The 119,509-nt window shown below is 42.5% G+C and overlaps 1 protein-coding gene across 1 annotated transcript; it reads left to right on the top strand.

Moving 5' to 3' along the window:
• Positions 1-8,518: 8,518 nt before the first annotated feature.
• On the top strand, positions 8,519-88,045 carry KIF5C (kinesin family member 5C; the record flags this gene model as incomplete). The annotated part of the gene is made up of 25 exons (XM_082483699.1): positions 8,519-8,644; positions 34,817-34,907; positions 41,689-41,762; positions 48,162-48,266; positions 50,968-51,016; positions 52,426-52,481; positions 53,338-53,425; positions 55,440-55,564; positions 56,229-56,333; positions 56,674-56,822; positions 61,239-61,387; positions 64,511-64,686; positions 66,733-66,801; positions 70,524-70,730; positions 71,732-71,878; positions 74,195-74,383; positions 76,567-76,684; positions 77,808-77,884; positions 79,345-79,454; positions 80,312-80,413; positions 81,010-81,070; positions 83,447-83,518; positions 84,332-84,436; positions 86,740-86,956; positions 87,939-88,045. The coding sequence occupies 25 exons, from the start codon at positions 8,519-8,521 to the stop codon at positions 88,043-88,045; spliced, it is 2,874 nt and encodes a 957-aa protein (XP_082339825.1).
• Between the last annotated feature and the right edge of the window lie 31,464 nt (positions 88,046-119,509).

Below are 119,509 nucleotides of genomic sequence, written 5' to 3'. Positions count from 1 at the left end.
CTTCTGAGGTTTAATGAAAATGTGAAGTCATTTCTAACTTTTAATAGATTCTGGAAAAATGTGAGGTGGCGAAAAGGATTTCTCATACTCCAAAGGCTATATAGCAAGTGTGCCATACATTGAATGAGTTTCATTTAAAGGATTAGTATTGACGTAGCTTTCTGTAAAGTAAAACTGTAATGGCCGTCTTAAGAATTTCTAGCAATTAATTGTGTGCCTCAAGTACAAGAAAAGGAGAGCAATGAATAATGCTGTAGTCCATAGAAATCTTCATTTAAAAAAAAAAAAAAAGGGAAGGGAGCATTGTTAGAAAGTCTACTTTCTCCTGATACTGGTACGCAGCAGGGAATACCCATGACCAAGTGCGCCGTTTTAAAAGTGTGTGTTGGGGATATGACATTGTTCTTTTTTAATTCCCTTATTTGAACATCATGTGTATCTGCAATATGAGTTGCATAGTGATTTCTAGTTTATTATGTATTAGGGAAAGTTGTTCAGGTAAGATTTTTGAATGTAGTTTACAGCAATTTATACTGGACTTCAAGTGTAATGTGCAGTTTTCCCTTAAATGTCAGATACTAAAAAATGATGATTCTTTTTCTAATAAGGTTTGTCGAATTCATTTAATCTCTGAATTGACTGGAATTTTGTTATGTGTTTAGTTGTAGGCATCTTGTTTCTAATTCTGCTGTAGGGCTTTTCCTCTCCTTTCCAAACAACATCTCAACAATATCCTATTCTATTTACAGAGCTGTCCCTTTTCTTTAATCCTCTACAATAGACTCTGTGCGGGTGTTGCTCCCCCCCATCCCACCCCCCGAGAAGACAGGGACTGCAGCCCTTTGCGGTTTTCCTGAGGCTCTGACTTTGAGATTCCTTTTTCCTCTACTACTTCCAACTCTTTTGTAGAGATTAACAGAAATATTTCGATTCCCTTATTACAGTAAGTGTGATTTTTTTTTTTTTTTTTTTTTTTTTTTTTTTAAAGCAGAATCTTCAGACAGTTCAGCCTTTGAGGAGGTGACTCAAATCCTGAGGTGGACTGGGCATCATGCTCGCAGCTAGTCAGCGTTCCTCTCAGTTTCCAGTGCCATTCAGGAAGAACTGCTCAGCCCTTCAGAATAGTGTGTCCTGGTAGAAATTTACATCTTCAAACAGGAAAGCTCTGAAGGTGACAGCAAACTGAGCACTTTATACAGGACTGTCATCTCAACAGACTTCCTGGGTTTGACTTCAGAGAAATGATTTCAAATCTCACTTCCCTATTTTTTCTACTGTTAGGTTTTGCAATATTCAGGCTTATTCTTAGAAGGATGGAGAATAACATTCATAAATTAAAGCCCATCTTCACAGTAAACTGCTACTTGAGAAAGAAGGGAAAAGGAAAGACATCTCTGAAACAGGGAAAGGAAGTGTTTCCTGTGTAGCAGCAGACCCAAGCAATATAAGTTGGGTTAGCTATTAAGATCCAAGTGTTTACATTTGAACAAAGGCACATGGTAGATAATTGGCTTTCTTCTGATCTAACCAGCTAATTATGTGGAAAACATTAGATACGGGTAATTGCTGTCTGTGAGCCAAAGCAACCCTGGGTCAGTTGAATCTCCCAGGAAAGCCCACCATCAAGGTGGAGACAGTGGTATGCTGGCACATGGAGCCGTGCTGTGGAACCAGTTGTACCTGGGAAGTGCACTAATGCAGGCAGCTGCTTGGAAGGGGGTTTCTCGGGGAAAAGAACAGGTGGTTTTAGGGCAAGGGCAGTGTTACTTGAAGCCATGGCACATCCGCAGCGAGGGCTGTTGTGCTTCCCAGCACATCCTACTGTAACTGCATTACCTGGAGTTTCTCATTCTGGGGAGCCTGGTGTTTGTCTTTAACAGAGGTCGTGTTACAGACACCCTGCTGTGTTGCTCTAGCCTACACAGAAATAAAGCAGCCTTCTAGCTATTTGCAGAGTGCCTAAATGCATTCCATGGCAGCATTTTTCTTGGAGGCCAGTGATAATGTGTGAGAATAGCCTTATGTATGAAATGGGAATATATTTGGGTAATCTTCTTTACAAAGCTTTACTTAAATGGCCAGAAGAAGAATGTAAAGATGCACTTCTGAGAAAATGTAATACTGATTTCATTTCTGTTTGGTAAGAAAGTCCACTAGCTAAGAAGATGAGTTCAAAGCAGGATGCAATTCTTAACTCGTACATTATTCTGTTCTTTTAAGCACCTAGCTCACCAAGTACTGAACTGGTGAGCTGTGTCCTCTTGCTAGTGAATACAGAGCCTTCTTAAAGGAGTGACTTCAGAATGCCTTCAGATTACTTCTGTTAACTGACTGAAGGTAATTGCATCTTGCATCTTTGCTGACTGTGTAAGGGAAAACCCAGGAGTGCCAGCGTCCTCCCTGCAGGAACCCAACTGCAATGTCTGAAGCTAGGGGATGAGAGGTTTTCGTTTGACCCGAGATTGGTTTGATTGTGTGCCATCCTGCTGCAGTGAGGGTCGGTACTGTCCTGGTTCCAGCAAGGATGGGGTTAATTTCCCCAAGGAGCCGGCAGGGGAGGCAGGTATTCCATCCCACGTGACCCATGCCCAGCCATAAGAGGAGCTAGCCGTGGGGGGGAGGGGGGAAGTAATCGCCACTCGGGGGCGGGCTGCGGCGGTGCGGGTCCGGTCGGTGCGGGTCCGGTCGGTGCGGGTCCGGTCGGTGCGGGTCCGGTCGGTGCGGGTCCGGTCGGTGCGCTGCGCGGCGGTACTGTAATCGTGTTCTTGTACTCCTTTGTCGGTGTTGTTGTTTTTCTTTCTTCTTCCTTTTGGCTGTTCTGTTAAATTGCACTATTTCAACCCACGAGTTTTGCCTTTTTCAGCCGATTTTCCCCACGGCTGTGGGCGTCGAGCGAGTGGCTGCGTGGTTCTTTGCTGACTGAGGCCGAACCGCGACGGGTACCCAAAATGACATTCCCTAATGTGAGAATGTTTCTTTCTGAAGTGCCATTATGTTACACAGAAGGAAAAGGGAGTTTCAAGTTGTTCCCTGTTTTCTCAATGACTTCCTTATTTCCAAGTCACCCGGTGTATCTCGAAATACAATCTGTGTGCACTTCGGATTTTTTTAAATGGTGTAATCTCAAAAATTAATGAGGAACACCCACACAAGTTATATTTACGATGAATTTAACCCATTTAAATTGTCACCTAGTAACTAGAGTTTAAAGAAAAAAAACAAGTAAGTAGTTGGAATAGGAGTAAAATCTGAAAACTAGAAGGAACTAACAGTGAAGCAACTGAACTGCTTCCTGAACATGGGCTATGTCCACTCCTCAGAGGCTTTGTCCATTCCTTTCTCTATCGCCATCATCTTCCCATTCTTGCTCCATACATAGCAGTGTTAAGACTGGTGGTCCCTGTACCAACTGCAATGATAATGTAGTGCAAGCCAGTGTCCCTCCCCAGTCCCAGGGCAGGTGGATATACAGGCATGCAGAGACGTGATGACCCAAAACCTCCTGTGCTTTGAGCCCTATCAGGGTGCCAGAATAGCCTTTCTGCTGGACCCCAGTTACAGTGCTTTTTTTCTAAAGTTATTGTTTCTGTGACTAGGAATGGGAAAATCTGTTTAGTCTAATCTGGCTTCAATCCATTACACACTGATTTAACTCTAATACAAATGTAATTACACAGGGAGGATAATGTAGAAAGATCAATTAGAGAGCAAGGGGCAAATGAAGGAGGGAGGCAATTAATTAAGCCCATACTATAGCAGATAATGATAAGAGAAAATTTGTAACAGAATAGATATATCACCCCAAATCCTTTGTACTTCTCAACCCAGGAGTACACAACCACTTCCTTAGAGTTCTGACAGATAAAATGCAAAGACTCTGACCACAGCACCATACCTCTCCTATCCCTCTTCTGGCAAGATCTTACCTATTCAGGAATGTCTGTAAATATAAACTAGTACTGTGTCTGCTGTTGAACTGTCCTAAGGACAGCAGAAAGAAGTTAATGAGGCAGAAGACAATGGACTGACCAAGGCTAGGCACAATTAATAGTTACACTTTCAAAACCTCAGTAGCAGTTCAGACTGATTTTTGACGGAGATGCAAGGCCCTGCTTCAGCAAGTTGTGCTGTAGCCCCGTGTGCCCTGACTTCAGCCCTCGGGGATGGGCTGGTGGCAGCTAGCTGTGAATTGATGGCAGCCTGGTGCTCGCTTTCCCACCATCGCTGTTAATGCTTCACTGACTCTTCCTGAATTAATGTTATTTCATTGAACCCTGCCCTGGGGATAAAGCAATGTTTAAAATAACATCGTCCCCCATCTTCCTGATGATGATCTGACTAGACTAGTCATCCTGGTTTTAAATCGACAGCTGTGTAAGTGACACCAGAAGATGGCATCATCTGCCTGTAATGCTGTTTAACTCTTTCTGGACCTTCATGCATAAAGGTGGCGTTTTTTTTGACAGTGGACATGTTGTCCCTCACAGTGAAATTGGGTGTGGAAGCTCTGTGTTTCGGGCTTGTGTATTTTTACTAGATTTGGGCTTTTTTGTTCGGCTGATTGGGATTTTTATGATTTCTTTATAGCTTCCTATAGTCAAGGAAGGCATTCCCCCCTGCACCCCCCCCCCTTAAAATCCTTTTATTTGGGTTATTTATTGAGTAACCCAAGTGAAAGAATTGTAATTTGGAAAAGTATTTTGAGTATTGAATAATCAACTAAAACATTTTGCTCTTTTATACAAAGTGGTAAAAATTGATTTACTTATTTTTAGCAAAGCCATTTTTTTTATAGGTGGGTTAACACGATATGTATGACGGTGCATAATGTGAATAATTTATATGAAGATTGAGATTTATGTGTGTACTTAACATACTTTATATATATACTTCAAAGTAAGCATATATTGAAGTGTTTTGCAAATCAGAAACAATGGCCGCTCTTAAACTCCCTGCTAGCATAGCCCAAACATTTTCTGATGGAGTACCTTTTGGCTGGCAGTACTCTAGTTCCAAATCCGACCTTTCTGTGGAAGCATGAAAAAGGAACCCGTGTGGCCCCTGATCACCAAAGAAATCATTGCCTGTCTGATCACAGGACGTGTTCCTTCTGGGATGATCATCTTGGGTGATCAAGAGGGTCAGTTATGCAGATCGTACACATCTTGCTATTAAATTTTTCGTTTGCCTGGACAAGTGGTCTTGTAGCCCAGTCTCTCCTCAGCTATAGATATGTCTCCTTGCCTTTGGTGATGCATGGGTATGCAGATTAGATTGTTTCTGTATCTCAGTTCCTCCTAGCTGCCTTCTCAGCACTCTTTAGCTCATTTTGTTGCCTGCTCTTCAGTCTTTGGCTTCCTTTATTTATTTATTTTTATTCCTGTTGAAGACTTTCTGTTCTGGCTTTGTAAACATTTCCCCTGATGTGCTCCTAACAGTGTCATCTGGTGTCTGTGAGATGTTAACTATCCTTGATACTTGAAATTGCTTTTTGTCCTGGGGATCCCAACTCTTTTGGTACCTCCTGCAAGAAGTCCTTTACCACCCCTTCACCCACAGATGTATCTCAGCACTGGTGACACAAGCATATCATCAAATTTCATCTCAATGGTCATTGCTGAGACACCAGGATCGATGGAACCTAAATTAAAGCCACTCTCCCTGCTGATAAGATACTCGCCGGGCCAGTACTGGTGTTTGTTCATGGCACTGAATTGTTAAAGACAGCAGAAACTCAATGTTGTCCTTTTTCTGTTGAAGCTCTTTCCCAACTCCAAAGCTCGTTCCCGGAGCCCAGAAGCAATGAAAAGAAACAATCTTCTTTTGCCTCTGTGGATAGGAAACTAGTTTTTTCGCTTCTGAAATGCCTGGGTGTCCTTATTCCTGTGGGACCACCTCTCTGTCAGAATCCACGATTTGCTGTTGTTCAGAACCTCTATCACATACCCCCTTCTTGGTTTTCCTGCAGCCTGAACAGCTTAAGTATATTGGCCACTCATCTCCAGGGAAATGGAATCTCATTGTTCTCTTATGGCTGTCCCCCTTCACCCCAGTCTTTGAGGAGGGGATTTGTTGTTCCCTTTGGAGATCCCAGGCTGTTTAGTGAGCTGCCCCAGCTGAGGTTGGCGCAGCTTGAGAATTTCTTCAGGAACAATCAGAACTTGCTGTCAAATCATATCCAGTCTTCCAGGGTGACTAAACCATGGACTCAGTATCTAGCTGGAGAACTTGCCCCACAGTGGTAGGAAAATGAGATGACATCAAGGTTTGCTTTTTTTTTTTTACTTTTGTAGTAAGAAAATTCTCTTGCATTCTGGTGTATTGTAACTCAAAAAAGCCAAGCAGAATATAGCTGTAGTGGTGTTTCTTGTAAGTACATCATCTGAAAAAAGCACCGCTTCAGGAATTAAATAAATTAATATTGATAATGCTTAAGAATCTATGAGTATGACTGCTTCTTGGTATCTTGATAGTTTAGGTTTTTTTGTGAACCAGTTTCCCAATAAACTGTAAATCCATACCTTCCATCAGGCATCCAGAACATCTTGGAAGAAGCTCACAAGCTCAGGGAGGTCCTGATCACTCACGAATCTGGCTGGTTCCTACAAGGCTGCTTAACTCAGTAATCTGGTAATAAGTAGTAAAAATAGCAGCTTTGTGACAATATGGTATTGTCTGCAATACAGATAATGTAGTATTGTTTGTGAGAAAATTGCTAAGAAGGGATGGCTCTTCAGTGCATTCTTACTGATTGCAGATTATACCTACTCTAATAGGAAAATAGAGGTTTGCCTATCTTGCTGCAAAATGAGCTCATGATAATAGAGAAAAATAAGGATTAATTCATCAAAATGGTTGTCTTTTATGACTAAGCCCCTACTTGTCATGACTTACGAATTTGCTATTCAGGGTAAGATCTTGAAACATAAGAGAAATAAAAGGGCTAGATAATTGGTAATCCACAGAAATAAATCACATTATATAATAATGTCTTATCACATACTGCACATTGCTAACTCTCCCTGATGTAATTGCTTTTAAGAAGGGCATGTGAGCCTTTGTAAGTAGCCTGCTCTTCTCACATCCACATCAGGTAATGAGGACAACCACTGTGGCTAGAAGAAAGGGAAATCTCTGTAGAAACGCTGAAGAACTGACCACTGTCATCTGAATTGTATGGCTGAGGCTAATTTAATGAAACTGGTATCCTCCTCTTTGGAGGAAACCTCTTTCAGGAGTAACTGAAGTCTGGGGGTTGTCTCCTGCTTTCCAGAAGACATCAACAGTTATTGCAAGGAGCTAGACTGCCTAAAGGTATGTACAGGGAGAAAATCACAGAATCGCAGAATGACAGGGAGTGGAAGGAACCTCTGGAGATCATCCAGTCTAGCCCCCCTGCCAGAGCAGGGTCACCTACAGCAGGTTGGACAGGACGGTGTCCAAGCGGGTTTTGAATGTCTCCAGATTTGAAGACTCCACAACCTCTCTGGACAGCCTGTTCCAGTGCTCTGCCACCCAAAATGATGGAGGAGGAGAAGACTAGGTGTGGTGCATCAGCCGATTTCAGATGACTTTAATCAGTGAAATGAACTAGCCTTGGCACAGGGTTGGGGGCAGGAGGGTAAGTTGTAGGTGGTTTTAGCAGGTCAGGAAGAAACATGGCCATGCTCTTAGTCAGAGAGTGAAGGAGGAGGAGGAGGACAGCACGCCTGAAGTGTTGGAACAGGCTCCAGACTTTGTCTTTCCCAGATGCTGATTCACTGACTGCAGCAAGATAAAATTCTTGTAAATTTAACAAGGTCAGAGATACTATTGCTTCTGCTTTTCCTCACAGAAAATAAGGGTAACGTAACGAAGGGAAGCGCTACCCTGACATCCCAGGAATAAATATCCTTTAACCTGGTTACAGATGTGGCTTGCATGGGCGGCAAAGCGCAGGTCTCCGGTCCTTTCTCTGTGTTCCCTGCTTATTTCCCTGAAAGCGCAGCTGCACCTGGAGGCCTAAAAAAGGGTCAGACAAAGCCAGGTGAAAACAAAATAACTGCTCCCTGTTGGGTGTGATGCACCCCCATAAGTCCCTGTCGCACTGACAGGGGTAACCCCCGTTAATTACTATAAATCACCAAGGACGAAGAGCTAACGTGGCCGCTGCGGGGAGAGCTGGCGGCCGTGTGGCGGGGGAGAGCCGCCCGGCACTCCCTCCGTCCCTCCTTCGCGGCCGTGAGGGGAGGGCGCCGCTGAGGGGCGGCCGTTAGGACGGTTAGAGCCTTTGGCGGCCGCCACCTGCCGCGCGCGGACTACGCCTCCCGGCAGGCCCCGCGCGCTGCGGCGGAGCCCCGCGGGCGCTGAGGCGGGGTGGGGGGGACGGGGACGCTGAGGAGACGCTGAGGGGGCGAAGGCTCCGCGCCGCCCCGCACCGCGCAGCCGCGCCTGGGCGGGGGCCAGCCGGCGTCTGCGGCACCTGCCCGGCGGAGCGTTCGCTCCCTGCGGCCGGCGCCCGCCCGCCCGCCCCGCCGAGATGGCGGATCCCGCCGAGTGCAGCATCAAAGTGATGTGCCGGTTCCGGCCCCTCAACGAGGCGGAGATCCTGCGGGGGGACAAATTCATCCCCAAATTCAAGGGCGAGGAGACGGTGGTCATCGGGGTGAGTCTGCCGCAGCCCTCCCTCCCGACTGCGCGGTGCCGGGACGGGGCGAGCATCCCCTCCCCGGGGCGAGCTTCTCCCCCTACTCCCCCCCATTCCCCGGGGCGAGCATCCCTCCCGGCGGTCCCGCAAGCCGCCGGCGGGCCCCGCGTCCATTGTTCCCGCTGCGGCGGAGCGAGGGAGGGGCAGCGGTGGCAGCGGCGCCCCCCGCGGGACCCGCTCCGCTCCGGCGGGGCTGCGCCCCCCCCTCACCCCTCACCCCCTCCCCAGGCCCCGCCGGCCACCCCTGGGGGGAGCCCAGACCCCGGTGAGGGGTGGGGGCGCGGGGGCGGCCGCCGCCGGCGGCGCTGATGTCATGCCGGTGACTGGGCATGCTCGCCGGCGCTCCGCGGGGGTGGCCGTCCGCGCCCCCGGGGCCGCGCAGCATCCCCCGTACCGCGCAGCATCCCCCGCCGGCACGGAGCGCTGCGAGGCGAGACAAAGCCGAACCGGCTCCGGAATGCCCGGGCTGCTCCCCGGGGAGGAGGATATCCCGGCGGGGTGATGCGCTGAGCCCGTCCCGTGTGGCTGCTGGGCAGCGCTGGCAGGACCCACCGAGGTGCAGGTCTTGGTGAGTCCCAGCAGAGCAACCGGTGCACCAGCATTGTTAGTTGAAATGACCCACGCGAGGTGAAGTTTATTTTTCCTCTTATTAAAAAAAAAAATACTAGTTTAAACATCAAGTCACTACCTACTTGCAGCACCAACATAGCCAAACTCAACATTTTCCCCACGCTATGTAGGGCAAAACATGCTTCACAATAGCAAAAGCTTGGAAAGGAAGAAAGCGCGTGTGTATCTGGCCCCTCTGTGGTTCGGGATGTGGCTCCTTGGCCGAGTGTTTAACATGGCGCAGCGCGTTTGTCAGCCATGCACAGCAAAGTGCCTTTTGCTTTTTCTTCTTGGAGCCGGAGCTTTCCAAAGCGGGTGGCTCGGTTGGGTTTGCATTCAGGAGTCCGCTGGTGCTGGTTTGGGTGGGTGTGCATAGGCAGTACCGAATGCGTGAACTTGAGTTATATTTTTGCTTTACTGTCTAACCAGCCTGTGGTTTTGGTGCTTGTTTTATATGCTGGTCTACTGTGGTTAACCCGATAACATGATCTGTACTGTACTACGATGAAGAGATCTTAAATCTAATTGATAATACAAAGAATGAGCAATTGCTTATATGGTTTGTCAATATTCTTATTAAAAACTCAAGTTTTTAAGGAATGTTTTTCATGGAAGTTGCAAGACAGTTATGGAAAAGCGAGCAAAAAAATTAGTCAATTCTGGATATAAATGGCTAACTTGTTTTTCTTAATTTGTTTTTTATTAAATGTTTTCTGTGTAGCCAAATTAATTTTCTTTATTTGAAGGTTAAAGTCGTAACACCCACTACAGTTTGTTAACAATAGAGTAATCAAATTGGTTATCAATCTCAGTCAGCAATGGAGGGCTGTCTTTGGTCAACAAATACTTGGAACGAACCGTAACTGTAGCACACTCATTTGGATGTTTAAGAAAAATGCCAGCAAGTTCCCCTCCCCCCTCTTAAATAAATAAACCCTCAGGTATATTAAAAGTAGATTAAAGTACATCTACTGTAAATTGTTTAACAATGTTATCTTTTTAAGAGAAGCAGAATTTAGAATTCTTTTATCCCACCTAAGTAAATGTGCAAGTACATGCTGTATCTTTGTCTATAAAGTATCTGTTGTCTGGGAAGACAGTAACTATGAAGCTTTGAAAAAGGTATTTATATCTTGCAGAGAGGACATTACCTTTAGTAAAGGTAAAAAGGAACAATAACAGCAACTGTCAATTTCCTACCATGGAAGTTTAAAAAAAAATAGAACGAAACAAGAAAAGTGCATGTACTTATTTATTAATTGATATATGTATATTCATTTTGGGGGTTATTTGCCACTTTGAATATCTAGTCAGAAGCTTAGAGAATACCTTTCCTTTCCCTTCACAGGGCAAAACACAGGTCTTTTTTAGGTGTACATTTTAGTCATCTTAACTAGTGAAATATGTCCTCAAATACTGCTGCTTTTTTTCAAAGAGAAGCCATCCAGCTGTGGTTTCATGGGGATATTTGTAGTTTTCTAAGTATAAATGAACCCGAAAATCTATCCATATTCTTTGTCTTCTTTATTTGCAGTACTGAGCTCAATGAGCTTTGGTGTAACTTGATCTATAGTGGATGCCACTGCAGTATGTTAGTAGAAAGCAGTACCATTTGTTATTATTTACTGGTTTAGAGTGACTGCTTAGCTCCAACAAATAATGCCTGTCAGGGGGAAAGGATCCTAATTCTGGTGGAAGGCACTACCAGAGTAGACTTCCTTCTGGAAAAGCGGTATTTTAGCCTTCAAAAGCTCTTAGAAACATTTCATAAAGCAAAAATATACCAGAACCAAACACTTTTTTTGTGTGTTTTACTACAGCATTTGAAAAACACTGCAATGCAGCTTTTATTTTTGTTCCATAAAGTATTGGAAAGAAAGGGGTTCTGTTAAAATTTAAAAAAAACCCAACAAACAAAACCACCAACACCCCCGCCCAAATTCTCTCATCACATAAGAGAAATTAAAATATAAATGATTTAAAGGAAATATCTATTATTTCTGACTAGTAAGTCTGAATAAATTTTCTTTTCCTTCCCAACAAACAATTGCGGGGAAAATGCTTTCTTTTTTCCCAGCATCTCCTCCCATTATACTTCTCTAGTGCCTTGAGCAGATTTTCCAATAAAAATTAAAGATCACAACTTGATGATATTTCTTGAAAACAAGCACTAATGAAATAAGTTTGACAACTTATGCTGGAGTTTCCCCAGGATATCTTTCATGCCATGACTAAAGTTGTATCTCTGTGGTGCCTGTGGTCGCACAGCTTGGAGCTCTTTGTCAGGGAAGTCCTAGGGCAATGTCCTAACCCCGTTCAAACCAGTTAAACACTTCAGAGTTGGGATTTGACCCAGTGTCTTATATTCTGCTCTCCTCTGTCCATCTTCATGTGCTTTGTACATGCAACATGGTGAAGTATGGAAGATTAAAATGTCTTACCTTAAATTTTCTTTTGGTTAAACAGAGAAAACCCACTGTGTTTTGATTCTACTTTAAAGTTTTAAATCTAAAAGCCTTTTAGATGTATCTCATCTTTAACCGTGGTGGAAAAGGTGACAGTGGTAAATCCATCGCTTTTTTTTGCGGTTAGCTACCTAACAGTCTCAGCAGACTGCAGTTTCATTTTATGTTCCTGCTCCTCTGCAACCTCAAGGTGACTCTCTGATTGATTGTGTTGGCTGACATACCTAAAAATGTATTTTTCTAGCTGGCTTGCTTCTTACGGTCTTGTTGGAGAGTGTGGAAATGTATGCTGTAGGTAGTAAGCAACTGAGGCAGTCTTCTGGCGTGTGGTTTCTTCGTGCTTCCCCTGTTCCTCTGAGCGCTTTTATTCCTGAGCATCTGCAAAGGAAGGATGCAGAAAGGCTCAGCACCTGGTGGGATGCCCTCCCTGAGGATGCTTTTCTGGTTTAGGTTTACAGGGGAGAGTGCTTCCAGCCCTTTTCCACCTCCCCCATTGTAAATAATAGAGGAATTTCGTTGTGAGGGAGTATTTTCACCTCCTTTCTCTGTTAGGACTAGAGTAACCGCTTCCTTTTTAGCGCAAGGCTGATCTGAAACTGAATGTTCAGACAAATCTCTCCTGTTTAGAAAAGAGAACGTCTAAAATGAATCTTTCTGGCCAGCTCAGAAACCTCATGTTAATATTACCAGAAAGAGGATAAAAGACTCTTCATTCTGGTTGTCAGCTGCTTTTTGAGCTGCAGTGTGAGGGCATGTGTAAAGCCCAGCTTAGCAGGAGCTGCTGAGCACTGCAGTTCTCTGCTGTGCGCTCGGTGTCAGGCGGGCAGCGCAGAGCCTTCCTCGGCCCCTCACTGCCTGCGCTGGGGGGCTTCAGCGGAACTCTGCCAGCTCCCGTGGCAAACTGCCTGTGGGAAAACCAGCGGAGAGCTACAGGGACCACGGGAGGGTCCCTGCAGGATGGTGCTTTGTTCACATGGGGGGAAAATCCTGTTGTTTCATCCATGAAACATTCCACATAACTAACTATTGTGTCTAAAACAAACAAAAATATCATCACCTGATAATCTGCTGCTGTGCGATGGTCACTGCTGTTTTGCAGTGTCACATTCCGTGAAGTGAAAGAAAACAAAAATTGATGGCTGATTCCTTTGCAGCAGGTGGGATGGCATCTCAGCAGGGTTGTGGGGTTTTTTTAATACTTTCTGCTATAGTACTGTTTGCAGTGTTGCCCTGTGGAGAAATTTTCGCTTATTTCCATCCCTAAAATATTTGGATACATTTTACCTTTTATTTCATGCACACCAGTAAAGTCCGCAGAGTTTGTACTAATGAAAAAAAGCCATGTTCTTAAGTCCCTCTTGTACAGAGATCTCTGTATGCTGTTAAGCAGTTGTCGCTCTGTGGTTAAGAAAGACCCACAAAACCCCCCTGGGATAGTAGATAAATGAGTAGTTAAAAAAAAATAATATTAAAAATCTGCCCTATACTGTATGACGTTTTTCATGGAGTATGGTACATTGTACTTCTAACAAAAGCCAAGCATCCGTCTCTACCTCAAAATGCACAGCAATTCTGCTTACAGAGGGTTTGTTCATGACTTATCTATAAATACCTTTTAGAAAAAGCTCATACCGGTTTGATGTAGGATGTGAAGTGAGATGGGACTTCTCTCTTGGTCTTGGTGTAAAATATGTCAGTGGGAATGTCGCATGCCATTTTCCTAGCAGAAGGCTCAATCTGGGAACCTAATGCTTACTTTGTCTCCCAGCATCTTTGGTGGGTTTTCCAGCTCTGCTAACTCTTCTTTTCCAGTGAAGACTGAGCAAGTTTTGTATGAAAGCTTTGGTGAAGGACTGTTGTGAGGCACAAGTAGCTGGCATAGCTACGCATGACATTTATATGGAATCGATGGTATCTGGAGACACTGAAGGCTGACAAATACCTTTGTGGGAGCTGTTTCTTTCAAAAGTGTTGCTAATCCACCTACACCCTGAGATTTTCCTGTACCCTGACATAAGCTGTGAACGTCTCTAACCTGCTGCATTTTCCTGTTTTGTGGATGAGATGTACAACGATGTGCTGTGCTCATTCCCCTGTGGCTTTGGGCTATGTTGCTTTCAGGTCAGACTATTTCCAGATCAGCAGCGGCAGAAGACTGACAGATCTGGCACTTGCTTTTTTTGGGTGATTTCTCTCAGTAGCTGAAGCCAGTAGGTATCTTGGGAAGAAGAGGAAGCCTGTAGATCATAGCATATTGCTCTTCCTTTGGGAAAGGACAAATACAAGATAATTCCACTGGGTCTGGATGGTGTTTCTGTGCCTTGCAGAAGAAATTTTTTCATTTACTGAAGAACTGGTGTGGTAGCCATTCAGGGAGTAGCTCGCGTGCTTGATTTTTAAGGAGTAGTTGTTTTCCTAAGGCATACTGCTGTGCTTCACACTTATTTTCAGGAGCTTGTATAGAAGGTTAAAATCATGGGACTGATGACATGACCGTCACAGTAGTTTTTTGGTTCTGTTTTTACAGCGTGTTGGCTAAAGAATGAAACTGTTCTGGATCTAATTATCAAGAAATAAAATACATTTATTTCTTGACACAGTGATACTTCCATAAGGCACTGAAGCGAATGTAATGTACAATATTACTCACTCTCCGGTAATGTAAGTCAGGGGAAAAAATCTGCCTTGACAAGGGCTTGAAAAAAGTCTCTGAGCTTCTCCAAACCCCAGACATTCTCCTTTTCCACCACCAGCCTTTGCATCTGTCCAATCCCGTAACCTGGGCTGGGTTGGTACAGGATGGGGAGGCAGCTTTCCGAAGGCTCATGGAGATTTGGTGCATGTAGAGCTTTGAAACATCACACAGGGGCAGAGTGTGGCGTTGCTCAGAGGGTAGTGAGTGGCTGCATGGGCAGTGCCCTTGTGTCTGCCTGAGCCCCGTGGGTAGCGATGCTCTACGGGGTTCCCCCAGGCTGCACTGCAGGTATTGGGATGAGCAGCAGCCGATTCAGCTCCCAGGACTCTGTTGGCACCAAACCAGTTTTCTAAGATGCTCCTGAGACAGAGTTACTTTTCCTCCCAGTTAAGGTTTGAAGCAAAATCCTTGGCTTGTTAAACGCTGCTTGGCACATTCTTGCTAGATTTAAGCATAGATAGTCACTTCTGCGGGGACAGTGTGATTTGGGGATTTCTGTTTGTTTCTTTTCTGAATCCTCTGCTGTTTCTCTTCTGGAAGGGATATTCTTTCAAGCTTGTCTGTAAGTGCTGAACTGGGGGAAAATTATTCAACACGGATCAATGGGTACTTCCTGAATGAAGTTGTACTTGTGTGTGCTTTTCTGTTTTCTAAAATTGTGGTGAGAAATAAGGTATGAAAATGGCTTCTATTTATTGTTGGTAGTGCTAGAAAGATGATTTACTCAAAATAAAAAACTTACTATTTTTTTCACAAGAGCAATTTCCCTTTTTTGTTTCCTTGGGGCGTTGAAGGCTTTTTTTATCTTTTTCTAATCCCATTTGGATATATTCCTGTAAAATTGTCTTGATCCTGTATACCTGTCCTGTCAAAACCATGGATTCCTACTTAAAGCTTTGAAACTTAAAATATAGATGATATATTTCAACAAGATAGATTGTCAAACATGTAGAAAATGTAGTCTCATGCCACTTTCAGTGTTGTCTTTTTTTTTCCTCTGGTAGGTCCTGCAGGATCCTTTTGGTTTAGACCAGAAGGTTTAGTCCATTCAGTGTCTGTGCTCACCTCCCTCCTTCCAGTTGTTGCAGTCTTTGTTTCCTTCCCCTGAGATGCAGTAGTTAGTCACTGGTGTTTGGATTAATTTTTGCAAATGGCTGTTCAGTTGGGTACAGTCTGATTTATTGGTATTTGGGGAAGTTTGGGAGTACTCTTTTTTTCTGCATCGCTGGAGATGATTTCTCTTGAAGCTTCCTGCACTAAATGAAGGCTTAACGTGCAGTGAGGAAGCTGGTGGGGAGTGATATGTACTTACATCTCCGCATATTGTTTCAGGGTTTCAAACTGTGCCAGAAGAATAAAAGCCATTACAAAAGATAAAATGAATGATGAAATGACACTTACAAGTCTTTAATATTAATGTGCTTTTCTCTGTAGTAGTTTTTTTGAGGGGTGGGGTGGGGTGGGGGGAATGTTCTGTAAGAACAGATACTTAGGAGGAGAGATTCTTTAATTTAGTTTGTCTTGGCAGTTTTTAACTAGACTGCTGACACCGTTGGTATCATCTTTGGTGTTTTTCCTGCTGTCATTAAAATGACTCACTTTAGGATTTGTTTTCTTCCAAATTTAATGGTTCTGAAATGCCTGCAATGCCTTCAGGCACTAAGTTCCATTCCTACCTCTGCAAGTGAGGTATCAGAGCATCAAGTTGCAGAGCTGCAACACCTGCAGATCTCACAACTGTGTTTTCTTAAAGGAGGGCTTTTCCTTCTGCCAAGGACAATGTTAAATGAATGTTAAATATCCTGTGTCATCAGTATTTGTCTGTTCTTTTGTTTGAAGACTTCAGTGTGCATAAACTGAGCTGTGTCGTTTCGTCGGTGACACGGTACGCGTAGGGAGGAGGGGAGTTGTGGGCATGTGCTGAAAAGGGGGCTGTGGCATAGAAGAAACACATGAACAGGGTGATCTGTTCTCTGCTTGGAAAAGAAACACACACAATCCAATTTTGACCTATTAGCTTCCATGGCTTGGAATGGTCTGGTTGCTGATGCATTTCTTGTTAAATTCTGGCTGGTTTAGTTCAATACAAAAGTGCATTTGGCATGAATGTTTTCATCAAAAGAACTCTTCTACACAAGGGGATTTATTTGTGGTTTGGTTGTTTTTTTTTCTTCTTTTTTTCTTAATGTAGGCAACAGTCCTGTGCACAGGATGTTTTGTGTCTGTTTTTGTTGGGTCCCTTTGAGCTTGACATGTTGTATCTTAATGTAACCAAACAAGACCAAACACAATTATCTACCAACTACTTTCAGACCCTTTACTTTCCCTCTTTTGTTTGCTTTTGTGTTGTTGCAGCCTTTTAAAACTCAGAGGTCATGCCAAGGTAAGACTAATTCTGAAAAGATATTTACTAAGTTACTCAGAGGACTGAAAAAAAAACGTGTATCTGTGTAGGAATGAGTCTTGGTTCTATTCTCAATTCTATTGTTGAGAACCAGGATGCTGCAGGGTGAGGCAGCATCTGCTTTGGCAGTGGGCAGAAAAAATGAAGGGACACTGGATCCAAGTCATTTGATACAACAGCCTGGGTGTGCAATACAGGGTAATCTGTGCTTTAGCTGACGCTGCGGGTGTAGAAGCAGAAAAGTCATTTAGAGTTGCTCAGTAGTTGCTTGACACTTTTGACTTGACTGCGGTGCTGCCAATGTTTGTTTTTCTAGCTCCGCTGGAAAGTGCAAGTTGGATAATGGCGCTTGTCCATCTGATGACTTTGTGAACTGGGAAAATATCTTTATTCAATTTTATTGGGTTTTGGAGTGTGAAAATATTGCATAGTTAAAATCAAAACCAAACAAACATGACGGCAAAAAACCCCTTTACCTCAAAATATCCAAAATGAGATCCTTCAGAATCTTAAAGGTGTGGAGTTACAGGTGTGGTATTTCTGATGGATTTCTGGTTTTATTCATCTACTAGAAAGAGCCAAGCCGTTTCTATATGTTTATGGCCTCTTTGGTTCTTGACTTTTTATGGGATGTCCTGGAAATGCATGTGATTGTTATCAGATTCTCATTATAATATCAATAATTGGTCCCATGACAGCTTCAGAAAGTGCATATTTTCAAATTATGAGATAGAGTCTAATTGAAACCAAGAATGTTGGATTTTTTCCTCATGAGAAATGAGTATTCAGAGATAAGGACTTAAATATTTAATAGTTGTCTCTTAGATGTCTTTGCAAAAAGTGATTCATTTTTTTCAGTGCTTCACTCTGCTAAAAGAAATCTTACTCTGCTACCTAGTTATATTGATGGATAGGAGATGCTCTTGGTTGGTTTAAGACACTCTTCTGGGTCAGGGAGCAGTAGGATTCTCAGAAAACTGCCGTTGGTTTGAAGTTGTTGTTAAACATTTCTGTTGCATGAGGAGGATGTGATACTGAAAAACACATTTTCTTGTACATCAAATGGCCCAAAGGCTTGCAATAACTTTTGCTCTACTCCTAAACAAAATATTCCTGAATTTACTTATTTACAGTCAGAATTGTTACTATAATACAGTCTTTTCTATTTCTTTGTTCTTGTGGCAGCCTGTGAGGTAAAGATGACTACTTATTTTGGGGGGTGAAAGTTGACTTTTGAAGTCACATTGGGGTTCTACAGGCAAGTTAAGTCTCTGATACACAGATATCATTCTGACTGCTAAATTATTATCTCACTTAGCAACAATGTGCAGGAAACTTACCTGAATTGGGGTAACTGGGTTAGAGAATATTTTTAGCAAAGCTGTTAACGGAAGTGGGATTTTTCTGCAGTTGTAATCTCTTTTCTTGACTATACGTTCTCCTCAATTGCTTGAATCTCTGTATTTAGGCCAACAGTGAGATGTGGATAATGCTGCAACTTCTCACAGAGCTTTGAAATTTTATATTGTTCACTTAGTAATAATCTGTTCCAAAAATCTACTAAGGAAGGTCTGGCTTTGTTTTTTAGTACATTGCTCTGTATGACAAATAGCTGAGCAGCTGTATTTGCAGGCACTAGAGCCTAGTGAGGGAAGCACAGGATGCAGTTGGAGGGTGTATATATCTATGTATCTGTATGTATATTGGATTAGCTCATAACACGCAGTGATGTTCCATCAAGAGGTGCTCGAGGCTAGTTCAGCTGGAGCAGGCACAGCAATTGTATATGTCTTGCCTGTTCGCTGTGTACCTGACAGGATTTGCTGATGGCTTGATCAACGCCACGTGCCCTTTTAGAATGCGGTGACTTCTCTGACCCTGGGAAGCCACGCTAGTTCTAGGTTTTACTGCTGATGCTCTCAATAGCTGTTTCTGCACAGCTGTCTGCATCCATACAACTCAGTCTTCTCCAACTGCAGCAGTCAATTCCTCTTTAACAGCCCAACACTGATTTTTGTTGCCATACAAATAACATAAAATGCCGCTACTGAAGATTGACCTGTTAGTCTTGAACTGTTACCTCTATGTTGTATCCATCCCCTACTTCTCTCTCCTTTTGTTACCTTTTATTTTTCCCTCTTCCCTTTTATATTGCATTTTATTTCTGTAAATTTTTTTATTACATTTTGTTTGGTTTTTTTCTCCTTTTAGAACCTGTCTGTGTGCTTTATTATTTTCTTACTACTTTCTGGGTCAAACATAAATACCCAGTGGAAAACTCTGCTGTCATTCAATAAACACTTGGCTTGATTATTTTTCACTTTATGGTATCTTTACAATTTAACTTCAAAGCAAAGTAGTTCAATGATACAAACAAATCTTAAAGCGAAGTTAATCTTGCTATACAGAAGCACATGTTTCTTTATACTTGAGAAAAATGTTTGCTTGTATTGGTGATAGGGGATTTATTCTGTCCATTGCTTGCTTTAAGTGCAGCCCAGATTTTCTGAGTATTGTAGAATAACCTTAACCATAAACTTCAAACAAAACTGTTGCCAGCACAAACAATTTATTTTAATCATACCATATGTGATCACTGAGCTGTGAAGCGCTGTGTAAGAGTTGCCTTCTCTCTTTCTGTGCGGGAAGAAAGTAGGACTCTGCTGCTGAGACCTGAAAGAAAATGGAAGCACCTAAGGTTGTTTCGTACCAGCCGTGTTGTGTGAGCCAGTGCCAGAGCTGGGAAAAAGAATGAGACGTGGAAACCCCTGGTTATCAGTGCCTGGCTCGGGAAACACCCAACTCACCCACAGAACTGCTCCCCTTTGGGGAAAAAAATGCTGAGATGCGTCATTGCTATCTCCATCATCTAATTAAGGTGTTCAAAGGGCTTTGAGATGGCTATAAATATGTGTAAGTGCAGCAAGTGCAGAACGAGCTACCTCAGTTGGAGCGGTGAGAAGCTCAGCCTTCCACAGCCCTCCAGGTGGGGTGGCAGAAGGACGGGAGCTGCCGTGGGGGGAACCAGCTCCTGGTGCTGCCTGCCGAGCTTTCTGAAGGCTGGCTGTATGCAGAGCTAGTGGAGAGCCTCATAGATGTGGGTGTTTTCTACAATCAGACTGAACTACTGCCGTCTTTGTAACATTTTTTTTTTTAATTCACTTTTGTCAGAATTGGTGAATAGTATATCACTTAATATGGGACTTCTGTTTTTCTTTAAATTAAGTGAACTGTCTCCTTGTTATGTTTTATGATACATACATGTGCTATTTCATCAAAGGCAGTACTATATGATTATATAATTTTTAACTGAGCTGAGTACAGTGCTCTTCTAGCTTTTGCAGCTCTTAATCTGTTCACCTTAGTAGAGCTTGCATTTGGCCTGGTTTGGGTTCAGACTTTGTACTGGAACTGAAAAAACCTGGGTTTGACTTGCAAGTGACCTAAGGCTCATCAGCTCCTTGGTCCCCTGTTTATACAATGTAAATACTCCTTGCTTTTCTCTTACCTTAATTGGTTTGGTGGTTTAAATTTCAGGGGTTTCTGATTTTTCATACTATGGTAGCTGATAGTATACACTTCGGTTTCATTTTGAGAAAATCATTTGGGACCCTGTCTTTAAAATGCAAGAAGCCTGAAACCTGAAGCAGCTATGGTCTTGCTGGTGGACATGGAAATAAGAGCAATTATTCTGCCCTGGAGAGAGATACCTTCTATCTTCAGGATTTGGAGTATATTGCTGTGTATCTGTCCTGCTTTTCTAAAGAGCCGTTGATAACTGCGTGAATATATTTCTACCGCATGCAATGGCTGAGCTGTGTGAACGCAGTCGTAGGTGTGCAGGGGCCAACGCCGGAACCCCGCTGCTCCTCCGGCTTGCGAGCAGCAGCAGGAGCTCCCACTGAGAGCCGTGTGGGGGCAACGACAGCAGCACTGTCCTGCTGGTACAGCTCTGATCATGCGCTGGGTTGGATTTTTTTTTTATGATCGTCTAAGTGGAGCATTGCTGATAAAGATGCCTTGTTGCCCTGGATGCATGCAGTAGGCAGCGCTGAGCCTCTAGGTAAGCCGCTGGGAAGGGAGAGCGGATAGCTCCTCTTTGCTGCCGCTGCACACTTGGTATATGTGGGAAAAGTTACCCCTCCTTGAGGGGGTAACAGGGAGAAGGGCCTGATGGAGAGGAGACTGTTAATTTACCATTTACCTCAAAGGCTGAGCTGGTTCATGTAACAGGAACTGCTGGCTTTTTATTATTATCAAAACCTGCCATTTGGAGTGGCATGGGTATAAGAGACTTTGAGATTTAGGAATTGTAATTTGGATAAACATCAAGGATGGGGAAGGCAAGAGACCTCTGTGGCTTCAGGACTAAGGAGTTTGGAGTTTCTTTTGAAGTAGTGCCAAATGATGAGCTTAAAGGTAAGAGGGGTGGCTGGAGGTTGAAGTCCGTCAGCAGAATGGCTTGTGACTTAACAGGAAGAGCAACTGCTTATGCTGATGCAAATAAAAGGTCTTAATGATTGTTTGCACTCTCCTTATCCTTATTTTCTGCTAGTTGACAGTCCTGTGTCTTGAAGGTTTTGTTTGTTTCTGCTGGAGAGAAATAGGAATATGAATCATGATTTACATATGAGACAGGTACTGTGTTTATATGAATGTCGTTCTACAGGTCATGGTCCTTTCTTCATCTTGCTTGGCACAGTGGGTCAAGAAACAGCACAAGGGCTGTCACTCGTGTGTAAGAGTTAACATGGTCGCTTTTGGTGCCTTTGGAACACCGTACGGGAATGGCGTGTGTCAGGCCAGATTGTACTCTGATTTGAAGATTTGGGAAATGCAGATGGAATGTGTCAGCATTACTAAATCTGATAATAGAATTACTGCCAGATAATTCCAGCCAGCGTTGCCTGTTTCTGGATAATTTAGCAGAAAGTGGGACTGGTCTGCTGATGTCATTGCTGTGCTGTAAGAAGAGATGTGCTGTATATGTAAGCTGCAATGCATTTCTAGCTGCAGGGAGGGCACAGGAGGAGGTTATGAGCCAGAAAATCTATTTTTGCACTTAAGAAACCCAAAATTGCCAAATAAGCGCATTTAAAAAAGAAATTCTGCAGCTCTTTGTTCCTGCAAAGTTTACGGGGGGTGTGGGGTGTGTGTATTTCTGCGTCTGTGTGTTTTAACCAGCTCTATAACATCACTTTTATTCACATTGTTTGTGTAACAGTTTGAGCTCTATTCTGTGTAGTAACACAATCGGAACCACTTTGCCAAGCTGTCCAGGAAAGCACAACTTGTCACCACAAGTTTCTCAGTATGGGACAAGTTGGCATAGATATTCTCGCTACCAAATGCAAAGCCATTTGGAACCAGTTCCACTTGAATTTTGAATGAGGTTTAAACAATTCTGAATTTCTTGATGATTGACTTAATTTATCAGTGATGCATTAACTTATCAGAAATGCAAAGACCAGATTCTTGAATACTCTGTTTTCCTCCTGATAACTGAGTGCAAAAATGGAGGAGGCAGTAATTCTAGTTTGGAAGGGCTTGCAACGTTCTTTTTAATCTACTTGTCTAATTACCTAGTGTGATTTTTATGAACTAGAGGTACAAATAGGAGTGCCTGTACTGGAATAGGATTGCTGAGTATTACCAAATCAAGCACTTGCAGTATCATGGCCCTGCTCCCACAAAGGTATGGGCTTTACAAATAGGATTGGGATCTCTGTTTAACAGTTTCGTATTTAAGCTTTCCTAGCCCCCGCTATATCAGAGACAGAATCCTTATTTTTTCCATATTATTAAAAACTATGATTTTTGCATAATTACCTGGCCCTAAATGCTTTAGCTTGAGGAATACTGGATGATTGGTGCTAAAATTGTGAGATTTGGACATATCAAGTAAAACTGAGAGTTCTGCTTTTTTTTTTTTTTTTTTTTCCCTCCAGATAATGACATGAGATATATAAGGAAATCAGTGCAACAAGCCATGAAGCAGAAGCTTGTTGGTTGTAAGGTTGTGGGTGGGAGTGAGCGTGTTCCTCTCTATGCAGAGGGTACAGATGGCAGGAACTGGTGCTCATGCAGCCTAGAGCTGGAGCTCCAAGTGACCGGGCTTATGCTTGACCAGTGCTGGGTGGCTTTGTTCCTCCCTAAGGGGAGCTGCCTCCTTTCTCCTCTGCCCCGGCCTGTCTTAAATTGGGTGAAATGGTAGGGGGAGAAGAAACTGGACAAACTGAGATAAGAATCAGAAGAAAAAGTAAAAGAAATCAATGGAAGTGATACCAGAGTGAAAGGAGGTCAACGATTTTGTAGTGGGAATTGAAGGCCATATGAAACGCTGCAGTTCCTGTGTGTTCCTTCCTGGAAGATCGAAGTGCTCTATGTTCTTATTTAATAAGCTTTTAGACATGCATTTCACGTGTGAAGCACAGACCTCGCAGTAATGGGTCTGCCCCAGGTTCTGTAGAGTCCACAGTACTAGAATGGAGAGAAGTGGTGGGTGTGCAGAAGCTCATGAAAATGGCCGCACTCACGCATGGGATCTCTGTTGTGTGAATGCTGTTCTCCATCCGTGTTTGAAGAGGTTTGTTGCCAGGAGCAACTTGTCTGCATTACTTGGTGACAGGATAATTGCTCTGCCTGCCTCAACATCTGAGCTTCTGTGAAGGTTCTTCCATGCTCAAATTGTAGCTGTTACTATAGTCGTTGAGATGCAGAGCTGAATATTTCCAGTATACAATACGAATCTAGGCTACAAACAGTCAAGCTGAAAAATAGAAGGTAACGCCAGGGCAGCTGTGCATCAAATATATCTATCGATAAAACTAGATACAGAACTGCGCGGTTTGCTGCCCTTTCAGTTCTTCTTTTAAGTATCACTTTTCAATGGAAAAGGTTGAGGGAAGTACAGGAGTAGTGGTGCTGTCTCCTTCCTTAATCCTCTGATGTGTTTTCAGTGCATACGTTTTTAATTACATTGCATGAATGGAGGCTGGGGCAGAGTAGTGATAACATTTCTGTTATATGTATGCTTTTAAATTCCTGCTACAACATCAGGTCAGTAAACATTCAAGCTCCCAGTGCTACCGGCATTTAGCATCTTAGTTTGTAAACGAGGAAGCAAGTCTAAGTTGTTGTTACTGGTCTCACAGTGAATCAGGAACACACTCGAGCAGCAAGGTATCAAGGGGTAAGGGATATTTCCAGATCTCTGGGAGTACAGTTACTCCATTAGATTATGGATGGTGGTATCTTCCTCTCTCACCTGTCCTGGACGCTACTAGTCTGGGCTTTGGAACATTTGAGATCTTTCAGTTCTTGAGTGCAGAGGAAAATAATGTACTGGTGTTGCTGTTGGTCCTACAGTTTGCTGCCAGTGATTATGGAATGAGAATAATGAACCCCTGCTTGGTGGAGTGTGCCCCCAGCAGAGAACCATGTTCTCACCATGGTATTCCACGATGCAGATGGCATTTTGGCTCCACACAGGACAGTGTGAAGGGAGTCAGTTTGGGGAGCAGAGATGTGCCCGGACTTGCTGCATACACTGGCTGTTGGGGTCTGGCCTTGTTGCTGTTGGGATTACCTGGGTGGTTTCAAGACCCTTCAGGAACTCCATCCTCAGGATTCAGTTGCACAATAAATTAGTGGCTCTGGATTAATTCCCAGGAGACTGAGTATATAGCCCAGCTGCAAATGTGGCCATTTTATGCTTGTGAAGTGCTTTTTCTGCAAAACAAACACCGTACAATGCAGACAGTGGGGTGCAAGCATCTCATTTTTTTCTTTTTGCCAATATATATCCAGCCTGACGGGATGCTCCATGACCAATGCTGTAGTTTGTTCTCTGATCCCCTTCAATCCTTGGTTTTGCGGAGCATGCTGAAAAGAAAGCTGCTCTACGGACCACTGATGCCCTCTCATTTTATTTTGACCTCTCCTGACCTGAGGTGGATTTGAATCTACAACTGACAGTGCTCAGTATCCCATTACTAATCTCCTGAGCCACCCAGTTGCCCCATAAATCTGTAAGTGATATGTTTAACAAAGTGAAGATTAACACAACACTGCCATGGCAGAATTAAGATGTAGTTACGTCTTGAACTGGGGCTGGTTTTTGTTGCGCTTCTCTTGTCTAGGTGGAGCTGAAGATCAGTGTCTTACTTGGGACATTTACTTCACCAAAACCGCTTCGTTTCATGTTTTGAAATATCCACCTAGCTTTTTTTGCTTCTTGTTGGAATATTATAAACACTGATGATAAGCAGAGATGCTGCTCTATGTATAACTTATTCCCATGGCCCCCCACCCATGAGATGGCCTTGTCTGACTCCTCTTCCATTGCTGCTGCAGGGAGCTGTCTGAGGATACTGAGGTATTACTCCATTATTTTTCTGGCTAGGAATTTTTTATATTTGTTCAAAAAAATCATCGTGTTCTTTAAATAATAAAAAACCGGTAGTATAAAACCACTATTGAAGTATTGCATTTTTACAAAATAGACAATTAATACATTGTTCTCTTTTCATTCTCAACTGCTACTAAAATCACAAGACCTTTAATTAGAGGAGTCTCAGGCTTCTATAGTTATGGTACATTTCTTTCTCTTTTCTTCTACAAAGAATATTATTCTGTTTTTTCTTTCTAAACTGTTAGTTTGCATGGTTTTATATACAAAAGAAACTATCAAATTCTCTTATCCTGTTGATGTGAGGGAGTAGGGTAGGTTAGCTGAAATGCTGGAGCCTGGTAAAACTGGAGAAATTTTGGATAATTTTGAGTCTGGCCTACCTTCAGAGCTCATTGAGTGCTTTTTTGCTAGAAGGGTGTCATGGTTTAACCCTAGCCAGCAGCTAGGACCACTCAGCCACTTGTGTAAGGTGTCTGTTGAAGGTGGAAGCTCTCAAAAGCAAGTGAGACAAGGACCCTGTGTGCCAACTGTGGCTTGGAGTATTATGTATTAAATATCCTCGCAAGACTTCTGTTTACTTAAGAACCTATGATGTTGAGAGGATCTTTATCTGTAATGCAAGTGACAGCATTTTAAAGTTAATTTAATTAAGCTTGTCTGTGCTTTGCTGAAGTAAAATGAGGAGATTATGAAGGTAGTTTCGAATAGGCCTGAAAAGGTCGATTAAATTAGATAGAGCACATTAAATTAAACCAGTAGTTATCTGTTACACATAATACAGTGGTGCAAGCTTCCTTAAAGCCAGAGGGATGGTGCAAGGGACGACGTTACAGTAGGACATTACAGTAGCCTATGTCCAATTCCTCACTCTGAGGGTTTTGCACCTATGATAAAGCAAGAGGTCTGCTGAACATACAATCTAGTTAAAACTTAGTTTTGTGAGAAAAGGTGGATGAAACAATTTTGCAACACACAAGTGTGAGACAGTTTTCTTAATTTCTTACTGTGGGGTGGAAGACCCAGGAAAGGGGGAATAATGCATATCTTAAGCTAGTGCTGTACAGAGCACCAAATGAAATCCTTTTTCCCACGATCGTTAACATAGCTTCATCTTTTCAGAGATTAAATTTAACTGCAGGAGGATAACACTGTTCTCCAAATACCCGGTTTTGTGCAGTTGCATAAGCAGTTAAGTAATCAAGGCCCAAATCTGCAAGCTGCTGCGTGGCGTGCAGAGCGCTGGTGGGCTGGAAGGATGGTGCTAATCCCGATGGCATTAGGCTGTGATGTGGAAGGACTACCAAAGGATGCGTGGACTTAAGTACTGCTGGTAACACAGCATCCACAGGCGGTGCTTGGTGCTGCCGAACGCTCATTTGCCAACCAGGCAGTTCCGCTGCTGAGGCTGCCTGCACCAATCTGCCTACGGAGCTATGAGGATGGTGAGGACCTGGAGGAGGATGTGTCCCAGGGCCTTTCTGCCTCCCTGTCTTGTTCCCGAGCCACGCGGCATTGGGGAGTCCTGGAAGAGGAGGAGGAGTGAGTCGGTTGCCTTCAAGTAAGAGGAGGTCCCATTTTCCATGCTGTTGCTGGGTGCTTTGGCTGGGCTGCAGCCTCCAGTGGTGGTGGAGCTCCTGAGCCCGGGGTGCACTGGAGCACCTCTTCTCCAGCCCCATACCCCAGCTGTGAGGAGTCTGTCAGCCTGCAGTTTATCATCTGATGGCAGGGTTGGGGGCTGGGAGATGGTTTGCACTGCTTCTTATTTTTGTGACTAGCGTTATGTTGGGAACATCCCATCTGATCGACTGAGAAGTGCCAATGAGGGGTGGTTAGAGCTTTTGCAGGGTCTGTGGTGGCTGGACACACCGGGTCCGTCTCATCCTCTGGACAGTGGTGACTAGCTTGCACCAATACAAGTAAATAATAATGGAGAGTTGTGACTGAGTATTGCTGTCAGAAGTATCAAAAAATGTTGCCAAAGAGTACTATTTAATAGTTGGCTTTGTATTTGGAGATCTTTATACTTAAAATTCATATAAAGTTTCTTAAAGAGTGTATTTTCCAGGTCATGCATCTAGATGGAAGAAAAGCTTTAAAATAATTTCTAAGGTTTGGTTTCCTAAATTGCAGATCTATACCAAAATAAAATAATGCTTTCTGAAAACAGGATTTATTAAGGAGTTAAAGGTTCTTTCTGCTGAGAGTGAAAGCTAAAAGTGGATTGCTGGACACATGCCAAATTCCATCAGCTCTGCAGAAATATTCATAAGGGTGGATCAATAATTAAGCCCGCTATGCAAAAGTAATGCTGTGTTTGATTCAAATTGCTCTGCAGCGCCTGTTCATACATGACTGCTTGTTTTAATTTATTTTCCAATTGAATTTTAGGACTATTACCAAGATTTAAGTATTTCTTTTGGAGAACTTGGTTTGACTATGTAGTGTATTTAGGTTATTCTGAATAAATTTCCTTACATTTTTTATCCCAGGTGTTTTCAGTTCTCATCTCCTAGGTGAATTGCTGCTATGCTAATGTTTTTTAAAGAGTATGATAAAGTGGAAAATGGGTAGGATGGCAGTAGCATTTCCTTAGTCAATGTGACTGAACAAAGGGAAAGCATAATAACTAAATTTAACTGTTTTGCTAACATGCATTTATTTTCTCCCTCTAATCCTCGTGTTTTCAATCCTTACTAGAGAGAGATGGATTCAGTAGAATGGGATAGGTCCTGTTTTTTCTTGTGCCTTATCAGCAAACTAGTAACAACCTTGTAGTTGCAGAAGTTCTATAACTTGTTGGGAAAATAAGTCCTTCAATCTAATTAGTTCTATCTAATTCCAGGGGAAATTTGCAGGGCCAGCTATTTATCCTACTTGTGAATGGAGCAAGTTTGATGCAGCGTTCAGTAAATGTGGCCTCTACATTTTGAAAGGGAGTAAAGACTTTAATTCCTACTACTATATGCTAGAGAGAAGAAATGTGTTTTATACCACCTTCCAAGGGAGAAACTCAGTGCTGTGCGAGGGATGTGCTTTGACTGAAAAATTGAATTGCTGCTGGTAATAGTTTGCTTTCTGCTCTTTGAAAAATTCTGTCTTCCAGGCCTGCAATTACGTACCTTTTATTTATAAAACATCTTCTACAAGAGCACTTGTGGTAGTGAAAAGTAGCTGGGAAATAATTTCCCATTAATTAAGCTCCTACATATCACATGATTCTGTTACCTGTATACTCATCCGTTGTGTGTACTGGCAGTGGCATCTTGTATGGTATGTTAAACCCACTCATAGATCATTCATTCCAACTGCGTCAATAAAACTTGTTCACTTGAATAGAGAGCCAGAATAATAATGACAGAGTTTCGTCAGTCATGGTTTGCCAAACGACACATCTGATAAACTGAGCCACGTGATTTGGCACTGTTTTGTTTCTGCAGGGACAAAAAGTTTTCCCAAGCTATCAGCTGATGATTGCATGAGTGATGCACCCCTTTTACAGGGGTAAAGGGGATGCCTTTATTTGACCAGGTTGTGGTGAAAAGAGCATTCCCTTCTTAGGGGACAGAAGACTAAGATGAGTGAGAGGGACCCTATATACATTATTTCTCTGCCCATTTCAGCTGAGTGCCCTAACTATCAGCTGTTAGGAAAAGCCGAATCTGGCAGCCTGGCAGAGGTGAGGCTGAGCTCCTTTCCAGACCTTCTCACAGAGATGCAGGTGGCAGCACAGACACATGGACCTTGTGACCTGCGGTCCCATTTCAGTTGCTAGTCCTTAGAGCCCTGTACACATGCACGCACACAGAATTAACTCCCTCACCCAGAAAGAGAGTTAGAAAGGAATTTAGTAAGAAGATAGGACTGTGCTGATCGGGTGTGGGACATGGCTGGGCAAGCATAGTGACCAGCAGGCTGCTTACGTGACTCGTGCTTTTATTCCTTCATCCCATGTTTGTTCCTCTCCAAATCACCCACATCCCTCCCTTTCCTTGACTTTGTCCTCCCCTAATCATCCCCTAACTCTTGTGCAATCCTGAAGTGTTCTTCCCCTGCATACCATAATGTGTGCTGTACCCCTAAGTAGTCTGAAAGTTGATCCTGAGAGTCATCTTGATGGCTTTCACACCTGGACCGTGGGGCAGATGCTCTCCAGGGATAGCCTTGGCAGGAGCCCTGTCAGGGTGTCCCTACCCTTTGGGGTCCCCTGCCTGCCTTTGTGCTTCTGCGCTCATTGGGACGTGCAGAGATGAACCTTGGACAGACTGATGGATGGTTTGCCATCTTTTAAAAATGAAAGCGTGACCTCTCCTTGAGTCTCGTTCAAAACAATGTCCCCCTCGAGGATGTGCTGGCATGGTATTTTGCAGGCAAGTATGAATGCGCTTCACCTCTGCTTGTATGTTTGGGGTCAGAACTGCACTAGGCCTATTCACAACCGCTAGTGGTCACATAACCTGCTCCCAGCTGTTTTCTGCTCAAACAGAACAAACTTGCATCTGTCCTGGGCTAAATCTGGATGATATCTCTAATTCTAGGGGATGGTTTCAGGCTATAATTCTAACTCATATGTCTCCTTACAGCCTCAAAAAAGCAAAGAAACCCAGCATTTTATATGCTTTCTTCTACCTTTCTACTTCAGCAATTCTATATCTGAACTACATGCTGGCTGTTGGAAATTCTCTTCTAAGCCATCTCACCTTGTCCATGTTTTTTATAAGGTGCTTTGGGGATGGACCTTGGACTGTGGATTCTGTCTCCAAGCACAGGTGCCTGAAAGTCAGGTGTCATCTTGCTTAGCATCATAACCTGCAGATACGCTGGTGGAGTCAACCCCGAATGTCTGAAGATCACAGGGAATTAATCATGAAATTGCATTAAGGCTCCTAATTTTTAGCAGGCAGCTGTAAGCACTGAGCACTTCTCATTTCCTGTCCATGTGGAATTTAGGAGAGTTGATTTTTTTTTTATTATTTTTTTTTAACCGGAAATGTATTTGGTTATGTTTAATTGAGACTGTGTTAGCTCCTAGTTATAGTACACTGCTCTGTGATGTGGCTGGTAAAATGATGGGTTTGGTAGCACATGCATTTGCGGTCAGGTTTCTTTTTGTGCTTGTGAAATCCTCAGGTTTTTAAATGCCGAGCCTGTAAACTCCATGGGAAACTCTGAACATTAAGCTGGTGAAATTGGAATTGGCAATACATATGAATAGCGTTCTTCATGCTATCGAAGGGCCAGGACAGAATCTATCTAGCTGTCAATACAACTTCAACAGGAATTGTGGGGGTGGATTGGAGCACTTATCCTAGCCATTATGCAGCAGTGGCATAAGTTAATGGAACAGATTGTCAGGGGGACTGTAGGAAGTAATGGCATAGGAAGGAAGATGTGATTTATGTATGAGAGATAATACACTGCATATAATGAGAAAGTTTGAAAAATAATGTATGGAGGCGGTACAGAGATAAAACTGTTAGCATCAACTCAGAAAATAAGACTTTATTTCTAGCTGCTTATTGCTTTCTTGAATAAGTGCTAATAAGTCTGAAATCTTCCTGATTTTGGTATTTAGTTAAAACTGAGTTACATTAAAAAAAAATAAAAGCAGTTATCTTATTTCTGAAGGTGACAATAGGGGAAAAAGTACTGCTTGGGAACACGCTAAAAATGTGATCTTCATGCTTGCTCACCTTCCCTCTCTCTTTTGGAGCAAAACCTTTGGATCTGCCAGCATGTTGCCTTAGTAGGATGGATATGGCTTTTTTTACTTTTGAGGAAAGTCTGTCAAAAATTAAGAGCTTATAACAATAACACTCTCCAAAACAACAACAAAACAACAAAAAAACCCCAAATTGTAGTTTGCTCCAGAGGTAAATCTTCTAACTTAACAGTATCTTGGCAGCTGAATTGCCATAGCTTTCCTTCAGGCTGGGCATCTTCTCCCTGTCTCAGGTGTTGTGGTCTCCTCCAGCCCCTATAAGCTCAAGGGTGAGCGCCTGCGAGACACGTGCAGAGTGGGTCTGTGAGCTGCCCGGCTGGGACGTGGAAGGGGTGAGGCACACCTGGTAGGAGAGGTGATGAAGGTCACAGCCTGCCACCAGGAGCCTGGAGCTGTGGAGATGGTGTTGAGGAGGATTCCAAGGAGAGCTGATGGGACAGAAGGGTCAGGAATCTGAAGGTGAGCGAGGTGACACCAGGAGGTGCCCAATGTTTCTCCAGCGTCAGAGACCCAAGCAGGAACTTCTGAACAAAGAAAGAGGGAGGAGGATAAGTAGCCTAAGAACAGGGTGTGCAGGTGGTGGTCTAGGTGAGGAAAAGGGGGTTGAGCAGGATTGAGAGGATTTAGGGCAGAGAAGTGATGGTAGAGCAGAAGTATAAACGCTCAAACTGAGGATAGGCAAAAGGTCTGTGCCCACTCATCGTCCTCTCCTTTGTGGAAAGGAGCATGAGCCTTGAGTTGTCTTTGTCTAACATCAATGTGGAGATCATAGAATCATAGAATGATTTAGGTAGGAAAGGACCTTGAAGATCACCAAGTTCCAACCCCTCTGCCATAGGCAGGGACACCTCCCACTAGACCTGGTTGCCCAAGGCCATGTCCAGCCTGGCCTTGAACACCTCCAGGGATGGGGCCTCAACAACCTCTCTGGGCAACCTGTGCCAGTGCCTCACCACCCTCGCAGGGAAAAACTTCTTCCTAATGTTTAATCTGAACCTGCCCTCTTCCAGTTTAAAGCCATTCCCCCTCATCCTATCGCTATATGCACGAGTAAAAAGTCCTTCCCCAGCTCTCCTGTAGGAAGGCTGCAATAAGATCTTTCTGGAGCCTTCTCTTCTCCAGGCTGAACAGCCCCAACTCATTCAGTCTCTCCTCATAGGAGAGGTGCTCCAGCTCTCGGATCATCCTTGTGGTTCTCCTCTGGACAGGCTCCAGCAGATCCATGTCCTTCTTATGCTGGGGACTCCAGAGGTGGATGCAGTACTGCAGGTGGGGTCTCACGAGAGTGGAGTGGAGGGGCAGAATCACCTCCTTTGGCCTGCTGGCCACGCTTCTTCTGATGCAGCCCAGGATACGGTTGGCCTTCTGGGCTGTGATCGCACATTGCTGGCTCATGTTGAGCTTCTCGTCAATCAGCACACCCAGGTCCTTCTCCTCAGGGCTGCTCTCCAGCCATTGCCCACCGAGCCTGTATTTGTGCACTATGTGTAGATGAAGCACTAAAAAACCTCCCCAAAAACTGGTAATGGGGGCTCTCATTTTATGCAGTTGGTGACAGATGCTTTGTGATCTTTCATGTTCATTTATTTTCTTCAGATATCAGTGATGGGTGTTCCAGTCTTCTAGCTTCCCAGAACAAAAATCCCAAGGAAGAAATTTGACTTATGTAGCACGTTTGTGAATTGCTGCTTTACATTTGTAGCTTTTCAGATTGACAGATAAATAACGGTTGCAGCCAGTGCCTCTTTCAGCTGCGTGCAGCACAATTATAATGGGATGGGTTTTGGGGGCTCTCTGACATTATAGTTGCTGAGCGCTCAGTAGAAGAGCTGGATTGATTGCACCAGAGCAATGTTTGCCTGGAGTGCTGTGTTTGCCATGGTAGGATGATGTACTGGCATCACTCTCTGCTACTCTCTCACATTGCTTAGCTAATAAGCCTCAACTCAGGCATGAAGGAAATAAATGGGATAAGTGGATAGCTGAGGTTTTGTGTCTGTGTGTTTTTTGGCCTCTTGCATTAGAGCTTATGGTCTAGTGCTTGGAATAAGCAAAACGGGGGTAAGTAGGTGAAAAGTCCATTTGAGAAATTGTTCCCGAATAGTTTTAGCAGGGCTGGGCAGCCCTTATCCTGAGAACAAAGAGCTTTGTCTAGCTGAGAGCCACACAATGTGTACTGTCTGTGGAGAGCAGAATTTGGAGCAGGTGCCAGCTGGGTGCTTTGAACAGTCCCACTGCTCTCCTGGGGGCTGCCACAGGTGAGGGTTGGGGCTCCATTGGTGATGTCAGTCTGAGTTGCCTCTTTGGGCTTGTGTCTTAAGAAGTGGGGTGCTTGGATGGCCCAGCGTTCACCCCATGCCAGCACAAGACCATGGATTCTTTAATAAATGATGTATAAATTGCCTTCTTATCCTTGAGATCTGAAGTTCTGGGATGCAACATGAAGAACACGCATTGCAGGCAAACACCTCTGTCTTATTTCCCCTGTGGCTGTTAAGCACCCGACTTTAAGGAGCAGGCAAGTGTAAGCTTATGATCTGCTTGAAGGAAAATCAAAGTGTGACAAAAATGGCTAATTGAGCACAGCATTTGAACAGCTGGCTGCAAACGGCAGAAATGGCATGTCGACTCAACAGAACAAGACTCCTACATTGGGTATCCAGCCACCTTGCAGTTAGCTTTGAAGCCCTTGTTATGCCGTTCTCGAAGCAGGTGTCACATCTTCGAAGGGAAATACTACAGGCTTTGATGGAAGATAAGAAGGATGTTACGCATACGCTTAGTGTAACTTTAAATAAAGGAATTGTATTTTAAATGCAGATGTCTTGCCTGTTTTTGAGTTGTAAGGAACTGAACTGCTGTCTTAGAAGTTGATTTGCCTTTTAAGTGTCATACAAACCTATTTTTAGGATTGCTAATATGTATTTCTCTTGTAACCAATTATACTCGCTACAAAGAGGAATGAAAATTTACTGTGTGTATGTGCGGGTTGTGCTACACCGTATATACATATGAATAAGTGTCAGTCATGGTGTTACCTGGGAATTTGGGCAGCTCAGTGTCTGTGGTGGGACGGTGGTGGTTCATAACGTGGAAATGGCCCCGATCCCATTCAAGAGGTCATTTTGGAGCTCTTTCCACACAGCATCCTGTTATTTGTTGGTGCCAAGGATACAAATCATGACAATTTCTGAATAAAATACAAGCTTAGGGCAACATAACGGTCTGACTGGGCTGCCTGTTTTGGGTCTAACCTATGATTTTACCGACACATGTTTGCATGTTTAGCATGGAAACGAAACCAGGCTATTTCTGCTGAAGGAGCATGCAGTGTGCTTGGACCGGGCTTGGACCATGCTGGGCCACCCCGGCCTCAGCAGAAGGCAGCTCTCAGGACCTGCAAACCTCTGATTCTCTTGGGTCTGATTGCTGTTTCTCGCACCGCAGCTTTCACTAGTTTATGGTAATGAACAGGAAATCTTTTGTAAGTATTTATATGGCTATTCCCCCTTAACTCCTAGGAGAGGGAGAAAATAATCAACCTTCAATTGCTGATATTTCAGATTATTGTTTCCTGCAACTGTAGCTGCTGATCCAAATGTGAACACACAGAAAACATATGCCGCGTTTTATTTGCCAGCTATAGAAAAGATGGTTTTGGAGCACATGAGATGTCACATCTGTTTAGTCGACAAAATATTGTCGTCTCCATTGCACTGAATGCTTCCTTTGTAGTAAATGCTGCATTTCAGGATGTCTGTTAAATTGGGTCTGTAAACTGTTTTAAATGTTCTTTATCTTACAGAGTTTCTCTTATGTTTGCAGCAAGGGAAGCCGTATGTCTTTGATAGAGTGTTACCTCCTAATACAACCCAGGAACAAGTTTATAATGCCTGTGCCAAGCAGATTGTTAAAGGTAGGTGTTGTCTTTGTTTATTCCTGCTTGGGGGGAGACAAAAAGATGTCTCCCTGTCCCCTCGAGCTATTTAAAGACAGGATAATAAATGTTTAGATGTCCGTGTGGGAGTTTAGTAATTAGTAATTCCAATCATTTCTTTTTTTAAGGACTTGTCTGTGTAACAAAACAAACCAAACCAAAAAACCCCCAAACAAAGAAACAAAAAAAGAGCAGAAGGAATTGCAATAGTTGTTTCTTACTTTCTCCTTGTGTGTGACTGTTATTCCACACAAATACTTTCTTTTTGTGATAAATGATAAGCAAAAAAAAGCATGTTCTTCATACAGTGTGAGACACTTCAGTATGGAATGAGTGTGGAATAGCTGTGTCTTTGAATAGAAGGATGGACCATTAAAGGAAAACATAGAAGGCACTGGTTTTGTAGCCGCTTTGCGTGCAGATAGCTTGCATTTAATGAAATGAGAGCCCTAGTGCATATTGGATAGCACCCTGTTTGTTTAAAACAAAACCTTCATAAACTGTTGAAATTTCAAGATTTTAACTTGAGAATCCAACTTTTTGAGTGCATTTTAATTGTCTGATGTGCTTTCCCGACCTCGCAAATCACCCTCAGACCTCCCATTTGGTTCTGATGATGGATAGTCCATCCATGATGGTATTACAACTACTACAGTGTCTTAGGGGTTACAAGTAGTACCTGGTCTAGTTGTTCTCTGGCCTTGTGCAGTGTCCCTCTGCCCCGCAAGATTTGGTCCTCTGTTTTTGTTTTTAAATCAAAGCGTGCAGACAGTGGGAATGGTGTTGGAGCTGGTCAGAGTTGTGTTTTTATAGCAATGGAAGGCTGCATGTTGAACGCTGTGGGATTTATGTGGCATGAGAGATTTGGGGTTGCTCAGAGGTGCAGGAGCTGCTGGAGCAGTGTTGAAGGACTTGCTAGAGTTTCAGGCGTGCTGAGAGCTTGTGTGTGTTGCCAGTGGGGAGAGGTCCCGGGGGTGAGCAGCCCTGCTGCAAACCCTGGGTTCTGTTCTGGAGGAAATTGGTTGGCTCGTTTGGAGAGCCTCGAGCAGAGCAACATATGTGTAGTCTAGATGATTGGGGATGAGGACCAGAAGCTAAATTATTTGATGTTGGAGAGAGGAAATGAGTCATAAGACTTCAGTTGCCTTTTCTCAGCAGGGAGCCTAATTATGGCAATTCTGACTTCAGATGGGTAAGCCTTTAATAAAAGCTGGTGGGATTGGAGTTGTAGAGTTTAGAAATCATTAGTTTGGGTTGCTGACACACCACTCAACTTTTGGAATTTGAGGGAACTGTTTCAGTACTACAGTGTGTGCTGACAGAAGCAGCACATCACTGTTTGTAGACTCACGGAGGGTATTTATATCCCCTGTGGAAGCTGGTTTCCTCTGAAAAGTGAGAGGAATAAAATCCTGTTTGAGAGCAATTTGGAAGACCTAAATCAGTGACTAAGTCTTCTTCATTAACCAAATAGAAAGCCAAATACTTCCCAAAGTCCTATTTGAAAATACAGTTCAAAAATGCTTTTGCGTGTGAGTTAACTTGGACCTTCTAGATACCTTTGAAAGGCAAGTTTGATGGGGGGGGGGAGGGTGTAGAAGAAAAGAAGAGAGAAAGAAAAATGGGAAAAAAAGAGAGAAAGGCAGCAATGAGGGGGGAGAGAATGAGAGTGTAAGACAGGGAGGGAGGGCACAGTGTTACTGGAGTGATGTTTTTGAGCTCTGGGCTTGCATTTCCTTATGTTTAATTTCCAGTTTAAAGCCTAATAAAATGAAGAATGTGAAACGGACTGGGCTGTTTCTGATAGACTGGAACAATGTAATTTACTACATGGAAGTATGAGCTGAGTGCATTACAACTTGGTGCACTATTTAAATCTTCGAGACTTTTTTAGATAGCTTTTCAAGGTTGCCATTTGTTATCAGATTTCATTGTATTCCTATGAAGTAGCTGATGGTTTCATTGTGATTAATGTTATTACAGAAAATGCCAGCTGGCCTAACAGTCTCTAAAACAATGGTTACAATAACTATGTTGACAATAAGAATGATCAAAATGAGGGTTCTTTTCACTAAGGAAGAAATGGGATTACATTTAAGTAAACAGCTCAGTGACTAAGTCAAAGTATTTCACGTTCCATATGTGAGAAACATGAGAAACAAGGAGTTTTTTAGAGGAGGAGAAGCAATCTGTGTGTTACAGTGATTTGCATCAGGGTGGGAGCTGGGGTGGCGTTTGTTCAAGGTATTCCCGAGGGCAGAGATACCAGCAGTGGAACTGTGTGAGGAACCACCACTAGTGCATATGACCACAGTTTGGGTACTTGTGTTTGCATTTTTTTACCCAAACTAAGAAATATTGCTAAAACTGAAAGGGAACAATAGTTTGTGATTGCCACCACTTTTCGTTTCCCATTGCTCTTTATTGCCAGAAAACAGTTTTATCTTCTCAATCTACACAGATGGATGTGCGTATCTGGATTTTGCATCTTTCCTACAATTACATTGAAGGGAGAATATATAATGGCCCGAGCTCTTGCTGAGCACTGGAGATGTGAGCATGTTAGTGCACATGTGAACATCTGTGCATTTGTGTGCCATGTGAGGAGAAAATTGCTTTAACCTTTTTTTGGGTGGTGGGGTTGCTCTCACTGGGTAGCTTATTGACTTTCTATTCTGGTTACAAATACGGGCCTCACATGCTGAGTCGCAGAACTAGAAAGTTTAGACATGGAAAAGATAAGTATAGAGCTAAACATTTGGTTGTAGATATCAGGCTGAAAGGACTTCCATAAAGCCATTTGATCTTTCTCCTTTCTATTAAGACTCCTATAGTTGTCAGGGATCCATTTGAAAGGTCTCTGGTCCACTGCTGCCCTTGGTGACCTGTTGCAGAGCTCTGCTGGGTACTTCAGTGCTGCTGGAGACTTTCTGGGTCCGTAATCTGAGCGAGTCTGTGTTGTAGCCCCAACACAAGGGCTGTGGTTTTAGACTGTTGCTACTTCTCCTATTCATCCTCGTCAGGAAAATCACCACCTGGCGACAGTTGAGTGGCCGAGTCGAGTAGCTGGCTTTTGTGGGGAGGGTAAATCAAACTGGAAATCATTGTAGAGAGAGTTGGACCAGGAATTAAGAAAAGCCCTTGGTCTTATTTTGTTTGTTATGAGTTATGTAAAAATCCCAGCTGGTCTTTGTTTGGTCACTTTGTTCATCTGTTTGTTCCCCTCCTCTCCCTTGCTCTTAAGTTTTGTGCAGGCTGTTTCTATCAGCAACTGTCTTCTCTCTTTACTTGGTTGACAGATGGTATATTAACTATCTTAAGGTGGAAAATCTTCCAACAAAAATAACCTCTTCTACCACTGAGACCACCAACCTTTTTAATTGCAAGTGATGTGAAGGACTATTTTTTTTATAGAAGAGGGTATTTTTTCCTAATTGGGAAGGTAAATTACTTATCTATGCTTCCTCAACCAGGGATGTACCATAGTATATACTGATGCAAATTCTGAGCAATTTTCTTACATAACAGTTGTTTAATCAGATTATTTTCCCCCTAGGCTGTGTACTGCTATAGAGCTGACATTGTACCTTGCATTCACCTGGAGATAATAAGCCTTTTTTTTTTTTTTTTAATTCAACCTATTTTTTTTTAAATGTTAACCAAGTTTGGCAAAAATTGGAAATAGTAGTAGTGAATTCCTAGATTATGCTTGGCTGTCCTGGGGTAGAATTGTAAGGGTATTTGGATGCTAGGTGGTATTTTAGAAACAAAAAAGAATTGCACATGTTTGCTTGAAGGTTTCTTAATTCCTCCTAGGACAACTATATTTTTTTGTACCTAAACAACTTTGAAATTCTGGTTCTGTGCACCTTCCAAACATGAGTTGACTTTCATTTAAAGAGAAAAACAAATCATCTTCCTTTTCCAACTTCTAGCTAGATTTTAGTTTAGAATAAAAAAGTCCAAACAGAAATGTTTTATTTCCTTGCTGGATAACAAAGATGGAACCTTTTATACGCAATAGCTGTGGAGTACTTATAACTGGATCTAGTCGCAAAAGTTAAATATGACTGCCTCCCTGTTGGGCTTAGATATGTGTGTGCTTAATAAGAAAAGTGTTGAGTAAGCTTTTTATTTAAAATATTTGAAATACAGTTGCATTAAACATTGCCTTCCCTATAAGCTATTTTGAATTTAATATTAATCTGATTAACGTTTTAAAAGGAAGTAATATGTTTGCATTGAAAACCAAGATAGAACTCTTATTTCCTGTGAGCTGCTGGCACCACTCTTAGGCTGCAGATCCCTGGCTGCACCTCTGTCTCCACCTCCTTGGTCTTGCACTCCGTGTTTCTGCTGGTTCATCCAAGTTAGACCCATTGGTGCAAGTTGAGTGGAGCTCCTAGCGGAATTTGGTTTAAAGTTTTAATCATCAACTATCTTCAGGAAATTGCTAGGCAGCTAATTTTCTTTTGTTAATACTTCAGTGTATTCCAAAGACATTGCTTAGTATACATTGGGGTTTCCTTGGAAAAAAAATACTGTTAAAATTGCACCCCTGAAAGATCAAGGGAACGAGCTTTGAACGTGGTGCAGCGGAGGGCCAGCAGTGAGGCTCGCCAGCTGGTTTCTCCTGCGTTCAAGCTACCGTTGTTGCAACCCTTCCCTTCCTACTCAAGTTCATTCTGCGTTGAACTGAAAATCAATGAGAACTGGTGAATGAATGTTTTGAAATACCAATAACATGAAATCTGGCCCTACTTAGAAGCCTGCTGTTGAAGTAATGGGTCGAAGGCATGAACTCAGGATAGCACTGCATCTGTGGCTGGACATCTGCTTTTTTTTTATTTATGCAATTATTATTTATAATTTCTTATTTTAAACTTTGTTTCCTTAAGGCAAGAATAAGCAGTGTCTCTATTTTTATAAACAGATGAGGATGCTAAATTAATACAAAATGTTAATACCAGAATGACAGTAATTATAGTCTCTAACTTTGCTTACTTAACTCCTAGATTTCAAGATTTGAAAAATTTACCCAGCAATGCTCTGTGGAGGTCTATACAACCTTTGGCATGTCTGTCCTCTTAAGCTCCCCAAAATAGTTCTACCACAACATAAACAGTTACACTCTGTGTTTAATTATAATATATATTTTTAAATTACTTCATTCCAATTTCATCCTCAGTACTGCTTTATAGGAAATGTGGGTCTATGTAGCAGTTGTCTTTGAAAAAGATCTCTTTTCCTTGCCTGTCTTTTTACCCATTTCTTTTCTTTGAAATCACTTTTTTGTGTTTTGGTTTTTTCTCTGAATTTTTTTCATGCTTGTTCCTTCTTCATTCTTTTTATGTTTTTCTAACGTATCTTATTTAATTATCCTTCCTATCTGGACTATCTACATACATACATATGGAGATACAAATAGGGAGGTTATATGCGTGTGTGTTTATGTAATGTAATATATATGACATTATATGTAATAATATATAATATAGTCAATATAGTCATGTGTATATATTTACTATAAATACATGCAGACGCATACTTTTTTGTCCTGGTAGCTTCTATTAGTTTAGCTATAGAGGGTGGGAAATGTAATATATTTCAGAAGCGGAGAACACCAACTTTGGTAGCAGGAGATGCATTCGGAAGTGGCCATGGGCAGGAAACTTTCTGCCCTGCCAGATGGCAGCTGGGCTTTGGTGACTTCTCTCAGTCCCCTCTGCAGGCTGCAGGAGTCCAGCTTTCCTTTTGCTTGTACTTTTCACTGTTGGCTTCCCCCTAGTTTTGGTGTTTCTGCTCCAGAAGCCCGTGGCAGAGCTCCGGTGCTGAGTACGATGCCACTGGCTCCTGCAAGAGCGTCGGGCATGGTGGTGTGGGGAAGGTGTGTGTCCCTCAGTGGAGCACCCTGGCCAGCATCCTTCCCACTGCCCTCAGGGCTCTGGGGGTCTCTCTGAGGAGGCTGATGGGGACAGCATGGGGTTATCACCACTGGGATTTAGATAGAAAGTTTCCTTTGTTCTTTATTAGCAACTGTAATAAGTATTACTCTTTTTTTTTTTTACATGAAAGCTGCATAAATAGGTGCCCCTCCTTATGACTTTAAATCCACTTGCCTGGAGCAAGTCCAACTCTAATCCTTTCAACAGCACTGAATGGATGTGGGATTCTGTAAGAACCAGCTGCTTTACAACCCTCCTGGTTTTCTGAAAGCTACTATAGGCATTAACCACTGCAGAGTTAAAAATGGATATTTTTATATCTTAATGCAATACAAAATTATTCATTCCGCCTTGAGAGAAGTAGATTTTCAATAAAGCAAATTCCTGTTTGTCTGACTTCCTTCTTGCTTTGCTCTCCTGCTTTGCAGGCAATCTTGGAAGTTAATGAGGCTATGAACTGTTGTAGTTATAGCGGTAGGAAAAGTATGAGGTTTTTTAATTTTCTCTATGTTACGTGATGGTTTAAAATGCATTTCCATGTTACACAGGTATGTTGGATAGTATCTAGTGTCCAGAGATTATTGTTTTCCCAGGAAACTGAGAGAGATGTCAGTAATTCTGTAATTCTCTGAGTTAGACTTTGTTACGATTTTTTTTTTCCTAAAGGTAGCTAGCTATGTCATATTATTTCCATTCTTCATTGCGTGCAAACTATTTTCTAATTGAGCTTCAACATTGTAGAAGACTTATGAAATGCTGATAATCCAGCTTTTAGACATCAACATGATTTTTAATTGTTTTCCTTCTTTGCACAGATGTTCTTGAAGGCTACAATGGCACAATCTTTGCTTATGGACAGACATCATCAGGAAAAACGCATACTATGGAGGTACAGTGGCAAAATTAAATCAGTTTGGTAGCAGCACTAGAATCGTATATACCAATTACCTGAACAAGCCAGCTATCTGGAGCACTCAGCTGTGAGTGACATATAAAAAGAGATCTGGGTATGTTTAGCTTCTACCGCCTTTTAAGCTGTAGTATTTCTTTCAATGTGGAGTTTTGTTCAAGAGATGTCTATACATATCTAGCTAAACTAACAAATAGTAGAGTCAAAAATACCAAGTATAGCTTCTGTGTATTTGTCATAACAGTTTAGGTATGTTTATGTTTTAAAAGATTTGAGTGAGATTTGTTAATCCACAAAATTTGTTAATCCACCTCTGTAGAGGTCCCTTGCATGCAGGACAATGAAAATTCATGCCTGGTTTATTGGTTTTCTCATTTGCACTCCCGTCTGGGAATACCACTCTCAGGTGCTGCAGCACAGGTGGATGAATTTGAGAATTGTTGCTTTGGAGGAGAAGAATACCAAATTATACCAAATTCCAGTGGCTGGAGTCCTTAGTCTGTTTATAATTCTGTTACATGAAGTGTGACAGCGTATTTTTTTCCTGTGTCTTTTTTGTTTTTTAACTGTTCAGTTAGAATACATTTAGATATTTTAGTCTCTTGCTGGAAAAGGAGGATCATTCAAGCATTTAATCCTTGCATAGGATTGTTCCATCACAACGCTGTACAAGCTGGGTGTCTTGGAGCATTTCAGTTCAACTGTGAAGTTTAATACAAGAGGACTACAGAAAAGTTTTGCTAAATGAAAAGAAAAAATGAGCTTTCATTTGTTTAACAGCATCAGATGGCTTTGCTACATGATAAACACGGGTGACCTACCTAACCTGAAGGTTAAAGGAGGAGGAAAGCAATATTCTCTTGAGCCAACAGGCCCTGGTGAAATTGCCGTTTGATTGCCACAGTTGCTCCTTTCCTGGAGGATGCAATAACTGATGCCTCATGTCTAATTAAGTCTGTCCTTGTGAAGATGGGGGGAAATCACTAGCTCAGCCCTCACAGATGGCACAATGGCTGAGTAATCCACCAGCTCTGAATGTAATTAAATCAAAATGTCTGCAGGGCTTGAGCTGGTGCTTCCACATGGCATGGGGAAAGATCTCTTTAAAGCCAATTTATATTCAGAATTACAAGCTGTGATAAAGAAAATGACTGTAGAAAAATAGGTGTTTTACTTTAATAAAAAAAAAGCTGTCATTTTAAAGTGGAATCAAGTCTGTACTCAGTTTTAATCCCCCTTTTAACCGAACATCCTCTTGTAAAGTTGCGAAAGTATGTTGTGGAAGAAAAAAATAGAAGTTGAAGAAGTAGTAAATCCTCTTGGTAAAGCTGTTATGGAGGATTTTCTGTGAAATGCTTCATAGTGTTAGTGTTAAGCTTAAAAAGGACACGGTAGTGTAGTATAGCCAGGATAGGCTTTCTGACATACATAGGTCTTTCTCCTGGGCTAGATAAAACATTTGTCAACCTGTATAGCAGCGTATAACCAAAACTCTCTTAAAAATTGTGACTTTCTGCCCACAAGTTTATATTGCTCGGCTTTGACCTTATAGTAGAGTTTTCAATACTAGGTGCCTATAGATTTGGTTATTATGTCAACATCCTGAAATAAAACAGCACTGTCTCAAATGTTACGCTTCACTAACTACTGCCTGCCTGCTATGTTTAAATGTGGAAATTAATGTTCTTATTAAAATGAGAGGCCTTAATGAGCAGAGAACTCTCCGTCTTGGTGGTTTGGGGGAGTTTACTAACTGCAGTGTCAGCATGGCAGCAGCAGCAGCAGATTTTTCCAAACTCTGAGGTTACAGCTAAATTGATGCGAGTGTTTTTTTTTAATTATTTTATTTCATCTTTCCAGTGAGTACCCTACCTTTACCTTTCTCTTCTCTTCCCTTCCAGTTTATGGTCTCCATAAATTATAGTGGAACCTGCTTCAATCATCTCTTGTTTTAATAAAAATCCATTAATAATAAAGTAAAAATCATAGAATGTTTTAGGCTGGAAAGGACCTTGAAGATCATCGAGTTCCAACCCCCCTGCCATAGGCAGGGACACCTCCCACTAGACCAGGTTGCCCAAGGCCACGTCCAGCCTGGCCTTGAACACCTCCAGGGATGGGGCGTCAACAACCTCTCTGGGTAACCTGTTCCAGGTGGGGTCTCACGAGAGTGGAGTAGAGGGGCAGAATCACCTCCTTTGACCTGCTGGCCACACTTCTTTTGATGCAGCCCAGGATACGGTTGGCCTTCTGGGCTGTGATCGCACATTGCTGGTTCATGTTGAGCTCCTCGTCAGTCAGCACACCCAGGTCCTTCTCCTCAGGGCTGCTCTCCAGCCATTCTCCGCTGAGCCTGTATTTGTGCTTGGGATTGCCCCAACCCAGGTGTAGGACCTTGCACTTGGCCTTGTTGAACTGCATGAGGTTGGCTTGGGCCCACCTTTCCAGCCTGTCCAGGTCCCTCTGGATGGCATCCCTCCCCTCCAGCGAGTCTACCTCGCCAAACAGCTTGGTATCATCGGCAAACTTGCTGAGGGTGCACTCGACCCCACTGTCCATGTCGCCGACAAAGACGTTGAACAGTACAGGTCCCAGTACCGACCCCTAAGGAATGCCACTCGTCACTGCTCTCCACTTGGACATTGAGCCGTTGACCATAACTCTTTGAGTGCGACCGTCCAGCTAGGTCTTTATCCACCGAGTGGTCCATTTGTCGAATCCATGTCTCTTCAATTTAGAGACCAGGATATCATGTGGGACAGTGTCAAACACTTTGCACAAGTCCAGGTACATGACATCAGTTGATCTTCCCTTATCCACTGCCACTGTAACCCTTTCGTAGAAGGCCACCAAATTTGTCAGGCATGACTTGCCCTTGGTGAAGCCATGCTGGCTGTCACCAATCACCTCCTTGTTTTCTATGTGCCTCAGCAGAGTTTCCAGGAGGATCCACTCCATGATCTTGCCAGGCACAGAGGTGAGACTGACTGGCCTATAGTTCCCTGGGTCTTCCTTGTTTCCCTTTTTGAAAATAGGGGTTATGTTTCCCCTTTTCCAATCAGCAGGAACCTCGCCAGACCACCATGACTTCTCAAATATGATGGCTAGTGGCTTAGCAACTTGATCTGCCAGTTCCCTCAGGACCTGCGGATGTATCTCATCAGGTCCCATGGACTTGTGCACCTTCATGTTCCTCAGGTGGTCTTGCACTTGATCTTCACCTACAGTGGGCGGTTCTCCATTTTCCCAATCCTCGCCTTTGCATTCTGCATCATAGCAGTGCAGCTGCAGTCCTTGCCAGTGAAGACTGAGGCAGAAAAGTCATTGAGTACCTCAGCTCTGTCTCTGTCCCGGGTAACCAGTTCTTGTGTTTCCTTCTGGAAAGGGCCCACATTTTCCCTAGTCTTTCTTTTCTCGCTGACATACTTAAAGAAGGATTTTTTGTTTGTCTTGATGTCCCTGGCCAGATTTAGTTCTGTCTGGGCTCTAGCTTGTCTAACCCAATCCCTGGCTGCTCGAACGATTCCTCTGTATTCCTCCCAGTCTACTCGCCCCTGTTTCCACTCCCTATAGGCCTCCTTTTTCCTTTTGGTCATGTCCAGGAGCTCCTTGCTCATCCATGCAGGCCTCCTGGCTTTTCTGCCTGCCTTCCTCTTTGTAGGGATGCATCACTCCTCAGCTTGGAGGAGGTGGTCCTTGAATATTAACCAACTTTCTTGGGCCCCTCTTCCCTCCAGCACTTCAACCCATGGAATCATGGCACCATACCAAGCAGATTCATCAAGAGGCCAAAGTCAGCTCTCCCAAAGTCAAGGGTGGTCAGCCTGCTGTGCACCTTCCTCGCTGCCTCGAGGATCTCAAACTCGACCATTTCATGGTCTCTACAGCCCAGGCTACCCTTGAGTTTGACACTGTCTACCAGCCCCTCCTTGTTGGTAAGAACAAGATCCAGCATGGCTCCTCAACCACTTGGAGAAGGAAGTTGTCATCAATGCAATCCAAGAACCTCCTGGATTGCCTATGCCTGGCTGTGTTACCCTTCCAACAGATGTCAGGGTGGTTGAAGTCACCCACGAGAACCAGGGTCTGTGAACGTGATGCCGCCCCTATCTGTCTATAGAGGGCTTCATCTACTCGGTCTTCTTGGTCAGGTGGCCTGTAGCAGACCCCCACTGTAATGTCCCCTGCTCCCAATTTAGCTTTAATCCTGACCCATAGGCTCTCAGTTGGCTCTTTATCCATCCCTAGGCTGAGCTCCATGCATTCCAGCTGCTCCTTCACATATAAGGCAACACTGCCTCCTTGTTTCCCTTGCCTATCTCTCCTGAAGAGCCTGTAGCCTTCCGTGCCAGCACTCCAGTCGTAGGAGTCATCCCACCAAGTTTCTATGATGCCAATGAGATTGTAGCCTCGGAGGCGTGCACACATCTGTAGCTCCTCCTGTTTGTGCCCCATGCTCCGTGCATTTGCATAGAGGCACTTCAGCCATGGCTTCGTTGAGGCTGACTTGGCTGGAACAGCTGTAATTACTTTGTGCTGCTCTCCAGGTGGCATTCCTGTGCCATGTATTAACTGTGCCTTCCCATTGGCTCCCGTTGGTCCAGGAGCTCCTGGCTTGTCTACGTAAGACTTTGAGCATGCTGCAGCTTAGCCACCACATTTTGGAGCTAACGGCTGCAGGCCCTCACCAGCACCCCGTTCCTCTATCCTTGGTACATTATCCCTTGGCTGGTCATGGGCAGCCCCCTTTCCCCCATCGAATCTAGTTTAAAGCCCTGTTAAAAATTATATATATTTTTTTCAGTACATCACAGAGTGCTGATGTTAGTGTTTTAAAGGTCTTATCTTTTTCTTTGCAAAGCGTTGAATGTGATCTTGCTTCACTGAAGTTTCTACTGCCTTAAATAGTGAGGAAGCCCAAGCCCAAGAAGTTGTAGATGCAGTGGTTGAGTTGCATGCACACTTAATCATATTTTACAGATTGCTTTCTCTTCTGAGCTAGAGAAAGCTATGTAAAGGAAAGCATAATTATTACAGGGCTTGCTGAGGCTAGGATGTTTAATTAAATACTTTTATAAGTTGTCACTAACCTAGAGCCCAAGCAATTATTAGAGGAAAGGTTTACGTAGTGCGATGATCCCAAAGCTGTTGCACCTCTGTGCAGACAGAAGTCTCTGCAACAAAACTTTGAATTCAGACTGTCCTTTGGCTGAGCTAACAACCCAGATTGATCTCTGCATCTTGGTATTAACTGTAAACATCAGACCTTACCACTGCTAGAAGCAGACACTGTCTGAAAAACATACCATTAATTTCAGACAGTGCAGCTAGTTAGGAGAGACTTGATTGAAAAGTAAAATTACTGAAAAGGAAAATTGATTTTGTTCTATCTCAAACCAGGACACAGATCACATCTGACTTCCCATGATTTGGAATTGTATGGATACCCACTATATTTAAAAAAAAAGAATAATTCTCTACCACTATTAGGAGTAAGATGCTTTGTTGTGCTGATATGGGCAGTGTTACGTGGACAAAGATATATTCAAAAGGTGTATTAGAGTTTCTAGACGCTATGTTCTGATGGAGTCTTATGACTACTGACTTGTTATTGCATATTTAAACAGCTTCATAAAACATTTGGAAATAACAATACAGTGTACACTGTAGTCAGAAAAGGGTTTTATTTCAAATTTATATTTCTATTCAGTTTTCAAGTGGCATTAACTTTCCTGTACACATCTGGCTTTTTCAAAAAAAAGCAATACAACTAAAAGGAGCCTTGCAGCCAGGGAAATTGTTGTTTTTATTTAATCTTCAGTTCTTGAAAGAATAGAGGAAGGTAGTTGTGCATATTAACATGGAGAACAGTTATGTTTGTAAGGCACAGTTCTCTGGCAATAGGCCCAGCAAGCTCAAATCAGAATATATTACTTTAATCCCCAAATCCCCGCAACCCAGATTTTCCTTTAGCTTTCTAGCATAGTGGTTAGAGAGAAACAAAATGCTATAATACTTCTTGTTTCTGACATGTTTCCAAATATCTAATTTAACTGGGAGAACTGGGCTGTAATTTGTATGTTTGTGTTTATGCCTCTATCTTCAATCACAGAGTGACAGTGTAGATAGTGGCAGGACAGCACTCTTGGCAAATGGCAGGAGCTGACAGAACAAATAGGTGCTCCGTCGGGTGAAGTGTGCTAACCCGTTGAGTCATTCTGCCACCGTTTCTGTGCACTTACATCAAGTAAATGTCCCCCCCAGAGCAGCAAGCACGTTCATAGGGGCCCACTGGAGGAAGGTGTGTTTGGACAAGGCTTTCCCTCTCATGTACCTGAGCCAGGCTTTCCGAGTTACGGTTTGGTTTTGTGTCCGCAGGGGAAGCTGCACGATCCTCAGCTCATGGGAATCATTCCAAGAATTGCACATGACATCTTTGATCACATCTATTCCATGGATGAAAACCTGGAGTTTCACATAAAGGTAAATGCAGAGTGACGTGTTACGTAATGGGTCAGATGATAGAAAGTTGAGATGGGTGAAAAATCTGCATTCGTGCTGTAACATTGTGCTGCAGAATTTTTCCTTTCTCCCTTTTATAACTTGAAAAAAAAAACAAACCACCCCAAACATTATTTTACTGAGGACATTTACTAGGAATACTCCAATACAGCTACTAGCCTTTGATAGAAATTTTTTGGAGTCTGTTTTCAGCTCAGGTTTGCTAGTCCATTGGCTGCCTTGTCTCCCACCACGGGTGGTAGGCTGGCCAGCTTGGTAAGCAATAACACACTTATTCCACTGCAGCTTATCCAAAGACTATAACTTAGCCCCACTAGTTATGACCATAAATACCAATGATGTTTGTGAGAATACCAACATGTTATTCCTATGTCAAGGATATACACAGTCCTCCGTAATATGTGGGTTTGAAATGGAGGAAAGATGGCTTTGGGCAATTTATGGAAGGATGTTTAGAAGTAATTTTTAGCTCAAAAGCTTATGTGTGGGTTCCTTAAGACGGTGGTCTAAGTCTCTATTTGAACAGCTACTATGTTTTTCCATGTCCCTATCTGGATCCCAACCATATGATCTCGCAAATTTTTTGAGTGACCTTTAATACCTACTGTTCATCCAGTCTCCTGGGGAGCTCTCAGCCACAGGGGGGTATTGGTCTGTCTGGCGGAGTTTGGGTCAGGCTACAGCTTGCTTCCAAGCAGACATGAGTAAAATTACCCAGTGATTAGAGAAAAAATGAGTACTCCTCTGTGTCATGCCTCCCCCAAAACACACAAAAAATTTATAGAAAGGTTCAGTAAAGTTAAGTAGCTGAGCACAGATAGAGTTTGAAAACACTGTCCCTTCTCCTGCTGTGACCAGGTGATGCTCTTGGAGAATGAAGCTCTCCTCCTCTGTCCATCTTGGGCCTAAAAGTTAGAAATGAGTGACTTTTTAGTGGTGCTTGCATTAAAGCCCTTGAAGCACTTCTGGGGGTATATATTTGTATATGTATATTTTAATAATCTAGCAGGGTACCTCTGAATCAGCTACCGATCTTCTGGAGGGACGAGGTCATTTTGTATTGAGAGCCTTCTTAGCAGCGCCTGTTTGTGGGGGTGCTCATGAAGTACAGAGAGAAGCAGCAGCCTTACGAAGTACAAGTAAACCATGTAAATATTTTAATAGACCTTAGATTGTAAAATATTGAGCTCCTTAAGAAGAGACACCTGTGAATTTTCCTAGAAATGGGCTTCCATAGGAGTGACACTGGTTTCATCATCAGTAAAGCTCTCCTGTGGCTATTGCTATTCTACATGATAGCACTTGGATACCAACAGATGGAGACCCCCTTGTACAAAATGTAGTAAATTCCTGGCCTGACAGAAGATTATCGCTTTATAAATCATGTTCTGCCAGCACTGAATTGTTTCAGTGGTTTCCTATCATAGTTGACGTTTATGAATATCTTAACAGAAAAGCTGCCTAAATAGCAATGAATGAGTGAGTGATTATACAAGGAGCTGTCATTGAGAGAAATGCATGTTCTGTCATTGGGAGCAAGAATTTAACCAAACTGTCACACTCTTTAATAACTGAGCCAGCAGTGAGAATTAATACAATTTTTTTCCTCACCTTCTTTTTAATAAAGACCCATTTAGAACAAGGAGGAGAACTTGGTATCTCCTGTGTGTGTTGGTTCTCAGCAGTGTGTTAATAGGATAATACAGAGCACGTGAGTTAAGTCTGGGTGAACTGGGCTGTTGAAATGAGCTGGTCCAGACCATGGTCCAGTGTAAATGCACAAAATCAAAATACATCCGTATTTAACAACAGTTGTCACATAGGAAGATCACCTCATCAGTTGAAAAAAAACAGACATAATTTATTTTTCACATGAGACGAAACGATACTTTACTATACAACTAGAGTTTACTGATACCTAGAATTTAGCCATCTAATATTCAAGCTGAAGAATCCCTGGATAAAGCTTACTTAGGGTGCGGTTAAGCACCATGCCCCTAGCACATTTCTGTTTGCTTCTGTGAGTTGAATACCCTTTTATTGACAGTCATTCATTCATTCTCCCTCTCCTTGTTTTCTTTTTTTTTTTTTCCTTTGCGGACAATTGTCTCTCTGTTACAGAAAAGCTCATTTTCAGTTTCTTCTTTGAGACTTGATTCAAGACAGAACTTTTACATATGCTTCATTTAAAAGTTTCATTTAATATATATTGCTTAGGCTGATGTAACTTGTATGTTAAACCACTGAAGGTGCTGTCTCCGTTTGTGCTGGTGAATATCAATATACCTCTTATTGTTGTCAAATTGTCAAACTTGATCCTTATGATGCAGCTGTGCTGATGTGATAGTAGCTGAATTGATTGGATTCTGTTCAATATTTTTGTCAATTTTGCCTGTGGAAAAAAAAAAGATGAAGATAAAATTTGTCTGAAGTTTTTTTGTACACTTTCCTGATGAATCGTTGATAAATGGAGGAAGATCAATGACTTGTAAACCATTCAAAATACAAATATGCTCACATGAAAGGGGTAATTCAAACTATGTGGGAGGTGGGTTTTATTTTTAGTTTGGTGCTTTTTATTTTGACAGATACAGAAATATAGGTACCGAGATTTTTAAATTGCCAACGTCTAAATCTGTAATGTTTATGATTACTTAATTAGGTTTCCTACTTTGAGATATATTTGGACAAAATAAGGGACCTACTCGATGGTAAGTTCTGCATCTCTTATGTGACTAAGTGTTTTTTGGCTTGGTGTAGTGCTTTGAATCAATGCTTAAGGGGAAACAGTTACTTTCTTTGAGAGTGATTTAAATTTAAGCTGTATGACTGGGTTTGTGAAAGAGAATTTTGCAGTTTAAGTCATCTGATGTCTGACTGTTGTGCACCTACCTCTGCAGTGCTACATAGCTTTATTATTTAGAATTGTCTCAGTTGGAAGGGACCTTTAAGATCATCAAGTCCAACTATCAACCCAACACTGCCAAACCCACCACTAACCCACGTCCCTCCGCACCACGTCTGCCTGGCTTTTAAATCCCTCCAGGGATGGTGACTCCACCCCTTCCCTGGGCAGCCTGTGCCAGTGCTTGACAACCCTTTCCATGAAGAAATTTTCCCTAATACCCAATCTAAACCTCTCTGGGCACAACTTGAGGCCATTTCCTCTTTTCCTGTCACTTGTTATTTGGGAGAAGAGACCTTACCACCCCTGCCCCTCCACTACCCCCTCCTTTCAGGGAGCTGTCGAGAGCGAGAAGGTCTCCCCTCAGCCTCCTCTTCTCCAGGCTGAACACCCCCAGGTCCCTCAGCTGCTTCTCATAGGACTTGTGCTCCAGACCCCTCACCAGCTCCGTTGCCCTTCTCTGGACACGCTCCAGCACCTCAATGTCTTTCTTGTAGGGAGGGGCCCAAATCAGTAGAAATCAACAAGTACAGAGAATTTTACAGACTTCAAGGCAGGTCTGGGCCTCATTGACAATGTATATTCTTAAAGAAAAAAACCTGTAATTTAAAAATTTATATAGTGTTCTGATTGTGGGGCTATGAAAACATTGGCAAAGGACAGTGAGGGCAAGCAACAACTTGTTAGATTTTGTTAAATTTAGAATATATTCAGCTCAACTTATTCCTCGCTTTGCGTCTGTTAGGTAGAGTTTGTTGGACGTGATCTATCTGTTTTACAATTTGTGTCTCTGTATGTTAATGAAAGTGTGAATTGTGTGTTTTGAATCAGTCTGAAGACAGAGAAATACATGCTAATGGTAACACAAAACCAGGAATGTGTATTTGAGCTTTTTTGAATTCCAGTGAGTTCTTCTGTCTCTTGAAATTCTTGCTGCCTTGGCAAAATCCAGCTTGTTCTGTGTTCATTTCATTAATACAAGCAATAAACAAGAGCTTCTGTGCCATAAAATTAACTTTAAAGAAACGGTTACAAGATTGACAGAACAAGAAACAACTTTTATGTAGCAGAAATATTGGTAATCCGTAAGGAATGGGAAGTGACTACAGTTCTCATTTACAAATTTAATACATTCACGGTATTTGTCTGTCATGCCTATAGTTGACACATTATTACCTGTGGAATGTTCCTAATGATCTCCATCTTCTTTTGTAGTGTCAAAGACAAACCTCGCTGTACATGAAGATAAAAACAGAGTTCCATATGTTAAGGTACAAGGAAAACGTGATGCTCAGTTTTTCATTCTTTCTCACATATGCATTTTGCATTTGCTGAAATAATTCAACGTGTTCAAGTAGTATTGGTCCCTGGATTTAAACAGTTTTCTGAAATATTAAGGGGCTTGAATCACGTTTGCTTTATTCTCCTGACTTTAGACATTTACATTTTGTTAGTATGGTATTAAATTGTAAGTATTCATATGCCCTTTTCATGTCAGATATGAAAGAGAACATCTTGAAGAATTTTGTTCTTTAATATTTTGTTGTAATCTCGCAATATTTTAGAACAGATTTGCTGAGTTAGGAATTTGTTTTATGACTTCCTGGGCTCTCCCTTAAATATAATATGCTTGTTATGAACCTATGTGAGCCTTAATAATATACATATAATATTGTTCTGTTTATTCTAATCCTGGATAAGGCAAAAAAAATTGATAAACTAGTTCCTCCAGTAATATTTCATTAAGGCATAGGATAAGGACTATGCATCTTGTCTTGTAGATTGAGAAAGAAAAACTAATTTGGGTATGTGATCTAATCCATATTAGTAACAGGAATATATGCTGTATCGTTCCATGTGTACTACATATAGAAACTCTTTTCTGCTGCATGTTTGGATGTGAGTCTTTAATCTCGTGAAATAAAATTGTCTCTTAAGTTATCCCGTGGAGTCCTCCTGAAAGTCATACAAAGGCATGTTTTGGTCCGTTGCCTCGCTAATGATCATGTTGGATGTTGATGGCTCTTCTAATTATTTTTTTCCATCAGTGCTAAATATGCTCCTGATGGCATTTGGAGCATTAGGACACTTCCTAAACTTTTCTATGTTCAACTTGCATGTTTCTAGGGTTGTACAGAAAGATTTGTATCTAGTCCTGAAGAAGTTTTGGATGTCATTGATGAAGGGAAAGCTAACCGTCACGTAGCCGTTACAAGTAAGTATTCTGGCTATAAAGTGTGGATCACTGTACCTTCCTGGTGATGTATTGATTCTCCATGTTCACAAAGTACTTTGAGTTACTTATGTGAATGATGTAATGATGCACAAATTATAATGCTCTAAAATTAATAGAGCTGTTCTTTTTTTCCTGCTTTACTGCATCCAGAAACATTTATTGACTTTCAGCTTTGAGAACTAACTCCTGAATTTAATATGTGGCATTATATAGTATTGTTATATAAAATGTCAAATTATGTATTGCCACACGTAGTGTAGATATTTTGAAATTATGTATAACTGAAATTATGTACATGCATTCTTCTTTGTGCTACAAGTCAAGAACTCGGAGCAATTCACTGGTCGAACGGCAGGCACAGACTGCAGAGCAGTTAGCAGATTCTGCCTGTTTATCCCTTACGAGTTATCCCAGTGAAGCAGTGACTTGGATTGAGTTCCAATGATGGCAAAGCAAACAAACCTTCCTGAATTAAAAAACAGAATAATTGCTTCAGCCTGTGCCAAATTTGTTGACATTGTGTTACGTGCAGCTTACTAGCATTACGGTGATAAAAAGGGCAGGTATCTTTGGCCTGTTTCCCAAATTGTACTGTAAGATGTCTTTGATCCAAGCAGAGAGCTTGGCAGAACCTCAGCTTGTAACTCAGGTCTTCGTGGTGGGGTGGGGTTTTGGGGATGTTCTTTTTTTTGTTTTGGTGTTGGTTTTTTAAATTTTATTTTATTTTTTATGACACACTGGGTAACTTCTTTCTCTTCCTTCTCTCCACCTTCTTGCTTTGGGAAATATTGTATTGCTTTAGCTTTCCCATGCCTTTCTTATCATGCTAATAGAAATCTATTCTCTTTTTTTCTGAGTCATGTTTCCTCCCCTTGTTTCTGCTGTTCTCTTTAACAAAAAATATCCGAATACACCTTTTGCTGTGATACTGCCTGTTGCATTTGATGCACATAGAAAAGTTCTGACAACAGTTGACAGAGACTGAATTTTACCTAGACTGAAATGGCAAGGAGCATATTTGGAAGTGTTATTGAAAAAAATGAGTTTGGAGATGGAGAAGAAAAAGGGGAGTTCAGAAAAATAGAAATATTGCTGTGAATGTGAATGGGGAAAGTTGGTAGTGGATTTTAAAGTAACAGAGAAAATAGAGAAAATGGATGAGAAAGTGGTTTACTGATTCTTTTTGCTACTTTATGAAACTTCAAGCATTATATGGTTACAATCAAAACTTATAATAAGTGGAAGCTGAAACTGTAGCTGCCTGTGTTTCACCTGCTGCCTGGGTGAAGGAGGATTTTTAATTACATAGCAATAAAAATCACTCTGAAATTTTAATTTAAATAGTATGGTTTTGATGAAAACTTTTGCTAAAATGTTGGGAGATCTCCTCACACAATTGCAGAGACCTGCTCAACTTCTTTTTATTGCAATTATTACGTTACTTCTCTTTAAATTCTCTTGCTCAGCCCTAAACTATTCCTCTGTCCAGGATGCTGACTATACAGCCTCATTGTAGTTCTGTGTCTAAATGGTGTATGTTATATCACAACAGTTTTTTGTGTGAAGTGTCTATACTCAGGAAGAAGCATAAAAGGACAAAACCTTTATTTCTTACTGTATCTGTGAAATGTTATTATTCCTATGCTATGATATTTCTGGTCAAATTTTATTGCTTCTAGGGAATAAAAAAACTTTCAAAAAGTAAAGAAGAAGGAAAATAAAAAAAAAAAAAGCTTTTTTTCCCCCAAGGCTGCCATTTATCATGAATCTGGTTAATTTGGTCATGTTGGGAGAAAGCAGGAGCTCATTCTGTAGTCCGTGAGCTTTATTTGCAGCTCTTGGCGTAGACGCTGCTTTCAGTATAGTGGTCTGGGCTCTCCCATGAATCGCCTTGTACTTTTTAATTTGCTAGCCATAGGCTAGCTCTGATAAAATATAATTTCTTCTCAGGATTTAAAGTCATTCAAACAAACCCTTTCAAATGTAATTGCAGATATGAATGAACACAGCTCTAGGAGCCACAGTATCTTCCTCATTAATATTAAACAAGAGAATGTGGAAACTGAGAAGAAACTCAGTGGAAAGCTTTACCTGGTGGACTTGGCTGGAAGCGAGAAGGTAATCTTTCCTTTTCCCTAAACTGTTGAATGATCCTGGTGGGATCACTAAACTGCTCATGTGAGTGTGTGTCAGTGAAACTAAGGTAGGTTTTACAGAAGTCTTATCTTAGATTATCATTAGTATGGCAATCTTTTTGTCTAAAGGAGTGCTGGTCCGAGACTACCAAGCTTCTCACCTGGGCCACCTTGGGATCCAGTTTGTGGACCAGTAAACCTTGCATTCAGGATGAGAGAGATCACGCTTTTCCTGTCCGGACATTCTTGGTCCATGCAAGCAAAGTACAAAGCCATACTCATTTGGGGGCATATGCTGTGCCACTGAGTGTGCCCTGAGGTGTACCTGTGGTGTTCCCTATCTGTATGGACAATCTGGTCTTAGAAGTGGTCCCCAAGTGTCCTCAGGAGGGCACGGACTTACCAGCTTTTCTCTGAACAAAGTAAGGGTCAACTTGCTTTTACACTGGAAGAAAGTTGGAAGTATTACAGGCTTCCACTAACAAAAAAGTGCATATAAAATTCTCCTCCTTCATGCTGAGGATAAGCTTGCTTTGTTTTTCTTCCAAGAGCATCTTTAATGGTTGCACTATTACCTGCATTGTAGCTGTATTTGTACAGGCACTTGCTGATAGCTGAGCCTGACTGTTGCCTGCTCTCTTTGGTAGGTCAGCAAAACTGGAGCGGAGGGCGCTGTTCTTGATGAAGCTAAAAATATCAATAAGTCTTTGTCTGCTTTAGGCAACGTGATATCTGCCTTGGCAGAAGGAACTGTAAGTAATCCTGTTTTGTGTTGTTGAAGAATGGCTTTTTATCTATGTGTTTCTTTGCCATGCACACAAAAAAATCAGCTAACATTTCAATTCAGAAAGAAGGAAATATTAGCTTTCCAACCACAAACCGGTGACACTTTTGCTCTTCTGCTGAAGATAAGAAACTAACTCTCAGTGATTTCACTTGAGTGATTATCCAATCTTAGCGCAATCAAAACAATTACTCTTCAGGATTGTGTGCTTCAAATCCATTAAACTTGTCATTGTCGACTCTTTTTTCTCTCATTACAATATGATTATTTAAAAAAAAGTTCTTGTCTCTTGTTTATATTTTGATTAGAAAACCCATGTTCCATACCGAGACAGCAAAATGACCCGAATACTTCAGGATTCCCTTGGTGGGAACTGCAGAACCACCATTGTGATATGCTGTTCTCCTTCTGTGTTCAACGAAGCAGAAACAAAGTCAACCCTGATGTTTGGACAGCGGTGAGTCCTACTCAGCATTAGGCTGGATGACACTTACTCGGGCTTTTCCATGTGTTCCAAGCCAGCTGTGCCGAGGGGAGTGAGATGATTAGGCATTTTAAAATATGGAGGTAATGGTTTCTGGAGTTATTAAAAAATAGTACTGGACAACTTGAGAAAACTGTCTCATCATTCCCTGTGGTACCATAAAGGTAAATGTTAATGTTGGCCAGCAGCTGCACTACTTAGAAGCTCTGGTAATTTTTTCCTGTTGAAAATGCAAAGCGTTATCATAGTTCCTTGAAATTTTATGGGGAAGATAATGGTATTAGGCAGTTTTCTGTTGGCTAGCAGTGGAAAATGTTTGGGTTTGCTTTATCTGATGCTGCTCTTGATGCTTTTAAGATGCATCTTCTCCCTGAACGGCATCTCAGGGATTATTGTTATGGTTGTAAAAAATATTTTTTAGCTGTTAAGAAAAATGAAGAATGTGGACTCCGTGTAATATTGACAACTTTGATAGATTACTGTGATAGCTCATGGTCATTTTTATGTTTGAAGGATCTTAACAGTTTAGGAGCAAGGACAAAATAAGTGTGGAAGTATTTGTAACGAAACTTTCTCTTCCCTATCTGTTCATTGGCAATAGTCATATGAAATGTATTTGGAAAGTTTGTGAAAATTTAAGAGACGTTTAGATGTGGTGTTGGGGGATATGGTGTAGAGGAGAACTTTGTAGAGTAGGGTAGGTGGTTGGACTCGATGATCCCAAGGGTCTCTTCCAACCTAGACAATTCTATGGTTCTATGATTCTATGAAAATAGGTCAGGCTCATTATGTAATTACTGCTTTTGTTGTAATTGAGGAGAACTCTGATACTTTGTAAAATTACTCATTTTGTTTTACTCATGTAATAGCAGAAAGAAAACGTACTAGCAAGTTATGATTGTTTGAAATGGAATTCATTTAACAGTTTGTACAATACAATAAATTTGTCTTTGTCTGAAAATGGGTTGTTTTCCACCATGCATAATTTTTGCACTGAAGCCCACGCTGTTAAGGAGCATTTTATATTGGAAAGTAAAATCATGTATAAAAGATGAATATGTCAATCTTCTATTAATTCATTGCCCCACTTTTATCCTTTAATGTGAGCTTTCCTTAGATTTTCATGAGGGGAGATGATCCCTTTAGTGTACTCATATAAGAGTACGTAAAATTGCAGGACAAACAGCTGCAGTTGGATGCAGTCCCATGTAGTGGAGAGTTGCAGATTAGTGCAGGTTTTCTGCAACACGGTCTCCATCTGGCATTGCCAGAACCAGTATTAACTTGTCCTTGCCGTCTGCTGCTGGGATTTGTGGAAGGTGGGGAGGGTCCCATGTGCTGCAAGCGGCACCAATTCCTCTCTGCTTCCTATAGTGTGTCCTTCCTGTAAGCTACTTTTTTAAATAACAGCATGCAGGAAAAACTCCCCAGAGGAACTTCACAGGTCACTGCAGTAAGTTTTTATGGAAAAGGACTATAAAAGGAGGAAGTGGTTGTTAACATATAATTGGGTTAAGGGTTGCTATGGAGTTTTAATTCACCGTTGTATGATGAACATAAGTTTAAGTTATTGAAGATGTAAGCTTCTACTGAATTCCCGTTTATTATAATGTGCATCACAGAAATTTTGAGTAAATACAAATATTAAGCTGCAGTAATTAAATAAAGAGAATTAACAATTCTGAAATATAATAAATTGCATGGGTTTTGTTGATGGTAAAAGCTTAAATGCTTTGATGGTTCACAGTTTAAACCTCCCCACGTACAATTTCTGACTGCAGGTGATTGCAGACAGGTGTGAATCTTGCACCCCTGTAGAACAGAAGAGCAGTCCCAAAGTTCCGGCTAATTCATTTTGGGTAAGGCTCCAGGGCAGTAATGCAGCACAGGAGCATTTTATTTTTAATAGATGAGCAGGTATTGTGTCAGGTTTCAGTCTGCTTGCTGTTATCCTGAACTCTTTGTCTGCAGGTATGGTTTGAAGTAAAAAGAAATATAAGCAGTAAAATTCAGTAGTTCAGATTAAGAGGATTAAAAGGTAGTTTAGCTTTTTTTATTTTAATTAAAAAAAAAATAATCTAGATTAAAGGGGTTTTGCTTTTGCTCTGTAATGTGCAACTGTGCTCCAGAACTTCCGGGAAGTTGTATACTTGGGTACTTGAGGAAGTGTGTGTAGAGGAAGTCCAGTTTCCGTATTATTTCAGTTTACATTTCTCTTGGTTTTGTTTCTTTTTCCAGTAATTGGTAAAACTTGCCTGTTTAGTTTTCAAACCACCTCTTCACATCCTGGTTAGTGGAGCTTGGAGTGATGTGATATGACTAACACTTTTCTAGGAAGAGGAGCATTTTTAAGATACTCCTTACTGAGGACGAGGATGTCAGCTGGAAGAACTAGGAAAATAGCTAAATACTTTGTGAGAGTGCTTGGGTTGGGGTACATTGTGGGGTTTTTGTTTGTTTGCTTATGAGCTATAGAATTGGGCTGAAATGGGAGTTCCTCATGGAGAACATTCAATTGTAAGAAAGGCAATACAAGTAGGAGGGCTGGTGATGTACGAGACCTGCAGAGCAGCACACACGCTATACACACATAGTGTTATTTGTCAGCATTTTGGATAGGAATATTGCTGTCTACGAGAAATGGTTTCTTTTCCAGGCTCTTCGGTTGCGGTGTTTCATTTTTCTGATGTGACGGTATTAAGGGCCTGAATAACATTAAAGGGAAGGTATATGAGTCATAGGTGATTACTGGTTCCTCCATCTTTCCTAGCAAGAAAGAATTATATTACCATTAAAATAAGTGTTAGGAGTAAAAATCATCTTCACGGGCCTGCTTATACTAATCAACATGTGCTCGTGCTCCTCTGTTAGTATTGAGTCTGTTTCTTCTCTTTCTGCTCCATCTTTTCTTGTGTTTTTATATTGTTTTTAATTTTAGTTGCTGGTAAGTACTTCATCCATCATTAAGGTACTACAGTTGATAAACTTTATGGTGTGGCATTTTTTCCCCTAGTGCAGTTAAATGAGTGGAAACTTGAGCCATGCTTTTGGCAGAGACAATATGTAAAAGCTAACTATTAGGCGTCTGCATATTTTAAAATTACAGGGTTATTTAAAAATGTTTCTAAGGTAATAAAACTCCTGCTTGCCACGTAGTGCAAATCACTGGAGTGCAGTTTGGAGTATGAGGCACGGATATGGGAGTGTTTTCTTGCTGGCAAAACAAAGTCTGAGGAATTTTAGTGATTGGCCACATTTGAAGGATGCTTTAGAATCAGTAAGTGGAGCTGCGAAGAAAATAATTAAGGTCATGTGCCCTCCCCAAAGAAGAGTTAGCCCGTGTGTCTATAGCCCATTCCTAGGTGTAGTTTCTTGCATTGACGTTTCAGCCTATGCTTTAAAAATCGGTCGGAGCTTTGTTTGTTATTCCTTTACTTAGCCTGTTCTATTCAGTACCACTGGAGTCATTTGGAGGGACTCAGTGTCTGAGCAGTGAAGGGCAAAGATCCAAAGCTTTCTTAATTCATACTGATTTGTTTGGTTTTTCTTTTTAAATGTAGATTTGCTAGAGTAGGTGCTGTGCAATTTTTCTGCTTGCTTTGCATTTTCTCGTGCAATTGTTCAGGTTCAGTTGGAGCTAAGCACTTTCACAATAGTAAAGTGGTGGTGCTTGTTATTAGAAGGGTTTAAATTTTGTGATTTTTGCCGAGAGAGGCAGTAACTCGTGAGCCTGCCTACAGTGGCACAGGCACGAGTTCAGGCTCCCTTCCCACTGAGAGCCTTCCTCAGCCCAGTGGTAACCAACCCAGTTACCTGCTGGTGACCAGTGGGTCTCCTCCTTCCCTTCCTTCCACCCCCAAAATGTATTTGAAAGTGCTACTTGGCTTTCAAGGTGGATAAGTTTCCATATCTCTGCTTCTCTGTGTGGATATCCTTCACGCTGTGATGCTTGAAATATGGCTGAGTTTTGTTGGTGGAGTTTAAAGAGATGGGGCGAGCCCATGGTCAGAGGCTGGTGTGGGGTACTCTACGGTGGGTCCCAGGCCAGGGGAAGCTGCGGGGTGACAGCTTACCTAGCAGAGCAATAATGACAGGACTTGGTTTTGTCCTTAATCCAAGAACAGTTTCCAGAGCTTCTCTTTTTGGAGGAATCTGAAGAGGCAGATCCATGCCTCAGTGGTCACTGGCTGCTGGATTTTGATACAGAAGAATTTCCATTGAGGCTTCAAGGTAGTAATGGTACTGAGGGTTTGAGAGAAAATGGAATTGTGGCATTGCACTTTTGAAAAGAAATTGCAAATGTTTAGTAGTTTCCCTTCGTATTACAGAGATATTTCTTAATCCTTTCTTTTGTATTGAGAGTAACTGACACCTGGTTTTGTTGTGTAGAGCTAAGACGATTAAGAACACGGTCTCTGTGAATCTGGAGCTGACTGCAGAGGAGTGGAAGAAGAAGTACGAGAAGGAGAAAGACAAAAACAAGAGTCTAAAGAATGTTATCCAGCATCTAGAGCTGGAACTGAACAGGTGGAGAAATGGTATGTACCAGAAGATGGGAATGGGTACAATTCTTTGTATTTTTAAGTTACATATGTTTAAATCTTGCCTTAAATCACAAGAGTCATACTATTTCTAAGCTCACCATTCAAAGTTGTAGCTCACGCTTCATAATAGTAACTGAAAGGTGAAGAAGCAAAAACCGGGGAAATCAGCAGCAGCCATTTATGGAAGGTACCATTTTAAATGCCAAAACTAGTGTGATGTCAGATGTAGCGAGTACAGAAAGGCATCAATAATTTTTAATAATGTTATTAATATTAATAAAGTAAAGGTAAAATGTCATTATGGTTTTTGTTTTTGTTTTTTTTTTAAAGAGCTCTCCTCTTCAGGCATGAGAATCAGTTCCGTTATGCCTTGGTGTTTTTTTTAATAATTGAGTTTAACATTAGAATAATTAGTCCTTTAGTACAATGCTTAGGAGTGTCATCTGATTAGAAGAATCACTACTTGTCTCCTTCTGTGGCTTCTAAGTGAAATTTATGTTGAGAACAGCCAATTTTCTGTTTACAAACATAGGGAATTGCTGTTCAGGGTAGCTTGTAAGATCAAGTGTAGGATGGCAGAGGAGGAAGAATATTTTTATGCATACATACAAATTAAAGAATTTTTATTTTAGCTGGTATGTGGACAAATAATTTTAGCAAACCATCCTTTCTTTTCATTTTTATCCCAAATATTAAAAAAATGCCCAAACAAACAAAAAACCCAACACCAAACCAAGAAGAAGCAACAACCAACCAACCAACCCCCCAAACCCCTAAAAAACCAACCCTGCACCCTCTTGCACCCTGAAATCCCAACAAACCCCCAACAGTAAAATACTGCTTATTTGGAGTCATTTTTATTTTGTAAATTACTTGTCATCCAGGTCCTACATGTTGATGCGTCTCGCAGTTCAATAGTATGTAACTCTTGCAAATGTGAAGTATCTAAAGCGAGAACAAATCTGTGATTTAAATATTAGTCACAATTTGTTTTGCACAGTCAAGTCTGGTTTTGAACATCCTGGGTGAAATCACTACTTAAAAGATAATACCTGACCTTTATGGGTGCAAAAAATTGTTTCCTCTTTCAGCTCCCTGTGCTGTTTACTTGCCTTTCAGATGAGATTGTTACCTAATGATTGCGCTCCGTGTCTTTCTCTGGAGACTTCAGCACAGGGAATATTTCCCTTATCAGCATAGCACAATTGCTATGGAGACGGTCGGTCTGCTGGTGGTGTTGAGGAGCTCTGGGGATTTATAACCTGCTCATGTTCTGCGTGTTTCATTCTGTGTTTGCTAAATGTGATGACTTCAATTTCCTTCCCATTCGAGAAACATTTTTGTAGAAAACCCTGTATAGATCCTTTCTATACGCCACGTGAACAAGCCTTATAACATGCTGTCTCTATTGTTTTGTCTAAATATATGCACCTCCTCATCCCCTCCATCTGTCCTGCTTTTCTCATTGGCGTTACCCAGCAATACATTCAATGCATTCAAAATACTATTGATTTTTTGTCTGACCTTCTGCAATAGCATCCTTTGGAAGGATATTCTGTCAACGGACACTCTTTACAAATGAAAGTGTCACAGAAATTGCATCTTGAATATGAAATGCAAGATAGATGCATAAATATTCTATTGGTATAGCTTATTCTATAAACTTAGAAAATAATACACAAAATAAAATCGTAGCAGAAAATGGGTGTGCCCAGTTCTCACCAAAGCAGGATTTCAGCAGCCTTTTATCCAAGTGCACAATTTGGTCTGTGTTTTACAGGTAGGAGGGTGTTCTCATCCAATGAATGAAAATCTAAAGATTCATTTTGGGAGGCTCCTGATGGATTCTCTGCAGCCTGAGGAGCGTTGCCATGTGTGCAGGGTCCCACGGTCTGACCGAGCCCACCTTTCCTAGTCTGCTCTAGTGAAACACAACAATGAAAAATCAATTTACATTTTTCTCATTAGTAATACAAAATATCATCAAGCCGTTAGCAGTAGGGCAAAAAGTATTTTTTAGTGAAGTACTTTTATGATGCTTGATTTCAAATTACTCCTTTTCATGCTTTAAGCTTGAAAAAATTATCTTCTCCATTAGTTGGTCGTGTTCTTTCATGCCCTGTTTTGTTTTGCTTTGGGGCCTGAATTAGCGTGCCTTTTTGGGTTTTGATATATTTGTCCTGTTTACTTGTCTCCCTGCCAGTAAGATAAATAGTGCCTATGCTGTTCTGGCAAGAGGAATAGCTTGTAAAGCTTTATGGGACTAAAATATTGTAGCTTTTCATAGGAAAGGAAAAAAAAAACAACTGTGTAGAAGGGATGGATGTACCCTTCCTGCACCTCGAGCAATGCGTGCAGCCTTCAGTGACTCGCAGAGTCTCTCACCAGACTCGAATGAGAGTAGATTCAATTTCTGGCATGAGCGCCTTGCCTGTCCCTCTTCACTGAACTGCAGCAGGTTCATAATTGCAATGCACTGACGTTACTGAAGAAAATATTCCTTAGAGAAAATGATTGCGAAGAAAAATAGTTAGGGAGAACATCCTGTCTGATATGCATAGGCAACATCTCCAAAGCGGTGTATACGCTTTAATTTTAGATGTGACAAGGCAAAAGGTGAATATCGTTTTAAATGCAGCTGTCTTGCTTTCTGTCCTGATGCTCTAGCAGTTCATTATGGGGAAGGGAGAGTTGATAAGGCAGTTGGCAATCTGGAGAAGAAGAGACGTTTAATTGCCAGTAGGCTTTAGGCTGAAAGTCGGATTTTTTTCCTCCTTATTTACACTTCTGTTAATCCATGGAGCTAATCCCATCTATAGAGGGCTTGAGTCAAAGGGGAGCTGGGAGTTTGGTACTTTTAATGGCAGCCATTTGAACTGTTGCTGCAATTTGCGTGTTTGTGTTTCTAACCATGGAGGTCATCTTCCTAATGAGGATGGCCATCTTTCCACACCTACTTCGGCCTGTCATTTGTCTGCACGGCAGTTGCCTGCCTTGCACAGCTGGGTACAGCCCTTCTTAACTTTGCTGAGTCCCTCTCAGTGACTGGGAAGGACCATCCTAGGATGGGCAACCCTCTCTCTTGGACTGTAATGACCACAGATTGCATGCCTGCAGGAGAAGCTGTGCCTGAAGATGAACAGATCAGTGCAAAGGACCAGAAGAACCTGGAGCCTTGTGATAACACCCCGATTATTGACAACATCACACCGGTTGTTGCCAGCATCTCGACAGAGGAGAAGCAGAAATATGATGAGGAAATTGCCAGTCTCTACAGACAGCTGGATGATAAGGTGTGAACATTTGGTTTGACTCCATTCACTGGGTGAAAATAGAAAACTAAACCAAAATGGGTGGGTGTCTCTGTATTTCTGGAGCACCGTGAACTGGAAAACTGTCCCAAAGTTCAAAACACTATCACTGCATAAAACCAGATCTTGTCCTACCATGTCAGCTCTCTGCCTCTGTTCCCTCTGCGGATAGTGTTAGGGGGCATTGTCTATGAAATCAGAGCCAAGTTTGTCTTTAATTTGAAAGGCTCAGTACAGGCTTTTCAGGACTCCTTTTCTTCAGTGATTTTTGTAAAATCCCTCAGCAAACTGTGATGTCATCTTGGGAAAGAAAAAAAGGGAGACTGTATCTTCATATTTTTTATATATTTATTGTGTATTAGAATTTTAAGGAAATATATAACCATCCCCTGGGTCTCTTTTGTTCATTTTGTTCTAGCTGTGAACACTGCCTGGAGTGCAGGTGGCTTACTTATTTATTTATTTGCACAGCTTGAAATACATCATTGGCACTTAAAGCTATCAGCAATAACATTTACTGAGCACTTGCCAATAGTAGCTTTGGCTTGTGTGAAGATAAGAAGTGGGGAGAAAAACCATTGACCGTTATGGATGAGAACAGCTTAAAAGGCTATTTAGCAAAAGTTTTCAGGGTAGCTTTAATCATGAATCAAAACTTGATTTAAACTTTCAATTGTAATTAGCAGGCAAATATCAGAAAAAAGCCCACTCTTTCCTTGTATGTTAATATTAAAGTCTGTCTGTTTCTGAATGGCGCAGGAGGGAGCGGGTAGTTATGTTTAAGCCTTAACTGTGATGTGCGTGAGGTCTCTCTGCACAGCCCGGTTGCACACAGCAGTATGTTGATGGCATTCGAAATAACAGTTAAGGTCTTTTAAGAAATTACAGCTTTTCTGTGATGGAGAATACAGTCCCGGTAGCAGTCTCTAGCTTTTATGTATTGATTAGAAAAAGAAAAAAAAGTCATTCTTGCACTTTCCCTCATCAATAGTAGCAAAGCCCAGTGAATTATTCTTGAGGGAACTGGAGACAGGTTTGAGTTTTACCCTAGAAAACATGGGAAGCATAATTTGGTGCACTACTATAGGAAATGAGAAGGTATTTGATCCCCAAAACAAAAACAAAATATCCCCATTTATAACTTGTTACAGTGTAGACCATTATTATGTTATATCTGGGACTGTTAATATTAGCAAATGATTCGATATATTCTACTTGATAGCTGTATGTGCTATCAGAAATCACACAAAATACCAGGTGACTCCGATAGGGTAAAAAGCAACCTTTAGAGAAGGATATCCATCACAGGAAGAGATGTACTTGGTCAGGTCCTGTGCTTGGTGTGCCTGTGGCGGTTTGGAGGAAGGACTCGTACAGTGGAGTCCATCATAATTTCTCTTCTGTATTTAAGATCAGTTCCTACCCATGAGGATGCTGCTTACCAAGGAAGTTGAAATGCCAGTAAAACTGGATGCCTGGCAGTGCGTTACCTGGCAGTTATTTGCTTCAAGGGCTATGATGGAGTAGGAAAACACAAATTCTGCGGTTGAGGGTCCAAGTTCTGTGTTGTGGTTTGAGCTTCCTCTTTCATTAAAGCAGTTCAGAGCTAGCTGTAAATTGTAATTGATTAATAAATCTGTCTCTAATGATCTGTCTTCAGCTGAAATTTGGGGACAGAGTAAGAGGGGGTGTGTGTAACAGAGTAAGAGGGGGGTATTTGTACAACTATAAAACATCACATATGTTGGCAAAGTTACAAGGTGCAACTCTGACCACATCAGTGTCTTGGTTACCATCAGGGACACCTCTGCTTAGTTATATACCTGAGACAACTGCACATATACCATATACATTGCTTTTGCTATGTAGCTCTGTGTATGTATATTTTTCTCTCCTCTCATAGCACTCAAACCTGCACAAGGTTTGCTATGGCATTATTCTTGCCCCTTTTCTAGAAAGGGGAAATAAAAGGGACCAAACGAGAACTGTGAAAAGAAACTAAAAATCTCCAACCCTATTTCATTGCAGGATGATGAAATCAACCAGCAGAGCCAGTTGGCTGAAAAGCTAAAGCAACAAATGTTGGATCAAGAGGAGGTAAAAACCTAAAAAAAAAAAAAAAAAGAAAAAGAAAAACCCCTAAAACCGCTTACCTTTTGCTTATGAGCCCCTTGTTTAGTGATTCTGTCACAGTTGTTGGCTAGATATGTTCATGTTAACTGGCTAAAATTCAATAGGTAAGAGAAACCTGTGTGACAGCTAGGTTTAAATTTCAGATTTCATAATATCCTCAGAAGAGCATTAAGCTTTGGTAACTCCTTATAATAGCATACCATCCTGCTGGGAAGTGATGCTGGAGGTACAGAGGTAGGAGCACGGCCAGTATTTTTTCACTTCAAATATGTTTCTCAATATGTCTATATCCTTTCAGGTATCCAGACACTACGGACTGTAGGTGGTTAACAGCTTTCCTAGTTTGACAGTAAAAAGATTACTCTTGGTAATAAATTACTGATGTTCATTATTTTGGCAATTAGAGACAGTACTGGGAGAAATCTGTGAGACTGAAAAATTGATTATTAGTGCTGCCACAGATTTGCTTTAAAATCTTGGATTGGTTAGTTTTTACATTTTATTTCATTGTTTCTGTCCATAAAATGAATGTGGTTTTTAGGATGGGGAATATGATCACTAAACTTACAGTCAAGTCATTTCCTTATCTGTCATTTGTTTACGAGAGGTTTTGAAGATGTAAAATCTGGCAGTAATGCTAAATTACCAAGTTCCCCAAATGTTGCTGTGATATTTCTTAGCAGATGGTTTTATGCTGGTTTTCAAACTGCGGGAAACTGGAGGGGGACCTTTCAGACGAACAGTATAATCCTGGTGTGGAGGTTTACTCATCATTAGTGTTCCAAAACCTTGGTTTCTCTTTGCACGAAATGCTGCCATGATTCCCTGGGAGCATGCCTGTCCCAGCTGCTTGAGCCACTTCAGCTGGAGTACAGCATTGTGCTGGCTGCTGGGTTTGGGTGCGAGACCTCTCTTGTAATTGAAAAATAATTCCTTAATCAAGTCCTCAGAAAGGGTTTCCAAGGTTTGGCTCCTTAGCAGGGAGAGAACAGTGTATGAAAATGGCTGTTACTTGGCACTCATGACTCACCTGCCACCTTTGGGGACTTATCCTCACTGCAGGAATTACCAGCTTTATTTTACTCCATGATTAAGCTCTTCTTTCACTTGCTGCAACTTTCTTTTGATTATTCTGTATTACATGCTACCCATGTCCGTGGATATACAAGTGTAACAGAATTTTATGCATTCTCAGCGACATTATTTTTGTATTTGTTATTTACATCATCTTACTTCTCCCATGTTTTTTACATCAGTGTTCTCATCTAAATCTTACTTTTCCCCCATGGTTTTTCTTATGTCTTATTTTTTGAGTGGTGTGCATTCCTTTCTTTGTGTTACATATTTGGGAGTGTGCTGCATGCTGGCTTATTCCCCACCCTCTGTGTTCCGTACTCAATATTACATTTGGAAGATGAATTAAGTTTTCAGTGGCCTCTAATCCTTGCCTTACAGACCGCTTTTTCTCATTTTTGCACGCATTCTAGTCTAGCTTTGCTGACTTACAGAAGTCTCTGCAGCTGGTGTTGCACCACTTGTTCAGAAGGTTTTTAGATGGTTCATCTGATAAGCTTGTCCATCTCTTGCCTTTGAAAGCTAATGTGATATTTTTGTTTTCTTCTTTAAGGGAATTGAATTAATTTTTCAGGTTTTGTCTTCCCTACGTAAGCTTCACTTGCGCCGTGGGAGCGATCTACCTGTTCTGTCTTAGAGCCTGTGATTAGCTCCATGATAGATGCGCAGCAGAGCAGCTGCCTCACTCTGCTTCCCCCTAATTAACCAGAGTACTTTTTTCTGCTTGATTAAGCTAGCAGGTTAATTATAAATCTAAGGCCTGCTACAGATGGCATGGTGCTGGTACTGGTATCTTTTGGTGCCTTTTCACCACTGGCTGTTTCTTAGGGTGTGTGTTTTGGGGGGGATTCTGAATCTCCCACCCTTGCATCTCGCGTGCTGTGAGCAGATCCGCGAAGTGTTGCAGCTGTCATCTCCTTCCCTTTGTTTACAACTGATCGGTATAATGTGTTATTAATAGCCTTTTAAAATCTTGGTATATTTCTCCACATTATACCAACAAGAATCTTCTGGGGAGCTATGTTTATGCTCTAGGTGATATATAACACTTCCCTTTACTTGAAGTCACAGTAATATTCGCACAGAAAATTTCTTAAGTAAATGTAAATAATAGTTCCATCTGTGTTTAGTAGAAAGATTATTTTAAGCTATTTTGTTGTTTAAATATTTACATGCCATCTGGCTTTGGCAATTCAGTGGGTTTTTCCGTAACGTGAGTGCACTTCTGAGGCTGCAGCATTACCAGTGAGATAAATTTCCCTTACATCTGAATCCTCTCTTCGCCACTTTGGGCATGTGCCAGTGTCTGAAGCTGCCTGGTTGGTTTCCTATTTTCCATTAGCACTCCGAGCCAAAAAAAGCAATGTCTTCTCTGACATTCTCCTTTTAGGTGGTCTGTTTTAGAGAGATGTTTTTGCTTAGCTTGGGGTCTCGCGCTCACCTTTTTCATGGCCTGGGAGCCAGTGGGCAGTGGTGGGACAGGTCACGAGAAGTCCACCCAGCACACTTTCAGGAGGGCAGATTTTGTTCTACTGTCCAAGAAAGCTGCGGTATGGTAATATTATACTAATCCATACATAGGAAGGCTTGGAAGTAAGTGAGTTCTGTGCATGAATGTCCAAACTTTGCTGTTAGCATGAGCATGAATGCTGCCTTGTATCTCATGCACTAGTTTTATATGTTATTGTTCTATATTTTATTTTTTTATGCAATGTTAGGTCCTGATTTTGTTATTGTTTTTGAAACTACAGTATTAGCAGTAAATGTTAGGTGGCACCTTTTATTTATTTTCACATCATTCTGCAGCATATGACTGCTGTTGAGTCTGATTTTGTCCTAAGAACCCGATAGCTGAATTTTCAAGACTTTAACATGTGAATGAAAATGGAGTGGTGCAAGGGCAAGGGAGAGGACCGTGCGACTGACCTCTTACAATCAGCACTGTCACTGAAACTTCAGCATCTCTCTTAGTAGCAGACAAAGAGTAAATTTAATAAGTTTTACAAATTGGAAATACTCGCTAGTGTGTGTGAAGTCTGTATTTTCTTCTTTAGTTAATATTTTGCCTCAGCGAATAACAAACAGCTAATCTGTCTTCAGCATCATGCTTCAGATGATAACTAAGAGTAATCATCACAGGTTTGCTTATCAAAGTATTTCTCTAATGCCACAAGATCTTTGAGACTGCCTCAGAGAGCCCTTTTCCTTGGTTCAGTTCAAAGCTGTGAGTCTCTGTTTAAACATTTTACTTTGTGGTATTTTTTGGTCCTAGCTGCAGCATTGGATTGAGGGCAGAAAATTTATTTGGAGCTCTGGTACTGTTTAAAATAAGTTTCTCTGCCTCAGTCCTGTGTCATAATAGGATTTGATTAAGATTTTTCTATTCATTGAAGTTCAGAGCCTTTTTTGCTTCCTTCAAATACATTTATGCCGAAACTGATAGTGCTTTGGGTAGAATAGCAGGATTTCTTCTCTCCTGCTTTCTTTTCCTTGCACACACAGTTGTGTGCTCATGCTTTCTTTCTCTTTTTGTCAGTTTTTTGCCCTTTTCAATGTTGTCTTTTGAATGAGTTCTTGGGTGACTTAATGCTTCTGTGATATCTGGTTTCCAGCTTTTGGCCTCCACTAGGAGAGATTATGAGAAGATTCAAGAGGAGCTGACCCGTCTCCAGATTGAGAACGAAGCAGCGAAAGATGAAGTGAAAGAGGTCCTTCAAGCCCTGGAAGAATTAGCTGTCAATTATGACCAGAAATCCCAAGAAGTGGAGGACAAAACAAGGGCCAACGAGCAGCTGGCTGACGAGCTGGCACAAAAGAGTGTAAGAGCGAGCGGTTCATAGTGCTGGTTCCCTCCTCGTCCCTAACTCTGCGCCTCCCCTAAAGATTTCCATAGGCCTTCCCAGATAATGGCTAGCCTCTGCCATTTCAAGAATCTTTCAGATCCTGCTGCCAAGTATGTTATCATGTAGTTTAAAAATTGGAGTTGCAGGGAAGCTGTTAAAAGATCCATATTTGCTGATGCTACCCTCTCTTTTCCATCTTAATTAAACGATAAAATTAAGGTAATTCAGAAACTGCTCTGTGGAAGCTGATGGCAGATTGTGGCGCTCTGGCAACCCCTGTATTTTGCGCACCGTAGCAGCAACTGAACTGAATGTGAGAACTGACTGTTCCATGTTTTGATTATTTAAAAACTGCATTGTGCCAAGAAACATGTGAAAATCTGCTTTACACAAACTGCAGTATTTTATAGTTTTCTGGACTCTGCGCTGCGGAGCAGGAATATTGTACAGAGTCAGGAGATTTCAAGGAAGAAATCAGAAAAAAATCAGCTTTTTCAGCTGATGTTTACTAATCTTAAAGAAAAAAATCTCATCTGAGAAAAGTCAAGATTGGCTTACTAGCTTAATACGTCCTTGTTCCATAATTCATATACAAACTGATGAAGCTGTTGTTAACAGGTCTGTTTTCATGGAAGACTTCGTTACCTACTTCAGTAAAACAGATTACTATGAAATCCATTTGAAAAAAAAGAGTTTTATATCCTTCTATACCTGTTTCTCTGGGATTAACCTTCTTGGCCATGTATTATGCAAATAAGAATCTTACAGGATTTACTACATTTAATAGATCTAAAGTAGCCTTGTTAGCAAGTGAGTTGTGAAAGTGGATTATGGAGAGGTGGAATCGTACGAGTTAGTACATTGAGCCAGTAGGCGTGTTCAGGAAAATACAAGACGATACTGTGTGACGTAGGTATCACAGAACTGATGCTCAGTCTGTGGAGGGGACGGTAACTTTTGCTTTTAAACCTTTTCAGAGTGCCCTGACAGCGACCCAGAGGGAGCTGGGCCAGTTGCAGGAGCTCAGTAACCATCAGAAGAAGAGAGCTACAGAAATCTTGAACTTGTTGCTTAAGGACCTGGGAGAGATTGGAGGAATCATTGGTACTAATGATGTTAAAACAGTAAGTTAGCTATCTTTATTGCTTGTGTCCCCCCCCTCCTGCAATATAAAAATATTTGACATGGAGTATGGGTGATACAGCAGTACTCCTCCCAGGACACTGCTGTTGAAATCCTGGCTGGGGCGCGGAGTAAAATACTGAAGAGATCTTTGTCTGGTCAGAGATGGTCAGTGTCTGCGCACACAAATACCACCTTTATTCCCAAGCTCAGTGTTTGAGGCCAGACTAACGCAGCCCATCTGGGTGTTGATGCATTTATTAAGGGGGGCAGGAGGGGACTAAGTTCCCCCCAAAACAATACACATGTACCCCTACTCCTTCGGGAGCTGGCATGATCCAGTATTCCCAGAATCTGAAGAATCTTTTTTCGTGAGATTTGGTTTCTGTGTGGCTACCTTTTTGTTTAAAGTTTATCCTAAAACTGTTGTGTAGCTGAAGATGATCAGTTCTCAAAGCCAGAGGTCTGTACTGGTGGCTGTCCAGAGCACCTGAGTAAAAAGATCTGTGTGGAAATTGTATTTTCTGCATTCTGCTGTTTATTGCCTTTCAACAGTGGCTGGCTTCATCGAAGAGCCCACACTTTTGTTTGTGCATTTGAACACATTTAAATGTACTGATTTCCACCATTGGTGAATTTGTGCTAGATACCACATAAACATTTACATGACGGTAGGACCAGCTTCACTTTTGTGTATTGACTAATGGCCTTCGTAGAGGAAAAATTGCAGAGGATCATTTTCCTCTGAGGTAAGAATGGGAGTGAAGGTGGTTGAAGCAGTAGACACCTTGGTATCTGAACATGCCTGGAGGTGGCGCAAATTTTGGCCAGCTTTGCTTTGAAATTTGTCTTCTGTCTGGCTCTTGGGTTTACAGACATGGTAAAGGAGGTGGCTGCTGACTTTATCACGCTTCTCATGTTGTAGATGAACAAAATGCTAAGCCTCAAGCAAGATATTTGTATAGTCGTTGTTAAATAGCACATCTCTGATGGAAACTTTTCACGGCCTGGAAAATCTTCCTGGTGACTTTAAACAGACAGATAAGATGATATTAGCACCGTGTGAAAAAGAACAATTGCTAAGACTGGTTAAGAAATTGATTCTCAAGATGTATGTATTTTACTTGCAATGTATTCCATTTTCTTGCTTTTGGTTCACTTCTCAGTTTTTTAGCAATGATCTTTCCTGAACTTTTTCAGCAGTAAAAGTGGGTATATTCAGGTGGAGACTGAGTTGTTGATATTCAGCTAAAGCTCCCTTAGATCAGCAGATGCTCCAGCCTGCTCTTACTGCAGAGGACACGATCCCTGTTGTCTGATGTGGTTATGCAGATGCCAGGCAAGACCAGACTTTGCTAGATGTTACAGCAACCTCTGGTGGCCGTTGCAATAGGAACTATGGGAGGAAATCTTTGAAAATGGAGGTGGAGTCCCTTTGATACAAATTTTTATAGTAAGTAAGATGTCAGCATTTTACAGGACAGCTGTCAGTGCAAATAAGGCCAGATTGAGAAGCTTTTAGAAGAATAATTTCAAATTTGTTGGCAATTAGCATCTTCTCAAAGTGTGTTTAAATTCAGACCATACTGAGGGTTTTGGAAGCAGTTGTATTTTTTAGGCTGTTGGGAGAATTTACAGCACGTGTTACCTTCCCCTTGGTGGTGCTGGGAAAAAGATGAAAAGCAGATGAAGTTGCTGGCCATATGCTCACTCAACGAGAATCTTCACAGCTCATCAGTGGGTTACGTGAATTAAGTAGTTGAAAAATGATGAAGAGAAAGACATGCAAGTATAAGGCACCATGTTAAAGCAGGGAAGGAAATGATGTATAAATAGAATGATACTAATATTTGCAGATGAGAGCGGTTACTTTCCTCTTGCCAGGTGAGATTTCCAGACCTGTGTCTGTCTTACAGCTCCTTATTGAAGAAGCACAACCCTTCAAGAGGAGACTTCTTTAAGGAGTATTTTGAAAATGCTCCTCAGCTTTCAGCTGCTTGAAAGAAGGAAAATTTCCTGTGCTGGTGACACACAGGTTTCTCCAAAATATACTCTTGCCATTATGGCAGCCTTGATTACTTTAGATGTTGAACCACTAAATTGATGAAGCACACTGTGAGTGCAAGCCTTAATTTCTCACTTTTGAGGCTTATCAGTGAAGACTGTAAGAAACAGAGTGATATAGCATCTTTCAGGTGACTTGAAGGTCTGTGGGTGCTTCCTAGCTCTAGACAAGAGTTTCGCAGCAGGAAGAATGCTTTGCATTAACTTATCTGTAACAACCACACCTTTAAGATTGCAATCTTCTGTGTGTTTAGTTAGCAGATGTGAACGGGGTGATTGAGGAGGAGTTCACCATGGCACGGCTTTACATCAGCAAGATGAAGTCTGAGGTGAAGTCTCTGGTGAACCGCAGCAAGCAGTTGGAGAGCGCCCAGATAGACTCCAACAGGAAGATGAACGCCAGTGAGAGGGAGCTTGCAGCTTGCCAGCTCCTCATTTCACAAGTATGTTTGTTCCTCCTTCCTTGTCCCTTTGAAGCAAGGTTTGATGACTTTCTCAGCCTCTTTCCTCATGAAATGTGTGTGCTAGGAGCAAGAAATGAGAATTCAGGGAGCAGAGTGGTGTTTTTCTGGTCTGTTGTTGTTTTTTCTCTCTTTTCCCATTCCTCCCCCTCAATGTTTTTCAGCACATTCTGTGGCAAAATTGTGTCCTGCTGTAGATCTCAAAATGGCATAATAGTGAAAATCCTCCTTGCAATGATTTCCTCAGCATGAATTTATATCTTGTACCTTCACTTTAAAAGCAACCCTGAGAAAGGAAGCAGTGATTGTATGGCTCACTAGCAAAACATTTGGAGAGTCCCCCATATCTAGTCTGTTAGTATGCTACCAAGATAACTGGGCGGCAATATATGATATAATACATTATGGAAAAATTACCATATAAGTCAGAAATCCAGAGGTAGGAGGGCTTCATGGTGGGTAGCAGTTACAAGCAGTGATGCTTGTGGCAGCCTGCTGCAGGAGAGGGGGCTAACTGCTATGACAGTCTCAACTGCTTTGAAGTGGACATGTGAAGGGAAGGAGACGATACAGTTTACTGTATTGCTTCTTCTACTAGTTATTCTAAGAAAACCTGGAACAAGGATAGTCTCTTGTCCTGTAGCAGAATGTCTTTACTAAGTTCTGCTTAATAAAGCTGTAGCTGTAAGCGTGCTGCTTAGTATTAAGGGGAGGCTGGAGTCCTGAGGGTTTTGGCTGTCCAGAAATATTAAGTAAAAACTATACTTTTTGTCCTGTTTTAAAGTAAATGCTGGAAGGAAGTCATCCTGACAACCTATGCTGCTCCCTTTCCTTGGGAACTTATGTTAGTAAAGCAGATTAAGGCTTGGCTTGTAAAGCAGCTGTATGCATGCTTCTGCTGGCAGGAGAGGAGCGGAACTCAGAGCTGAGAATAAAGGTCTTGGCAGCCGGTGGTGGGACAGTCTCTTTCAGCCGTCACGTTGGCTTACGCTGACCTGGTGAAGGAGTGAGCAGAAAGCAGCCCGGCTGCCTCTGTGGGGTTGGTGTTTGTCCTCTTTGACTGTAGTTGCACTGCAATCACGGAGAGCTTCAACGGGCACAAACTTGAACCTAGGAAGTTCCATCTAAACATGAGTAAAATTACACCAAGTAAAATAAAAAAAGCTGCAGGCAGGTCAAGAAGAGCTCAGAGAGAGCAAAGCCGCAGTCCTGAGGCCTTGAAAAACCCAGTCCAAAGCTGGTGACCTGGTACTACCAATGGCAATGCCATATCACAGGGTTACACAGTTACGGTGTTAAGCTGATCCATAAAATGGTGCATTACCGCTGTGCGCCATACCAAGAGTCTCTGTTTTGGGGCCAGAACACTTGGAGCCAAGCTGGGAGTTGACTAAATTTCTTGTCAGGTTTAGAAGTCTACTGAAGGGCTTATTGCCCAAAGCGTGCAGCTCAGGCACACGCCCTTCCCTTCCTGGGGACCTCGGCGCCAGGAGGGTCTGAACTATTTTTGTTTCTGATAAGGATTACCGCTCTCTAAGTCTGATCTTTGCAGTAGCACCAACCCAGAGGTCTCAACCCCTCTCTGCTGAGGTGAACTTTAAGAACAGTGAACCACAAGTGCTTCAGTGGCCTTATTAATAGGACGTAGTAATTCCCAGACAGTATCTTAATTTTATCCCCAAATTAGAAAATTTTAATTCAATTTTTGATGTTTTCTTCACACTTCACTATTTTCTATTTAAACATAAGCTCTTCTAGTTCAAAAGGATGTTAGCAAGAAAGATATCATCAGGATGGCTGGGGAAAGTTCCTCTGAGCTTCTGGAGGTTGAAGCGTCCAGGAAGCCACCTCTGAAGCCCAGTGTTCAGCTGGTTTTGGAAAGCTGCTGTTTGTTAACCACCGAGTCATGAGCTTCCCATGACGTTTTGGAATTGCCCCCTGCACTGTTCAGTATATGTCTTGGGCTACTAAGTGTGGCCTTTAAAAATGCAGTCTGTTTTGGTCTGTTAGCTCGTTCGCAGATCTTTTGCTGTATTTTCTCTAGGTCATCAGCTCTGGATGTGGAGAGCTTTCTATTTTTCTGCCTTTATGTAGGACAGTACCTGTATTCCTAGGTAACAAGCTGTGGTACTCACATCTCATTGCTCTTCTCCATGTCTTTAAAGCATGAAGCAAAGATCAAGTCCCTTACAGACTACATGCAAAACATGGAGCAGAAGAGAAGGCAGCTGGAAGAGTCCCAGGACTCTCTCAATGAAGAACTTGCCAAGTTACGTGCTCAAGGTACAACATTGCATCTTGTGGTTGTTTCTTTTATCTTAGAAAATTCAGTTTTGGCTGAAGTATTGTATGTACAGTAGTCCTATAACATTTTATTGTCTGCTTAGTATTTTGCAGTGAAGACATAAAATTGTGATTCAGAATATTTAACACATTGCACTTCATTGTAGTAAATTACACTTTAGATAAAACCAGAATGATCCTTTTCAGCCTCGTCCATTTACAAAATACAGAGAAACTTATTTTTTCAAGAGAATCAAAAGCTTTATGACAAGCTTCACCTTGTGCTTTAATGATGTGAGAAATAAAAATTAAAAAAAAAAAACAAAAACAAACTTGAGCCAAACAGCACCAATTAATCTGGCTAAATCTCTATTCTGTAAAATTCTTGGATATCCGTCTAATTTCAGTTGTCCCTCTGGCACATGCCCTGCCCCATTCAAAGGAAGCTGCTTCCCTCAAGGTCAAGTAAAGGTGTGTGTTTCCTAGCTCCTATATAGGATCCAGCTGACTTCATTTTAAGAATTGCTGTTTTTTCCCTTTCTGATTTAATGTGGAAAATGTGCATCAAAAGCAGTTCTTGTAGTGTTGTTAAACTCCTGGTTTATGTAAAATTACAATGTGACCTAGTAGCCTTAACATTATTCTGGATTTCTGCACAAGGGATCTTCTCTGACTCCGGGAGCAGCAGGTGATGACAAGATTTATATTTTTTTTTATGATTTAACATCTCCTACATTTTTAGAATAGAATTTTTATTCCATCTCCTGATTTTCCTACCCCACTTACAAGAAATAACCTGGTTCTGGAGGCACCATTTCCCAGGAGAAAGTGAAAAGGGACAAGGAGGTTGGTGATAAGCAGGGTTCTAAGAAGACAAGGTGGGGTTGGAAAGGTGCTGGGTGGGCTGAAAACAACGTGGGCTGTTAGTAAAGGAAAAGCGGTTTTGGGCAGGAAGGTCACAGGTTGGGTACTGCAAACCATGGCTGTCTCTGCTCCCCCAAAGCCGTCTCCCCTGATCCTGCTGCCCCCTGCAAAAAGAGGAACTGTTTGTTTTTTTTTTTTTTAATGGCTGGCTTTAGCACGTCCTGGAACTGCGTGGTTAATTCTCAACTGTCTCCAACAGAAAAAATGCATGAAGTCAGTTTCAAGGATAAGGAGAAGGAGCATCTGACCCGGCTTCAGGATGCAGAGGAGATGAAGGTAGTATGGCATTTCTCAGTGAGATCATTCATTAAGCTGATAATTAGGGTGTAATTTTGTCTTCCTGTACGCATTGTGTGCTTTTAGAAAACACTTCCAGCCTCTGTCAGAATTGCCGGCCTCTGTTAGAAAGCCTGACCTCATGTAATTGAACGACATTTGTAATGTGAAATTAGAGAACTTGCTAGTATTGAGGTTGTTGACCAGATTATGGAAGAAAGTAAGTTATAGCCCGAGTGCCTGAAAGTAATTTATAGCCTGAGTGTCTGAGGTGAGCGTGTCTTCTGAGACCAGTGTGTAAGCTGAGGAGCCAGCTTCAAAGGGTAGAGAGGTTCAGTGCAGTGTGTGTGCTGCATCGGAGATGCCTGGGGTCCTCCCATGGCATGAACCGATAACCAAAATGTAAGAGCCAGTCTATTGCACCCATACTTGAGAACAGTTTTGTTATGTATGGTTGAGAAATGATACTGATTCACCTCTGTGTTAGTCTAATTTTTTGCCAGTGGAACTCTGCTGAAATTCAATTTGCTAAGTAGTGAATCAGGCTGCTGGGGTTAATATAATTTAGGTACTGAAATTTGATTAAAAAAAAGACGCCAGACCACTTTCCCAAATAATTTGGCAAGAATTCTGACTATCTTCTAGAAATAACAATGAAACATAAATCTGTTTTCAAGAATTCTGACTAACTCCTAGAAATAATAATGAAACATAAATCTGTGTTCCGGTATTTTCTTCTTCCTTTGGAATGCAAAGAAGAAATGTTAGGCAATATTGTGTGAGTTGTGTTTCTGATGGAGTGGTAAATTGCAGAAAAGGAAAAATATAATTTTACAAGGATAGTGATAGAGGTTTGTCAGCTTCAGAACTTTTACCTCTATTATAAGAAGTTAAAGTTATTAAAACAGTTTTCCAGTTATTCCTTACAGTTGGAATAAAACAAAGCAAATCTTTTATTAGCAATCTAAGGAGATGCATTGAGGTTTTCTTACTACTTGAGATATACCTAATGTAGAATTTAAATAACGGGGCGAGTGATAAAGAATTCTCAGAGAGAGGAGGGTGTTTCAGGTTTTACTTCTGTCAGAGGTATAGCTGTACACATTTTCTTGGTGAATAAACAGATGAAATAAGGGAGGACTGGTAAAAACAGTATCATTCTTGGCACTTGATGTGCTGAGACCCTGGCTTTCACATGCAATAATTTTTGCAAGAAAATTAGTAGAAATTGGTGTATATCTGTTGCTAAAAAATGTCGGAATTAAATGCTTGCATGAGTAGATGCACAGTTTTGTAATCATAGAAAGATCTACCAGGCTGACTCCTGAATTAACCTGGTCTGATAAGCTTCACTCAAATCCAGAAAGATAGGTTGATTTTGCTAACACGTCTGAAGGAAGCTTAGCTGTGTGCTACTTGATTTCTGGTACATGTATGGCTCTGGTTTTTGCATTCTGCAGAAGGCGCTGGAGCAGCAGATGGAGAGTCACAGGGAAGCCCACCAGAAGCAGCTGTCCAGGCTGAGGGATGAAATTGAAGACAAGCAGAAAATAATTGATGAAATCAGAGAGTATGCTCACTCGCTCCATTGCTTTCTCCGTTCCTGTCCTGTTCCGTGACGCTGTAGGGATGGTTTGGGGTTGTTTTTTTTTAGTTTTAATTGATGTCTATATATTTTGATGTCTTACAGAAGGTAGTATCCTTACACGCAACAACCAACCCTCTAATTATTTTGCACAGTGGATTACAGTGCCTAGTTCTTTATTGTGGAGCTTTAACAAGTCTATAAAATTATAGAGAGGAAAAAGAAAGCATAATGTTACACACCTGCAGGTCAGTAGGTAAGAGGAGCTTGGAGGAGAACAGATTTGAAAAGATAAAGGTTTTGAGGGCCTCTTGTTAGGAACTGGTCCTGCCACAGACTTTCTGCGAGTCTGGGTGACTCGAGTGTGTCCCATTTTCACACCGTGAATATTTCTGCCTGACACAGCAATGTAACTCTGTTAGTCAGATACTCCAGCACTTGAAAAACGGAGTTCTTTGCTCCTGTACTCTTCTTTTTGTTAGTGTTCATAAAATCAAGGCAATCCTGATACAGTGTTCATCCTGTCATCATATTTATTGTGTGGCCAAAGACTAATAATAGGGAAATGAGAAACATGGGGCAGGAGGGCAGAAAGATTGCACAAACAGTTTGTGGTCCTTTAAGAGAAAGGAAGCAAGCACCACTGTATTTAATCCTCCAATATTTTCACATAAAAGCTATTGTTCATCAGATTCTTTATGCTTAATTGCTTTCAGGATTTTTCAGTAGAGAATTACAGCTTTATTTTCTCTGTCCAACCCAGTTTTGTTCATGGAGATTTACCCACCCTTGTTTATGGCGTTCAGGACTGAGCTCTACTGACTTTTTCTTTCGCATTTCAGTATGAATCAGAAGCTGCAACTGGAACAAGAGAAACTGAGTGCTGATTATGATAAATTAAAAATTGAGGACCAGGAAAGAGAAATGAAACTGGAAAAGCTCATGTAAGTCAACAGTTTTCTCAGCTGGTGTCCCTGAATATAGTGTCTTCTCATGTGTCCACAGGAAATGTCGTAGTGAGAAGCATTTGTGTTGAAATATTCACGCTGAAAATATCATTTCAGTAACAAAGCCAACATAAAGTACTAAAATGATTACCACATTTTTACATCATAGGCTTTTTAATAATGGATTTGATACTTCCTGAATTTATTTTTTTTTAGCTCTGATTTTATAACATATTGTAGCAAGTGTTAAATCCTGCATTTATGTATGAACAGCAAAAACAAACAAGAAAGAAGTTGGGGTCTGGGGAGTGGGCTAGACTGGCAATAAATCAGACATCTGAGTAAAAGCTTCTCCTGGAAATGAGAGATAAAAATTTCATGTGTGGACGCAAAAAATGGAGATGGTGTCTCAGCCGTTCCATGTCAGAAACCTGCATGTTTGGGACAGTCCAAAGCATAATTACAGGTGCAAAGAGACGTACAATTTGCTCACAGCTGCAGATGTTGTACTCAAACTGAATGTTGATTGATTCTCTTCAGTCTTATATGCCTTCAACATTTTTGATTTGTGTTTAATGCTGTGATCTTTCTAGACTGCTTAATGATAAAAGGGAACAAGCAAGAGAAGATCTTAAAGGGCTGGAGGAAACAGTGGTATGTCTTAATTACATTTTATTGAGCTTTTTTCCCCTAAGTCTTCATCACTGATGTATTACCAAACACTTTAACCTGTGCCCGAGAAAATGACCAATTTATATTATAATGGGCTAAATTTGTGCATTTTGCCAAATCATGAAATTGAATTTTAAAATTTAAGATCATTGTTGCCTCCTGTTGCCTCCTGTGAATAAGCTATCACTGATAAGTCTACAGGTACTCTTTGTTTTGCTGTCCTTGTTCCTTCCAATCTGAAAATCTGAAATAACTGGCGTACTGAATAGTGTAGCTACAATTAGGTGATATGTACCTGCCTCTAACTTGACCACTTGCAGAGAAATACAATATCGTGCATGCGATGTTAAAAATGCAATCTGTGATGGACGACTTCAGTCATGAAGGTGTTGCTGCACAGTTTTGTTGGAAGCTACATTTTTATCTGTGTAAAATATGCAAGCTTTCTTAAAGATCTCAGAAGCTGCTCAAAACCATAGCTGGTTTAGGAGCATCGTAAAGTGATTTTTGCAAGTGATAACATGGTTATTAACTCAAAACCAGCATTTTCTCCTTTGTGAGATGCTTTAAAAATTAAGCTTATAGTGGCCTCAGGATCAGTTGGAGTTCATTACTAAAGCTGAACAATTTGGGTCCTTTCAGCTTTGGCTCCTGATGGCTCCCCCACACATAAGCCTTGTTAAAATAAACTCATGAAAGGGACAGATTTAACAAACCTTTCTGATATGAACTGTACTTGCATGTAGACTTGATTGGCCCTGTACACCCAGTGAGTAAGGCAGCTGGAAATCAGAGGTAGGCAGTACGATACCCTCAGCTTGCAGAAACCCAGATGGTATTTTTTTTAATTTTGAGTAAATATCTTTGAACTATCTTATATTAAAATTTTATTCACTTTGTTACAGTTTTAATAATTAGTGCAGCAGGAATTAAAAATCAAGCATAGTGAATTACAGAACAACATGAGCCGTCAAAGGTCAAATGGCGGCTCCTCCCTGCCCGCTGGTATGGGGAAACATTGGGTTCCGCAGGCACTGTGTTGTTTGGATGATGACTTTGAGAAGGAAGGGATGAAGAACAGTTTTGGTGGGACCACAGCTGCTGCCTTTGCTTTGACTCGTTCTCCTTCCCAGCCCTAGGCTTGTGAGGAAGCAAAAGAAGGGGGCCTATGGGAGGGTGTTATGGGGTGGAGGTCTGCTGGGGCAGCACCCTGAATGGGAGCTCTCAGGGAGGTGTCTGCAGCGGTTCTTGACTCAGAGTGGCACGTGGTACCTCTTCTGGGTACCACATCACTCATACATAAATAATCATAGATTCAGAGAATGGTTTGGGTTGGAAGGGACCTTGAAGATCATCCAGTTCCACCCCCCAGCCCTGGGCAGGGACACCTCCCACCAGCCCAGGTTGCTCCCAGCCCCGTCCAACCCGGCCTTGAACACCTCCAGGGATGGGGCAGCCACAGCTTCTCGGGGCAACCTGTGCCAGGGGCTCACCACCCTCAGAGTGAAGCTGGGCTTGTAATGTATGGTTTCTAGCAGTCCATGAAAGAAGCTTCTCCTTTTTGGTTTCTAGTCAGTTTTGCCTTTTTCTTTTGAAAGATAAAGATAAAAAATTCAAGTTCAAAAGGTTGTAGTTGTGATGGAGCTTATTGAGCGATTCATTTAAATTCCAGTCTGTGAGCGGGTAAGCGTAAAATGGAAAAGCTAAGGTTGCTCTTACCAAATTTGGAAAGACAATTCTCTTTGGCGCAGCGTGGGGCTTTGGCGCAGTGTGGGGTTGGGGTGAACTGTCTCTCCACACGGTTTCCTTTCCTGCAAATGGATTAGTGCTTCCCTCCTTCTGGGAGCTGGGGCAGGGTTGCCACTTCTTGTGTCACACTTCCAGTCTGGAGTAAGGCGATTATTTCGCTGAGCCTGAGAAGTTGATGCATTATAAAAAAAAAATAAAAAAAAAATCTGGGAAAGCCTGGATTTTTGCCAAGACTTAAAAAGCACTTAAACATCTTAAGTGCCTGTGAATAAGCATTCAGATCAGGCCAATGCGTTTGCTCCAGAGTGAATGCAGAGCTCTCACGTTGCTAGATATGCGTAACCGTGGCCAACTTGTGAGACTTCAGCCTTCTGCTGTTGTTTCCCCTCACCCTAAGACAGAGTTGACATATTTTCCAAAGTAGCTTTCAGCATGGGCACTGCCTTTCTGTGAGCTGCGTATACCCACAGGCAGGTACAGCTCTATAAGGAAATCACAATAAAGTCATAATATCAACTCAAATCTGAGGAGAATTTTTACACCAGAGCATCTACTATCTCTTACTGGTTTGTGCTTTTTTTTTTTTTTTTTTAATTATTTTGGTTCCAGGCAAGAGAACTTCAGACTCTTCACAACCTACGCAAACTGTTTGTGCAAGATCTCACCACCCGTGTTAAAAAAGTAAGACTATACTCTCTTAAATCAAAGTCTTATCTTTTTTGCAGTATTCTTGTGATTTGCTGGAAACTTTTAGTGCATGTTGTTACAAAATTGATTATTGTCCTTTTTAATAACAGTGGAAGATAAGATTAAAAACTGTTCTGATGTTTATTAGCTTTTATTGGGTCCTAATTTGTTAAGGACAAGTCTTGGTAGTTAAGTGAAATGAACCAATCCAATCCAGTTCAGTTACAAAATTCTCAAAGATGGTATTAACAGGTACCAGAAATTATTCAATATAATTTGCACTAACTTATGCTACACTGAATGCTGTGGCCCTTTCTTTCTATGGGCTTGTGAGTACTCAGCCTTTTCCTGGCAAAAGTATTGTTTGGCAGAAATTAAGGTATTTTTTTACTGTTGAAGAAGAGTCAGAGCTGCATAAATAGTCAAAGACTTTGGAATGCTTTTCAGTCCTTTAGAGTAGTTTTGGGGAAGAGCTTTTATACTTTTTTTTTTTTTTTAAGTTTGAAACCCCATATTACATAAAAATGTCTCTCAGGAGTGGAAAAAAAGAGGAAAAAAGGGTTTCCCCACTAAAATCTATGATTTTCCTATTCAGGATTCCCTCATAATTGTTCAGTAACAATAGTTTATTTTTTGTGTTGTGGGGAATGTGATTCTTGCATATAAAATGAACAGGTAAAATAAATTCTCTTTAATTTGGGGCTCTGGAAGACTCTTCTGCCTTTGGGAAGCTTAAATTCACAAAAGATCTGAGCTTCCTCTTGAGTTTCTGCCTGGCTTTGCTGAATGCTGCAACTCTCTGTGCAGAGCGTTGAACTGGACAGTGACGACGGAGGCGGAAGTGCTGCACAGAAGCAGAAAATTTCCTTTCTTGAGAACAACCTGGAACAGCTTACAAAGGTTCACAAACAGGTAGGGGCTCTCCTTCCTTTCCTTCCTTTCCTTCCCTCCCTCCTTCCCTCCCTCCCTCCTTCCCTCCCTCCCTCCTTCCCTCCCTCCTTCCCTCCCTCCCTCCCTCCCTCCCTCCCTCCCTCCCTTCCTCCCTCCCTTCCTCCCTCCCTTCTCCCTCTCCTTCCATCCTTCCAAAAAAAAAAAAAGTACCTTTTTACATTTGAAAGGGTAAGGTAACGTACTCTCTGAGGAAACAGTACCTATAGTTCTCAACTAAAATTCTTGGAATTAGGAGCTGGTGTTAGAGCTGCTCTTTCTGCTCCCTGAACATCTTACTGATGCGTTAAATGAACAGTTATTTTTTCTGTGAAAATAGACTCTAGCAGTTTTGGCAAGACTAATTGTCACTGTATTGCTGTAATGCATAAAAACCAGAATAAAGTGTTTGTTATTACCTCGTGTGCTGATAGCTGGTTTCTGGATGGATCGCGTATCCCTAGTTTTGACTCCTTCTGGTCTAAAGCTGCTTAGAGGCACCCTCGGAGGTGACTTGAGTGGAGTCAACCAGCAGAGTATGAAAACGAAGAAATACAGGTTTTCTGTGCAGCTTAAGGGCTGGTGCCTCCCTGGGATGCTGAGGTTGGTCATTTCTGGGCATGTCCATCTCTGTCTCCTCCTTCTTTCATGGAATTCCTGCTTCCATTGGAATTCTGCTGTTCAGAGAGACAAGGGCTATTGGAGAGCCCTTCACCCTTGATACCCACTGTGCAAACAGGGGGTGGAAGGAATGTGTAGTAGGCAAGAGTTTTGGGTATACGTCAAGGAAGGAGCCTTACCCTCTGCTTACTGGAAGTGTCTATATATCAATGGGGTCTGTATATATATCTAGGTAGCGCCTTGTTAGATAAAACTGGATCATTTCTGCCAATAAGTGTGCTTCCACTCTCTCATCAGATGTCATTAGTTCTGAACTGTGTCCCACTGTTCAGGTGTGGAACACAAAGTAGTACAGATGCTTTTGAGATAATTTTTGAAGAGTTACATAACATTCTCCAGTGCAGTTTTCTGAAACTGGTATTAGTGAGACACAGCATTTGCCGAGATTTGCTTTACTTATTCCTGTGGAAATGCCAAAAAAGCAAGCAGTGCCGGACCGTGACAAGTGTCCGCTAAGGTTCAGTATTTTGAGATTCCCAGTGAACAGATGGTTTACAGACCCAGTTTCTAAATACGGAAATTGGGACATGTTAGGAGTGTTTTTCCTTTTACTGTCTTGCCTTTTTTGCACTCAGTTCACACATCTGCTGGGTTTTCAGATACAGTTTTTTATAGCTCTCATTAGTGCATATTCACTCAAAATCAACTAGGAGTCCATGTCTCATAAACAACTTAGAGGAAAAATGAAATTGAGCTTGACCTGAATGTGATACCATCCTGCTTTTATTTCGTATCATAACTATTTTATAGAACAAGGGCTCAACACTTTCAGAAAAAGCACATTGTGACAATTTTTATTTAGCTTTGTGTTTTTCTTCTGGCACTCAGCCTGGACTAGCAGGTGTAAAACATTTTGATTGTCAAACAAGGTGTGAAAATCAGTACCTGCTGTTGCTTTACTATATTATTAATGTGGTAGTTAAACTGATTTCTTCCCTTCACTCCGGAAAAGGGAGAATCACGCCTTTGGAACAGTTTTCTGTTGACTTCTAGTAGTGGTATAATCTGTTCGGTAGAAATTGTACTGGATTTTTCTAACTGTTTGCATCAGGTTTTTATTTTTCAAAAAATCAATCCTCTCTCTTGGCTGTTGTTGCATGTAAAGTTAGATGTTATTCTGATAAGCGACAGACCTTGGTCAGGTTCGTATTTAATTGAGGAAGTGCATGAATTCAGAGTTGCATAAAATCATCACATTTATAGCTACAAGCCTTACGTGGTGCCTTAGCGATGTCTGAGGCATTGAAGTGTTCAATTTACCCATATGCTTGAGTATGGACCAAGTAAGTAAACATGCCATAACCACTGGAGAAGATGAATTTTTGATGATACCCAGTGTTGTCCGTAAGCCACAGTTAAGCACTGTAGTTTTGAAATAATGAGGTGCCTAAGTATTTGCAAAATGCTGGACACTTCTGCATTCTGAAGAAGTGCAGAGTTTCTGCCGCCAATGCTCTTGAAGTCTAGAAAAGCAGGTACAGTAATGGAGCGCCTTGCAGTAGCAGGCTTTGTCCTGGAGCCCTCACCCTTCAGGATCAGATCTGTGAAATTTTGTTGAATGGAATAAACTTTTTCATTGGATATTTTTGAAACTTCTTTTCTTGCAGTTGGTACGTGATAATGCAGATCTTCGTTGTGAGCTTCCTAAGCTGGAAAAACGACTTAGAGCTACGGCAGAGAGAGTTAAGGCCCTGGAGAGCGCACTGAAGGAGGCCAAGGAGAACGCCATGCGAGACCGCAAACGGTACCAGCAGGAGGTAGATCGCATTAAGGAGGCTGTGAGAGCCAAAAACATGGCACGGAGAGCACACTCTGCTCAAATTGGTAAGGACATGGAGCTAAAGGGTTAGTGGTTGCTCACATACTTCATGGTTGGTCTGTTTGCTCATGTTTAAATAGAGAGAGCTTTGAAAGCAGCAGACCAGGGCGAACCACGGGGTCTGCTTCTCTGCTGCACAGGAATCTTCAAAGGCTTTACTTTTTAATAGAATCTGCCCCACCTAAAGTTTAAAGCGCCTCTGCTATTTAACTCAGTAAATAAATGGCATAATGGGTCTTGTGTGCCCTTCTAGTGACCTGAAAACTTGTCTCTTTAAATTAGTCTGTCACTTTCTTCCTCCTCCCCCACATACTCTCCTTCTGCTTTCAGTCTTTCCTTGCCTTTCTGGACCTTGTCCCTTCCTCTCTTTTTCCCTGATTACTCCTCCTTGTGATTTAATTTGAGCCATGTAGAGTCAAAAATCTTCCTATATAATTCAGATGCTTGACATATCTGTGTGGTGCAATCTGAATGCATGCACACAATCAAATGGTGTTTAAGATGGGGCAAATTTTGCAATTATTTGTTGGCATTGCTGAAGTAGAAGGATAATGTTTCAGATGGCGATGCTAATATTGGCATCCTAAAACCTGAGAATTAGGCGGCACACAGTGCTTCCTGCTGTATGCTACCTCTCATAGAAAGCCATTGACAGCTTTGTCTCAGCATCTTGGGGAATGATATAAATAGTCAAATTGGACATGGAAAGTGCATCACTGACCACTATGTTGGTTGTGACTTCCCTCTGTTGTTTAGACAGTCCATGGTCTTTGCAGAGATGAGGGGCATGCATGGGATGGTTAAATGGCTCCATCACAAGCACAAAATGGATGTATTTGTTGTTGGCCAAGGTATGGGAATGCTGTGTCCTGCAGAGCTGGATTACAGACTGCTCTGCCAAGCACAGCTCCTTGAGAGGAGAAGGTGAGGTAGAAAACCTTGTGTGAAACTCAATGTCTTGTTTGGTTTCCTACTTTTACTCTGCAGCCAAGCCCATCCGCCCCGGTCACTACCCAGCATCTTCTCCAACGGCTGTCCACGCCATCCGAGGGGGAGGAATGACAAATTCCAGCTACTATCACAACACCAAATAGACGAGAAGTAAGACCAAAGTAACTTACTCTTCTGTTCTTTCACCGATCACCCGGCTTTCTCATATTTCAGTCTTGCTTTTAGAAGACCCACAGTAAATTTTTTGTCTAGTTTTAGTAGGACTCGTTTGCTGATAATTTAACTGTGAAAATTAGTAATTTAAGTGAGGAGTGCCTTGTTAGAATGCTTTGCAAGCTGCTGCTGAGAGTTTTTATTTTAATGACTTATCACTTAAAACTTTTTTAATAAACTGAAATGCTCTGGTAAATCTGTACTGAAATTCACACATAGAGGTGTGAAACTCGTGTAGTAAAAATAGAGTTCCAGAGGTTCCTTCTGCCAATATAATTTTTTGCTTTCTGTAATATGAATATGTTCCCATGTTGTGATATTCCAGCCTGGGACAGGGGTAGAGCAGCTACAAACAGCAGCAGCACAGACTTCTCCAAATTTGAGTGTCACAATTTGGCAAACTTTACTTTTGTTTCTTTTGCTTTGCACTCTCATTCAGCTCTCATCAGAGAAAAATGTAAATATTTTACTTTAATTGCAAGGGCTTGAGGGTGTCTCCTAAGCAAAAATCTCATCCTGGAAAGAGGAGCAGCATATTCCCACGAGACTGCTTCGTGTAACCTACCTTCCCATTTATTTCTTTAAATGTTCATTATTTCTGAGATATTTTACTTCTGCTATTATTTTAGATGATAACTTTCTTACGGGCATACTAGGAGTTGGATGGTACTGAGCGGCTGTGAAAAGCAGCCAGTGGACTGCTAGGTTGTCCCTCCAAGTTTGGCTTTTTTTCATTCTTGAGGATTAATTCTGTCTTATGACTCTCTTCTGATAGTATGTGTTTTCCTTTAGGCACTCGGCATTCTTGGGTGGTTTTTTCTTTCTTTTTTTTTTTTTGAGAATGTTTCATGTCATGCATACATGCAACCATCCATCACATCACACTCAAGCTGTTATTGTCTTGTGCAGATTGTTTCTGTTCATTGTGTTTTCCATGAGCCCTGTAGCTGCAAGCAACATATTTTCGCTGTGGATGAATTAGGGCAAGTCTTTGCTGAGCATTTTTGCGCATTAGTTCATTCTGCACTCAAATTGGCTTTTCCATCTCACAAGCGAGATAGCCTCTGTCTATCTATTTTATTGCATTCCCACCTCTGTGGAAGAGCAAAGAGAGAAGAGTGTGATACAGCGGCATGTAAAATATTTCCAAACATATATCATAACAGCTGCTCTGTGGGAAAAAAAAGCTGCTACCTGCATAAACTGGGTGGGCCTTTAATATCTCATCTGCTAGGAAATTAAGTGTCAGACCCAAACAAGCCACACATTAGGTGCAGGCACATGTCAAGCGAACAGCTGCAGATTAATAAAAGTTATTAACAAAATAAATACACTTAAAACTAGCTGGATGTGTAAGAAGATAGGACTTTGGAAGTCAACAAAAAGCAATCAGAAGGCATGGAGTACCTGTAAAATGTTTTAGATTATGAGTTTTAGATTGCAGGATTAGCAGATTCAGGCCAGGCTTGGAACATGTTGCAGAGGAGCTCATGGACAATAGGGGTGGAGAAAAAGATGGAAGATCTTAGAAGAAACAGGGTACACTAATGGATCTATGGTTTCTGAAAAAATCGGGGAGAAGATTCTGAAAACCAAATGGAAGCCCTACAGGTTGGAACGAAGCCATTTAAAAAGAGTGTATGTGGGTTTTTTTCTTAATTGACAGTAATGCTCCTTTATGGCTTTTATCGGTCTAATTTCCTTATTGCTCGAGACAGAGCCTAACGCCTGGCTGCATTGTGTATCCCGTATCATGTGTAAGGCAACCGTTTGAAATGTCGTGGGAGTTGGACTCCATGATCCTTATGGGTCCCTTCCAACTTGAGATATTCTATGATTACTACTTCAGAGAACCATATTTTAGGTTTTATAATTGTTTTTTAAACTCAGTCAAGTTCTAGATTTTTTGCACACATCTAGAGAGATGTCTTGAAGAGGTATTAGACTAAGGCTGGGCAGTGATTAAAGAAGGTCAGTTCTCATCATTTTTGGTCCTTCAGTTGAGAAGATTATTGGAAAATTGCAGCTATTTGACTGCCAAAGGATTTGGGGAGCATCAGAGCAACTTGAATTCTGAGCTTGTTGGATGAAAGCCCAGGGGCCTGAGTAAGAGTGTTAGTAAAGATACTACTTGTGCAGGGAAAAATTTAAACAGATTATTTCCATAATATCGTTGAGACATTTCTGTGCTCTGCAGAAATACACCATGCTTTTGAATGGCGCAGTTCTACACAGCTATAATTAGAACAGACCTTTCTTTTATTTTCATTGAACAGCAGTGAAATAAAGGTGGTGTTTCTAGATAAATATTTACTGTCAAATAACATACCCTATCTCTGGAATGAAAATTTTATCCCAGGGTGAGGGGCAATTTATCTTGCATTCATTCATCATTCACAGTAAAGATAATAGACACTTATTACTGTTAGCCTGGGCAGTGATTATGATTTATTAGCCCAGCAGCCCAGCCCTCAGTAACAGGCAGCATGGCTCTTGCTGGTTTTCCGCAGTTCAGCAGAGCTGGGCAAGCCTGTGCGACTCAGCAGGACAAAGTTCAGGCTTTGCCCAGTTTGGGCCACCTTGCCTAGATGCAACGTGTGTGATGTAAGGAGATGATTTCTACCCCAGAAAGCATAGCATTTCATGAATAACAGTAGCTAATGGGAGAGAAGAAAAATGTGGGTGTTAATAAAATGTGCTCCTGAAGTTGCACATTGCCGGTAGCTGGCTGAAACAGGAGACTCGGGAGGCCAAAGCGTGTCTGCGAATCTCTGAGAGATAATTCCTCGCTCTGTTTACATTGCAGACGTTTTTGAAAATACAAATGCAATGAATTTGTTACCTGGGGCACACCTCAAACCTAGATTTTGGAAATTATCAGGAAGGGAATCCACATCGGTGCAGCTGACAGGATACGTGCTGCAGTAAGAGTATTTTTCTACAGTAGGGCTGTATTTCTATAAGAAGGTAGAGCTGGAATTGCTGCAGCCTTTTAGCTAAATTTGTGCCAGGATTTCATGGAGATGGCCTTGGGGATTTCTAATGTTTGTTTCTATAGCACAGTTTTGAGTCAGTTCTTACAGTTTAATCTTTTCTGTTTTAATAAAATTAGATGAAATGTGTTCTTCAGTGTAAACCTTATAAAGTTTTTGAATTTTGTGGAGAGAAGTATTTTGACAAAACTTTAAAAAACAATACTCCCCATGTGTGCATAGCAGCAAATCATGTCATGTGGATGGTTGTGTATTAGTTTCTCTGCTGGTCAACTACAGAGCTTAGTTGTATATTGTATATAGTTTCTAAATGTAACTAAACACAGTGCAGGTTTCAAAAAAGGTTAATATAAGAGCTTTTCAAATAATACCAGGAATTAAAAAACCAAAATCTATGCTATGTATTTTGCTTTAGATAGGAACAAAAAAAAACCAACAATGCAAACCCCAAATTGTTTTGACTCTTTCTCATGCTGCCCCACAAAGTTTAGGCCAAAACCTGCACAAAATTATCAAAGAGACTATACAATCTGGTTTCATATTTTTTTTTCTCAGTCATTAAAGAAAACCTATAATGATAATAAGTTTTAGAAATGAAAATAAGCATAAAGGCAGTGTCTGAGCAAACTTGAATGTCCCGTGCAGCATGCTAGTCAGTAACTGCCAGGCTGAAGTGAATAACGGGAAAAATGCATTAAGTGGTAGGAGTCTATGTAGAATTGTTTTTCATGCTTAAAATGTGCGGCCAGATCAATGTTAGTGCAGATCAGTTCATTTTGAAGTTCTGTCTTTAAATTCATGAAATGGACCTGCTCAGAACTCCCCCTACACCCATCTGGAGGGCACGGGTTCTGTTACTCAGGTTGCTCATGGAGATGTGAAAGATGGTGGTGCTGCTCTCCTGCAGCTCCTGATTTAATAAGGACTTTCTCCAGATGGAATAGAATGGAATGGAATGGAATGGACCTTTAAAGGTCATCTGATCCAACCTCTCTGCCATGAGTAGGCCATCTTCAACTAGACCAGGCTGCTCAGAGCCCCATCCAACCTGGCCTTGAATGTTTCCATGGATGGGGCATCTACCACCTCTCTGGGCAACCTGGGCCACTGTCTCACTACCCTCAGCATAAAAAATTTCTTCCTTCCATCTAGTCTAAATCTACCCTCTTTTAGTTTAAAGCCATTACCCTTTGTCCTATCGCAACAGGCCCTGCTAAAGAGTTTGTGCCCATCTTTCCTGTAGGCCCCTGTCAGGTGCTGAAAGGCTGCAATAAGGTCTCCACGGAACCTTCTCTTCTCCAGGCTGAACCTCCCCACCTCTCCCAGCCTGTCCTCCCAGCAGAGGAGCTCCAGCCCTCCCAGCATCTCCGGGGCCTCCTCTGGCCCCACTCCAACACCTCTGTGTCCTTCTGCTGTGGGGACCCCCGGAGCTGGAGGCAGCACTGTGGGGGGGTCTCCCCAGAGCAGAGGGCAGCAGAGGGGCACATTCCCCCCCTCGCCCTGCTGGCCACGCTGCAGGGGATGCAGCTCGGGATGCAGGTGGCTTTCTGGGCTGTGAGCACACATTGTCAGCTCATGCCCAGCTTTTCATCCAGCAGTACCCCCCAGCCCCTCTCAGCAGAGCTGCTCTCCATCCTTCATCCCCAGCCTGTGTTGATACCGGGGGTTGCCCCAAGCCAGGCACAGGACCCTGCACTTGGCCGTGTTGAACTTTATGAGGTTCACATGGGTCCACTTCTTGCACCTGCCCAGGTCCCTCTGGATGGCATCCCGTCCCTCAGGTGTGTGAACTGCACCACACAGCTTGGTGTCATCCACAGACTTGCCGAGGGTGCACTCAATCCTACTGGCTATGTCATTGATGAAGATATTGAACAGTACTAGTCCCAGTACGGACCCCTGAGGGATACCACTTGTCACCGATCTCCATCTGGACATTGAGCCATTGACCACTACCCTCTGGATGTGACCATCCAACCAATTCCTCATCCACCATACAATCCACCCATCAAATCCATACCTTTCCAATTTAGAGAGCAGGATGTTGTGGGGCACTGTGTCAAAGGCCTTACAGAACTCCAGATAGATGACATCCATAGCTCTTCCCTTGTCCACTGATGTAGGTTCTCCATCATAGAAGCAGAGATCATCTTTGAGTCTGCTGTAATTACATTTTGGACCTACCCTGGCCCTGCACACAGGACAGAGCTCGGGGACAGCTGAGGTTGAGGCTCAGGGAAAGCATAGATGATAATATTAAACACTTTTGGCTTTGCTGGAAAGCACTTCAGGTGCTGTACACAAACTTCTGGGTTTGCCATCACCTTTCTCAATGACTGAGCTGCAGGCTGGAGGATGCTCTCCTGGAATCGCTGGATGTGTGAGCAAGCTGGCGCAGTGGGGATGCTCAGGCGCCGCCTGGAAACCGTGGACAGCCAGCCCAGTAGCAGATGGCTTGGTGATGTGTATGCTTTCGTATTTCAAATCTGAAGGAAGCTGGTTATCTGCCTGTCTGGCCTTCCTGATATTTGCTCAAACTTGTCTGATATCTCATTTCAAGAGAAGGAAAGGACTGACATGAAGATACACTAACGATTGCAGTAATGCTCTGTCATGGCCTACAGAAATTATTCAAGGAAGTTGTACTGGGATCTGGATTTGTGAAATATGCTGTGCAAACAGGCTCTTGTCTGTATGGCCCTTATCCTAAGGTCTCTGGTATGTTCCCAGCACCTCCCCATCCTTGAGCAAGATGAATAACTATATTTAATTAGCCAGACCATAGTTAATCTAGCCAATAACATGCAGGAATTAATAATCACCTTGGTTTCCTTGAAGGCGTTAGTAAGGATGACAATTAGGAGCCAACTGCAATTCCCACTGTCAATTTAGGGTAAATTTGAAAACACTGATGCATCGATATTTATGTGTTTATTTATTTTTATAACTTTATCTTGAATGTGGACAAGGTTTTTTTAAATAACTATACAAGAAGATGCTCAATTGAGGAAAACACATCTCTCTCTGTAAGGCTGATTTTGTATTAGCCAATGTGCTAAAAAATGTGCTAGGCACATTCAGTTACTTATGTGGTGCGCTCCATATGGTTAACGAGAAACGCAGGGGGAAAAAATTCAAACCCAGGAGTTTTTAAAGGTCTGTATTTCAAATGTTTTAAAATCAACTTTAAATCACCTTTGTGCTTGGTAACGTGCCTTGAACTTTGCTTTGGGATGCGATTACTATTAAATTAGTGAGAAAGATGCCTGTATAATATGCATATGTGTTATATAAAATTATATGGTATAATTTCATAATAGATTACCAGGATATTATATAAAATATGTTTTTATATTTCTGTAAACACGTATTTTGTGTGTGTATATATATAAGGAAAGCACCTCTCTGTCAGGGGACATATAAAAGAGAGGGATTGTTTGGGATTTGTATTTTTTCAGCCTTTTGCTTTGCAGTAAGTTTTCAAACTCAACTGCAGTTATTTTCCTTACTTGTTGTATAAGATATGCGCACATCTGCTCTTCAGCATATCCGAGTGCCGACCAGTGGAGAGAAAAATCCTATTAAAAGAACAGAGAGGTAAAAGGAAAAAAAAAAAAAAAGTTAGACCTTTAGATAGTGTTTAAGGATGTATTTAGGCAAGACATAACGCTATGCCACAGGTGGCAAAGAATGAATTTCATCAAGAGAATTGTTTCATGATGACTGTGCCCATTTGCGGGCTGGAATGACACAGGCTGAGAAAATTCCTCTCCAAGTCTTAGTAACCGAAACCCTAATTTCATGAATTCTTAAAATTGTGCTTTACATGGCTCTCGTTTCCTCGCTATTACGGTGGCTCTTTGGTTGCTGTGCATCACGTTTCGGTGAAGTGTAGGTATCAATTGATTTGCCAAGTTGTGTATCTACTTTCTAATCTCAAACGTCCACTAATTATCATTACCTTTCTTGCTCTCTTTTGACAGGTCAGTTCCACTTAGCATGCTAAGGACTGTCATTAAGTCACTAGCTTCTTTTTTTCCCCTCTCTTCGACCCGATCCACGTCCTGTTCATCCTGCGCGTCCTACAGCCATCTGCAATGCACTGGTCCCAGGTATTTTGAGCTTCGTAGGATCTCCACGTGTACAGAAGTGTTCAGCTCAACTCTTCTACAGATACTTGTACAATGTATTTAACATAACCATCTAAGTAACGATAGGAAGTCTGCCACTCAGAATCTCTCACTGACTGCGTTTGACCCCTTGGCGCTGGTTAGGTTGGGCTTCGACACTCAGATTGATGCTTTTTCAAAGTCCTCTGTTGCAGCAGTAAACCCCGACTTCTGGCATCAGAGAATTAATTATTCAATGACCAAGTGCCATCAAAGGCAGGTGATTGTGCTCTGTCATGACTGATTTACTGTATAATATACATATTATTTTATATTTTTAGGGGATGAAAATGTGCTGCTATATGGTTTAATTTTACTGCTTACATTTTCAGAAGTAAATTTCCCCAAAGAACCATTTGTAATATCCTGATAAAATCTTTGGACTGTAAAAAATAACCTTTATTGCAGTACCTGGTAAAGATCAGATGGGATGCAGAGAAATCTGTTAGTATAGATCTAGGTTTTGAAGTTTGGTAGTGACATGAATATATCTGTGTGACCTATCTTAAAATTAAGATCTGATCTGCTTGTAGTTCTCCCTACAGTGGTGGGTTTTCCTGGAGTGTGATGGCTAGCCATGTGTTTGTAAGCGTTGTTCTCTATGAAATTTTGAAGGCTTTCAGAATGCTGTGGAAATCTTGTCTTGGAAAAGCCGACAAACATCCCCCTTCTTCCCCTTCCCGCACACCCTCGGCAAGCCCCGATCGAGCGGATCGGGGAATTCAGGTACCGGAGTGAACAGTCCCCTACCAGAACAGACGCTACCTTAAAGAAACAAACAAAAAATAATAATCCCCCAAACCCCAGACCCTACCTTAAAAAAAATTATATAGAGAGAGTCCAAAAGGAGGTGAGAGTTGTATACTTGCGCTGTCCTTTGCAGATCAAATTTGGGAATATGTTTGTTAGGAGGTGAAGAGCATATTGCAAGGGGAAAAGAATGTCATTATAAGTTAGAAGAAGCAAGTCGTCCCACGGATGGTACGCTTGTGCGTGCGGAGGTAAGGATGAGACCGCTTGCCTTTCTTGGATCTCTCTTTCGTGTCAGACAGAAAGTTTCCATCTTCTCAGCCAGGGGGCACTGGAATCGTTCTGGGAAGGTTCCGCTGGCAGGCAGAGGCTCCTGCTCCTCCTCTGGCTTCTGTGCCACGCACACATATCATCCTTCTGCAGATGTGCAGAGCACGCAACCTCCATCTCAACGAAGCATGGGTTCCAGGAAGGTTATGGCCGAGCATAGCCCTCTAGTCTTGTTTTGCAGACATTTGCTCTTATTTAATTTGAGACTGATTTTTTTTTTTTTAATTTCTGAATGTGTTTGTTAGTAGGCGTAGAACTATCTAGTTAACGTAGAGTGTTTTGGAAGATTGTGAATTGACTTCAGATATGTTTTTCTACTGAAATTATTTAGGTTGTTGCAAAGTAAGTTGGACTTAATTTAACTGTTTTGGTTTTTTTTTATGTTGCACTATTTTGGGGAGCATTTTGCTAAAAATATTTAATGATGTTGCAAATTTGCATGTATTTAATTTATTTTGTATTTTTCAAAGTTTTATATTTTCTTTCTTTATGTGCATGTGCACTGCCAGAAAAATGAACTGTGAACTTGCCATATGCAATCTTTAATAAAATTACTAATTCAGAACTACTCTGTGCTATCTTATCAGCTGTTTAGAGCTGCAATTTCTACTATGAACGGATCATCCTCTTGTTTTGGTTCTAAAACAGTTGTCTTGGAAAAGATACCAAACTTAATTGCTGTCAAAGATTTTGTACTGTAGTAAAACTTGTTCTGTCTCTCAAATTCAAAGTTTGGTATGGAAGCATATTGTAGATGCAGCATTGGCTTAAAAACTGTACTGAGCTCCTCACAGCATCACCGTTAGTTACATACGGCAGTTTAGAGAGCTTTCTCCAGCTTGAGTAATAAGTTAGCTTTGACATCTCTTAATTGGGCTAGTGCTGATCAGCCAGTCAGTTCATCTAGCTAAAATAATGTAAGTATCTCCAAGTTAACTTTTACATCAAGACCGTAGGAGGACTTTCTGTAACTGAAATGCTGAAAATATGCCTTAGGCTAAAATTCTCAAAAAGAAATACAGAAGGTATTTACTCAATTGGAAATTATGAATTCTGTCAATTGAACGTACTCTGCTTATATATAGATTCTTGTTTTGTAAGCCTATTTTAATTAGGCAACTTAAGTTTGTATTGCGTATTGTATATTCAAATTTTGTACCATTTTTAAGTCTTACACATTTTATATATAGAAATGAAAACCACACGTCTGCTCTGCAGAGATCAAAACCTGTCTCCTGCTATTTCCACTACTCGATGCTATCTTACTTTCTTTGCTCTTTGAGTGTTGTGTTATATTTATTCTAGGCTAATTTTAAAGTTGTGATTTGTATAGCACAAATTAAATTTCACATCGTAAAATGTCATGCATGGGACAAATTTTGGTGGAAATACTGTTCACAAATGGAAAATGTACTTCAGATGGAACTGAAGTACATATTGTTCTTTTTGCTAGTAATTAAAAAGTATTTCCTGCTCACTTGAGCTTCTCTTAATGATATGTTCAAATATCTTGTGTTTGTCCTTGAGTTCACGTTTCATTGACTTGTTTTCTCAAAAGTAAGAGAAGTTTTAAACCTGGAAAGATCTTGGCTGATGCATTTTTAAGTTTGTATTTAACTCAACGAGGGTGAGAGCGGATTATCCTGAATATATTGAAAACTAAAAAATAAGTCACAAAAAACTTCACTACAATAATTTCTGCCTACAGAACCTTATGAGTAACTTTTAAATTCCGTTTTATAAAGCCTAATGGACTAAGATGCACATTTGCCTGAAATTTTGATAAATAAGGCTTGGAAATCGAAGAAAAGAAGAATTTTAAGCTGAACATTGTTTCATTTGAATAAATGGGTATTTAAACCAAATGGTCATGCAGGTCCAAAAGGAAAAGGCCTAATCAAATTTCTCGTATTGGAGGAGAAAGACTTTGTGTAAACGTGAATGAAGTACATCTCCATTGGAAGCGGAAGGATTCAAAAAATAAATTGGCAGGATAATCTTAATCTACCCTTGCTTCGATTTTCGTCTTCACTGTGCCTGTATGAAGGGCGAAGTGCACTGGAGAACATCCGCTGTGCAGGATGGAACACCGCTCCACCCGTTCCTCTCTCGCTCTCACAATCTTGTCCGTTGAAACACTTTTCGTTGTGGGAGAACCCCGGGGGTTGAGGCATTCTGTAGAATTATACATGTCTAGTTTGTAAAGTGTGTAACGTGTACTGCAGATGTGTATTCTCTGGGCTCTATGTATCTTTACAGTAGTGTTCAATTTAGGAAAAAATAAATTGTGGACACGTTTTGCTGGTAACAAGGGGAAATTTTTTGCCATTGCATCAAACGATGCTGAAATGTATTAAACTCTTGATAGCAGATCTCACCCTCCTTCCCCCATCCCGTGGAGATAAGTCTTTTATCTTCGTTCTAAAATTCTATCAGAGATGGATGGATACACTGGCAGACTGCATGATGTATCATTCGAAAACTGTTACAGTGGAAAATAAAATTGAACTAAACTTTGCGGTGTGCGTGTTGTGTGACACGTATGTACAGCATCTCTGTTAGCGGGGCGCGCTGCCCCTGCCCACGGCGCCTGGGGGTGACCTGTTCCGTGGCACCACGCTGCGCAGTGTGCTGGAGTCCACATCTCCGGCCGCTGTCTGGAGCTTAACTTTTCATCTAAATCTGTAGAAAGTAATTAGGCGGCTTGGGAAATGAACACAGGATTATTTTTTTATAAAGAATTGCATCTTCTCTACTACCTCTCTGTGGAAATCTTCCTCCTTCCTGCTCTGTTTCAGTAGCCTGGAGGATGACAGGGAGGCTCTGCCGCTTACCCTCTGTGTGCATTTCCATTTTTATAGGACTTTAGATAGTCTAATGGAGTAAAAGTTCCTGCGTCCGTGCCACCTCCCTTAAGTCATACGCAGAAGCTTTATAAACGGCTTATTTTCAGTAATTATTATTACTCTGAGCATTTCTCAATTATATCATTACTTTTCTACTCAGCGATGCAAATCGATGGCGCTCCAGAATTTCTCTAGAACTGGAACGCTGCATTTTTGCTGCTGAGTAGATTTCTAATGAGGATTAAGTGTTTTTCCATCCTCACTTACGTGTGCTTGTGCTGCTTTCGCTTGGAACCCAGCAGCATTGGAAGCCCCTTACAGCCAGGCTCTGGCAGTGTTGTTGCTGGTGACGGGTGGCTGACGGTGACTGATGGCCAGCGTGACAAGTACAGCTCTCTAAGAGCAAGGTAAATGCCACCGAGCAACTAAGCGTTCAGATGCTCTGACTCCATAGATGTACTGATATAATCATGATGATTAACCCGATATGTTTGGTAGCACAGAGCACTGCCCTCGCAGACGGAAATCAGTCTGTTAAAATTGGGAGTCAATTACTTCTAAATCAGACTGAACTTTCGATTGGGCTACTGCACGCGGGACGAAGAGCTTTGGCTCCATCGGGGGCAGAGAGGCTTTCCAAAGGAGATGGTTAACGCTGGGGAGAGCAGCCGGGCATCCCAAGCGTTCCCCACTCGTCCTGCAGAGGAAGGCAAGCACTGTACGGTGCCACGCCACAGAGCTTGTTCCATGAGTCAAAAAGATGCACCCTTTAAGATGTCTTAGATAAAGCTTGTGCCTGGAGGATGAACTCAATTACAGAGCAGACTCTTTGCAAGCGCATCCCTACAATTTTGTTCGCAGAATGTGGGATTGCATCAGGCAATTAACTCTATGAAAACAACACAAATTATTGTATCCATTTCCAAGATTCAGCTTGCACAAGAGTACAGGGAAAAGCAAAGGGTAGGGGTTTGCATTCCTAGAAAAATACGGCAAATCTATCTCTATTGATGAAAATACTTCATAGCTAAAACTTACATACTTTATCTTCCAGCAGAGCTGAACGCAATGGAGATTGTATGTATCCTAAAATGAGGACCTGCAGTAGTTTGGGCTTAAGATACCCAATGGCTGTTCTTTATCAGCTCATACTTTAGACATGGCTGATACTCGAGGCGGGCTGATGCTTTGCCCCATCTGCCGCTCCTGTGGCAGAGGTGTTCCAGTGGCCACCACTGTGCCCAGGAGGCACCTGCACAGTCCCCGCAGGTTAGGGTGGTGTCAGGAACGTCGAGTTCAGCAGCACATCTCACTCCTGGAGTGTCAGGCTTCCTTCACATTCACTTGAAAACAGCGCTTTGTCATTACAGTCCCCTCAGTGCCCAACACCTTCAGCTCTGTGAAGGTGATTTGGAGACCTGTTGGAGACCTTTCATGGCCTGAGGAGGCCCCGGAGATACTGTGAGGGCTGGAGCCCCTCTGCTGGGAGGACAGGCTGGGAGAGGTGGGGGGGTCAGCCTGGAGAAGAGAAGGCTCTGGGGAGACCTCAGAGCCCCTTCCAGTGCCTAAAGGGGCTCCAGGAGAGCTGGGGGGGGACTGTTGATCAGGGAGGGGAGCCATGGGATGAGGGGGAATGGTTTTACCCTGAAAGAGGGGAGATTAAGATGAGATATTGGGAAGAAATTCTTGGCTGTGAGGGCGGTGAGCCCCTGGCGCAGGGTGCCCCGAGAAGCTGTGGCTGCCCCATCCCCGGAGGTGTTCAAGGCCGGGCTGGACGGGGCTTGGAGCAACCTGGGCTGGGGGGAGGTGTCCCTGCCCAGGGCGGGGGGGTGGAACGAGATGGTCTCTAAGGTCCCTTCCGACCCAAACCATCCCGTGATTGTATGATTCTGAGCGAGGAGCACACAGACCCGGCTCCTCGGCTGGCCGCACACCTCACCTGATGGCTCCGACCTGCCCCCGCCGCCCGCCGCGCGCCTCTCCGGGGGCCTCTCCCCTCAGGCTCCGCGGCCGACCCGCGGGGAAATCCTCCCGGCGGTGTTCGGCGGCGCCGCCCGGGGGGCGGGCGCGGGGGTGTCCGAGCCGCTCGCTCCCCGCCCCGGCCCCACCTCCGCCGGGCAGCCCGCACCGCCCGCCTCCCGCCCAGCCAGGGGCGCCGCCGCCGCCGTCCCGGTGCTGCCACCCCCGCCGCCGCCTCACGCCGAGCCCCCCGGGGACCGCCGGTGCAGAGGGTGAGTGTGTGTGTCCGCCTCCGTGGAGCGGGGCTGGCGCGGCGCCGCCATCGCCTCCCCTCAGGGCGTCGCGGGGTGAGAGGCGGGAAGGGCGGGCGGCGGGTGCGGAGCCCGGCGGGCCCGGGGGGAGCCGCGCCGGTAGCCGGGGGCGGGAGATAGAACCCGAATCTCCTGCCGGGTGAGGGAGAGGGAGCGGTGGGGCTCGGGGGGAGAGGGAGCGGTGTGGCCGGGAAGGAGCGGCGCTGTGAGGAGCGCCGGGGCGTTTGGCGTCGAGCGCTTCAGATCCCCCCGCGTTTTATAGGTATGTGGTAAAATTGCAGTTATTGCAACATTGCTCTTCATGGCTGTACTGCTGGGGAAAAAAGAAAAAAAAAAAAAAAAAAAGAAAAACTGCTCTTCGTTTTTCGCAGGTACGTCAGCAAACTTTTCTCTCTCTTTAAAAAGTCAGCGCGGTAGGCTTTGCGGTGAAAAAAAATAACAAACTGTTAAAATACGTACATAGCTAAGCAAATACAAGTAAGTAAATAATACGAGTAAGTAAAAAACACAACGCCCCCCCCCGTGGAAGTGGAGAAGCAGGTGCTGCCCTTCCCGTGGGGGTTCTCCCGGGGATGGACGTGGGGTTCTGGTGCCGGGCTCCTACAGACGGACGCGTGTCCTTGTGTTGAGTTAGGCCGTAAACTCCTCGGAACGGCAGCCGGCGGTGTCTGCGGGGTGCGGAGGGCGCCGGGGGCTCAGTTCTGTGCCAGGCCGATGGGTGCTCCGGTAATGGGGTTAATGAGAGCAGTCCCAGGGCTGATGAGTCTACGCGGTTCGCGCAGATAGAACTGGTTTGCAAGACTCAGCCGGTTGATTCCTAAGGGCAATCTCAGGAAAATAGGTTCGTATGATTTCCCGTCTGTCAAGAGGGTAGCGCGGGTAGAGCCTGGAACCGCAGATGCAGAGATCAGAGCAATTGCAGAGAGCCATGCGCTGCAACCTCTTTCATAAATACAGTACTGGTAATCCCAGATGCTCAGATAATGAGTCAAGTTTCCCTCCCGCAATAAACATGTTTTTGTTTAAAATAATAAAATATTAAGTGCTGAGATTGCTCTTTCTCAGGCTAGTTTTGAACCTCTAAGTTTAAACTTTTCAAGCTTCCTCTGTCACTATGAACCCTCCTGATTGCGGCACCCCGTTCTGCCTCTCCTCAGATGGGTTTTTAAGAAAAGGGCAAAAAATTAAAGGCTTACGATGCCAAAGAATATAGACCTCCATCATGTTTGAGAACATGCACACCACCTTGGAGAAAGAGAATTCAAAGCGCAAAGGGTATGCCCACATTTTGTTGCGCCTGCCTCGTATCGCCCGTGCCGGTCGGTGCCCCGGCTGCGCTGTGTACAGCAGTACAGTCCTGCAGGTGAATTCCAGAGGTAATTGTAGATGGATGTTTTATAGCATGGATGAAGGGAGTTGTCCTGTTTGTTACAGTGGGCACGGCTCGGTGATTCATCAATCTTTGCACGGTAATACTTTTTGCACTTGTAGTCAATCCACAATTAACCGAGCTACCAGTGGTGCCGACGAGAGTCTTTCCCTCTTCTCGTCATGCGTTACTTGCTGTAAGTCAATTAGCATTTCGCAGTGTGATAATTGCAGCACTCTGTTCACAGGCAGGCGCATCCTCTCAATGATATCCCTTCCAGAGCGGATAATCTTAGGGCCTTTTGCTTAGCCTGGTTTTCTCAGAGCCCTATCTCCAACGCTTGACATCTGGCATTCTGGCTGCGTGGTGTTAACTGTCAGGAGTCCGGTAAATCCTGTAATCAGCTTATATGGGATGGATCCCGTGTGTTGATCCTCGAAACGCTTCTGATGAATTCCATCCTCTGGCTGGCACCAGGTGCCGGATGCTTTATCTGGCAGAAAGAAAAGAGGGAGAGCGTCGCCAGGGTGAGGGTGGATATGGTCTCTTTGTCGAGGAGGTACACAATCGCCAAGTGCAAAGTGCTGCAGGGGAAAGAAGCTGTGTTACAGGAACGGGCACCTTTTCCAGCTCCCTTGGGAACCCTGTAGAAGAGACACCCGTACCTTGCTAACTCACGGCTTGATTCATGCCACGCAGTCGATATATCATGATCTCTTCCTGCCCTGTTTTCCATTTGCCCAAACTTCAGTTGTGGGAGAAGAGACAGGGAATGTTTCCTTGTCGACACAAGTTGTGTCAGTTGTGTAGGAGAGCCCTGTCTGAAACGAGGAGTTGCAAACTGAGGTTACAGACCAGAACTCACCAAGACTGTTGTGCTGTCGTGAAATGCATCTTGCCCATCCCTGCCAAACACTTCCAGTGCGGGCAGCGGGTCAGGAACTCGGCGGCAGAGGTGAGAGAGAGAATACTAAGCATACTACGGGTGCTTAGTGTCTCTCAAGGAGAGCAAGGTAGTTGAAGGGTGAAGAATTTTTAAGGGTTGGCGTTTCTCAGTCCAAATGGTCCCTAAGCTGCACCAACACCCCCCCGCTCACCTCTACCTTCCTAGTTAGAGGGGTTCTTTAGAACAAAAGTCCTCCATCTCAAAATAAATTTTACTGCATACATTCTGATACTTGAGAAAATTCCCCTTCTTTTTTTTTTTTTTTCTTTAATAGTCTAAATTCCTCAATATTTTCTTTCATTTCTTCATATCCGTTAGCTGGATCTTGTAGATTCACAGGAAAGGAATGCTTCGGTTATTCATGTGTGTGACTCAAAGGACTTCTGGATGAGGGGTATGGCTAACAGTTCAGAGGTGGTGGAAAGGTACGTACGGTAGCGCCACGCCAACAAACTTCAGAAGGAATTTCAGATTGCAGCTTTCCTTAAGAATTGGGTTGTATTGTGTGATGCGTGTGTTGTTGGCACTTATTTCTTGCTGTGAGAATCTTTTCGTCTAAATAGGAGGCTTCATCTTCTAGACTTTGCACGTGCTTTCAGCAGACATCTGAGTACGGGGCTGGTTATTCCGAGTGCCAAATGCTGGAACGCAGGCTCAGTGTAACTGTTTGCGCTTGCTGCTTTTCTCCCCCAGAACCCAGTGCCCGCGCGAAGCCAGAACACAGGGCACCAGCTACGATCCGTGTTCGCATCGAAACGGCACCGCTCTGGCGACGCCAACAGAACTAGATTGGGATTTCTTGCCTGGAGCTTGGAGCTTTTTGATGTACCTGGTTTGAACCGCAGGCTTTGGCGGGGAACCAAATTAGGGTAAAACGGCATTCATTTGGTGGTTTTTGTCTACATTCTGCTTTGATATTTAAAGAAATCTAAACTGTTGTGTGAAACCTGCTTGAAATAGACTTACAAAACTCGTTGTTAATATCACTTTACAAATCTGGAAGCGGGGCAGCGAAGGATTAGGACGTGAGTCTTTTGCTGAAAAGATCTAGGCTTTAGCTATATTCTGACCTGCTGAGTGGTTCTAGACAAGTCATTTATCTTCTTCCTACCCATTTATTGTCTTGTTAGTGGGAAAAATGATGACTTTTCTATTTCCATTAAACGCGGAGAAAATTGATCAGTTTGTAAAGAATTCTTAGTGCAAACAGCCGTGCAGGGATGGCATCGGTAAAGGTGCCAGTTCCACCTCAGGACATTCAAGCACATTGAGCTGCCCCATGTTTCAGTCTAACCGTGTACCGCAGTACATACGGAAGGTGGAATTGGCTTCTGTTAAGGGTGGCCGTAGGTCAAGTGGGGGTGATGGCAGACTCTGGGGTGAAGGTTTCCACTTGAACGTTTCTGTAAACTGCATAGCACGTCTAGATGAAGTTATTTTCAGTGTCAGGTAGTCCACCTTTAATTAAATTGTGAGAGCATTTTAAAAAAATTCTGATCTCTATTTCCTTTTCTGTGCTTTCTCACAGTCCATAGAATGGTTCAGTAACAAATCCCATCCCTCTAAAGTGTGGCGAGAAAAAAATTTCTGCCTATTTGAAATGCTGAGCTAAAACCCCCACATTGTACTGTAGTGGGACCTCACTGGCAGTCACAACGGCTGTTTTGAAGTCTATAGATGTGACGTGTTTGCTGCTGGTTGAACCCCGTCCTGCCCTCAGTGCTCTCGCTGGAGAACTGCGGGCTCTCAGCTCTGACGGCAGGGCTGTATTTCGTAAATATTCCTTACGCCCTCACAGTCTAAATGTGCTGGCTTGGCCAAGACCTGCTATTTAAGTCTTAAAGCTAACCCAGCTCGTCTGAACGGTAATGACTTACGGACCAATCAGGTCATCATCTCAGAGGTTCCGTCTGAGTTGGGAAGAGGAGGAGAGGGCGGCTGTGGCCGGGAGGGGTGGCCGGGGCCGGGGGCCGTTCCCACGAGCAGCTCTCAAGCCAGAGGATGGTCCGCTCCGTCCTGCAGAACGTATCTGCTGGCTGGTAGCTTCGTGCAAAGAAGTCTTTATCCTTCGTTTATCAGAATAGGAGTATGTGCTGATAAACAGAATGGGAGGAGATGCTTGCAGTAAGTAGGTGAAAAATTGGATGTATAAATAGATTGAACTTACTGCTTATTCCCAATTTTGAAATATAGTTGTTTTCACACCCTTAATTTGTTTTGCTCGTAAAATAGTGTGTCTGTGAGAACCTTTTTCTTTCCTGTGTGCCACAAAGTGGCCTTCTTGTGTCTCTGTAGTGAAATGTGTCTTCCCTGTAGCCCAATGAGATTATACCGGTATTTCCAAATTATAGAGAAGCTGCGACTGAAATCCTTAGGCCTGTCTTGGGTTATATAGATTGAAAACTAACACCGGTTGTAGGAGCGATACTTGATGTGTATCTATATGTTTGCCCTAGGTTTAAATGCAAGATGTTGTGATTTCTGCCTGTTATTTAAATGGAGATTTAAGAAACAGAAAACCCTCCATAAAATACTCCCCATCTTTGGGGGTCTGTACGCCCTTGGTATAATAACAATCCTTCCCCAAAATTGGTCCGTGAAATCCTGTGGCGTCCTCATAGATTGTCTCTTATTTGTACCTGAAATACAGCACGGTGTTCAAGCTCGGGACCGTGGAGCGCGTTTCGGAGTCTGAAGGAGCAGGTTGCCATGCGAGGCTGGCTCATGATCTTAGATGTGCAAAGCCGCCTCTGGCAGTGATGAATAACCAACGCTTCAGGGAAGACTAATATCCTCTATTATGCACCTACCCAATTGGGCAATGTCAAAAAACAGAAAGATGGGCGTAAGATTATCTGCCTGACCCCTGCAGATCATGCCCTGAAGTGTGGTGATTACCCTTCTCGGAGTCTAAACACGCATAAGTGCAGATGGTAGTAGTTACAGTCACCTAATCCTTTTTTTGAAAAATGCTGCCCCGGCTTTGTCTTGATGTGAATAAACCTGTTGTGGCAAATTACACTAATTCAGAGCTCAACTTAATGCAGAGAAATGGAGCTAAAAGCTTATGAAATAGAGGGAAATACAGGCATAGGCACCTCGTGTCACCGAGCTTGCTAACACAAGCACTACGTGTATCCTCTCGGGCCTTAAAACCTTGTTTATAGGTGGTTTTTTCCATAGACTTAAACTGCATTTAAGGCCAAATGTGAAGAGCTTTGGTGCCTACGTAAGGAGTGCTTGTTGGATGTGAGCTTGAAGTGTTGATGTTCCTTCTCTTGACAAGCAGCGAAGAAAATCCCTTTTGGCTAGAGTTGCTCGTGGCCGCGTTTTCCTTAGCTCGTCGCTTCCTGGCTGCAGAGCGTCAGGTGGGTGTTCGGGTCCCACCACTGTTGACTGGGGTCATCGTTTGTCCTCGAAGTCCACTGCCTCCATCTGTTGTGCCTTGCTCACGTGATGTAACATCTTCCGTAGGCTCATCACTGCACTTGTTCCTCTAGTTTCCAGCTTTTTGTGGCTGCAGGACTGTGTCGGATAATCCTCTCGCTGGCGTTTCATCCAAGGGTGGCAGGACAGGACAGAGAGCGTTGTCAGGTGCTTGAGCTCTGCCATCCAGGAGAACGTGGCTGCTGCGAAATTTGAGTCTGCTCAAAGGGCAGGTCCTGTATCCGTCCTTTAAAACTAAGCCTACAGGTCAAACATTACAAATAATTAAGATTACAGTGGTCCTTCCTTCTGTGGGACTGTTGGAGAACAGACTGGTTTCCAGACACCGGTGCACTGGGATTATAGAGTAACTGGTGAATTTTATTTTACGCGCTATACCTGAAGGCATGACCCCTTCTCAGTTTGTTTTTGGTACATGCCAATTTAATGTTCTACTTGTGGGGTGCGAGTTCAAGGTAATGGTATCTCACGTGCCTCATACGGTTTGTAGAATCAAGTTAGAGGATATTTATGTAAACATATAAAAATTATTTTCAAGTATGTAACAATAAACAACAGCACAGATTCTACCGAAGTCAAGAAAGCAGTTTGTCCGAACAAGCTGGAGGTGAGAGATACTGGCACAGCTGCCCTTCCTCTGGGACATCAGTTATTAAAACACCACGTGGTTGGAAGAGCTGCGGAATCTCCCCGTGCAAAGCTAATTCTGGATGCGAACTTCGGCCTTGGGCTGTATTCTGTTCTTCTTAATTATTTTATTTTTCATAAGATTATTACAACGCTGCCCGATATCAATCTAGTCTGATAAAATCTGAAATTCGCAGCACGGAAGGGAAAGATTATGGCAGTTTGCAGTTTCAGGAAAGACCCTTCCTGTGGGTTTTGTTGGTGTTGCTTTGGTTTTTTGGACAGTCCCTTCTCCCGTGGGAACTTCCACCAAGGATGCTCAACTCTCTCCCCTGCTGCAGAGCTCCATCTCCCGGGTCAGCCTGTCATTCTATCGAAAATTTGCTTCTCTGGGTCTTTTCCAGCAGGCGATAACCCGTGTTTAGGCCAGTACTGGCTAATAGCTGTTTGAATAGTGATCTCTTAACAGCACTTGTCCCTGGGCAGCTGCGTTCTGATGGTATAATTTGTTTAATGCGTGGCTGTTGGAGTTAATCTAGTCCGGGTTTTTTTACAATTCTTTTCGCTTTTTAATAAGGAATTTTCTCTCATCAGATGCCATGAAATCGATATTCTCTGCCTTAATAATTATGTTTCATACAAGTTATTTTCATTTAACAAAATATATCCAAGTGATTTATTGCTTTAATATGTGTTTACTGTTACCAAAACACATATTGAAGTTAAGCAGAATGTTATTCGTTGACGTACGTACTGTTGTTTTACAGGAGTTATTGTTAAACAGCAGAACAGGATTTGAAAATTCTCGCTCGTTCGTGAGATCAAAAATGGAAAGGATAATAAAGTGTTAGGCTTTAAAAGAGTCTCGCCGTTAGGTTCAGAAGGACTTGCTTACCTCTTCCTTTATAACATCACAGAATTGACTATTTGGCTTCGTTTGTATAGAAGGAAAAAGGCAGAAATACAGCACCGGCTGCTCTCCGGGGTGGACAGCTGACCAGAGGGAACGAGGAGCAGTTAAGTTGTGGGTTGGAACTCGATGATCTTCGAGGTCCCTTCCAACCTAAACCATTCTCTGATTCTATGAACCTATGGATCTACAGCAAAAACGCAGTCCTGTTCAGCGGAAATGCCGGCTACACCGTTTTCACTACTTCTTCCCTTTCAGCCTACCCACATCCAGTAATGTTACCGGTTCTGTACTTTCTCGGCGCTAAACCTTTGAGCAGTCCGACCGGGCTCTGCTGCCAGCGTCCCTGTGCCGGTGGGTTTGTGGGAGCGCGGGTGCGTACGCGTTCCTGAAGCTGTTTTGTGGTTCCCACCTGCCCCTGCTCTGCTGATTCCGGGCAGCTCTGTAGCAGGCTGGGTTGCTGAAATCATCCACGTTCAAAACGATCCCATTCGGAAACAAAACTCCCATCTTTCCTTTCCCTCCCTGTAATGAATCTCACCTTTGGAGAGATTACCAGATTTAGGAGGCTGCGGCTAAAAAGAATTTAGGCTGACACAAATTATGTCTAGTGTGGAAAAACTTAAAGTGGGTGTTAAAAATATTAATGAGGTATAGAAGAGCTGCAGATTCACAGCTAATCTGCACAGACTTGAAAATATCTCTTCTGTGAAGCAACAGAATGGAGTTAATAATTACAGTATAATTAGACAAGAAGAAAAATGTGTCAAGCGAGGTAGGATTTCTACTTCACTAGTTAAAGGAAATGAGAGATTGGGTGTGCAGAACAGATGCATACCTTTTCTGACAGAATTATGTATAGGGCTGAGAGTGTCATTTGAACTGTATGCTGTAATACAGGTAGTATAAGATACTTCGAGTAGTAAGTTTTTGTTTGAACCAGCCTGTTAATTTAACTAAAATCTGCATGGCTTTTTTTTTTTTTTTTTTTTTTTTTTTTCTTTTAGAGGCAGAGATTAAGGACTGTCATTGCCTACCTCGAGTCCCTCCAGGCACTGTGAATTCTGTGCTAACTCAAATAGGAATTCAGAGCATCTGGTGCTCAGGCTTACAACAGTTCTCTGTTTTTCCTCCCTTAATACCACGAATAACCAGCGTTTCGAAAGTATTAGGTATTAGGACTTTCAGCTAATAACGCTTCCTGAGACTACTATCCTGTCCTAATCTCTGGGTATGTAGAGTACGTACTCAATACTGCATCAGGTTGATAAAGACTTGTCATTGTAGGGTATCTAACGTGAAACGTGATGGAGTGGAATACTTTTCATAAACAGAATATCTCTTTACATATAGATGTTTCATTTCTGTTATCCCAGCTATTCTCCTCATGTCCAAGTTAATGAGTTATGATCATGTTATACGGTCCTTTCGGTTTTGTCCTGGTTTGGGCAATAGCTTATTTAGTTATAAGAAAGTGCAAGTACTTCCTGGCTTCTGAGGAACGAAGGAGATTATATTTTCAAAGTAATGAAAACAGCAGTTTATTGGATTTGTCTTGCAGAGAATCAAAATACAGCCGATTTGTGTTAATATAGCAGCTGCCATCTTTGATGGTGCCGTTTGTCTTGAACTGGAAACTTCTGGAGCTAAACCCATGAGCTCGAGTAGGAGATAGCTGCTCAGAGCCACCAGTGAACTCACCTTACATGACCTGCGCACTCGTAGCTCGTGGCTGCCGCAGGGCAGTGGTGTCAGTGGTCACGGTGGTGCTTGGTGGGCTGGGAATGGCAAGGGGTGTATATCTGGGCGTCTGGCTAGAAGGAAGAATTGCACATTGGTCCATGTTCTCTGGGCCGATGCAGTTGGAATTTATCATTACGTTGGCTTGTGAGATTTTGTCCTTCTCCAAGTAATAATTTTGATTAGACTTGCACGTCTTGGCTAGGGTGCGGAGCAGTGTGAACAGATAGATGATCATAGAATCATAGAATGGTTTAGGTTGGAAGGGACCTTAAAGGTCATCTCACTCCACTCCCCCCACCCTGGGCAGGAACACCTCCCACCAGCCCAGGTTGCTCCCAGCCCCGTCCAACCTGGCCTGGAACACTTTGAGGGGTGGTTGTTGTGTTTGTCGTTCATTTGTTTTCATTGTGAGTCTCTTTTGTGCGCATTTCACCATGATGTGTCCTTCCTCAGTGGGACTTGCCAACTGCAATCATTCCTGGCTGGGACTGTAGGATTGATTGTTTTGTATAAACACGCTGGCTTTACTGGTGAGATTTATACATTCCACCTGCTTGCCAGGATTCAGAAGCTCGGCTCACTTAGAGCAATTCCTCAGCTAATTGTGAATGTCCTGAGAGAATGCTGAAGTAGACTTTACTCCCTTTCCTGACCAACATTGACTTTAGCAACGCCCTAATGATTTGACAAATAGATCGCTGTCAGATGGGAAAGAATTGTTTGCTGTAGTTCAAAGCCAGATTTCAGAGGTACAGAAAAATATTTCACTAAGAATTAACAGGAGAGGAAGAAAAGGCCTTTGCTGACATACTTTATTGCCACAGGACTTATTTTTCCCTGGTAGACCTTAGTGAGCCCACCACCGAGTAGGGGAGGACTTGAAAAAGGATAGTTATTAGTTGTGGACTTGTGATAGAGAAAGGTTTCTCACCCTTCATTATTTATGCCAAAAGTTACAGAGTGTAACAGAAGTCACATCAAGTATCTTAATGTGTTGCATTTTTCCCGTGTTACGTAAGATATGCAACAACCCAAATTTGTTTGTCTGCATCGGGATTTGTTTTTCTGCATCGACTGAGCGCTGGCATGGGTTGCCCGGGGAGGGTGTGGGGTCCCCCTCCTTAGAGAGAGTCGAAAACGGTCCTGGAGAAGCAGCTCCAGGTGGCCCTGCTTTGAGCAGCGGGCTTGGACAAGGTGACTCCCAGAGGTCCCTGCCGACCTCCACCATGCTGCGATTTGGCGATCGGGTGGTTGGGTTTGAGTTGTTTTCGGAAGGAATCGTTTATGTGCTGACACTCCTGCAGGAGTTTGCTCCTGGGGGGTTGTGTTGGGTCTGGCTGGGGTTGAGTTAATTTTCTTCATAGCAGCCCCTATGGTGCTGTGTTTTATATTTGGGGCCAAAACGTTGTTGATAACACACCCGTGTTTTGGCTTTTGCCAAACAGTACTTGTAGGGCATCAAGGCCTTTTCTCTTTCTCTCTCTGTCCCCCCAGCAGCAGGCAGGGGGTGGGCAAGGGGCTGGGGCAGCTGAGCCCAACTGGCCAAAGGGATTGTCCACACCACATAATGTCACATTCAGCAATAAAAACTGAGGGTTCATCTTTTCAAGGTAGCTGTTGCTCAGGAGGTGGCTGGGCGTTGGGTCTGCCGGTGGGAGGGGTGGGTGACTGCCTCTGCACCACTCATTAGACTGCCTTTATCTCCATCCACGAGATTTTTCTCACTTTTTCTCTTCCAATCCTCACCCCCATCCCACCGAAGCGGGGAGAGAGCGAGCCCCGGCTGGTGAACGTTTAATTGCTGTCTGGGGTCGATCAACCGCAGGGTTACAGGAGGAAGAGGACAGAACTGAGAGAGGGACTACAGAACCTAAACTTCATGTCGCTGTAGGTACCTAATGGATTTGCAGTGTACAGATCTGAGCGCTGTGGAATTAGCTGTGTAAGGCAGGCAAAGCTTCGTGCGAGAGCCTTGCACCATTCTACGTAGCTTTTCCAGTCTTACCCATTTTCGACTTGGCTTGCCATTGGTGGGACCCACCTGGGAAAGGAAAACTAATGAAAGTAACCAACTTTCTCACTTTCGGTGAGACAGCGTGACTAATCTATAGCATTTCGTCTCTCAACTTTCAGAAAGGTTTTTGGGGCCGTTTCATTTCTCTTTTTTATTTTCAATAAAGCAAGTTTTAAAAGTGACTAGGGCTTTCTGGAGTTGCTAGACATAGAGTAACAGTTGATAACCTGAACCTCTCGTACGTCTTGTATTCCAGCTGCTCTTGAATTTTCAAACCACTAGCTTCCATCCCTTCCTTGCGACATAAGACCTGTAAAGCCTTTAGTCATTGCAGCTGTAGGGTGGAACACTGCCTCCCCAAAAAGCTGGATGACAAAACTACCCTTGGCTTGAAAGAGGCTGTGTTTTCACTTCTTTTAAAAAAATGCACAGGGCAAACAGCAACTCTTCTGATGCCTTAATTCAATAGAAGATGCTTGAAGAGCTACAGCATGGGTCAGGTTTTTAAATAGATGTCAGCTGTTGAAGTCAGACGTTTTGAAAAGTCAATACAGAAACGTAACGATAGGAGGTGCGGGGAATCAAAAAGTAACAGGGCCACTTTTAGTTGTTTGTAAGGGTTGTTCTGGCTTGAAAAAATGTCCTGTGGCATCCAAACACCGGAAAATGTCATTGGACACATGAATTTATTTATGAACTTTCTTTGTGTCCCGCTGTCATGCTAGAGTAAGTACAATTAGAGATCGATCCTGGGATTTTGAAGGCTGAGTGAATGCATTGTGTACAATCTTGATAGTCACAGAGAAGCACGTAGGATAACTTTAGGCAGCGCAAAAAGAGAAGGAAGTGTTTCCTTTCCTTTCTTTGCTTTGGGCAGCCTTGCATTATTTCTGGGGACTGCTCTGACTTAAGCATTCAGAAGTGGGGGAGCGAAAATGGTTTTTAGGGTTGACCTCAGGGCCTGGAGGTCTTGGGAAGGATGCGCTCTGGGTCCGTGTCGGTTGCTTATCAGGGAAATAGTAACATGGATATAATAAACCACGAAACGGGGCTGCCAGTGCTTGTAGTTCAAACTGGCGGACAACCATGAGAACATGGTGGTTCCTCTGGCTGGTGGCCAGAGGCCAGAGGAGAGGACAAAGGCTTGTTCAAAGTCAGAAGCCGGGATACTGCAGGCTTCCTCTGGCCGTGTGCTCAAGAAAACAAATAGTGCTGATACACTTGTTGTCCTGGCATGGCATTTCCAAATTGCTTTTTTCTAATTTTATTAATTGTGTTAATGACCTACTTGAGTATGTTTAATTGTGGAATTCGGTGTACGCTTGAAGACTTTTGATCTTTTAAAGCATAGACTAGTTAAGCCTCTAGTTATTTCTAGGGTTTAGGGGTTTTCAAAACATATTTCCATCTTCTTTAATATTGCCAAGAATGCAGCATTGCTTTTGTGATGATGAGAAAGTCCAGTTTGTATCGCTCTTCTCACAGAAGGCTTCATTTATTCTGTGTGGATATAAATCATTTTTTTCTCTGGTAGTGCCCAGATAGGTGGAAGGTATACGTTTATTAAAGATATACTTCTGTACGTGGCTTTGTGAGTTGTTAGTGTAGTTTGACCACCATAGTGAAGTAATTATGTGGTAAACTATTTCAAGAAGAATGTGTCATTGCAAAAGAAATCTTTGCTTGTATACAATGCCAAAATAAAGGGCACTGAGATCTGCTCTGAATTGTCAGAGTGCACTCTTAACTAGTTAAATCCATGTTTACAACCTTGCCTGTGGTTAACCACCACCAGATAAGATCACGGACTGTCTTACTGTGAGTGCTAACACGTAAAGGATTGATGATACAATTCACATTTAAATTACTTTTCTTTGTGCTTTATTTTTTCTATTGTCTTTGGCTTTGAGAGGAGCTTTCTGTGCTGTGAGGAATCTTGCCAGTTAAGTGACTATTTCTCAGAATAATCCATTGTAGCTGGAAAGGCAATGACTGGCCTTCCCTAATACTGCACTGCCCTGTTTTCCTGCAGTGCTTCCACAGAAGAGGCTTCAGCGGTTGAGACTGCTCCGATAATGTGCTAAATCACATGCCTGGACATATGCAAGGTACGAAACGTGAAACTTGGCAGTGTATACGGTTTTAAGTCAACATAACTAAAAGCAGCCACAGTGCATCTCTTTAACTGTTGCTCCTGTTTCTTAGTTATCATGGAAAAGCAAAGAGAATTTATTTCATGTACTACCTTAATCTGGGTCTCGTCCCAGCTGTTGGCGTAAGTCTTCTTCAGTTTTCACTAGTTTATCAGGTAAAAGTGGTATTTGAGCTGGAGCATTTGGGGTATGCCACCAGGGTCGTCACGTTTTGGTACTAGTTGTTTTACCAGTGAAATCGCAGCATGTGTGTAAATATTTTAAAATTGCATAGAATTTGTTCAGAAATACAGTATAAAATCTGCTAAGAAATGCACTGATAGCATTCAGTCAAATTAGCTAGGCCGATGAGTGCATTGTCCTCTACCAGACTTTAGCCCGCTGCAGAAGTGTTCTGTGGAACAAATCTAAAAAATAATAAGCTTTGCCGCTAAGTTTCCAGGTAATCTTTTGTGGAGTGTAGTTCTTATGTATTTCCATTTGAAACTGGGAATTTAAATAAAGGGTTTTGTTATGAGCACCTTGAGCATTTGAATATTCCCCGAAACAATGGCAATAATAAGAATTGTGTGGATTGTGGCAAGTACTTACATTTAGATTAGATATAAGAAAGACATTTTCTATGCTGAGGGTGGTGAGACACTGGCCCAGGTTGCCCCAGGGAGGTGGTCGATGCCCCATCCCTGGAAGCATCCAAGGTCAGGTTGGACGGGGCTTTGAGCAACCTCATCTAGTTGGAAATAGCATCATGGAATCGTCTCGGTTGGAAGGGACCATTAAGATCATCAAGTTCAACCATCAACCCAACACTGCCAAACCCACCACTAAACCATGTCCCTCAGCACCACGTCTGCCCGTCTTTTAAATACCTCCAGGGATGGCAGAGAGGGGGTGTTTGACTAGATGACTTTTAAAGGTGCCTTCCAACCCAAACTATTCCGTTATCTTTCATTTTCATCTCTCTGCTTGGTTATAGCGCTTTTGAGCTCTTCTTCTCGTACTTTGCCGTGCCAGAGACTTTGGTTAGGACTGTGTATAAGACTGGCTTTTCTTTGGTCAGCCTCAGCACTGCCGCTCCTTTGCCTGCAGCGAACACTGTTTGTTCCACGGAGTGCCTCGTGGTTCCATACCTACTGTCAGCAGCGTTATTGATTGGTAATTTTAAGGTCAGCGCTGTGGTTGGAGTAGGATGTCGGTATCAGTGAAAGACCACCTTTCTGCATGGGAGGGAATATTTTGCCTCCAGTGGTTATGGAACAGCTCCCAGTCCAACTGTTCCTGCTCTGTCTAGAAATAACGTACCGTGTCATGGGTGTAAAAGTATGATTATCTTTATTTTTAAACAGTTCCACTGGAATCTGACCCATTGGAAATTAGAGGCTTACACCTGCAGGGAATTCACACGCTCATAGCTACTGCTTTGCTAGAAGGAGGATGTTTAGCTCTTCTGGCATTTACATACCGCCTGGCTTAAGCTTCGTTTACTTATTTATTAATATGAGAGAAAGCAATGCAATCTTAATTTCAGATTACTTAAGAAGTGGCCGTTGCTGAGCCTGGATTGTCTACGATACCATTTCCTTGGTGGCTTCTGCCTCTGTGTCTTATCCGTGTCATATTTCGTTTCTCTCCGTAGCGGACTTCGTGCTAAAGCGCACGTGCTGAAGGACATCTTGGTGACACTCTATGGGATTTGGCATTCTGCTGTGGGGGTTGCTGACGGGAGATGCCTGGCTAATTCCCAGTGCGTGCTGTTCCCACAGACAACCTGGAAATAGGTGTGGTTGAGGTGAGCAGCAGCAACAAAGGTATGAGGCTGGGATTGCCTTCTGGAATGGCAGCGCATCAAAGGGCTAGGAAAATCTATAAAATGAGCAATAAAATCACTTTGAAAGTTTCGGGTTTACTCATTTTACTACTGCAGGAAAATGCTTGTAACGTATCTACACGTAAACCACGTTGGTTTATATTGTGAATATAGTACATATTCTTTAAAGAAGTAGATAAGGGGAAATCCCTTCATAACTCTTATAGTAACTGTCCTCCTTTACACGGGTTATTTTCTTCTGGGACCATCTTAAACTGTGTTTATACAGGTTTCTTTAACTGAGTTGTTTCCTTTCTCTATAAAGGATGCAGCAGTTAATCAACTTCTAAGTCTGCTTGGAAGAGGGTTAATTGTTAATCACTATAAACAATACTCAGAAGTGTCTGAACTAATTTGGTGGAATGCATTTTCCCCGCAGCAGCCAAGCGCTGCATGTTTTCGCCAGTCCGCTGCAATAGGCATCGATGACACAGCTTCGACGTGGGGCTAAATCCACGAAAACTCTGACACGGGTTTCAAAAGTAGCCCTTAAAATGGTACTGAAGTCAAGGAAATGCCACACGGAACCGTAACACTGGTGTGGCAGCGGTTATGTTCCGTATGTCTTACTAATATAAGGGAATTCACGGCAGCTGTCAGGGGCCTCCGTGCTACCTGTGGGAAGATGCCTGAAGGTATGCAGAAGAGGGCGGCTAGGGAAATACAAGTTTGTAAACCTCGACTGTCTTGGAAATACAGAGCTTTATTCTGGTTTACCAGAGGCGTTTGTCTTCGCTAAAAATTCAGATGTTTTATACGCCAAAGTCATTGGATAAAAGAGTTGATAACTGAAACAAAGCCTGGAATGCAGATGTTCCTCCTCCCAGGTGATCGTCTGCTGTGTGTGCGCGCGTAGTCTTTCTGTCTGCAGGATGGACCTTTGATGTTCCCTGCAAGGTGTATCAGTTTCAACAGGAGAGATCAAGAGCTTCCCGCTATCAGTGAACAGATCGGTTGTTGGTGGAACGCTTTCTTGGAGAAATGGGGGTCGGAATCCTAGCAAGAGTTAACCCACATCTCCCACACCTGGGGCAGGCGTGCCACTTACCTCCCGCTGAACGGAGCTACGGAGTGGGGCAAAGCAGCCCTACCTCCCATCGCTTCACCCCCCCCGACCTCCCCCCCCCCCCGACAAGTGAAGGAATCTGGTCTGAGTGCCATCTGGATCAAACCCCTCCGATGAAGCCCTCAAGAAGGGCTTGTGACTACAAGCGTGAGACTAAGCTGCAAGATAGGGTGGTAAGCTGCTCGGGCCTGCCAAAACTGGGTGTGCCTGAAAGCAAAATTTCCTGTGATTAGAGAATGGAAAACTTTGAGGTGCCTGGGGAATCCTGGTAGCAGCTGAGAGGGTGAATGTGAAGACTGCAGTTTTTCGTTTGTGTGTCTACTGGGATTTTTGAATTATCATTGTGTTTAAACATAAACTCTTTTTGTGAATTTAAACCTTAGGTGCTTGAAAAAATTTAAGCTCTGTACAAACAGTATCACGTCGGTCCATCTCACCAAAATCAGCTCAACTCTCAAATGTACAGTCCCAGAAGTTCTGATGGTGGATTTATGTATATGAATGTCATAGAGTTCGTGGCTAATACCAGTTCTAACACAGGAATGGTTTCACTAGAGTTTGGTTTAGGTTTTTTCCAGTCTCCGTGTTGGTGAAGAAAGACTTAAGATGGAAGGATCAGCAGGTTGTCCTCGGATGCAGTTTCGCATCCTGAGTATTGACAAACCACCCAAATGTCTCTCTCCGCTGGGCGGATTGACCTGTCAGTGCAGTGACCAGTGGTTTAGAAAGATGGAATTGTTATATTCTATTTTAATAGAAAAGCCTGAGGCCCTGAATACGTATCGTGCAATGCACTACCCAATAGTAGACCAGACACAGGGGAAGTTCATTGTGCCTGTAGCTATAATAGTTTGTTAAATACCGGGGTTATTAATCTTTCCTCACCTCAGAAACTCATAGTCCATATATTAGTGTGTTTTTGTATGAGACTTAATTGCTCAGACGTGTAACAACGCAAAACTTAAGATCCCGTTTCCCACTGTGACTTGAGTCTTGAGGAATTGGTTCTATTTAAAAGCAACAAATTGTTGTTTTAATTTTCTTACTTTTTCAGTGGCATATCATAGAATCATAGAATCATAGAATCATAGAATCAGTGAGGTTGGAAGGGACCTTTAAGATCATCAAGTCCAACCGTTAACCTACCCTGATAAAACCACCACCACTCCTAAACCATGTCCCTAAGCAGCTCATCTACCCTTTTCTTAAACACCTCCAGGGATGGTGAATCCACCACCTCTCTGGGCAGCTTATTCCAATGTTTAATAACCCTTTCAGTGAAAAAATGCTTCCTAATATCCAATCTAAACCTGCCCTGACATAACTTGAACCCATTTCCTCTTGTCCTATCACTTGTCGCCAGGGAGAAGAGGTCAGCTCCCATCTCTCTAAAACCTCCTTTCAGGTAGTTGTAGAGGGTGATAAGGTCTCCCCTCAGCCTCCTCTTCTCCAGGCTAAACAACCCCAGATCCCTCAGTCGTTCCTTATAAGGTTTGTCCTCCAGACCCTTCACCAGCTTTGTAGCCCTTCTCTGGACACGCTCCAACACCTCAATGTCCTTCTTGTAGTGAGGGGCCCAAAACTGAACACAGTACTCGAGGTGAGGCCTCACCAGTGCCGAGTACAGGGGGATGATCACTTCCCTAGTCCGGCTCACCACACTATTCCTGATGCAGGCCAGGATGGTGTTGGCCTTCTTGGCTGCCTGGGCACACTGCTGGCTCATGCTCAGCCGGCTGTCCACCAACACCCCCAGGGCCTTTTCTGCCTCCTTTTGGAGGTTCATCTATGGTTGCTCGGAAGGTTAATTTTTGAGGACAGGTATTAGGTGGCAGAGAGCAGATACACTTCGTGGTTAGGCAGCCCCAAAGGCCTGGTGGTCCCCACATCTGTG

Source organism: Vanellus vanellus, assembly GCF_965231255.1.
Source record: "Vanellus vanellus genome assembly, chromosome: 5".
Lineage (NCBI taxonomy): Eukaryota > Metazoa > Chordata > Aves > Charadriiformes > Charadriidae > Vanellus > Vanellus vanellus.
Note: the sequence above shows the minus strand (reverse complement) of the source record. Positions and strands in the feature narration are given on the sequence as shown.